Source organism: Gymnogyps californianus, chromosome 1, assembly GCF_018139145.2.
Source record: "Gymnogyps californianus isolate 813 chromosome 1, ASM1813914v2, whole genome shotgun sequence".
NCBI classification, from domain to species: domain Eukaryota; kingdom Metazoa; phylum Chordata; class Aves; order Accipitriformes; family Cathartidae; genus Gymnogyps; species Gymnogyps californianus.
The window spans coordinates 154,892,754-155,011,367 of record NC_059471.1 but is presented as its reverse complement, the minus strand read 5'-3'; the positions used below and the strand labels follow the sequence as shown (position 1 = coordinate 155,011,367).

The following is a 118,614-nucleotide window of genomic DNA, read 5'->3' as shown; positions in this document are numbered from 1 at the left end:
CCCGGCCGTCTCGCCGAGCGGCTGTGAACTGGGCGTGCGCGGGGGGAGCGGGCTCCCATTGGGCGCGGTGAGGGGAGCGCACGTGCCGCCGCCCGCCCCTCCCCCCGGGGGGCGGGGCGGGGGGAGGCACGCGCTGGCCCTGCCCTCCCCCTCCACCGGGCAGTGTCACGCGGGGAGGGGGAGGGGCAGGGTTCCGCGAGGACACGGGCGGAGAGAAGGCGGGCGGCGGCGCGCGCCGGCTCCCCCTTATGTAACCGCGGCGGCGGCGGAAGCGGCCGAGCAGCCCCGAAGGCGCCCGAAGGCCGGACTTTGTTGTCGCGCCGCGGCCGCCCGCGCAGGCGCGGCCCTCGCTTCCCCCCTCGAGGGCTCCCGGCCCTCGCCGGGGCGCCGGGGCACGGGCGGCAGCGCCGGTGGGACGGGGCCGTCCGCCGGCCCGGCCTCTCTTCCCGCGGGCGGCGGCCGTCGGTTCGCCCTGGTCCCTCCTGAGCAGGGACCTCCCGCAGACAGCGCCAGCCTTGGCGAGGGGCCGCTGTCAGGGAGCGGGAGGGCCCGGCCTGCGGGGGAGGCCAGCGCTGATGCCCGCCAGAGACCCCTCTGCGGCTGGCACCGCTGAGGAACCGGCAGGGTGTGGTCGGAGCAGGTGCCCCGGAGCGCCAGTGCTGCCGCCTCCTGCCCCCCGGGGCCTGGGGCTGCCAGCTCCGTCCCGAGCTTGGTGGCTGGCGGGAGCAGCCGGGTCCTGCTTGCTTCTGACCGCGGGACCCGCGCAGGCCTGCTGAAGGAGGCCGCCTTCTCCTTTGGTTTCAACTTAATTCTTCTCATGTGGATTCAATAAAAGTAGCTGAAGACCCAACCAAGGGTCGCAGAAAGTCCAGGAAGTAGCATTCGTTCACTGCGGTTTTTGGAGAAGGTTTTTCCCAACTCATCGGTGCACAAACTGAATGCCATATGCTGAATGCTACAGTGGACATGCAGCGCTGCTTTTTCCTGGTGGGATTTCAGGGCAGAGGCACGTCTGATTTCATGAAGTCTAGGCAGGCCGCTGTTGTCATGCTGTTGAGCTGGGGTTTGCAATCGGTTCGTTTCTTGTCAAGCCCTCTGCATATGTTTGCATCAGTGTTCCATTCCGTGCCATCACCCTTTCTTTCAGGACACAAAAGTGACACTGATGCATTCATTATATGTCATCAAGGACAAAAAAGTAGAGTTTAAAATGGAGACACTTTTTCCTGCTGGCAGGTGGAGCCTCAAGGACCTATGGAGATTATGTTGCATAAGGGAACGGGGAGTCATGTCCTCCACACCAAATGTACCAATTTAAAAGTGAAACAATAAATTTGTTGAAGTGCATGTTATGGTGATCGTAACTGTAATAGACTAACCATGCATACAGCATTATAATTTTACATCCCATGCCCTTAACCACCAGTAGCCACAAAAAGACATACACTGTACGTTTGTTTGGCAGGGGGAAGTTCAGAAGTAAATGTTTCGTTTCCAGGCTGTTATTGTGAGGCTAGCTAATGTTAACATTTATATGAGACCAACACGAGACGATGATTTGGCAGCAAATTGGACAGCAAAGAAATGTAAAACAAATAAATCCAGCACACAGGCTATGTGACTGAATGGAGAATGGAATAGAGAAATATAGGAAATGTAAAGGACGTCTTCAAGAAATACCAGATTCTCACACCAAACCCTGACCTATTTAGAAAGTGCGTGCAGTTCTGACCTGCAGGATGTTGTTAGTGGGGGTTTCGGTACTCTTGTTTTCCAGCACATCCCAGTATTTCAGCAACTCAGAATGTGGTCATGGACACATCAGTAGTCTAAAAAGCTGATGTTAAGCTTAATAGGGGTAAAAAACACCAGTAAGGTAACAAATTATGATTTCAGGGTTACTGGAAATAATACATACCAAGAGGCTTTCTCATGAAAAATATTGTTTTCCTTTATTAATCTGATTCAAAAGCACACCCAGGAAGATGCACGTTAATGGTACGGCCTGCAAGCTCTTGCAGAAACAATTACAGGTAATACAACAACTACTAAGAGACAACTGTTCAAGTTAAAGTCGTTATTCTGTGTTTGTGCAACAAAGCGTCAGTCTATGTAGCCACGCTGGAGTCTGAAAATGAACAATTCCATGCTCCTTAGTTTGCTGTTTCTTTGGTTGTCACGCGACGAGTTTTATCTTGAAGTTGCAGTTACCAGCTGCAGTGGTAACTTTATCCGAAGCGGCCATAAAAATGCACACATGTTGTACTTCAGGAGGTGTCTGCAAACGACAAAACCCTTAATCACCATGGTAAAGCACACCGTTGGGTATTCCCGTAAGAGACAGGGGTGAGGCTGCCTAACGTGCGTTACATGGGGTGAGTCCAGTGTTACTGGATTTGATGAGGAAGTTTTCAGCTGACATGGAAGAAAGTTGCCCGACAATGAGAGTGCAAAGAATGAGGAAGCGGGTTGGTCTGAGCACTCCGTGGGGACCTTCCCTTCGCCAGCCTTGATTACTGCAACAAAGACAGGTTTTTTGGAAAAGAAAGAAGTTGCGACCTTACGCATGCGAAGCAAAGCTTGCCATTTAATAAGCACTTTCTCTACCGCCACAAACAACATCCTTTTGCTGTTGTGATTTCTCTCCGAACAAGGTGTGTGAGTGAGTCAGTCTGCTGTGGGCACTCCTTAAGCAGGTGGGGAATACCGACTTCGTCTGTCGCAAAAAACAGAAGCATAAACCTGCTCCATCTCCCTCTCAGTCTGATCTGCTCCTTGTCAGGTTTTCTCTTTCCCAGCTTTCTTTCCAACTACACTAAACTATACTTGAATGTAACACAGCAGAAGTTCAGAAAAGCCAAAAACCACACACTGTAAGAATTACAAAACCACTTTTAATACGTGTTCTTCCCAGAAGCTTGGAGAGCTTTTATATGACAGTCTTATGAAATGCAGTTTAGAAACAATAATTGCAATACCAACCTTGAATGTAAACAAATAAGTGAAGCCAGTTTAGAGCCCAATCCCCCAAAAACTTCAGAAGCTACCTCATTATTCACAGCAACACATTGACACCTGAAGAGACCTGGGGCCATAGCCCTCTCCGTCCTCGGCTTCCAACCAGCAAGACATGCCGACGTGAAATATGGGGTGCAGAGCACCTTGTAATGAGCAACGTAGGGTTCATATGCTTGGCCCCCAGATGAGATCTGACTGCCAAAAGCAGGGGAGGCAGCAGGGCCGCAGGGCTGGGGAGGGCTGAAGAACCAGCTCTAGAGGAGCAAGTAGCTCTGGAGATCCAGAGGCAGGAGGACAAGGGGTGGGGACGGTGATGAAGAACCAGTGGAAGGGCAGTGAGAAGTAAGCAGGGAGGAGCAATGAGGCTTGTTTTAAGAAAGGAGCAGGGTCAGTGGAACACACCAGCCGTTCTCAGGCTTTTCTAATCATCCCTGAGCCACTGCTTCTTCTCTGCGACAGCGTGCCTCCCTGCTCTCTCACTGATGTACAGACACTGTCACGCTCTCCCTTGCTCCACGCTCTAGCTTGCACCCAGCCTACCATCCCCTCTTCAGCTGGAGCAAGCCAGTTGATCCCTCAAGCCATGACCCCAAAAAAATCTTTCCACCCTATACTCCACCAAAACATGCCCCGAGCAAGCCCCAGTGGCTGCCCCCAGCCCTGTGCCTGGACTCCGGCAAAGACCTTAGAAACACAGTCGTGAGGGCTGGGGCTAGCGGGGGTGAACGGCTCTGGCACTCAGAAGTATGGGCCGGTATGTGAAGAGCATCTGGTCTGTAGACACTAAAGTCAGGTTTAGGGATCGGGACACCAAGGACTAAAGAGCACCACCTTTTTTTTTGCCCCTCTGGGCAAGCCTGAGTGCTGGTACCCAGAGAGGCAGAAGGCTTCGGGTTATGTTTGGAGGAGTGTTGGCTGACAGTTTATGGTTAAGGCTGGAATCAGGCTTTGGGGCAGAAAGGGCTGAAAGTCTAGGATTATTCATGAATAATGTGAGGATTGCAGAGATATGACAAGGACTGGTGCCCAGTTCTTGTCATTTTGGGATAGGGCTACAAAGGCACTAGAGCTAACCAAATCAAGCAGCTTCCCATTAGGTCTGGAGGGACGATGGATGCACTCGACCTAAAGTCTGGGATGAATTATTGCCAAGAGTGGGCAGTGGAGGCTAGAGAAAATGTCAGGAAAAGGGAGTAGGTCTTAGAACTGAGGAACTAGAATGATAAGAAGATGATACAGTCCCCTAGCGCTACAATACATGCTTGCACATATGGCTTATAATTAGCTATCCATCAGGTATGGCTCACTGTTGTACGGGCCAGTATAGAGTCAGGATTGTAGTGGGGTTTGGGTCATGGTGCTAAGTAGAGGTCACATTAGCCAAGGCCATTGCTAGGGGTTGAGTGTGGGAATTTTTGTGTGGTTAAAGTTACTGTTAGAGATCAAAAAAGCAGGCTCTATGGAATTCATTTCACCCTGCATGCTCTACAGAATACATCTGTAGGCACATCATCTTCTGATCTCCCAAAAGACAACCTTTGCCGTACAACATCCTTCACCCACAAGTCTCGTATTTTCTAGCCATTCCCAGATCTTCAGCAAGGTTCATGGTGGGCTGAGGGCTGGTATCAGCAGGGAAAAATGGTTTATCGGTGGCTCTAGGATGCTGGGCTATGATTAGAGGTAAGTGTCTTAGCAAGCAACCTATTCTTATCAAGGACATGACTATCAGCACTCTGCTCAGCAGCAGAGAAGAGGGGATGGGAGAAGAGAGCACTCATCGTTGCACAATAAAAGCATCCACAGTCCATGCCTGGCTTTGTGCATCCCACAAACCACATGCCAGATGCTGTAGGTGGCATACAGGGAGGATAAAGAAGGGGGAGCAGGGCAGGGAGGTTGCCAGAAAGGAGAAGGGGAAATTTTCTGGGACTTTTGTCACCGAGTACTGGCCGAACCACATACATGTACCCATAAATATACCTACTTGTCTTTTGGGAGCAGGGGGAGAACTCACACCCATCAGTCAGAGGACGGTGGCTCTCACCTGACAGGGCATGGCTGGTCAAACAAATGACAGAGATGATACTCAGCAGACAAAGAGATGGCCCAGGAGCAATCGAGACTAGGGAGAATCAGAAAAAAAATCAGACATTAATGGACATTTCCAGAATAACATTAAAATAATCAGATAAATTCTTGGGAAAACGTGGGGGTAGAGGTAGTTTCCCCATGTTCGGTCATTTCTTCAGTGTATTTTTGTGCGTTTTGGAAAAGCACTCATTTTTAAAATTATTTATTTATTTTCACATCAAGAGGCTTAAGGCTGCCAAAAAGCAAAGCTCTGGACTAAAAAAGCATTCCAGTTCTCTGCATGAAACTGCCCAAAGTATACCCAGAATTGGCAATATGATCTTTGCATCTGTGGAGAAAATACTGAGTCATGTTGTCAGCCCACACACATCTAACAAAAATAAAAGCAGCCCAATGATTCAGGATTCACCCACTCGTCATTTAAAGAAAACACAAGTCATTCAGTCATGCCTCATGCCTCAGAGACCTTTAGAAAACACCCAGCACAGGGAACATTCGCCCACAGTCGTGCCCACGCGCCGTTTCGAACCAGCAATGTCGTTTGCAACTCGTTCACTCGTGGGTCTGGATGGTGTTTGGTTCAGCGTCCTTGGAGGAAGTCGCCGAGACTTAAAGGTTTCAGCCGAAAACGCAACGCGATCGCTGCAGCCTCAGCCCTTGTCGTGGTTTAACCCCAGCCAGCAGCTAAGCACCACGCAGCCGCTCCCCCCTCCCAGTGGGATGGGGAGGAGGGTCAGGAAAAAAAAAGTAAAACCCCTGGGTTGAGATAAGAGCAGTTTAATAACTAAAGTAAAATAAAATATAATACTAACAATAATAATAAAAATATATTAATAACAATAATTGTAATGAAAAGGAATATAACAAAAAAAAAAGGGAGAAATAAAACCCAAGAAAAGACAAGTGATGCACAATGCAATTGCTCACCACTCACTGACCAATGCCCGAGCAGCGATCCGCACCTCCCGGCCAATTTCCCCCAGTTTGTATACTGACCATGATGTCCTATGGTATGGAATATCCCTTTGGCTAGTTCAGGCCAGCTGCCCTGGCTATGCTCCCTCCCAGCTTCTTGTACACCTGCTTGCTGGCAGAGAATGGGAAACTGAAAAATCCTTAACTTAGGATAAGCGCTACTTAGCAACAACTAAAACATCAGCGTGTTATCAACATTATTCTCACACTAAATCCAAAACGCAGCACTGTACCAGCTACTAAGAAGAAAATTAACTCTATCTCAGCCGAAACCAGGACAGCCCTTCCATTAGCAATGCTGAAGTGGTGTAACATAGTGCACCCGGCTTGAATCCCTGGAGGAGGCAGGAAAGCGCCCTGTGCTTCATTGCATAAAAGATCTGGCAAACTTAAGCCATAGTTTGTATAAGATGCTACTGTACTATTCCTTCAAGGGTTAATCCTGTACTGAAGCGTTAGCTCTCCCTGCGCTGGACTCCCTAGTCACTCAGCACACATTAGACCAGGAGGTATTTGCACAAACATCAAGATTTGGGGAATTACCCAGGAAATCCTCCTCCTTTTAGCCCTTGCCACATCATTGTCCCCTAGCAAGAAAAATCAAGTTCCTGCATTTCACCCAGCTGCTGGCAATCTCTCTTCCTCCTCCAGTGCTAAAAGCTGCTTGAAGTATTAACAGCTGAACCTGGATGTGCGGCAGCCAGCCCAGCTCATGACGGAGGGGGAGACGTCACCACACAGAGGACGTGGAGTTACACAATCTCTGTGGTGCTGAAAGCGGCGCTGGAAACCTGTCAGGAGCCCAAAGGCCAGAGCTAATTTGTATTTTCTTTCACACAGCATGATTTTAATCAGAGCGAAAAGCGCCCGGTTGTGTTTTACATACAGAGTGTTATAAGTAGAGACAAGTTAACAGAGCAACTAGGGGCAGGACGCACTCCGAGGGCAGTGCAGGGAGAAACATTAGACAGGGAAAGGAATGGCAGGCAAGTCTCCTACACCCAATTTATCAGCATTTCCTTGATTCTTCAGGAAGGCCACGTGCGATGAAGCAAGAGGCTAAGAGGCAACTTCATCAAAATGCTGTGATTGCCTAATTCTCTTTATAAGAAGGAAGAAGGAAAAAGAAAAAAGAGACCTGCAAAAAGCTTGAGGACAAGCTTATTTGAAAAAGCTCTTCCCAGAGGTTCGGGATGTGTCACCAAGTAAAACATGGCATTCAGGAAACCCATCTCACTTGCAGCCAGTATTTGACAGCAGTCAAGTCTGGGTGACCTCTAACATAAGCTCCTCCGGCTTCAGCTGCAAACAGGTGTGTGCGAGTTCCCCTCTACAACCAATTTTCTGCATCGCTGAGAGCAGACAGCGCAAAGAGCTAGCACAGCCCCCGAGCACCGCTGTTCCCAACGCAGGCTCCCCTCCAGCACCCCCTTTCCACGCTGCGACAGCCAGAGAGTGGGAGTTGGGAGCCAGGTCCCCGTTTGGTCACCTCTCCCCAGCTGGGCTTGCAGCCGTGCCGCCTTCCCGGGATGCAGCGTCGGGAAGCACCCTTGAGTGCCGCCAACGTGCGCCAGAGAGGGAGCGGGGCAGCAGGTTAACAGGAGAGTAAATACACCTTGACTTTTCTTGATTTGTTTGCTTTGTAGTCCCGGTAGGTTTACTGGAAACCCAGAGGTGGGGTTTGCCACCTGGGGAGTGCTATCGCTGGAGAACATCCTTCATTTCAGCCTTCCTCTCTTTACCCACTGGGAATAAACGCTTCTTTCCCCCTCAGTTCAGCTTTATTCCTTGACAGCTGAGAAAAAGAAAGGAAAAAAAAAAAAGAAAAAATCAAACGTGGGACCTTTACTTTGCTCGGGAGCGTGATTTAGATGTGTTGTTCGATGTCTAGTTCAGGATGGGATGAGCTGTATGTTAGGGATATAAAAGGAAGACTGTCAGACAAGCTTATCTGTAGCTTCCTACATTCCGTCCAATAAACCCTACCCCCGGAGCTTTATCCCACCAGCTAGCCCCTTTCCATTCTAGCCCCCGAAAGCAGCACCCTCTCTGCTCTCATCCGTCCTCCACGTGCTCCTTTGCCCCCCTCCCCCACGCACGTTTGTCCTCCCGACTCAAAGAGCTCCCCAAGGAGCTCAGGCACCACCGATGCTCAGGGATGGGGAAAAGGGAAGATAGAGTCAGCTGAATATGCAAACAATCCTATTTGCACCCCAGCATGTACAATCCGGGTCTTTGTCAGCATGATGGAGTACGCTCCGTCCTGTTTGTTTTCCTTCCCTGGTATTACCATACAGACCCTTTCCATGTGAGCATTATCAAATGCTGTACCTGAATCAGCCTTTTCAAGACAGAGTCTGACTGCTGCCTGGCTAATATCTCTCCACCAGCTGCGTGTTTATTTTGTTCAAAAATTATAGCCAGTCATAAAATCTCGTGTAAAATCTACAGCTGCCATTAAAAAAAAAGAGCACCAAAAGGCTTTTCCGTGTTTGATTTCTGATGCCACTAAGGCACAGGGTGGAAGCGCATTCACTTGCACGAGCAGCCCTGCTTGGACGCAGCCCGTTGTGACTGGAGCATGACTGCCCTTGCACTTCGAGGCAGCGTGTTTGGGAAGCTGCCTGCCTGCCTGCCTGCCTGCCTTCTCCCCTGCGCGGCTTCACGCCGCAGGGACGCGGATGGCGTGCGGGTATCAGCCCGTCCCACCTCGCGTCACCCCGGACAGATGGCCACCCCGCGCGGGAATGACGTCGGGGCAAAGGTGCAAAGCGCTTTTGCGGCTCGGGGCGGCGGTGGCAGCCGCCGGAGCGGCACCGGCAGGGCCCCAGGCCTGGCAGACAATAGCTCTCTCCCCGCTCGCTCTCCCTCCCGGCCGCGTTCGTTGTCCCCAAGACGGAGGAGTCTCATGAATCAAGTCAAACACCCAGCGACAGGCTGGAGAAATCTATTAATATGCACCCGCCGCAGCACGTCGCCAGCCCCCTGCCTCGCGCGCCGCTCACCTGCCTGTCTCACCCCTGGCAGGCAGCGCGGGAACAAAGGAGCAGGGGAGGACGGCAGCGACTGCCCCCGAAACGGAGGGAGGCAGCGGCTGGAGACAAAGCTCATTCGCCGGCCGCCATGGGTGTGAGGAATGCTCCCGCTCGCCCTATTGTCTGGGGTCCTTTGTGCTCCTCCACCACCACCACCACCCCCCCGCCCCGGTCCCCAACCGCACAGGCAGAAATATTGGGAGTAGGACAGAAACGGCTTTGTTGAAAGAAGCCCTCACGTGCGAAAAGCCTCCTGCCCTCGCCCCGCCCTGTGTGCCCCTCTGGCACGTTGGCCTGCACTCCCTCTGCCCCAGAGGGCAGGTAGGGTCCCCACCGTGCCACCCCGAACAGCTCAGCCCGGCCCAGGGCTGGGGAGCCGGGGGCTGCGGAGCAAGGTGGACAGACAGACCCAGTGGTTTTGTTTCTCCGTGCCCACGGGGCACCCGGCAGCCCCCTCCCGAGCGCCTCCAGTTCCCCCAGAGATTTGTCCCTGCGATGCCTTTGGGAGGTGGGGAGCGGTCACCTGGTCCTGCGGAGGGGAGCGGGAGGGCTGCCCTCGCCCCTCACCGCTGATGCAGGGCTGGCAAGCCCTGCGAGGCTGCATTAGAGAGCAGATCTGGCAGCACGGACTTCGGTGTGCAATGAGCACCCACCACACGCCCCGCATCCTTCCCGGCTTCAGGAGCAGGACAGACACCTCTGCCAAACCTCCATTGCTTTGTCAAGCGGTGGCCGTGGCCCCCGCTGTGCGAGCCACATCTGCGGCTGCAGCATTACAGCCCCCCAAGTCCTGCAGGGCTGGTGGCAGGACCCAGGTTCCCTTGTCTCAGGGCAGAGCCGTAATTGCCAAGCCCTCCCGAGGGGTCGGTCCCCAGCTGCAGCACACTGCTCGGCTCTCCTCCCACCGCCACTGCACACTGGCATTGGAGGGACCAGGACGGAGAGAAGAAGGGGAAAGCCAAGTGTGCCACCGCACAAGGGACTGCAGCGCTGCCTGGCCGCATGGCAGCCGCAGGATGTGGGCCAGCTCCGGCGAGCGACCCACGGAGAGGTACCGCTCATCCAGACACGGCACACCGGCTCGTGCAGTCCCTGCCCTGGCCGCCCTCGGCTGTCTCACACCTCCCTGCCCGCACTGCTCACACAAGTGATCTTAGCCACACGCGGAAGCAACCGCAAGGTGGGTCTCGTTCGGACAATATGGCCAACGGGACATAAGCAAAGAAAGAAAGATGAGGTCCAAACCCAAGGGAAAAGCTTGCTCCTGAGGGATGGCACCTGGGACCACGAAGGAGCCCCAGCACACGCCTGCGCCACTGCCGGGACAGCAGTGCTGGGCGCTCTGGTGCAGAGAACATCAGGGTCCAGGAACAAGCACCAGGAGACTTACTGTACGGAGGCTGCTGATGGAGCCTGAAGGGTGTCTATAAGGGACAGGGATGGTAAGGAGGCAGCTGTATACATACAACTAAAGAGCCCATTTCTCAGTTTTGTGCTGGGAAAACAGTTTCTGACATTTTCTGGTACTAAGGAGTGCACATTAAAGAGGAAGGCTCTATCCAAAGTTCAGTTTCTCTTCCTATTTTTCATTATATTTGGTGTATTTTAAATAAATTCTAAGTAGTTGTTGCAAAAAAGCTCCTATGGCCATCAACAAGGAGGTCTCCAAACAAGCTTTGTTCAGAAATAAGTTTTTGCTAAAGAAAACTGTAAAATTCCTACTTAAAAAAAAAAGAGTAGAAACCATGATATCTAAACAGCATCACTTCCTTCTTTGAGTTTTGCACTTCACAGTGAAGCTTCAGCAGCTCTTGTTAAGTATACTCGTGCTTTATAAGCAGGAAACGCACCGAGTTCAGTGGACAGGAGGTTCCCAGTAACATCTAAGCTGCAGAAGCAAGGCCACCATTACCAAAGCCACCAACTAAGAGGAGACTTTGTGAGGGTAGATAAAGCAAAAAGCCAGATAAAGCAAAAGGCCTTCATCTTGGACTGTAAAAAGTCAGACAAAGGGGAAAGACCGGAGTTGAGCGGTGGGTTGGTGGCAGAGCTCCTGGCCTCTCTTCTCCGTGCTCCTTCCATGACACCTCCGTGCTTCCCCAGGCAAATGGGGACAGGGCAGCTCTGCCCCCCAGGCCCGGGCCTGCACCAAGCTGGCGTTCCTGCACAGCGGCATTTCAGCAGCTGGAGGGCCGGCTGCATCAGCCCAGAGCTGAACTAACGTGACTACAAGAGCCATTTTGGCATCTGAGCCGGAGAGGCTACCTGAGTTAATGAAGCTGATGGAAACGGGATGGGGTGTAACGAGGTGCCTCTTACTGAAAAGCAGGGAGCTTCCCCCAGGCTGCCTTCGGCTCCTACAGAGCACTCAGGTCAGTTTGTAACTTATTAACGCCAACACTCGCACGATCAAAGTTCAGCATGTGTTTAGTTGCTCTTCTGGAACAGCGGGCTTGAAAAGCACATCGTGCAGGTTTCCTAGGAATAAAAGAGACATCCAGAGAAAGCACCCCCTACCCCATCTGCCCAGAGACCTCCACTGCACCAGGGTGCATTTGGGTCGTGAGACAGTGCTCATTCACCACCCGGTGCCTGAGGAGCCAGCTCTGCTCAGCTACTGCACCCGTCTCCGTCAGGCCACAGCTCCCTCCTCCTCGTGCGAGAAAACAGCTTTGCACCCCAGTGAAGCCTCAAAGGGTCCCCAGGTTCAGGAGGAAATTCTCCGCCGAGAAGGCAGATTTATTCGCTTTCTGGTGAGATAAGTGGGTCTGTCGGCACACACGCTGCATGTTTTAAGTGTCTCCCCTGCAGCTGGAACTTAACCCTAATGTAAATTACGCCTCCAGTGCCCTAATTTAAAGAAGTGTTCAGTAGACTATGTCACTTGGAAAATTAATCGCTTTGCTGCTGGACAAGCGGGGATGGGTAACGGAGTCAGCATTGCACCTCAGCACCAGATGAGGGGCATCAGAAACAGCGGGGCTGTTTCTCCCAGCAGCGGGAGTTGTGTGCAAGGGGACTGCTGTGGTTCCTGTAGCCAGTCTCCTGTCGGGCCACTAAGCCCACACAAGTCAGGTCACCTCCAAAAGAAACTCAGAGATCCCAGGGGTGATTTTCTATCCACCGCCTGCTGTGCTGACTGCTGCTCCCGAGGAGCCGTTCCTTTGGAGGCAGAGGAAGGGAGAGCGGCCCTGGCAGACATGGAGTGCGGTCACCCCACTGGTGGGCAGAAAACCTACCCCACTGGAGGCAGCGAGGGTACATGCAGAGGAACTGCAAGAAAAGCACAGAGAAAAGGAGGTTCTTATGAACCAAAGCAGAGAGGAAGGTGAGAGCCCATCACTGAACAAACCTGGGAGAGAAGCGCTGATGGATGGAGCTGTGAATGTAGTCTTTCAAAGGTATCACTGGGCAGGACGCCACCAGAAAGAAAATCAAAGCAAAAGAGTCGCTGAGCAGGTGGCATGCTTTGAATCCTGGATGGCCTGGGATCGGCACTACTTACCCCAGCGTACGCCTGTTGCAGCGATCAAGTTACCCAACGAGAAGGGGTTACACAGCAATTATAGCTACCTGCCCACCAGCGGAGCAGCCAAACGTCCTCTGCTACCCCCAGCTTCCCTGCAGGCTCACAAGCAAAAGAGCCAAACAGGTTTCATTCACTTTATGGCTCTACCCAAACCAGCGTAGGTAACAGGTTGGACTTGATACCCAAGAGACAAGCCTACACCGACTTAAAGGACAATGCACAAGTGTGCTTGCTTGCTTAGCCAAACCTGCAGATGTCCGGAGAGCATATAGTTCTGTTGTTGAAAGTGTTTTTATTTACATACTTTATAATGAACAGTATCTGTGTATTATTCTTTGTAAGTATCTGTGCTCCCTGAAGGTCAGAGTTAAGAACATCCAAGTAAAGTTACTGGAAATGTTCCTCATTTTTGAGCATTTTGTTGGAGCGGTCAGTGATTTATCAACCACTTCTGGCACCGGTTGTGAACATGCAACTATTGCTTACTCTGACCCACAAAGGGCCATTGGTTTAGCCCTATTAGAAGCGAGATGTGCATGGCTATTCAGATGGTACCAGTGCCTATTGCCAAACCTGCAAGGACACATCGCATGCAGCCTTTTAATCAAACACTGGGTCTGGGGGGAATGAAGTTCAGAGCTGATTTCTTTCTGTGTATTATTAAAAGGCGTCACTAAAAATTCACCACACTTCCAAGTGTACTTCGTGTCTGGTGGGAGAAAGCATCCCTGCTCCCTCACGTTTGCAGAAGCAAATACAATGGGAGAAAGGAACAAAGTTCCACTTCTGCAGGCACTTACCAGAAGAAATGGTGCATTTTGGCCATCGCGATCATTTGTTTTACCTGGAAAGACGTACTAACAAGGTCCTTGCTTCTCAGTGACTGAGGAGGAGGGAAAGAGAAACCTTGACTGCTAAGAGGAACCCAGTCTCCGGGAAACAGGCAAAGATGATGCTGTTAAACATTTCAGGAAACACTAAGGGAAAGATGGGGGCAGCCAGAAGCTTTGAAAGTTTTGATTTCTTCAAGATAATGAACTGCCTGTTCTAACTAGAGGGGAAATAGCCTGTGAGCCCTCTCTCCCGGAGAGGTTTCTCCTACAGCATTCAATATAGTAAAGGGCTGTAGAGGAGGGAACACTCTTGGCTGGATTAATTTACAAGGTAAAAGTGATTTTTTTTCCCAGGGGGAGTTAAACTAGACTCATGCCCTTGCTTATCTCTGGGGCTGATAAAGAGTGTTTGAAACTCTCCTGCTTGCACAAGGAGGGCAGGAGTGTCTCCTGCCCCAGGAGCACAGGTGCTGCCAAGCCCAGGACCACCCCAGCAACTGGGGAGTTGCCCAAGCGGTGTCTTCGTGGGAGAAGATAAATACTTCAGATTCCCTTTTCAACCAGGCTACTTAAGCTTTGGATCTGTTTTTGTTTAAGCCTTCTTATTTTAATTAAGAAAGTCCTTGTTGAAATGCAGTACCCTGCCCCTTCGGTTACCATTATCATGTGTCTGCTGAGATCGCCAGCAAGCCTTCAAGATGCAGCAAGGCTGAACTCAGTAGTTCTCAAGGAGCAATAAAAACCCTTTAAATGTAGCATGGGAGAAAGATCATACTCTCAGCAAATTGGGCATCCAAAACAACCCTGAGAAACTCAAGTTTTGGGTCAACAGCAACCTCATGAAGCACAGGAAGGGGAGTGCAAAGCTCTGCCCTGAGGAGGAATAACACCAGGCATCAGCGCAGGCTGGGAACAGACTGGCCGAGTAGTTGCCCGGCTGAAAAGGACCAGGGAGTTACAGGCATGCAGAGCCATGTATGAGTTAGCAGCATGCCCTCATCGGAAACACCACGAACTGCATAGCGGGCAATGTCAGGGGCAGCGTGGCCAGCAGGCCAAGGGGAGGTGATAATGCAGCACTGCTAAGGCTGCACCTGGAACAGAGCTGGAATAGTGGACTTCATGAATGAGTCCCAGAGCAGAGTTAGGGCTTCCTGGAAAATCTGTGCATTTTGATTATTGGGGAAAGAGAAAAAAAAAGAAGGAAAAAAACCCCAAAACCCAGAAGTGACAATTTCCTCCCAGTTCCCATATCTTTATAAATGGCCCTACATCACCACATTTAGGATGTGTATCATCTGAGAAAGCAAGGTTCTCTTTTAAAGAAAAGTTTCTTGTAGGAAGAAAACTTTAAAAAGGGAACCAAGCTCTGTGCTGTTTGGGGTGCAGGGCAGCACTGCCAGCAGCCTCCCTGCCAGCGGGACATAAGGAAAGGACAGAAAGAAAAAAAATCAAACAAATTGCTGACAAACCTTCCTGCCCTCCTGTAACCCTAGAGCGTCACAGCAAGATTCATTTGAGATGGCAATGGACTAATAGGTGGTTTTGACAGGGTAAGGTGGAGAAGATCAGATAGGAGAAAATACGGCTGCACTGAACTGGCCGTGAAAGCCTTGATCTCCTTTGGAGAAATGCATTGCTTTTAGCCACCGGGTGCCAGTCACCACTGCAAGCCCAGTAGGTAAATAGGCACAGGCAGTGTTTGCAGCAGGAAGCTTAACCAGAGAGGAATTTTGTCCATCCAGAGCAGGCCCCTGCCTGGGGCAGCCGGGAGACCTCTCTAGCAGTCAAACACTGACACCACTTCAGGTCTAACCTGGTCACGTACCTACTGCTTCTCCGCTCTTACAGGTGCTGTGCTGGCTGGGGGCTGATTTTCACCACTGGAGACAGAGACAACCACCTGCATTGACCAAAAATTGGTGTTCAGCAACAATTATTAAAGGCAACTGCTGCCCAAGCAGCACCAACAAGCGTTTGGCCTGCCAGGCTGACAATATTACAGTTAAAGTAGGCAAGACTCCCTGCTTAGTCCAAGGGGAACAGCCCTCAACTCAACAATTTGGGCACTTCCACACAGCTTATAAATCTCAGTTGTTTGACTGCTGCTCGTGGATTTTTATCCTCCCCTCTCTTCTCGCCTCCCATCCCTCCGTGAGCCCGCTGTCCCTCCAGCAGAAGACAAGTTTTTTTTCTGGAGAACATCAGCACTTCTCCACATGACCTCCCAGGCACCGGAGGTGATGGACAGCAAGACAGCCAAGCCTAATCCCCACATGCTATGTGGTTTTTTTCATCCCATTCCCTTCCTTTTACAGCCTAAGTGGGAGAGACTCAGGCCAGATCTCAGCCTCCATCTGCAGCCTGGGATTATGATCTGAAGCATAATATTTCTTTATGAGCAAATTATCACCGAGACTTCAATGCGCTGTTGGCCTTTTAAAAAACAAAGTGTTTAGTATTTTTATTTCTTTCTGCTTTGCAGTTTATGGCTCCCATAAATCAGGTGACAGGCAGTGGCACAGAGGGCTGATCCGATCTGTGGGAACGAGGAAAGGGGCAGGAGAAGGGAGCACCGACTGAGTCCTTAATGGGGGGATCTCTGCTCCTTGCTGTAAGTATCCCTGCAGGGGAGGCAGGATGCTGCCCACCTGAGGCAATGCTAAACACTGTGCCAACGCTTTCTTCTCTGACACTGAGTTAAAAAAACTTATTTCTTCTATGCCACACCATCTACTTGTAAAACATGAAAAACCACTTCTCTCTCTCACAGGAGCGAGAGCAGTGATAAATCAATTAACATTTGCAAACTGTTCTATCAGTACAGAAATTAGAGCTACGGGGGGATGGACACAAGCAAAGTACTGACCCACTACACTGGTAAACCGGCCCATGCATTTGAAACAATCAAATCTGACCCAACGTATTGCTGATCTAGAAGTCTTACCTTGTAGCAAATGAAGGATGCTGCCATGGTTAAAAGACTAATTCAGAGTCAGAAACTTGGTGCTGAACTCCCAAGCCTCGCAAGTCGAAGACTAAATTCTCAAGGATATTTAATCACTCAGAGATGCCCCAAAGGCCGTGCTATGAAGCATCCCAGCAAGCGGCTTGTCGGGGAAACCTCCTCCCTACATCTCTGTGCTTCCAAATACTATTAAGAAAATCTGTCCTGTAGTCAGCGTACTCCCTGTCAGGGAAATGGGATCCATAGCCCTTCCTTTCCCCTGCCCTTTGCCACCTGTCTTGTGCACTTGGACTCTAAATATTTCAGGGCAGACGCTTTCCTACATGCACATGTGTGCATGCTTAACGCCTTGCTGAGCGGGCCACCGTCTTCACAAAGACCTGAAGGTTCAAAAGATAAGTAACATATAACATCGCAAGGACTTTGTTGGATTGGGGCTTGCAGGGTTATTCACTGATGGTTTTATTGCTAGCTGTACTGCTTTGTTCGTTCATAAGAACTGGTCTTTCTCCCTACACGTTCAATGCTGGTTTGCTAGGGGAGACATTGGTACAAGTACTTTATCCTCCGCTGCTAGCAGGACGGGAGCACAGGCGGCTTACTGCTGTTTCAAGGGAAGGTCTGTGCAGAACAGGGAGAGAGGACTTCTGCAAGGACAAGCCTTGGCGTTCCTTCCACTGGTTCACATAAGTCCAGGAGGTGACATAACTTCATGTGGCAACCCTCCCTTGAAGGCTCCCACAGTCCCAGTCCTTCCTTTGGCATTTCCAAAGCAGTTGAAACCACCACCAGGCATTTGAAGTCCTGCGGATGTTTTGCCTACTGAGGCAAAAAGTGATGCCAATCATTGCCCTGCTTTTGAGCGGCTGCCTGCAGCCCAGCCTCCACCACTGGTCCTGCACTCGACCAGGAAGGTTTTACCTGCTACAAAAGGCTGTATAAGAGGCAGGTGTTGCTGCCATCCTCAGCAGGCACCCAACTTCTCAGTGGGCGCCGGCAGCTCCGGGCTGCGGACCCAGACTGCTGTGAAAGCTGCAAGAGTGCTACTGACTGGGTTGCCAAGTGCCAACAAGCACAAAGGCGTGGGGGTATTTCATTTTATACACTTTTAACCAACATTTAAATGCACGTGAGAGTCCCAGCCCATCCCATAACCTGCACACAGGACTGTACGAAAGGTAAAGGGAGGAAGTATATTGAGCATGGATAAATTCACCTAGTAACAGAGCTGGCAAGAGTCTGGTGGTGGCCCTGGCCAGAGCCTGAGGCACGCGCCTCGGCCCCGGCCCTGCATCAGGCACCCGGCCCTGCCGTCCGATTGAGTCCCGCTCTGTGGTGGGGGAAGCAGTCCGGCTTCCACCCGACTCCAAGGAAACGGAGGGGAACGTGGTCCAAAGCGCAGCCCTTCCACGTGGCCTCAGAAAGCACCTGGGAACCTCTAATCCACACGAAGAGCACGCTGGATTTGGGGAGGACGGGGACAATGGCGATTTCGGTCCCTTCTGAGAGTTCACAGAGCGATCTGCAGAGCACGCCGGGTTTCCGGCTGGGAAAGGGAAGGAGGGGAGGCAGGCTTGGAGGGGGGATCCCGAAGAGCACGGCTCCTTCCCAGGGCTCTCGGCTAGCGCCCTCGGGAAGGACATGGTCACCGTCTCTCCTGTTTGGCAATGCTTGAAAGCAGGACATACAGATGCCCTTGGGAAGCCCAATGCAGAGGCCCCCGCCACGAGGAGCCGTGGGGACCCTAGGCCAGGTCCCTGCCCTCAACTCCCACCCTGGCGACAGCCAGAGAGAAATCCCCTGACAGGTTGCCCCATGTAAAACAATATAAACGAGCAGCTAACCACACCAAGGTAGCAGATGTCTGACTGTTGACATTAAACTGCACAAGTTGTTCCAATAAAACTGAGATTAGATGATAAGCAGCAAGCAGTAACAGTGGGAGGATGTTCGTCCATCTGTCCGTCCATCCATCCATCATCTGGGTGCCCACAGTCATTGGTACAGGACTCAGCGCGACAACTGGAGCCGGGCTGTGACATTAAGGACTCCCAGTCGGAGAGCGCAGGCGAGATGGAGCCCTGCCAGCGGCTCACCCCCATGGCTGGGGCTGTCACTGGAAGTAACAGGATTAGCAGAGAGAAGAGAAAGCTTCCAGGCTGGCAAGGAATAGACAAAGTGCATAAGAAGTTCAGGCCATGCTTTTAAGCGAGTTTTGAGCATTAGAGAATCTCTTCAACAATAATGAGAATCCAGTTTTAAAAAAACAAACAAAAAAAAAGATGGAAAGAAAGAGTAACAAGAACCTGCTCTCTCCCCTAGGAAAATGTGTGCTGCACAGAGCAACTCCCAAACACAGACACCAGTCTGGTCCTCCCAAAACCCGGCTGTAAAGCTAACAGCCTTAATAACTGTTGCGCTATTAAAGTGTCAGATAAGCCAGGCGAAAGCGCAAGTGAGACTCCTGGAGCTTCAATACGCTCTGGGATCATTTGAACACATCCGGTTTTACTCTGAAGGTATCAAGATCTAGGAGTGTTAAGGCCAGAGGTAAACGTTATCAGGAGTTGCTCTGCCCTCCTCCAGGAACTACAGCTGATCTGTTTGGACAGAAGGACAGGCAGGAGGCAATGGCACCCGTTTCAGAAAGCCACCTACTCTCTCCTGCAAAAGGCTTCGGGGAAATGTAAAATTCACTGCATGCCTCCGAGAGTCATGCAACTGCTTTCAGTGCTGAAAATGTGCATCTTGTTTCCAATGCAATGTTTTCCCCATTTTGCTCTCCAGTCATGAAGTGGTGCTGTGGCTGCTCCTCGCAGGCAGGAGAGCTGCCTGCTGCCAGACATCTTGCCCCCAGGTGGGTGCCAGCAGCCTGGAGCCCCTCACCACCCAAGTCCACTTCTCCCCATCAGTGAGTGGAGGGGCACATTAGGACAGAAAAAAAAAAGTGAACTAAAGCCAATTAAAAGTGCAGGGAAAATGCGGGGAGGCAGGATGTCATTACCAGAGCTGGAATTTGGCCTGGGTGCCATGGAGATGAAGCACAGCAGATGGTTAAGGTGTACACGGGAAGCACACGCACAGCACCTGACTATAGATTTAAGACCAATTAATACAACAAAAGAGAAAACTTGACAAGGAAGCCAGAGACCTACAAAATGAATAAGTGAACCATGAAAAGGGGAGGCTCTCCTATCCAAAAAAAAAAAAAAAAAAAAAGGCAGCAGAGTGTACAATACCTACAGAGCCATGAATAAACTGAAGTTGGAACAGATGGAGACAGAAACAAACCACCGTGTGTATTAGTTGGCTACCAAGTAAAAGAGCTGGCATGGGGAAAGAGCTTCCCCACAATTCAGGGCAAGAACAATAGGCTCCAGTTCTGCAGCACCCCCTTCCCGAGGTGCTCAATGTCCTTTGTACGGCTTAATTTAAGGCTCACAAGCTGCAGCACTCTCAGATACAAGATCCTAACAAATGACCAGGAAAGCACATTCTTTTAAATAATAAACCGTGTGTCTCTAATTAAAAGAGCCCAGGCAGTATGCAGCAGAGACAGGAGCCTTCCCCGGCAGCCCGTCACGCGGGAACAGACCCAGACTACGTGTCCCTGCCTCGGACACCATCCGAAACGGGATCAGGGGACGACAAACAAGGGCTTTCCAATGGATGGCGACTGCCCTGAAGTGGCCGCAGTCACAGCCCACTGGGTAAACACGCGGTAAACCCCAGCGCTACCTTGGAGGCACATAGGTGACCTGTATCTTTGCAGGTGAGAGCGGCTTCGCACACAAACGTTTCCATTGAATTTTATCTGATCGCCTGTGCACTGAAGCCCTGGCCAGGTCAGAGATGAGAAAACAAGCAAGGAGACGAGCCAACATGCCACGGGAATGGGAGCAGGGAGAGGTTAATGTGGTGCAATTAAGCACAACAAGAGAAACCCGTCACTATGAGGGCATTTAAAATCCCAGCGGCAAAGACGAGGAGGCAAGCGTCCCAAGGAGCACCGGGTGCTGCCTTCCCAAGAGCCACCCTCGCCCTGACCCAAGGGCAGCAGCGGGTGCTGTGGGAAGGCTGAGCCTGGGCAGCAGCAGCACCCGAACATCCACGGCAGCAGCCCCTTCCTCGGGCCAGGCTGGCAGGAGCAGGCGCTCAGCTTTCCCTCCAGGTCTGCAAACACAGGGCTGTCCCACCACTGTATCTGCGATGTAAATCCCAAAGATAAACAAGTCCAGCTCTGCAGACAACATTTATCACCCGCTTTAAAGGCGGGTGGCTCAGAGCTAAGCCCCCTGAGAGGCACCCCCCCCCCCATGGCAAGCTCAGGCTGGAAGCGACAAGCTTTTCACGACATTAAGTCCTGCCTTGAAGCCGACCAGCCAAAACTTTACTGACTTCAAAGCAAGAGGGCTTTTGCAGAGCCGTGTGCTCCCTGAAAACCCTGTCCCCAAAAGCCCTTCCTTTTGTCCGTGCTCCAGGCAGACCCTGGAGCATCGCTGGTTTGTACAGCAGCAGGCGTGCTCGAGCATCGGCTGCTCCGCTCTTTGTAGCGCTAAGGAGAACACTAGCATGTTTCCCCAGCACCACAACTGACTTCATAAAACAACACTGACTGAGAGGCAGCACCTGCAATGAGCCCTAGCGCAGGCACGAGCTATAAAAAACCTCCCCCCCATCTCTACCCCCATCTGATTCCCTCTGTGGCTTTAAGCAAATCACATAACTTTTCCTCTTTAGTTTCTGCACCTGGGAGAGAGTAATATTTACCTACCCCAGAAGGGTGTTGAGGGGATTAGTTAATGTTTGCCCAGCATTTTAAAGGATAAAATATTCTGTATTAATTCCTAGCCACTGAAAAGACTGATATGTACGACTCTCATTCGCTCCAACGGAAGATTTTTGCTCGAGTTGGGCTTTACCGCTTCAGAAAAGTAGAAGCAAGATGATGTGATATTGACATTTCAAAAAGCACCTGCAGCACATGCTGTAAAACCCCTTCTCTTTTGACTACTGCCAGCCTCCTGCTCCACCGCCTGCGCTGCGGAGGTGCACCTGCACCTGTTAAACATTAAAGCAGCCCAAACTCAACACGGGTCTCTGGGGCTTTGCCGGCGGTGCTGGGTAACCCCCTCGGAGGGGGTCTCTTTGCAGGCCCCCGCGGCAGGGAGCTGGCCTCACCTGCGAGATGTCTTCTCATTGATTAAAAGCAGCCGTTGCACCTGGATTGCCCTTCTGCTCAGATTTATCAGCGTTGCCGAGCTCTTATTTGAAAGACAGGGGCCAACACAGGTTTTCTTGCCCTGACGGCTGTGAGCTTTAGGTGAGGCCTGTGCAGCGCCGCGTCTGTCGGCACATGTGCCAGGGGAATGTGCCGGGCGGGTGAGCATCCCCTGTGCTCTGCCATGCCACTGCTCGGGTTGTGTCCCCAGTGACCTGGTACTGGGCAGAAAGAAAAAGTGATTGATAAGAACAGGGCTCTGGCAGAGCACCTGGCAGTCTCAGCACACTTTACAACCCAGGACACCAACAGCGCTAGGGAAAATACATCGCTGCACATCCCACAAATCAACCCACCCACTGCTCAGGCCCTTTACGTTCCCAGCATGGCACCAGCACCGCCGCAGCATCGTCATTCCCTCCCTATGCACTAGGCACCTTGTTTCGGAGGGTGAGAACAGCAAGGTGCCACCTCTGCATGGTGTTGCACCCTGGGGTCATTTCCCTCAGCTGTTTCCCACCGCAGCTCGCCCCAACAGTGGCATCCCACATGTGATGGGTGCCCACACTGCCATACGTGGGGGCTCCACTCTCGTGGGCAGCGAGTGGAAGTGCCAGCAACCTTCGTGGGATCCCAGGACAGAACAAGGGGCCTAGCTTTGGCCCATGGTGTCTGCGGCTCGCTGGGGTAAGCAAGCTGCACCGAGCAGGGCTCCGGGCACGGCAGCCAGTGAGCTCCCACCTCCAGCAAACCCTGTGGCTGTGGTGGATGCACCTCTGTACGCCCGTCCTCAAAAGCAGCACGGCAGGGCCGAGCCCCGCGGCAGTGAGGAGGAGGGACAGGGGGCTCACAGAGCCTGCCAGAAGGGGATTTGGTTTTAACTGCTGGTTTACTGCCTGCCAGCAGAAGTATATGGCTGTACAATAAGGGAAAGGCTGGAGGAAGGTGTTTGAAAATCAGGCTAACCCACACCCAGACTCATGAAAGAAAAACGGCACCAAAGCAGCCCCCCACCAGCCCCACAGTTTCGGGGAGGGGAAGTGGTTTTGAAGCCCGAGAACAATGGGGCGACCTTTCCCTCCTTTCTTCTGGCAAAGGTAAAAGACCTCCCTGTGGAGGTGTCCACGCCGGGGAAGCCGCTGAATGAGAAGCCCCGGGCCAATAAAGCATCCCTTTGTGCCTTCAAACGCCATGTCCGACATGCTTCCCAACCTCCATCGCTCCTGCCTGCTGGCAGCGCCAGTGAATCTCAGCCCTCAGCAGCAGGTCACCATGCAAATCCCTGACCAGAGGCAATGGCATGGCCATGCCAGCACGGAGGGCTGCTTGCCAGCGCTGGACTGTGCGCTCCCCACGCGTGGTGGGGCAGCTCGGAGGGCTCAATTTGCCGTTCCGTAGGAGTCCCTCTGCCCCCGGCTTCTCTCGTCTTGCCCGACTTCCAGGACAGCAGGCAGAGGCTGACGCACCGCAGACGGCTGCTGAGCAAAATCAGAAGCACAGACCGAAACATGACTAATTTCTAACACATTGCAGCCTACGAGTCATTTTGTTTGTGAGCCTAAATCGCTCTCTGCTGCTTTCATACCGGCTTGTTTCAAGGGTGAGTAAGCAGACAGTGGCAGACATGGCTTTTATTATTCCCAGAGCTTTGAAGTTGTACCGTTTCACTGTGGTTAGCTGACTGCATCAGCTGTTTGTAGTGGCACATTTCGAAGAACTCAGCAATGATGCAAAGGTAGCCAGACCAAGCTCAGTTGGAGCTCAGCATATTCCATTGACGGTATTTCGTGGTGACTCACTAGCTGCCCACCCTCTATTATTCATTGTTTTTATTCCGTCATTTTATTTCAATATTCTTGACAACTTCCAAGAAGGCCCTTTCACGGTCAGAGGTCAAGGGCAACAAAACCAGCTTCAAGCTGTAATTGAAGCCCCTTTCTGTTAAATTAGCAGTGCATGAGTTAAAGTGGATTTTGTGATGAATATCCTTGAAGACTAAACAATGCCACTTGAAGAGAGAGAAATATGGAAAAACTGTTCGAGCTACAACACTGTGAGCATTTCATGTATTTATACGTGTGTATATACTCACACATATGCAAAAGGATAAACACAGAAACACGCGTCTATTAGACGAGAAAGTGAAACTTCCTGCATTTTTTAATGACTCATTTAAAAGAGCTTACTACAAAGATATTTTTTATATTTAAAAAAACAGCACTTGCACACATTTTTGAGAGAGAATTTTATGTTTTATTTCTATCCCAGGTTAAACTGCTATGGCCTTTTTTCTCCTGCTGCTCCAGAATTGCACATTTCTCAGCTATATTTCTACATTTAAGCACTTCTAACTTGAATGACTGATCATCAAGAAGACTCTTTCCATAGCGTGAAGCAGCACAGTTTGAAAGCATGCAGTATTTTTAGCTGCAAAACCCATGTCAACTTCAGCACAAATACGAACCTTTCATCAATTAGAGGCATCATAGCCACTTTCCCAGGAGAAGGTGGCACCACAAACACCAAAGTCTAAGCAAAAACACTGGACTGTAATTGTGGGGTTATTTACACAGACCAGTTCAACTTCTACTTTTAATTCCAGTGCCAAAAGTTTAGGGCTCGAGATAAATCACTCTTTCCCCTTGAAAGAGGCTGACTGCATTTATGGCTCATTTCAGAGTCCAAGGGCCCAGGCCGAGATGAAAGGCCGGGGGCAGAGCGAGGCGATGCCCCACATCCAGCACCACGGAGGGCGAGGGCTCTGGCAGCAGGGAGAGGAACTGCCAGATGCGGTTCCCAGCAGCACTCGGTACTCTTGGGTAACCTCAGATGTGTCATTTAGCCTCCCGCTGACTCAGTTCCTCATTCGTACCGTGGAAATAACATCACTTCTTTATTTCGTAGGAGTTTTGGGCAGATAAATATCTTTTAATTCGGTATCGAAATCTGCTCGAGAAGCATAACTAAAATAGAGATCAGTTACGATGTAAAGAAATGACACAAGCGAGGGCTGGGAGGAAGGAACGAGATGTACGGTACAAAGGCGGGGAGCTCTCCGAACCGAGCTGATTTCTTGTATCACCTCAGGATAGTTCAGAGCAAGAGCCTTGGCTCCCCGTACAGCATGGAAAATTCCAGGGACCAGACGATTTCCCCTAAGAGTTAAGGCTTGCTTTGTAAATGCGGTTTCCCTTCTCTCCCTACCACACTCAACAGGCCTTGGCCATGAGCTGAAGCACAGGAGAGATGCAGATCCTGGGTTAGGATCCCAACTGGGCTCCCGTTCCCCGGGAACTCCTTGGGTCCCTTCGGAGGCTCCACAGTGCCTTCGCCTCCTGGTTGTGAAGGACTGGCCACGCGGCTCCCACATCCCTGCCAGGGGCTGCTCAGTCACCCAGAGAGGGAACCGAAACACAGCACCTCTCCCCACGAATCTGGTGCACCTCTGCTCCCCCTGCAGCCCCCCAAAGGCAGGGGACCCCACCTGAGCTCCCGCTGGACGGGCGTTCGAACCCCTGGGCTGTGCCAGACTTTTGAAACGACATCATGTTTTGGCGTGTCAGACATCTGCATGACCCAGATTGTTCTACCTAACTGTGAAGCGGGTGCAAGGGCAGGTCCCATCCCAGTCCTGTTACTGTGGCAAGGTCAGATATCTCTGCATCTGACACCCAGGGCGAGTGGAGCAGGGCTACCTGGGCCGGCGTGCCTCACCGCTTTGTGCTCTGCATCACCACCCCATAACGTAGACGTGGTAACTACCGCAGAGGGATGTGCATGGCTGGACGAGATTTTAAGACAAGCGACCTTGCAGCCCTGTCCCTGACACAAACGTTTGCTCCAGGCACGACGTGGCTGACCACAACTCCCCTCATCCTCGGCACATTTTGGTGGGTGAACCAGGGGAGGTAACAATACTTCTCTTTTTTCACAGAAGACAAAGCTGCGGAAGACACCGATTCCCATGGCAACAAAGGCAGAGAAGCAGTGTCCCAAGATGTGATTTGCTGTCACCATACCCACCTTGCGGCAGATAAGGACAAGTGATAGCTCTGAAAGGAACTGTTTCCATGGGACCCTTCCCAGCGAGCCCACGCGATGACAACCTAAGCGTCTGCCACAGCTTTCAGTGTCGAACAGGTCTGACTAGTAGAGAGCAACACTGTTTCCCCGTGGCAAACGCTGCCTGCGTCTCATCCTCTTGTGAGGAATGGTGCCCTCCTCGCTCCCCTCAGAGCCTGCCTAACCCCGAACAAGCCACGCTGCTGCTCGCTAATCCCCTTACCCAGGCAATTACACTGGGATAGCAGCCTGCAGAGAGCCACGCTCAACTTCTCCGCTAAACATCATCCTGGGTTTTTTTAATCCATGGAGTGCTACCTTAAGCTATATTGAAAGCTCCTCACAGAGCACACATTTATGCTTTGGTAGTGCATGCTATGTAAGTGCATTTCCTTCCAACACTTTCATTTATCATACTACTTCCCTCCCAACCCTGCCCCTTCAGTTCCCCGGGGAAAGTTAGTGAATTTATGCAGGAACAAAGTCACCTTGAGCTTTAATCCACACCCTAGCAGAAGGAATAAGTCTGTCGGCAATCACATCCACCCACTCTGCAACTGCATTACAATGCTCACTTTGTTAGCACAGAAAATACTGGCTCCTTTTCTAGTCCTGGAGACAAGCTACCACAAAGTCTGGAGCAAAGAAAACGGACTGGGGACAGAAGCGGGAGGAATCTGGCCCTGCACGTTTGAGGCTGAACAGGTAAACTGAGGTGAAACAGTGAAAGTAGGAAGAAAAGAGCAAGTCGGGCAAACCAAGTCCTTGTCCTATGATAAACCCTCCAAAGCAACTCCCTGCTCCCTTCCTGCGTAAGAAGTGAAGGCAGTTGAGAAAACTGTGGGCAACGAAGTTGCAGAAGACAGGCAGAGATCCTCATCCAACTGATAGCAAAACAGCAGCCAAAGCAAGTGGCAAAGTACAGCAGAACCAGGCACATAAAGCAATCTGGATTTCGCCATCTGGGAGCAAAGGCCAGATTCCCTCAGAACCAGGGTGGCACCCAGCTGCTGGGGCCATGGCTCCATGTTCCCCCAACACCTTCCTCCTTCCCTCAGGGAAACCAGCCCTGACGCTCCCTGAGCACACAACGCCAAGACGGTGTTTAAGAACGGGCCTGGGAGCTCCAGTAGCCCCGAACAGCATCGCAGATGCACACAGAAACAAAGCCAAGCAGCGAAGAGCCACCTCTAGCAGAGACTCCACCAGCCCTGCACATGCGCTCACCTGACGTTTCGGAAGTGTGCACTAATTCAGAAATCACTTGTGCTGGCGCAACGCTGACGCATGCCTGCTGTTGCAGGCAGGGCTCCCACCTTTGCCTCTCTCCTCGCGTAACAGCTCCTTTGCATTCAACAGCAGGAACGGCAGCCGCCTGTTGCCGTCTGTCCTACTTGTTGCCATGCCTCGATAAGCAGTCCTGGGTTGAACCTGCTTCTGACTGGAAGAAATGAAACATTAATATTCCCAGAAGGATTCAAGAGCTACAGCAGAAGGCAAGGAGGCTGAAGAAGAGGTGAATGTATAGTTGAGCCAGTCCCAATGAAACTGCCTCTTGGATACTCCCATCCTTCCGGCTGAATAGCACAGTCAGCTATTACCCAATTGCTTTGTCATCTTTGGCACTCGCTGCAGGCAAGCACCAGCTTTTGTCAGCCCAACGTTGCTTTTCTCTGCCATGCACCCCAGAGCAGATGAGTGAGTTTCTAGAAACTGGTCCCACCTGACAAACAGGAAAAAGAGTGAGGACATAGGTCTCCGGATGTAGGAGTTCTCTGAGCTAGTGTTGGAATCCAGGAGCCCAGAGAAATCAACGCATCCCGAATCCGCAATACTTTGCTTACCACATTATAAGGAAAGAAGATTTAAATAGCACATCTAAGTAATCTCATCCTTATCTGCTCTCATTCCACTGGTACACTCTGCATTATATTGTTACCTATGCGGCCCACAAGGACAAGAGGTGGTGGTGTATGGATTTCCTGTCCTTCACAATGGAGCAAGAACACCAGTGGACACAGACTTCACCAATTCACCCAGAGGTCCATCAACTGCCATCTGCTGCTTTAAAAACTATTCCAAAACAAGATAGGTTGTCCCCAAATAGTTTACCTGGGCTTCTGTAATCTCAGCAGAAATCTTCCTTCTCCTGGCAGTAATCTTAAAACTAACAAGAGAGCCACAAAGCTTGCTGTCTGCTCCTGTGCTCCAGGAGTGCATTTTGATTTGCCCGTTGCATTTGTTTTCATAGACACCTGCACACTGTTGCAGAGGTGGTCAAAGGAGACACCCCAGGAGAACCTCCTGGGATCCAGATGCACACAGACATAATCACCAGCGCAGAAGAACCAAAGGGAACATTCACAGCAATTGCCTACATTCTTCTTCTTTGCATTACTGTAAATATTCATCTGAGCAACTCTCATTTAGGAAAGGCTTTAATAGAACCAAGATGCTTTCACGGGCCTGGACATAACACACACACCCCAGATCCAACCCCACAGAATGGTCTAAGAGCTTGTATTTACAGCCTTCAGAGAACGGTAGGCTGTTTACTAAAAGGATTAGATAAGGCTTGACAAAGATGTAGGAAGGTGGCCATGCTGTGCCTTAGAAAACTTCTGCAATACAGAACCCAAACCATCCCCGTAGGCACTTTCAGTTAGAAAAGAAGGGGGGGAAAATTGCAAATCGGTTTGGCAGAGCACTTTGGCCACCGCTGGATAGAGGGCAAAATTACACAAGAGTAACTGATCAGTGGTGTGTCTGAGACATCCCTGAACAGCTAGTGCTTTTACTGGTGAGATCTGTGGAACTATCTTGAAATAGATACTATCTCCTTTTATCTCAGGGAGAAAACAACAACCCTTAAAACATCCTGCTGCTTCTCCTCCCACTTCCCTGCAGAAGGGAAAGCTGCTCTTCTGGGTTCGGTGAGGACAAGAAGCTCACATGCTCTAAGGCTGCCCAGCACTTAGAACAAAAGCCCAATTCTTCCCCCTTTGGAAAGCACCGTGATACTGCCACGCCACAGACTTCCACACCATTTGGTTCCAGACCCCTGAGAAAACCAGGAGGCAGTAGCACTGCTTGCAGGGCTTCTGTTGCAAGGACCTTCCTTGATACGGAAAAGCATTACGAGGCTGAAGCACACCTTTTCTTTCACAACCAATTTGGTCAGACAGTGTGGCACATCCTGGGCTGCACCCAAATGCCCAGGGATCAATTCCTAATGCGCTTCCTTTGCACCCTGAAGTTAGGAATTACTTAACTTCTGCTCGCCCGAACATGGGGCTCTGGAGAGCGCAGTCACAGTGGTGGTGATGGGGACTGCTACTATCAGCATTTTCAAATAGATACTCAAGCAAAGCTTTACTCCTTACAGTACTTCCAGAGTAGGCTGGAAAGTTCCTCATGAGTAGGAAAAGAAAAGTGACAGAGAAGTGGTAAAAATATGAAGTTACTTTTCTTGAGGAGTAGCATCATAGCACCACCAAACTACTTGGAGTTGAGGGACCAGAACGTGCAGGCATGGGCGTTTCTCCAGCAATCCAGTATTGTGGTCAAATCTGAATTTACAGTAAACTATAAAACACAAACACAATTACAAAGCTCCCCACTGTGTCCATTTAAACACAGCTAAGCATAGGTGTGGATTTGTGTTTAAAGAAACAAGCCACAGGAGAGAAGGCACAGCAGGGCCAGCAGCCACACAGCATGTTTAATTTCAAGGGAAGAACACCTGACTTTTACATGCAGCTCAACAAATAAATAAATAAAACCAAGTATATGTTCTGGCTTCTTTATTTAAGACCATTAATTACACCGTTATGAGCATCTCTGTTAGGCGACTCTCACAAAGCTTCTCATGAGACTGACCAGGAAGAGTGCCAAACCACAGCATGCGGGACATGGCCCCTTTTTAGGTTGGGATGAGGGTTTGGTTTCAGCATTAGTCAGGGCTCAGGTCTTCACAGCAGCCGAGTGAAAAGCAGCTGTTAGAGCCAGGCCTATAATGAGGAGGAAGAGAAGCACGCTCAGCAGAACCACTTTGAGAAGAGTGGAATAAAGCACACTGAAGAATTAGCCCAGATCAAGTAGAAGTAAGTTTATTCATGTGAGATCAGTTTGGACATGATCAGATTGAAAACCTTCCTCCATCCGAGCACCTTGAGGAAAAAACACAGAACCAAAAAACCCAGGACAACAACAACAAAACAATCCTGAAGTCACAGGCATGCCTCGCTAATTGAGGGTGGCCTCAAAGCACCGCCGCGCACTTACATGCAAGCTGCTGGGCAGCTTGTGCTTGCAGTGCTCACAACACATCTGACACTTCTCAAGAGGGGACAGAACTGTTTACAGGAAACCATTTGTTACAGGGGCCTGCCTCTCCTCCCCCCGGCCCCGGCGACGTCCCTTTCCCACCCCACCTTTCATCAGAAGCTTATCTAGTGCCCAGACGGCCAGCCAAAAAGCTCATCCAGGTTGGAATTTGAAACCACAGATTCTCAGACACCGCGGCTGGGGCAAACGGTGCCGCCATCAATTTTGGAACTAAATTTCAGGGAGTTTTGATTCTATTTGTACAGGGGCTAATGAGTAGCTTGGGATGTGAACACTAACCCCAGGGCATAATTCTGAGAACAGGATGATAGATTCTCAGTCTCCTGCTCTAATTATACAGGCAAAAATTGGAATGGGAATGAGAAGAGACAGGAACAGGATTCAGGTCCCTCATCAGCTTAATGGCATCATTTTCCCAAGCACTGAAATTTTTCGAGGGTTAGCAAAAAATGCAAGAATCACCTTCCACCAAGAAAGAAAGAAAGACTCTCAAAAAAAAGTATGAAATGGAGCAACTGAGTTTCACAGTAAGCAAAGCTGTGCACAGAGCCGTCACTGCAGAAGCATCAATCACCAAGCAACCGTTTAACACAGTAAAACTGTAAGGCACTAATAATGTTCCACTCATTACAACCAACACAGGACTAAAAATTGACATTCATAAATTTAAAAAAAAAATAAAATCACTGTACATTTTAAAAAGGCAACTTTGCCCATTTAAAAAGTTTCAAATTTTCAGCTCCAAGAATGTTGCTGCCCCCCACCCCCATTCAGGCATCGCTGACTAGTTAGATTGAGTCTTTGATCAAAGTTCTGCTGGTTAACACATACCTATTACAATGAAACATCCCAAGGCATAAGCAGAAAACAATTTGTTGAAAAGTTACTAGACAACGCCATCAACATCACCAACAAACTTTAGAGGTGTCAGTTGGTCACCCTGCTTACCGCAGTACTGCAAAATACTCAAATACCACCAAAGTGCAGTCACATGTTTTTAGTGCTGACTTGCATCTACCTTTCTCTTCAAGACACAACTCAAGCTTTAAAACCCTTTAAGAGCTTGAGGTCCCCTACGCAGCCATAGGCAGAGGAGCATGGGGGAAGGCAGCAGCGCTTGCTCATGGATGCTATTCCACAAGTATGCATCAGTCCCTGTCTGGAAGCCCATGTCCGAGAGCAGCCAGGTCCCTTATATTTTTTTAATTCTGTTCTGGTTCTCCTTTGCTGGAGATGAGCAATTGCCCAATGAGTATGAAATCAGTGACACCAGCTTCCTTCAGAGGGTCACCTGACAGTCCCATTTTGGTCAGTATCGATCAGAGTTCAAATAACAAAGCAGTAGTGAAAGTATTTGTGTCCCGTTACTGACCCCCAAAGCCATTCAAGGATCCTTTAGACACAAAGGATCTATTAAGGCTTATTCTCAGAGATCGCAGTAAAGTATTGCACACTATTTGTCTGCTTAAATAGTTAAAAACTGAAATCTCATTTCCCAGAGATTATTAGTAGTATTATTATCATTAAAAAATGCTAAAACCAAATATGGAGGTAACTTCTCCATGTGAATCTACTGGAATATGTGACAGTCAATAGCTAGGGATAGCAGAGGTCCGTCTGTGCAGAGATTTAGCAACAGCATTTTTTAAACAATTGGACAGCGCAAATTCCAAGTAATTATTTTTGCCCTTTCTAAAAGCTAAAGTGATCATAAATTTAGACTAGCCATGAAATGCACTGTACGATTTCACTGGCACAACAAAGCATCAAAATTCATTGCAAGACAGCCTCTCCACTGTCAGTTTTAAACAGTCGACCTTCGGTCAGGACATCCAGAAATAAATAAAAAAGGGTATAGCAGTGAGACCACCCAACAGAAGACCCTAGTGTGACTGCTGACATGGAAGAGTCTGGTAGGCCGGGACAATCCGTCAGTCCCATGGATTGTCTAGCTTAGGTCAGCAGCTCCGTGATGTGGGTGGTCTCAGGACGGGTATTTGGTACTTCACTATTGAGCTCGCCATAAAGGCAGGTCAATCAAGTTTTGCAGAGCCATTTTGAAGTAGTCCAAACCTGGAGGATGTAAGAAACAAGTCTCTCGAGTTTTGATTAGTGTCCCAGCTGTCAGGTCCGTACAACAGTTCTTCCAGAGGCAAGCAGAAGTCACTCAGCCGGCATTCGCAGGCGCCGCTCATGCAGAAGCAATTTGATCTCCCTCACTATTAATGGTGAAATGAACAGGATTGTTGAACTTGTCTGTGGAAAAAAGCATATCCAGGACAATTAGCACAGAGCAACCATAGCTGCAGCCATCCTGCACTCCAATGTGCATTCAAGGCCTCCCCAGAAAGATACAGGCTATGAGAAGCGATGACAAAGTGGCACAGCAGATGAAGGACTGAGCTTGCAGGAAAGCTCATACCATTTCAGCTGTCATGATCTTCTCTTCGTAAAGAAGATGAGCTCTTCACCTCCTCAACGGCCTTCCTCCTGGCCACCTATGCTGCTTACCAAAGTGGCCTTTTCCCTTGTCAGCATAGATGCAAAGACAATTCCTGGCACTTCCAGCAGGGAAGAACGGGTGAATGGTACAGCATTCGCCACTGTGGCAATGCTGAGATCAGAGCCTGAATGGTCTTCTCCCCCAGTGGTATACCAGGGCAAGGCATTTTCATTTTAGTTTCAAGATCCTCATCACTCCTTCCACTAATCTTAAAGGGCTAACAAACAAGCAGCTTAGCTTCAGCTCCCTGAAAATATTAGGAACTACGTATCATGGAGATGAAGGAGGAAAAAGTCCTGCCTTGGACGTTAGTCAGGAGGTATGAGCTTTAGGAAATGCATACAGGTATTTTAAGGCAAGTATTTTTCCGTCTCTGCCACAATCTCAGTTCCTGTTGGCCAACGTGACTTTAAAGGATCCAAAATGAACCCAGTTGATTTAGACACCCTGAGGCAAAGGCACACCATAGACCACTTCGAGAATGGCATCAGAGTTTGCAGCTGTTGCAGAAATAGATTGCATGTCTAAGTCGCAATTTTCAGGTTCTCACAAAAACTTTCTATTGCAAATTGAACTTTGACAAAGAATTTTAAAAAGGGAGATTTCTTACCATTAGAATAAAGAAATAGAAAACCCACATCCATCCCAGGTTCTCCTGGATCAAAGACACTAGATACTAAAAAGAAAGGGGAACAAAAAAAAATTATTCAAACTGGGAAGATAAGCATGATTTTCAGGCATTACTCTACGATTTTCTAGAATTTGTGGGCTGTTAACACTCCATACAGAGCTGATCACAAAACCTTCCAGCTGATCTTTTCCTGTCAGAAGAGATGACTCAGGACAGCAGCCTTTCTGTATAAAACCCACAGTCTCAGCAAAGCAGAGATACCATCCTGAAGCTTTACAGTAACTCATAGGAGCATAAAGACAGAACTGAACTACAGTTTCAAAGAGTGACAAATTGACTCTGCTGAATACAAGGTTTTTGCACAGAACACTGGGACATAAGTGGATGTAAGTACTCTCAGAAGAACTAAAAGCTCTAGAATGGCTTATAAATTACACAGGACGCATTTTCAAGAGCTGTGCAACCACTAACTACTTAACCCTTCATCGTAGGCAAGACACTTGAGACTACAGTCTGTTCTGAACTGCATGCTAGCTCAATAGGACTACACAGGCTACAAAAGAAAATGTATTCCCTATTAGCAGATTTATATTCAGATGCTGTACAAGGGCCTCCCTTCTTCACTACTGGGTATATTAGCACAAAACAGGATCTGAAATTTCTAACATGTTCATTGTGCATTTGCTGTTATTCACACACCCCCAGAATGACATCATGGTTGTGTCTCTTGAAATAAATGCAACGTTAGAATGGGAGGCAGGTGGAATTTTTCAGAACTAAAGACCCAATTTTTATGATGACGTAAGTTTGAATGGTATGTGTGGGGGAAGACAGAAACACTGCAGACAATGCAAGAAGAACATTGAGTGTAACAGTGCACTTTAAGACATCCACAAAGCACTTGTAATTTTCCATGTTTAATGGAGCTAAGCGGCATCTTTCCTACGAAACAGAGACTGAACAATTGTATTTATCAGGCAATCAATGGCAAGTACCAACCCAAATCCCTTTCCAGAAAAGAAATTTGTATGCTTTGCCTCCATCCTTGGTATTTTACCAGCACTAGAGGATGCCTGGAATAGAACTGGCTCCCATCTTTCTACTAAATCCTCCCCTCCCCAAAGCACCACTGTGTTCTTCCAGATAGTTAATGCCTGTATTTGAGAAGAAAGAATGTCCCCAGTGGGCACACTGTCAGCTTCCCTTTCTGCAACAGTCTAGTCTTCAGACCTCTGGCAGCATACTGTAAGGACTATCAAAGCAAGTGCTGCTGGATTTACAAGGTGTAAAAGACATCCATAGATAAAAAGGGGAACCACAAATAAGAGCAAATTTTAAATTACTTTATAAACACTGTAACATTCATAATAGATATTCTAATTTTACTTGGTTATACAGGTAAACTTTTCTGTAAGCAAAGGTTTTGCTATTACCTTTGAACAAAAAAAAAAAAATCCCAAACAAACTTCAAAATATTTTATTTTCACTCTTTGTGAAGCTGACCTTTACTTGCTTTTTGGAGTTCAGGATATGAAAGCCTCTAAAATTCATTTGAATCATGAAAGTGCCATAACATTAGCACTATGAATACTTAGCTTAGTTCTTAATTAAATTGCTTCCACTGGATGCTTAACACACACATGTTCCCTTGGTTGTTTCTTAAAAAAATATTTTTTTTAAAAAGCCAACCCTCTCTTTCTCTCTCTCTCCACGCAACTTTGGATTGAGGAATGAGCTAACAACTCTAACGACAGACTCTTTGCCTCCTTCCCCAGACCTGTTTTCCTTTGGTAGCCTCACCTGGCCCACTGCAGCACCAATACTGCCAGTTCCATCCACAATTCCCGTGACTGTTGCCAGAGCCTCGCTGCTGCCTTTCACCAGATCCTGGCGCCCCAGGTCAGCAGAAATTGCAGAACTGATCATGTTAGAAGGGCCTCCAATGAAAAATCCTGGAAGTGCCAAGAAAACAGCCTTGGTGCAAAACAAGCACGAGGATAGATTCTCAACAGAACGTCTTCAAAACACAGATTTTCTACCGTGCAAAGCTCAGGAAAAGGATTAAGTCTAGGGACAGTGATCACAGACTAATTGTAGGTAGAAGTGTACCCTCACAGCTGAAGAATACTGTCATGGCACACTTTGTGTACCTGAAGTACGCACACAGAAATTGCCAACAAGCACATTTTCATCCAACAGCAAAAATTAGGTAATTAGCTGTGGCACGCTCTGCAAGAAGAGTCAGGACACACCAAACGGAATACAGAAAGCTACTTTTGAACAGCATGCATATACAGACCCTCAACACGAAGCAGATTTAGACACATTTCTACTTTGGAGTAGTATACCCCCATGCTACTGCCTCAGTCTCCAGGGATTGGTGAAGGAGATGGAAGGGGAAAAAAAATGCAACAGGACAGAGAGTTCTGAAGTAGGAGTGTTTGAAAAGAAAGGCTCTATTCATGCAGGCTAATTTTAATTCCATAACACAGCATAGTATGTCTGGTAGCACACAAAGCTTGTGACCTCTCTCAGTACACGGGGCGTTTGGGGTTCTGACAGACAAACACCCTTAAATTTGAGCTGCAGCTCATGACTTTGCCATATATACACTTCCTCAGATACCAGATCTCTGCTAGGTATTTTGGCATAAATCCATCCTCATCATACTGAGCCAAGGCAGACCCCTTTAGTTCAAAGCCATTATTCTATACAGTCTGTATTCTATACCTCCCTCTGTAGGGCAGTTTTCCTACAGCTGTATTCCAAAAGCAACAGAAATTGGGCTCCAGCTTTCACTCTTTCTGCAAAACCAGCAGAGATGGCAGCACACACAAATGCATTACCACCACCACCTGAGGCTGGTGTTACTGATTTTTCTGCAATGTATATGTAAGTCTACTGGCATAACAGTGGCATTTGATAAGATACCTGTAATTGCCATGATCACAGCATTGATAGGTTTGCTGTTTGGAGAACCTGCAAGAGAAAGACTAGATGAGTGTAAATAAAACAAATGAACTTGAGAAAGCCACTTATTTAGGATCAGAAAGAAGCATGCAAACATCCAGTTTGAACTGCCTGTTCAATTAGCTACATAGTGACAACAATAACTTCTATTTGACTAGAGACTTCTACAGAGATTAGTCTTACTGCATAGGCATTTAGAGACTAAAGACCCAGAAGCTTCCCAACAGCACTTTACAGTAGAAAAGTCACTGTGCCATTAAAATTTTGTGCCCTATTTTGATATCAGATTTGCCTGGCTCTGGGTTCCAGCCCTTGTTATGCCTCTTTCTATGACACAGAGCTTGCATATACCTTCCTTGAAAGTCCATTTGAATACTAAGAGAATCCTCCCTCTGTCTATCTGGGGAAGTTAGACTCAACTCAATCTCTCCCACCATAAAGTATTCAGCACTTGAATCACCCTTCCACTCATTTTGAATTTTCAAAAATCTTTTTTAAAATACAGAGATTAGATTGGGAGGTAGTAATCCAGCAACTGCCTAAACAATGCTGCACAATAAAGTAAAAAATGCAAAACCCCATATCCTCACTCCCCCTTACAAAGCCACGCTTGGGTATCTACAGGTTCTGCTTGCCTTTCCAGGAACAGCATCATACTGTGTACCTGCAGCTGGTTTTCCACTACAGTCTCTCAGTGCTTTTCAGACACTGTTTTCCCCGATACCTCACTTCCAGGCATCACCTGAATTCCTTACTCACTGCTTCAACTTAGGGCCCACACATGGTCAAGGTACCACGTGTGAGGCAAGTTGCAGTCCTCTTCACATATTCTCAGGCCATTATTACTCTTACACGTAACACACTATGAGCATGAAAAGGTTTCCTGGTTTGGCTGATGGAAATTTAAGTATCACACTGCAGTAACTTTGTATCACCTGCCTGAGCCTTCTTTATCTGGCTGGACAGCGCTAAGCACAAGACACTTGGACCTCTGGCTGCTCTGCTATCTAGAACAAACGTCAAACTTCGTCAGCAATAATTTTATGTTTGCTTCCAATTCACTTTTGAAAGTAATGAGTTAGCACAAGAGCCTACAAAACTCCACTGAACTCCACCAAACCCAATCCTTGCTATTTAATGATTATACCTTATTGACCTTACTTTGAGACCATCTGAGTAAGCCAGCATGCTTCTGAAAGGCACACTTTACTGTTTGTGTCCAGCTCTGGCAGCAATTTCTGTCCATAGATCTCAAAGTGCTCAATAAAAGCCAGTCTGTATTGCCACCCCGTTTTGGAGGAAGACACAGAGAAGTGAAATGACATCCCAGTGAGTTAAAGCACTCCAGTACCACAGGACACCAAGTCTGAAGACACAAAACTGTTACCCTTAGAAGAGCTTCATACGTGTTTCACAGAAATGAGATCTGCCTGTCTCCTTCTACTCAGTTTTCCTGACAGACTCCTTTCAATAACCAATCACCGAGAGCTACATCTATTATAAAAGAGCCAGAAACTCTTCAATTTCACCACTTACAGAAGCATAAGTAGTGAAGTCTAAGAGCTTCTGCCTCTTTGTAGTGCACACATACTCCAGCACAGATCTGTCCCCAGATTCTCTTTCCTCTTACTATAGGGATGCACCTGAGATTTCCTGCTCCGCCAGTTGTGGTGTTGATAGGATGACAATGCCAAAAATCTCACTGACACTGGAGAAGGATCAGTACCATAACTCACCAGTACAGGGAAATCCAACCACTCAGCTGATTCTTTTCCACCTCACTAACTAGAGAACAGATTTCTTTCTGTGCAGTGCCACACTTCAGGCAAAATACACCAAAAGGCACCATCCTTATCCAGAAGCAGTTTCAAGACCAGAAAACATAATCAGAACAGGCTGTGCTCTGGTTCTCTCTAAGTGAGAGGCTCATTCTCACCAAATGAACCTCTTGTCACTGCGCAGCAAAAGCATACTCACGGCTGTATCCAAATAGAGAGCCTACAGCAAAGAGCAGGCTAATTGCTAGCACTGGGGCTCTCTTCTGTAGCACATCAGAAATCAAGCCCTGGATAGTCCCACCTGCAAAAAAAATAAATCATTGTCAGGCTCAGGATGCTAACATCTTGAACAAAACTCATTTCACCGAGTGCAGTGGCCTCTTGCTGTCTCATCAATATGCATTCTCTGTAAAATCCTGAAAGCTAAGTCTCCTGCCCTTACTGCCCCAGACACAGAGACGACAGTAAACTTAAGTGGTCCGGACAGAGCAGGGAAAACTACTCATACTGCTTTCCCAGGAATTTATTACTTCTTTTTTTCTGGCATGCCACTAGCCAATGCTCCTGCTTTCCTTTTCCTTCCCCTATAGTACCACCACAGCTCTAGGATCACCACAACTCTGGGTGTAAGCAAGCTTAACATTGTGGCTGGTTTCTTTAACAGAAAGTGCAGGAAAAGGCAGTTCTTTTTCACAGGGAAAGCATTAGCACACAGGGGCCTCACATTCCCTTCTGTCTCACCTACTTAGGGTAGGTGCAACTAATTGCAACAAATGCCGATAGCTGATAAAAATCACCTTATGTATCATTGCTACCTCTGTAGGAACTGCTCTGCTGGTAAAAACTGGAATGTTTGAGAAAGCCTAATATAGAAAAGGCCGCAGAGGCAGAAAAACTGACCCTGAACAGACCAAAACAAGGATGTCTATTCTAGGAGAGCTAACTGGACAAGGTAATAAAGCAAGAAACCGAGCACAGGAGAGTGGAAGCCTAAACACACATACAATATGTTCTTTATTCTGGAGGAACAGGGTCAGATTTTGCAGCCAAGCAGAAACAAGTGCAATTACATTTTATTTCTCTGAACATAACACAGTTGTGCCTGCTCTGCTGAGATCTGTGCTGAGTCTGTTTTTAAAAACTACAGGACAGAATGGACACTACAGAACCCAGTAAGTCCAGATCTAAACTCTCCCTCAAGGGTACCTGTCAGAAAGGAAGCAGCAAGCAGCAGGGGCACCATTTTGTACATGGCACTTTTCAAGAAGTCCTTGCGAGTAGAGAAAAACGCCCGCTGGGGGTAATGTCCAAGAATATGATAGTGCCCTTTAAATTATATGTAAGCTCTTTAGGGGGCTCACACACTCTGTTTTAGAAGAAAAAAAAAAACAAAACAGCCAAGCAGCCACATACATAACTAGCCTTTTCACATATTCAGTAAACAGCTATATTCTGTTGAACATGACTGTTCTGAGCTGCATTTGCTGTCTTTCATTTTCAAACGCGAACAGGGCAACTGCAGGAAGATGTCATGCACTTGCTCACTCACCTATGATTCCTCCCACATCATACCAGATTGAGAGCTGGTCAGCTTCTGCTTCTTTCCATCCAAAGTTGTTGCTGAGGTAGAAAGGCAGCCAGAAGAAGAACGAGTAATTCACCAGTTTCAAGCAGGCATAGGCCAAAGAGTACTGGAATAAAGAGAAGGCCAGCAAGCAGTTAGCACTTGAGAAATGCAAACAGCGTTTCTGCTTCTTCCCAAAAAGCTCTGTATCCAGCTGAAGCTTTCTGGCGGAAGTGCTTCTGCACTTCATGTAAGAAGGCAGCATTATGAAAGCTTAATGCTGAACATCAAAGGGAACCCAGGAATACAAAAATCACTGTCAAGAAGGTTATTTTCTTTTCACTGAATGCAACGGGTTAAAACACTTTCAGTGTAATCTTGAGAGGAAATGACACCAGGCTTCAAAAAATGAAGGAAATCTAATTCACCTTCTGAAGAGAAGGGAGCCAACCATGTGACACGAAACCAGCTTGAGCTCTAGTCATCTGTGCATCATGCTGAGAAAAGTTATGTGAAGTAGTTCCTCTGTGCTATCTTTTGCTGCTCAGAAGGCTCATCTGCTTACAGCACCAGAAGAGAAAGCTTCGTTCATAACCTCCAGGACACAAGATGAAAGGTTGGGCCAAAGCTAAGCACATGCCTCCAAACCCAACAGCTAAGACAACCTCCTGCTTTTGGCCGCTAGGCTCAAGTTCTCCTTAGCTAGCAGGAGATCTTCTTTAGAGCTTTCACGTGTGGCAAAGGTTTGTTCTCTGGGATCACTGGCCCAGCATGCAGAGGGACGAGGCACACTATTTCAGTAAGGCCTCCTGATGAACACTGACACAGCAGTTCGAGGAACCCATATTTGAAGAGGTAAACAAGGATGAAGGTGGAAGAAACAACCTGTTAGAATCACAGCTTTTGAGACAGTATGTATATGTGTATGTACACACTTGGTTTTGAATTCCAAAAAGCAGATCTTTTTATATATTAAACTCCATAAAATCATCTCTTCTGAATTTATATTAATAGATACATCCTTTTTAGCTGTACTATTAATGCTTTTCCACTCTTACAAGACACAAACTAATCTCTACCATACATGTAAGACATGGGGATGTTTGGTAGAGTTCTCCTGCCTGTGGGTGTGAAAAGCACACTGTACGAAGCGATATTTATTACAACATGCTTAGAAACTGTCTACCAGATTGTCTGACTGATTAAACATTGAATTTCTAGAGGCTCAGGGGAAAACTGTCTGTACTAAAACTCTTCCACCATATCACTCAGCAGGATAAGAGAGGAATTACAGAAAAAATATGTCAAATAAAGTCTTTGTAGAATCTTGACAAGGCTTTGGAGGTTCTCTCGGTATTTGGTCTCTCACTGATCTGACATAGTGTCCTGGTTTGGCTAGGCACTGATCTGACATCAGACAAAGCTCACAGACTCAGAGGTGTTTGTTCATGTTGCTGGGTTAACACACAGAACATGTCCTCAAAATCCCAAGTACAGAAACAGCAACACCCGTTGTGTAATACCGCCTTTGTACATCAGCCTATTCTTAGCACCACCAAAACCAAACCGTAGTTTATACGGCATTTAGCCATATTAGGAAAGAACTCAGGATAGGTATGCTTCCTTTTGCCATCCCTCAACTAAGGTCTTAACAAGAGAACTGTGGTTGTCCAGCACTCTAAACACTGACAATTCACCCAAGCCCTTGTAGGTTTTGTGTTGCCTTCATCACAACCAACTGCTTTACCCATTAAGGGTATCTGACAATACTGTCCATTCAGTAGTTCTGCTTCATGATCAAATCCAGACAGTTCACACCGTATTACTGAGCCAGCCACCCTGCCCCCTTTCTTGTACTGGTTCTAGTATTCAGGAGGCACATAGCCCACTGACACAGAAAGTTAACATTGTTTTTTAATGGCAGGTTAATTTTTCAGCTGGACCAAATCCAGGAATTGGGCAATACTGCTGATGCAGAACTACAAGTTCTCACACAAGGGACAGGATGAGGATATGTGGAAACGGCATCACCAGCCCTTGTTTCCAGTTGTTTGTAAACAAAACGCCTACTTTGCCACATGTTACATCATGCTGATCAAGGCTTTTCAGGCCAGCTTTCTGCTTTAAGGCAACTAAAAAAAAACAAACCCAAATATCAGTGCCACAGAGTTCTGTGTGATGCTCAGCTAGCAGTGAGAATCCCGTTCCTCAGGGCAGTGTAGCTACCTTACCAAGAAAGCATCCTACAGCCACCTTTGCTCATGGCCTCCCTTCTAAATTCAGCAGCAAAAAAGGCAGGATCTCTGCTGCCCTTAGTTGGCTCATTACATGCACTAAATGAAGGATTCCAATGGGAAGAGCAACATGCAACCACATACCCGGACAGTATTATAATCCACACGCACAAGGATAACAGTCCCAACCCCAACATTTTAACAGCATAAGTTGTCAGACATCAACAACTACAACACATGGTCAACATATTAACAATGATGTCAACAAATGCTGACAACACAAAAAGTCAGCTTTATGTTTAACAACGTTAAGTCAGATCTCACTCAAGAATCTGTGTCCTCACCAGTACTACACCCGGAAGGCAACAAGCCTGGAAAAAGCCAATGGCCTTTGGCTGGTTGTCAGTGTCAGTTGCTTGAATAGAGTAATTCCGGTCATCATCATCTGCATCATCATTGCCCATTAAAGGTCTGTTGGCATCTTCTTCCACACTGCCATCTTCATCTGCTCCAAGCTCAGGGAGGCCTAAGTTTTACAAGGGAAATGCAACAGGAAAAACGGACCACAGCCTGTTCACCCTCTCCCCACTCTAAAGCTATGCTCGCTTCTTTTAAGCAATTCTCCCTTCTAGCAATTCCCTTGCTCTCCCATACCTCCATCCTCCTTTGGCTTAGAAACTCTTCTAGATGGTGTTCTGCAGTGTCGCCAGTTTCTACCCTTTGTCTTCTAGTGCTCTTGAAAGTATTCTGTCTGATCCTGGCGTCGGCTTTGTCTGTTCTGAGTGTCTGGCCATTAGTTGGAAGACACAACAAATTAGTGCATTTCCCCCCTTATTTAGTGGTTGGGATCCTTGGATCTGGCTCCTGGGTACCACTTCCCTTCAGCGTGGAGGCTGAGTGTACCAGCAACTACTCAGACAGCTGCTGCCTGTTAACGCCTCCACTGGAACGGAAACCCTAGGAACTGCACTGCGCTTTCTGGGCTGCTGAGTGCTCTTACAAGCACTCTTTATGGTAGCTTTAGTGCTACCAACTTTATAGCCTTTGCAGGCACCTGGGAAACCACCTCCATGGCCCTGTCAAAGCCCAAAAGTTCTGTTGTTTTCCTGTTACCCTTTGGCTTGCCTACCATCTTCTCAGAGAAGGACCATATCCAACCTGAGAGCTATTTAACCAGCTGCAGGAGACCTGCAGACAAAAAGTACTTTCCCTTCGCACTGCACAATTAAGCCTTGCCATAGTTTTTTCCTACAATAGCCAGTTATCAGTTTGCCTACTGTTTCTTTAAAAAAATACTGATTTTCCAGGTGAAGAAAAACTGATAATAAGGCACATCCTAATGGCGATGTTAGAGCCAGGCTGTTTTATTTTGCTTTTTAAAATATCCAGACACTATACACATGACGCACAGTGGTATTTAGTGTGATCTTGGCGAATAAAGCATTTGCTCCATTAAATACCCTAAAGTGCAACATCGTTTTAGAAGAGCCCTGAGGATAAGTGCTGTCAGAATGAGCAGTACTTCTAGTACTACATGAAAAGCTGCAGATCTGCCTTCCGTGAAGGGACTGAAATGCTACAGCCCTCTTCTACTTACCCACTTCCTTCGGTGACGTCAGGAGCCCAAAGAAGACAATGACTCCTCCAGCAAACTGTACTGAGGCAGTCACCAAGAAAGCATACTGAAGATAAATAAAAGATTATTTTTTACAACACTTTCAGTCACATAGGCTTCCCTGACTAACGAGGGTTTCTTTACACTCCAACCTTGTCAGAGAGCAAACACAGCTACAACAACCCAGACTCCATCCATAAAACTTGGAAACAAGTGATCTCTGCATCTCCTGAACAGACTCAGTTCTATCTAGCCTGAAAGACCACATTGAAACAGCTGGTTTAGTGCACTGAGGTGACAGCAGTGAGGAAGGAGCTCACCCAACACAACCACAGATCCAGCTATAAAAGGGACTGCTCAAAGAAGGGTCAAACACCAAATTCAGACCAGGTTGCTCAGGGCTTTGTTCAATCAGGTCTTGAAATCCTCCAAAGACAGATGCTCAAGGCTCTGGCCCCTTGCTCCAATGCTTAACTAACTTCATAGTGAAATAGTTTTCCAAACATCCAGCTGGAGCCATCCCTGCTTCACTTTATACCCACTGCTTTTCAGCGCTCTCACCATGCAACCCAGGAAAGAGTCTCGCTCTGATTTCTCAGCAATCTTCTCCCAGGCTTTGGAAGGCTGCGATTTGGTACCCTAAGCCTCCTCATCTCCAGAGTGACAAGCTCAGCTCTGTTAGCCTGTCCTCATAGGTCACGCGCTGTAAGATGCGCTGGTTCACGTACATTTGCTGTAGTCAATTGCCTGCCTGCCGCTTTACAGCAACGTAGCGCGTGCCTGGCCTCTTCCCAGTTATAGAAGTTATGCCTCCATGCCTGTCAGAACCTTACCACTGTTCAGCAGCAGTGACTTCAGTTAAGTGAGAACCTGTGATGGATGACTCTGAAGAGCACTTTAAACCATCCGAATCAGAAGAGGGTAAACTATGACACTAGGGCTCTACAATAACATCAGTCTCACTTACAGAGAAGTCTCAGGCTCATTTCTCCCAACTTGGAAGGGTCAGGAAAGGAATACTCTTTCTATCCTGTCTACTGCTTGCTACCACAGAATTCAGAAAGATGAAACTGGACGCTCTGAGCCTGTTATCTCTCAGAGACAGGATAAGAAACCAGTCTCTCATAACCCAATCAGACATGCAGTCCCTAGCTAGAAGCCAGACAGCAATACCTACCTCATAGCCATATTTGAGAACACAGGAGGCAAGGAACGCCCCGAGGATATTTCCCACAGATGCACAGGCACTCCAGAGTCCAAACACAAAACCTCTCCTGAAGAAGGGGAAGAAAATTTGAGAAGGACAATGCAGGGAGAGGTGAAATCAGGAGCAAGACAAAGATATTACATTTGAGTGGACTTATGAATAAAGTTACAGCATTCTCCCAGTCCACTTCAAAGAGACTCAAAGGCCACTTAAAACAAAACACAGAATAACTTGGGGGTACCAAATAGATAAGCGAGGAATATTCTATCCCAAAACACCTGTGTTACAGCAGAGGTGAGCTGGCAACAACAGAGTTACACGCTATGGCTAGAGCTCATCTGCAATACCCCAAAGTGACAGCGTTGAACCTACAATGAGTCAGTTTCCATTCAGTCTCTTCAGTGGTAAGTAGACAGAAACAGGTTTTCCAGTGGCATGAAAATTAGAATTCAGCCACTCTGCACTATGGGACTTCTGAAGTTTGAACCTGTGCCTTTAACACACACAACTGTGTTCACACCAAGCTGTTCTGTGGCTCCAGGAAAAAAAAAAGAGATAATAGTAACAAGTAAGGCATATTTCACCCCACATAACTTTAATTCTGACCTAACAGTTGGCCTTTTTGGTTTGAGACTTGCAGCTCAATCTACTACTCAGCAGGTCAGATAAGTGAGTCACTGAAGAAAACTCAACTTACCCAGCTTTTCCAAACCAATTGCCCATGACAGCAACCACACAGGGCCAACCAGTGGACTGCAGCAAGCCATTCACAACCCAGAGACAGCAGTAGAACCACTTGTTGTAGAAATGCAACCATTCTGTGAGTGTGCCAAAGAAGAATACCTGGGGGGGCGGAACAAAACAGAGAAGAAACCCTGAGGCTACTGCTGAAAGCCAGGCAGGAGTGGGGTCCTAAAAAAGAAATAACATTTCAGGGAGAAGGTCCCCGCAGGGGCCAGGCCAGAGGCAAGCCTGGCATTGTTTAAGAAACAGCTCAGAGCTAATAGCACCCTCTGCTGAGCCACCACAGCACTGACTCCAGAGCCCAAACAACTCCAGAGACAAATGTGCTGTCATGGCACTTCAAAAGACTTTTATCTTCGTAAACAGCACAGTTATAACAGGAGAGGAGAAGAAAGAGACAAATACTTTCAGTAACAACACTAAAAATACAGTAGCCTCTTGATCTGCTATTGTACTGACATCCGAATCGACAAGGCTCTATGCAAACACAAAACCCTCAGCAGTCATTTATCTTAGCAAAATTTAACATAAATACTATAGCCAGGTCTCAAATTACTAAGAGCCCTAACTCAAACTAGCCAAAGTAAACACACTTTGTGGCACACTGTGCTTGATGCATGTTTGTGGTCATGTGTTTGCAGAATGCAATAGGCCATAGTGAGGTTTCTAGCCGCTGGATAAATCAAAAGCACTCCACACATTTTACCACTACTTTAATAACCAGAAAACCACAATGAGATAAAACTGATTCACACTTATCTGCAGTGGCTTGAACATGAAGAACCCTTTTGTTTTAAGCGGACATTCTTTTTTGACACATGCCCTCCCAGCAATTACAAAATAAGTAAATGAACGCTTAGTATTCCTAGCACATCCTTTAAAGAAGGGAGCAAAGATTGCATTTGGAAGCAAAAGCCTTGATGACAACATATGTGGGCTGTGAGAACAGTTATAATACAAAACAGTCCCAAAAAGTCCAAATACACCAATCTTGTACAAAAGCTGTTCATCAAGTCTCTAGATGGTGCCTCAAACTTAGGAATTTCCTTCTGACACAGTATCCATAAATAGATATTTCAGGAAGAGGTGAGTCATCTAGCATAGCTCTATACTTTAGATAATGCAATAAGTGCATCCAGGACAAAGTTTTACATGCAGACTTTGAGACCACTGAGGTACAGCTACAGCTCATGGGCAGATTCACACAGAAACAGAGCCTCTTCTCCTCTAAAGTAAAACTCTATCCAGAAACCCTAAGAGAGATTTCTAAATCGCACTAGTATGTTCCAACTTACCACCAAAGCAGAGGAACACATGCCAAAAGACAAAACCCAGCGTAAATTCAGGCGATCCCCAACTATGCCACTGACAAAGAGACCCTAAGAACAAAACACAGCATTAAATAAAGCCACAAGATTTGCATCTGTTATCTGCAAGAATTAAAATGATGTAGAAGGGTCAAGATGATCTAAACGTTGTTGTTATACCAACTTACAGTTGGATTCTAACCACTTCTTCCGCCACCAAAGAAACCCTGCTCACAGTTGTTCATTAAATTTCTTATTTTTAAAAAATTCAGCTGAGAACTCCTGGAGAGATAGAACTAGCCCTCCCACCCACTGGTGACAGGGGTGTGAGAAATTCTGAAGTGATAGTATTTCTCTTGCATTTGTTAACAAGCATCTTCACATGGGTGACAGGCATGGGCAGAACTAACAGAAATAGAAGGAAAAAAAAATCTGCTCCTGAACTAAGCTTTTTAACTGCATTAGTGCTGGGAAAGTTCAAGAAGATGATCCTGTTCGTCCCCTCCAAATGTGGATGTGATCAGCCCAATAAGATTCAACCAAAGCTTAGCAGCTTTGGGTTAGTTTTACTCACCATAGCATAGGAAAACAAAAAGATAGTGTCCAATGTCCCCAAGAAGAGAGTTGCTTCTTCTGCATTTGGAAATAAATGGCTGCTGTTCCAGAGCTATAGAGAAAAAATTTTAACAGGTAAACAGGGAGAGGCATAGCTCATTCTACTCTTTTTCGATGGAAACCCCAACTCCAAAGCAGAACAGCATCTGGCCCCAGCAACCTCCCATTCCTCCAACACTTTAATTACCAAATCAAGAACAATTCTGGCATTATGTACTGCAGAAAATGTCCACTGCCACTTCATTTAACTTCTAAAGGGCAAGCTAACAAACCAGAAGTGTGAAATGCTCGTTCCACCTGGATCAAGACAAATGACTGGCAAAACAAACCCTACTTCTAACAAGCATGCAACTGTTAGACAGCCTCTTACACAGAAACACTGATGAGTATCTTAATGAATAATACAATAAAGGCATATTCTGTTTTATGTGCAGTGTCTCTTCTGTACTTATCTTGCTGTCTTCACTAAATGAATAATTCCCTTAAAGTATTTGTGGTGGCAACCATAATAAGAAATGACAGACCACAAACAGAAAAGAAAGAACACAAAAGGAACAAGGAGAAGAAATAGACTGGTTGGAAACTATTTACAATGAACTCCAGTCACTAATGTTGTTATTTTTTGTGCTTACCCTGAGTTTCATTTTACTTTCAATATGATCAAAAAAAGGGAACAAGACTCAGTTGTCCCCAAACTAAGATTAGTGACATCACCTGCAAATAGTAAGCTTTGAGGATGACTTGAAGAACGAATAAAGTTAATCAGGACAAAGTTTTCTCCCCTCCCTGCCATGCCCCCATTAGAAAACAAACAAATAAACCCAATCCAAACCTGACCTATGGATGCACCTAACTCAAATATCATCAGTTTTAGTTTGATTCTACCTCTTCAGGAGAATATCCTGTACAGACAACACTAATTACACTTAGTTTAAAAGATATAACATTGGTAAGGCCTATCGATACAGCTTCTGCTTAAGCCTCATGTGTTCAAGAAAACTAATAAACGCCTTGAAAAACACTTTTTGCCACTTGAGGCCACCAATACCTACTTACGCCAGTAGCTTTCAACTTTTAACCAGAGACCCCTGGAGGTCCACAAGCTATTAAGAGTCTTAGAAAGATAAGAGAATCAAAGCTTTTGTCATGAGGCTTAAATTCATTAAACAACCTCCGCAGAACTCACAAATCTTTAAAGGCTGAAAAGTACAGATCTAAGTTGTCCTTCTAATAAAATCATACTAGGGCTTACTCACAAAACAATTGCAAAACATTTTGTTAGAATTTAAAAAAAATATTTTTAAGTATAAAAATAAAGAACAACTGTAGTTAAAAAGATATACCAAAGTTCAAAACCGATAGCACATGACTTCTCTGTTCATGTCCTTAATTTGTTCTATCAATTTCTCAAAATGCACTTTACTGTCAACTGACAACCTCAATTGATACCAAAAGGACCATTTTGACCATTTTTCTTGATCAGACACATACACTTCAACAACCAGCAAACACTAAATCATCTGTATAAAAAAAAAAAAGATCAAAACAGCTTCCAAAATATACTAGTTGTTTGAATGTCAGTTAAGGAACTAAGTATAAACACCCTGTATTTCATTTTAGCATCCCTGACATGCTCGCTCCTTTTTGGCACACTATGAAATCCTGAACACATTACAGGCCCAATTTACTGTTTTTACTTATCACAAAGAGTCAGCATTTATCATCCCTCAGTCAAACATTCAAATAACCGATGATTTCTAATGCAGACAGCACCCAAGCAACTGACTTGGAACTCCCTGCTCCAATAGATCTCATGGCCTGCGACCAAGCTGCTACTGTAAGATTTCTTCCACTTCTCAAAAGCATTAGGACAAGCCACTGCTAAAAACAAGCATGCCCCTAAAAGGACTATGGGTAGGAGCCAGGAGGTAGTTCTTGCATTCCCGTTTGTGAGATGCAAGCAGTATACAACTTCTTTTTCTGCAAGCAAACACTGCCAAAACTCCCACTGCTTTCACTGAAGCTAGGATTTTACAGACAAGGGGTACTGGATGTTCAGCATTTTTGGAAATCAGACCTTTTAGATGCAAGATAAAACGTCATTCTTCAGTATCAATTTAGGATAAGCAGCTAGCACTTTCAGATAGCTTTCTTCTCTCCTACTTTGGCTATCCTTTTAACAGGGTGGTAGCAGCAGCACCACCACAGGGAAAGCCACAGCCAGGGTTTTACAGATATCTCTGTAAGCCCGTTAACTGCTCTTGTTTATTGCCTCCAACACTTCAAAGGTAGGGTCCCTCTGCCCCTCCTCCCCTACCTCTGTGCTGCTGGCTACTACAGACTCTCCTGGGGTCCCCATTTCCATTGGAACGCTGTAACTTCTTGAGAAGTTTCTCTCTGGGGACCACTAAGAAAGATTTCACCATCAGCTGATGATCCAGAAAACTACAATTCAGACACCTGAAGTTCCCGCTCACATTCTGAGAAGTGATGGACACTTAAAGGGGCCTCTTCAGCACCACAAGCTCAGCATACTGGAAGTTACCCACCTTTCTTTGCACTTGCCTATCCCTTGTGTCCTTACCTCATATGGCCGGAGCTCAGGGGCCGTGCTGTTTAGGCAGGAGGGAGTCCATTGGCTGGAAATGCTGACTTTGACATTACTGAATGTCTTTCTGGAAGCATGGAGCAGGGAATAACTGCCAGAAAACACACAAGCACAGGTTGGCCAAATCTCTGGAGGTCAAGTGGGAAAGGGTAGGACTCAAAATACAGATACATGCTCTCTAAGCAGGCAGCATAGCAGAGGACTGGCAGTTTTGGAGACAGTAGTCAGCAGTGGAAACCTCCAAACTACTGGTAGACACACTGACTTTAGTGGGGAGTTGTGAAACAGGGTTTTGACTGGAAAGGACCTCCTCTTTTATTTTCAGCTCTTCCAGAGACTGATTAGGTAACAGTGGCACTATTGCCGTGAAGATCAAAGGATATCAGCGAGGCAAAGTTTGTAAGGAGAGGCAGTATGGTATTCCAGCTGTTGTCAGCTGGTGTAACAGACAAGCTTTCAACAAACAAATCTAGTAGACCTTCAGATCTGAAGCAGTGACCTCTCTGTTCCAGAGGCCTGTCCACCCTCTGCAAACAGCACTTTCAGGAGAGAAGAGGACCCCAGAAGCAATGACAGCATGTTCTATTAGGCATTAGAGTTCTGAGCATCGGGTTTGCTTCCTTCCTCATTTCAGCTAGTTCTTCCCCACACCCACCCACATTCACCCTTTTGCAACAGACTGCTGCCAGCTTGGCACAGTCAGCCTCACCTTTGGTGCAAGCCCTGTCTGTGGTTGGATTCCCCAGGGGCATAGCACACTTAGCTCTACTACTGCATGACTCCCAGACTGGTTGGTACTACAAGCTTTTAAGTTTGTTTTCACGGGTCACAGCCAAAGGTTAAGACTATTTCCCTACCTTCATTCTCCTTCTTCGGACATGCCCTCACCTTCCCAAAATTCAGTGAGATGAACACTTCTCTGTGCAGAGATACACTCAACCTACCTGAAGAAGGTCAGCAGGAACACAACAATATGATGGTGGGTGCAATGGGACACAAGGCCTCTGTTTGCAGGCTGCCTCCGTAAGCTTCCAGGCAAAGCCATCCTCCTGGCAGCCCTACCCCTGCTCCTGCCGCTGCCCACAAAGGCTGGATGGTGCTTAGGTCATTTTTCTTCTCACTTAAAGAGAAGAAGGTGGGAAGGTAGGAAAAAAGAAAATATATTTGAATTAAAACACATGTATAAAATACCTCTGTGTTCCCCAAACAGCTGGAATTCAGCAGAAACAACTCTATGCCATTCCTTCCCAATTTGTTTCACATCCCTACCCATCTCATCACCTGTACATTCCTTGACACCTTCTATGCCCAGAAATGTCTTTTTACTCCCATTCACCCAGTACCCCTGTGGTTATCCTCCAACCCACTTCTTTTTTTGTTCCCCTCCTAGCAGATGCCTCTTCAGTACCTATCACCAAAGGGGTTCCCCCAGGATCTACCAGCTTCCAGTGTTCCCATGCTAAAGGCCATTCTGCACCTTTTACATACATGGTGCACTACAGTGGTCATAAATAAACTAACTTTCCACTGCTACCTGGCTGGCTATAGACTGGTGGATAAATCAAGAGAGCAGCATTTGGTTACTGGTGGGGAATGGTTTTGGATCTAACTGCCTCTTTAAGATATTGTTGAAAGAATATACCCAAGAGTGGACTTGCACGGCTGGAAAAAGGAAAGTAACTGTCAGGACAGTGCTGAAATCCAACAGCTAGACTCCCTGCCTATTCATTCTGAAGCCCTACATTACAGCTCCATCTGTCACTAACTCAGTACAGCATGTGGCAAGTCATACTTTCCTGTCCCTACCTGTAGCACATGGATGATATCTGCCTAAACTTCTAGATACCAGATATTATCAGTACTGAGGAAAGGCTATGAGAGACACACGGTTTCTTAGTGCTGGCTCATGCCACACTACTCCACTCCCTCAGCTGTGCTGGTGTGGCTGAGGGACCGTTTCTGCAAACTGAGTCCGGAAAACGACCCCGCTAGGCAGTGAGGTGGTGAATCTCTCTCCACGCCTCCCTTCTGTTTTCTTGGCAGAGATCTTTTCAGCCAGATTTCCCTGCTGCAGTTCACAAAGCAGCTACACAAACACTTGTGTCCGTGCAACAGAGAGAGCAGTGCAGAGAAAGATACGCTGTATACTGATGTCACTGCTGAAGGCGGAACTTGATTCTGTTAATGCTAGCTGGCTTAAGACAGCTAGACACATCAGTTGGTGGGAACTGTGTTTTCAGAAGACATTGAAACACCACACACATTCTGAATGCCAAGGTGAGGTAAAATAATGCACCACCCCTGTTTCCCCAAAGAATCAGAGCTGAAATAAGATGGAACATAATGCCTTTGTGTTCTTTCATATCCACAGATGCTTTTTGTAATGATTTGTAAATCTGACAGAAGACTTAACAAGTTCAGCTTCATAACCTCACTTGGAGAAATTAGAAATCATTGCCCAGACTCCCTCTTATCCAAATTTCTGCTGCTGAAAAGCCTGTATTTCACAGAGGCTTCTGCTCTTCCTTTTAATAACTTTTAAAGGTTTCATTAAGACAACTTCCACTGTAAGAAGTCTTCCTTTCCTTTTCTCTCAATGATGATGCGTGCCTGACCGACAAACAGATGCCAGCTACTGCTGGATACATTAACCATCACGGAAACCGAGGCCACATTTGACCTCCAAAACAGAGTATGGCATGGAGATCCTCTGAGTAATAGGGACCCAGCTATTAGACCTTTGAGACACTGGAGTAACATTTATCCTACACCACACTTGAATGCCTCCATTCTCATCCAGGACAAATGCAGCAAGTCTATATAAGATCTGAGACCGTCTGCATGTACACAGCCCAAGTGCAGTGGAGCCACGCTCCCATTCCTCTAGCTAGGACAGCCCGCCCAGGTCTGCCAGCACCTTCTAGTAGGGACATGCTTCTAGGCTGCTTGGGTTCACGCAGAGGAAAAAAAAGCGGCCACAGTAGGAGCTGTGGGAAGGCAAGGCTAAGTCCGGAAGAGACATCTTCACAAGTAGTCTTGAAACTATGTCCATCTAAAGTCCCAGACCATTTCTCAACGTCAATGAATGAAAACTCAGCACCTACACAAGTATCACATGGTGCTACTCCCTTTCAGGCAGCAGTAAAACTGCTCAGGGCTGTCCTCCACACAAGCTGCATGAAGAAGAGAAAGGAGCCCAAGGCGCTCCAATTTCCCAGCACCACGGTCCTTACAGGCCTGTGAACCACGCAGTCTGTTGGTCAAACACAAGAGCTTGTTCTCCTTCCCTGCCTCTCCCTCCCCTCCCACCAGGCAACGGCAGATAACGGAGCTCTCCTGAGGAAAGCAAAACGCTGCCAGTTGTGCAACGCTGTGGGAAAAGTTCCTTCCTCGGGTAATCAGTTCACAGCCCGAAGCACGAGATTTACTACTTGCTTCATGTCAACATATGCAAATATAGATCTTATTTGTCCAAGATACCGAGTCTTTTTAAAGCTAAAACCTGGTTTTGACCTTAAAGTCACCTATTTTTTTTATAGTATTTACTACTGAAATTATCTGTTCCTCAGAGCTTTTCAATCTCAGCTAGCTTTCTAGAAGACGACCTTCTGGCACAGGACAACTTATTTATAGTGTAGAGATGACTACAAAAGATTTTTTTTTCCCCCTTTTTTTCTTTCTTCATCCTATCATTTTTATATTCAAAACTGGCATTCTCCCTAGGCTAGAAGAGTATGCAACGAGGAGTTTATCGTTACAAATTAGTCTTCTAATTATTCTGAGAATACCACATTAAATTTGTAGTGGAAGGGGGACAAAAGATAGGAGGCAGGATAAACCACAGAACTCAAGGCAGTGAAGCACAAGCCTTTAAGAAAGGAAGAGGACTGCTTTTAGGGTGTTAGACTGCCTTGTCTGCTTGTTTAACACTATTTACCTTCAGCTAACCGATATTTTCAATAAGCTTTTGTTAAGCTTTCTGCATTCTCCCTTATCCCTTCACTTCGGGTCAAAATAAGACAACTTAAGGTCAAGATAAACTTCCTTAATACCACCCTGCCGTCCTCCAAAGCCAGCAGGAAAGACCAGAATTAACATTCCTGGGACTTCCAAAGTGCAAAACAAACAAACGAAATTTTTTTTTTTTAAAAACCCAACACACTCTTTCATGCCGTCTTTCCAAACAGACGGAAGAAAAGAGGCACAAACCCAAACCCACACGGGGCCCTTCGCAGCCGCCACAAGCGGGACCGCCTGTCACCCGAAAGCCCCAGCTGGATGCCGTCTGGGAGGAAAAGGGACCCCTCCAAGGACCGAGTCGATCCGAGCACGGTCACGCCTGCTGCCGAGGCGGCAGGCCGCCCCCACGATAACCCAGCTCCAGCGGAAGAGACCTGGGCCGAGCAGCCCAGCCCAGCCCGGCCCGGCCCGGCGCACAGGCCGCGCTCCCGCCGCCGGGCACGGCTCACCTGAGGCCGGCTGCGGCACCGGCTCCGCACGCAGCCCCGCCCCGCTGCGCTGCGCGGCTCGGCCGGGCCGGTCAGGCCGGCTCCCCCGCTGAAGCGCCGAGGCAGACGGTGAGGACGCGGCTCTTTTCCCTCAGCAAACCCCCGCCCGCGTCCCGGCGCAGGTGGCCCAGCGGCCACGTCCTCAGCGGGGCGGGGCGGGGAGCCGAGCCGAGCAGGCAGCAGCAGGGCACACACCGGCTCCGCCGCAGCCGTTAGCCCACCACGCCCGTTAAACGGCCGGCCGCCCGCCCCGCGCCCCCTTCCCCGCCCCAGGGGAGACCACCCGCCCCCGCGTACCGGGCCCGGCGGCCAGCACGGCCCTCAGGAAGTCGGGGGGGGGCTCTTCCGGCGGGAGGGGCCCGCGGGCACGGCGGGAGTTGTAGTCCGGCCCCTCGCCGCCGCCGGGGAGGGCCCTCCGGCTCTGCTCCCGGGCGCGCCGGGCCCCTTGCCCGCCTCCCGCCTCGCAGGGGAGGGGGAGCGAGCGGCGCCGGCACGGCTCCCCCAGCTGTAGGCCGCGGGGCAGGGCAGGCGGAGGAAGAGGAGGAGCAGGACTACATTTCCCGCCTGCCCCCAGAGGGCCGGGGCGGGTACAAAGCGGGCGCTACCTGTCCTGGCGAGTGAGTGCTAACAGGTGAGCGGGCGGCTGGTCGGGACAGGGGCTCCTTCCCCGGGCTGCCGTGAGCTGGGCCGGGGCGGCGGCTCCTCCTCACCGCCGCCGCCGCAGACCCGCCCGGGAGCCGCGATGCCTTTCTCCAGCTCCGGGGCGGACGATGCCTTCGACTACCTCTTCAAGATCATCCTGATCGGGGACTCCAACGTAGGGAAGACCTGCGTGGTGCACCGCTTCAAGACGGGGCAGTACAACGAGAAGCAGCAGAACACCATCGGCGTCGACTTCACTGTGCGCTCGATGGACATCGACGGCAAGAAAGTGAAGGTCGGTGGCCGGAGCGAGCCCAAGCCGCTCAGTGAGCAGCACCTGCTCGCCATTACCGCGTCGCCGTTCCCATGCGGGTGCTAGGGGAGTGGTGGGGTGCACGGCGTCTCCTGCTCAGCCCTGCTGAAGGCAGCAGGCAAAATCTGGCTGCCTTTCTGACCAGGGGTGTTTCCGAGGGGAGCTTTCCCTCAGGAGGATGCCCCGGGGGAGGCAGTCACCCTAATTTGGGTACATACTCGCTCTCGTGGCTTCTCTGGATCTACCTGTGGAGAGGGCTTGCACTTTGCCTGCAGGGAGTTCTTTGAAAGCCGGCTCTGGTTTGGAGGGGGTGTCTCTTCCCTCCTTCAGAGATGTGGAGGTTTGAGCTGCGTCACTGAGGAAGGAAAACCCTCTAGTTTGCAAAGGCTCGGCTTTGATGTGTGCTTGATTTGAGGGAAGATGAAGACTCCCCTTGTAAGACAAACACTAGAAGAAATTTGTTTGTTAGAACTTACTTCTGTGCACAGATGAAAGTTCAGATGCCTGCCCTTTATATAGCTTTGCTCTGCCTGGCCCTGCATCAGGGCTTCTTAGCTCTTCTTCCTTTCCTATTAAAAGGCTGTAATGCTCTGTCTCTTTTATTACAGTTGTTGCAACTGGGTTTCTTGGCCTCTTTGCAAAGCTGGGTCTACCCTTGCAGCTTTCTCTTTGGTCTGTGTAGATTGTCTTTACAGATGTAAATGTCTCTTCAGATCTGGAGAGGACAAAGCTGGACTGTGGTGTAGTAGAGTGAGCTGGGACAGGTCTAGCTGCCTTCTAGACAAGGGGTTTCAAAAGCGTAGATGCTGATGGCAAACAACACCTAGGAAGCGGCATTTGCTGGTCTTTACAACTTCTATCCTTTCTCTTACAGATCCAAGTGTGGGACACAGCTGGTCAAGAACGCTTCCGGACAATAACCCAGTCTTATTACAGGAGTGCCCATGGGGCCATCCTTGCCTATGACCTTACTAGGAGGTCCACATTTGAATCCATTCCTCACTGGATTCACGAAATTGAAAAGTATGGTGCTGCAAACTTGGTCATGATGTTAATTGGTAGGAATCTAATTTTAAATATTATGTTATGTAGCTTTTTTAATATGTATATAAAATCTCCCTCACCTTCCCCCACTACTTAAAGCATCTATAAACTATGCATTACAGAAGAATGCAGTTTTAATTAAAAGAGATCAGAAAGTGTATCAATTTGGCCTAAGCTTAAAAAATGAGAAAAGTCACAGCCTGGTACTGACAGAACCAAGCCTATTGCAGACAGTGAAACCTTTTTACTTGTTCCTTTCCTGCTGGAATAATGCAACAACCTTGCTGCTAGTCTAGCAAGCAGGGACAACCTTATTGAAGTTAGAACTGCAGTAAGTCTGACCCTGTACTCCTGATGCACGGGAGTTTAGCAGCTCAATAATTCAACACGAAGGGAAATGCACAGAGCAACGCAACACAACTCCTTGTTCTCATCTTTCCTCTCTGTTCTTTTGATATGCACGCGTATTGCTCTGTAATGGGACTCCGATCAGGTAAGACAGTAGATGGGGACATGGCTTTTGCAGAGCATGAAGTAGTCTGCTTGCATTCCTCCTCCTCCACATTTGTTCCACTAGCATTCAGGAAACTTTGCCTCTTGAGGAAAGGAATGGGTAGAAATTGCTGAGAATGGCGCTGGTAGGAAGCAGTGTGGTTCTTTCCCTTTGCGTTTCAGGTTGTTATTGCTCTTCCCTCCCCCAAGGAAGAAGCTGCAAATGAGAGAACTGGTGTAGTAAAATGACAGAGCCTTTATTTACATTCCACTGCTTCTGCCTGTCCCACTGTGGCACTGTGCCTAGAGCGACGCATGCAGCCGCAGCAGCCCAAACTGGCTCTTGAGGATAGGCAGCATTGAGGCCCACAGTGCAGCAGGCATGGGACCTAAGCTTCTGCTTGTGCTCCTAGCGAATTACTTACTTCTGCTGTCGTGGTTCTTCCTGTTCTTCCTCTGAAGAAACAAACAACAAATTCTGACCTGCATGTAACTGCAGTGCTTGGAATGAGTAAGGGGCGGGGAAATCCACTAAACTTTGGTAGGGTTTTTCCAACTTTTCTCATGAATCTAAAGAACAAGACTTATCTGTATGTGTGGTAGGGGCTGGTGGTGGTTGTTGTTGGGTTTTTTTAAGAAAGAAGTTCTGAAATTGGTAAAAATAAAGCTTTTGTCAAGGATCCAGCTTGGTGCTTTCTTCCAAAGCTGGTGCTGTTTGCTTTACTTACTTTGGCAGGAAGTCTTTGTACATTTAATTACACGTAGTCGTGTTATACACATTTCTAGCATGAGGTTAAGAAGTCTAACTTTCCCATCTGGAATTGAAGGAGGAAAGAGGGGGGTCTCTTTTTAAGAAGGCAAATAATCCTCAAGCAAGGTGGTTTTGGGGGGGGTTGTGGCTTTCTTTTGTGGGGTGGGTTTTTTTTTTTCCTTTTTAGAAAAACTGAAAGGGACTTAATGGGAGGGGAGTTGGCTTATATATGCTTCACATTCAAGATCTGAATTTGATGAAGGGTTGTCTTGAAACTATGAATGTAGGCTTCAGCCAGGTACTGCATGTACCAGAACTGATGGTAATTCCACATGTGCTAAAACTACTTAAATACACAAAGGTATTTTATCTGACGTGTTTCATGACTTCTGACAGATTTTGACTAAACTGCTTCAAGTGGAAGTTTAATCTCTATGTGCAGAAACTTCTTAAGTATACATTTTAAGCATTAAGGTAGCTGGTATGAATTCCTGTCTTTTTTTGACATCATCTTAAAATGACTGACTTATATAAATAGGTTATGTTAAAATCTGATTAACAGTTGAGCAGGTTCTTCCTGGGTTTTAGTGGGGTTTTTTTGGAGGAGATCTCCTTTAGACTGACAACATTCCAGATCTTCAGAGCTGAGCATCCACTTTGAGATGTGTCAAGGTAGCTTGACAATAGCATAACACATGTGGCTTCCACTGAAGGTTGAGCAAGGAATAAACCTTTATGGAACATTGCTTTGGTTTACTGTGTGCAATAGCTATAGCTACAAGATTTCTATTTTTTTTTTTAAATATTTAACTTAAATGCTACTTAATGTTTAAAAACACTAGGGAATAGGGACCAACAGTCGCTTCCAAATAATCCTCTGGCACCACTACCTACAGCAAGTAATTAGATGAACACAGGTTTTTAGTTTTTGTTTGGATTTTAACTCCTTTGATATCGTCATATGATTAGCTGCAGTTTTGATTCACATTCTATGTTTGTGGCTCTGATGTGCTTGCATCTTGTTTTTTCTAGTAACTCTTATTCCTAACATAAATCTATTGTTTAATAAAATTGAATTAATGTATTGCATTTAAAGATGAATTTTTGAGAGACTAAATTATTGAATTATCTATTTGCCTTCTTTTAAGGGAACAAATCAGATTCACTGGATAAGCGCCAAGTCCTGTTTGAAGATGCCTGCACACTGGCAGAGAAGCATGGGCTCTTAGCTGTACTGGAGACATCAGCAAAAGAAGCTCAAAACATAGAAGAGGTGTTCACATTAATGGCTAAGGAGCTAATAGCCCGAAATACCTTACAGCTTCATGGAGAGAACCCTCCGAACAGCATCTATCTTGATTCCAGGCCAGTGATTGCCAGTCCGAGCGTGGAGAAGACCCAGTGCCTCTGTTGAAGAGAGATTTCAGGAAGAACTTGGAAGTCGTCATTCTTCTGAGGCTGTTTGATTTCATTTTATTCAATCGATGAAAGTGTGCTCTGTGGCCTCAAGCCATCTCTCTTGGTATCTCTGCCTTGCAGTTTGGCTTGTAAGTATCTTCAGAGATTGTTGTTGCTGTTGGTAGCACAGGTTGCTTTGAACATGGCAGCTGATACTTTAACATGAACTTCTGAGCTGAGAGGACTCAGGAAGCTGCCAGCCCTTGCCTTAACCAAAGAGAACTGTAAAAAATATTGCCTTTAATTATATCCTTAAATGATTTTCTGGCTGTGTCAGAAGATAAATTTGCACCAGAGCTCTGCATTGATTTGACCCTTCCAAGCTATGTTGTTTGTTCTAGTGCAAGCACTTTACTCTTTGCCAGTAGCTTTAAAAAGTCTGACGCATGCTTGGACAGCACTAACCCACTGCTGCTTAAACTTTCATTTAGGGGCAGGCCTGATGTCAGGCATGTCTCCACCCATCCCAAGGAACTTAAATAACATTTGTGAAAGAGTACATGATTTCACATCTGTACCGACTTCCTCACCAGGCAAACCTGGAGACATCCCTGGGGTTTCATAGCAGGCAGAATATGATACACTAGGGTCCCAACCTTCTTCCTGGGGTGAGAAAAGCTGTCTTTCACTTTGCTCTCTAATTGTAAGAATTGTCTGTATAAGATCTCTCTCTTGCTACATAGACTTGCTAGGAGTAGTGAAGCTTCCAAGGCACCAGTAATGGCCTAAATCAATGCTGGGGTAAAAGGATTTTTTTTTTTTTAATCCCTCTCCCTGCCTCTTGTCTTGCTTTTGATGTGCTGATTTTCATCAAAAGCCTTCTGTAGTTTGTGTGATGGGCAGCTTGAGAGTATGCCTGTAGATTTTTTTTTCAAGGTAGCGTGAAGAAGGGATTCAAGCTCCTGTAAAACTCAGCAGGGGGTAAGATAGTTTAATTATGTAACCTCACCTTAGAGCAGTAAGGGAATGGTATGGGGTGTACCAGAAAGCTACCCCTAGGCAAGTATATATGCTGCTGCGATGGAGACTGAACATCTTGGTATCAATAGAAGGTTTTGTATTGCTCCTCCCAAATGCAAGCTCTGCTATTGGGGGCTCACTTCTTCTATGTACTGGAACTGAATGAAGGGTTTGGGTTTTTGTTTGGGTTTTTTTTTCCAGTAGATGGAAACAGGGAAGGAGAGGGAGGAAAGAAATATTATGCGGAGGAGGTTTTTTGACTGCAGTCCACATGTACCAAAGTGCATCACTTAGCTTAACAGTAACTATGAACTGGAACTCAAACTCTGTAATGATAAAATACAGTCTGAGTCACATGCAAAGAAGCCCTGGGAAGGCTGGTATGCTGCTAGCTTACCAGATGGCAGCCTACCCATGTTTCACAAGTTCTTGAAAAACAGGGAAAAATACGTAGCAAATATTTCTGGAAAATCTTGAGAAGCACAAAAAAATAAAGCAGAATGAATCATTGATTTATAGTCTGGCAAGTATTTCTAATATTATTAATGCTTCCTCTGGCCAGGTTCTTAGCTATCACATGCAAAGAGCAGGGGTTAATTCAGGTATGTGTAAACTCAGGGAGAAATCTTCAATGCTAGCCTTTGCTATAGCCTGCTGTGGAGAAAGCACTATCTTCTTCAGACATCCTCTTCCTGATGTTTACTTTTTCAATCTTAATTTCATCTTGATTTGGTGGTAGCCTAGTAGTTGCATTTCAGTTTGCATATTTAAGCAACAGTAAACACCTAACCTTCCAAAGTAGCTGAACAAGTAGCAATCCAGCTTCCAAACAACTAGTTTCTACACCTCTTGTCACTAGGAAAACAGCCAAATGTAAATCTAGTAGTCTTGTGTGTTTCAAATCCAAACTACTCCTGGTAGTAGTTTGTAGTGTAGCAGTTTTTACTTTTTAGTATCCACACTTTGGATAGCCAAACTGCTAGCCAACTTTGTTCTATTTCAGACATACCAGAGATAGTATTTGCAGCAAATACTAATCTTCCAGGAGACCTTAAAAGCATTATGTTCATCTCCAGTTACACTCCTTCATTAGCCGAGAATTAGAGGAAGGATCTTACCAGCAGAGTATTAACCTTTGTATGGTTCGTTGGGTTTACTGCCTTAATTAGAGATTACTGTATGAAGTGATTTTGCTTACCCTCAGTACGGAGATGTCTGTAGGCTGATGCTCCCTTAACTGCCCAGCACTGCCAGGTTACAGGGCCCTTGCCATTCTCTTCCCGCACACATGGAGCTACTTGCAAAGTCTGTCCTTCCTTGGCAGAAAGCTGTGCAACACGGGATCAGGGAGAACAGGCTTGTCATTGTGCTTTGAGCTGCACTGTTCCCTTTCCTTTAACAGGTGTAACAGGCTCCTTGCTACTCTTTCAAGAAACTAGTCTTAAATACCTACCTGTTGTGCAACTAAGCCAGGAGTGTGACCTCTTTTGGTTGGTTCTGTTTGGCATCTTCCACAAGCCCTTTGGGCAGTTATACTGAATGGTTTCCATAGGGTCACTTCTTAAGCTGTCGTCATGTGAATGAAGAGCGAGCTGCAGCGGTTGCTAACAAGAAGGTTCTTCAGAGTGTCTATTAGTAGACAGTATTATTCATGAGGTAATACATGAAGAAAGCTATAAACTTAAAAAAATCCCTTTATTATAGCATGTTATTCTAGACTAAGATAGCAACCACTAGATTAAAAACCAAGCACAGTGTAACTTCTGCAGTTGTGCCTTTCCCCATCACAGAGCAGATGGAAGCATGTGGCTATGACAATGCAAGTAGCATTAACTGCTATGGAACCTTATATTAATGTGTTTGTTCCCCCAGCATCATATGCAAATTCAATGTGCTTCTTGACAGCATCATTAATGCACTTGTAGCTTATTGTAATGTTGTTTACAATGCTATTCCAAAAACTACTACTGTCCCACAGTTTTAAGAGCTGCATATCCAGCTTGAAGATGAGCTTATTTGTTAAACTTTTATCTACTTGGAAGAAGTATTTAAATCTTAGCTGTGACACATTACTTGCATTGATATCACAGCCATGCCAGGTGAGACCGAAGCAGCACGCAACAGGGTAACAAAAAACCTAGAAGTACTTTAAAATGGAGCAAACTGACACCTCCCAGAAGCCGGCTGGCTTAAAAGCAAACATAACTGCAACCCAGTGATATGGAAGGCACATGGCACTGCCTGTGTGGGCAAGCTTTTCTTCGTACATAGGGGTCAGGCTCTTAACAACAAAAGCTGAGGTTCTTATCTAATCATTCCAGTTAATGTTTAAGTATAGTTGGAAAGGAGACAAAGAAAGCAATTTTCAGGCCCTGAACAGAGATAGAGAGCTCTATCCTGCAGCCTCCTTTCAGGAAGGAGATGCATGCCTGGGCTTTTGGACAGGGAACTGAAGCTGAAGCTTCCCCCAGCCAGGTGAGTGCTCTAACCACAGCACTGTTTAGAGGTGCCCCTTCCCAGCCGTGGGCTGCCAAGAGGCAGACTTTTATGTATCTCAGTTCCCAGAACATCACATTTGGCTGTGGGCAGGGGGGCTTTAATACTCATTGCTCAGTGTACTGACTCCTGATGCCATTTTCGGGCACCTCTCAAGCAAGCGTGTTAAGGACTGGAATTACAACAGGCAATGCTGGGATATCAGAGTCCTTTGAGAGTAGTTTTAGACAGGCCGAGAGCCCCTTTAACCTAAGGGTACTTCAACTTTTACTATGAACTGGCAGTTTGAGAGAGGTAGGGCTTTTTAAAGTCTTTTAAAGCACTTTTTCCTAGTGCTGTTATTCTAAAAATCAACCTTAACTCAGCTGCCTGCCCAGGCTCTGTCTATGCAATTACATCAAGCTGTTGCCAAACAGGTGTTGACTCTGGCTTGACTGCAAGTGACAAATAGCATAACCCATGGGTAACAGCAGGAAGTAGGGGCAGAAGTTTAGCACATTTGCAACCCACATTTCCTTGCTACAGCTGTGTCCATGAACATCACTGCTTATTACAGTTTTCACTGGCAAGTCTGTAGTTTTGCTTACCTGAAGCAAAGCTCACCACAACTACAGTTTAATAATGCCTCTCTAATGCTAGCACCAAACCGACTTCGTAGCAACTTTGTAGTACAGTCCTGTACTGTATCTCAGTCCTAAGGGACTACATGTGGATTCCCTCTTGTTTTAAGCTGCTGCAGCATTAGTAATTCCATCTATACAAGTTTTGTTCCAAACATGAGACACCCCATACCTCATGGTATCTATTTTGTACCTGCTGTAGCAGGAAAGAGTTACTTTGTATTTCATTAAATGAACCAGGCATCCCCTCAGCAAGATTACAATACACCTCAGGCTACAATTGGGAAGAGCTGTGCTATCAAGATTTGAACTAAAGCAGCAGAGGTTGTAAGAAGTACTCTGCTTGTATGATCACATTCAGACCAATTAGCATGGGCAGCAGACACTTATTTTGCACTTACCACAAGATGCAAAATTTTATATCAAACCATACGTATATATTCTTGCACAGGGAGTAAAGTCAAGGCACGTCAAGTGAGAGCACACACCTTTTTCTAAAGATTTTTGTTTTGAAAACAAGATTTTGCTGGTGGAAGTTTATGGAATCTTTATACCTTTTTCATCTCGGCACTACTCTCATTGGCCTCTTCAGTTTCTGTACCTTAGGTATTTGCTTAAAGAAAATGTAGCACAGCCTAAGTCATCACCCTCCATATTTTTACATTAAAAGTTTGCCTTAATTCTACTGAATTTATTCCTGTTCTTACAGAGGAAAAGCATAGCAGCCTCCTAGCATACTTTACTCACTTCAAAGGCCCTACTCTTCTCAGTCATTCCAGTTTGGGGGGGGGGTGTGGGGGGTGTGGAAATCAGTGCAACATCAAGCTTTGAAACAGGCCTACCACCAGCAAGATTCCAACTGGCAGTGACACACAGCAGTACTGCTTGATGACAAATGCCTGCAGTTCTTTACAGAACAAGAACCACAGCATGCTTCAAAGCAAGAGATCAACAGAAACTACTTGTCACGATGCACTTGACTACATCAATACCTTGCAGCTAGACAGAACGGCCTCCACCAAAGCAAATCACTCATTTGCATATTCTCAGCTTCCCCCCTAACATGTAAAGTACGGTTTAGAAGCAGCAGCACCCACCACTGTGCCACACACCCCCCCCCAAAAAGTAAAGCATGCCACTTCTGACCCCTTATGAAGGAAAGCTGATGCCTGTCCTCTGGCTGGCAAGTTTATTACCTTTTTCCATCTTACCACAACACATCTTTGTTAAACTTACATTTGAATGCAGCTATCCAATAGGATGTTAACAACTTATGTTCATTATGTAGGGGAGGAAAGGCTAGTTCTACTTCAAAGCCTTTCATTTTTTCTGTTTCTCCCTGTATCAGTTTTAAATGTCATTTGCGCAAACTATGTTCAAATCCTTTTCTCCCTCTGCTACTTGCCTCTGGGAAAAAAAAAACAAAAACAAACAAACCAAAGATGGTTTTAGACTGTTCAGTTAAACTTTTCTTAGTCATATCCCTCAGCATCTGAATATGTTTCTAGTAGTTTACTTCCAACTTTCTGTATTTCTGCAGAAGAATGATTCTTTCTGAGCACACACAGGCTTAAAGAAGCATGTGGATTCTCAGGAAGCGGCCTGTAGCAATGCCTGGGCTTGCTGTCCAAACAGCATTACAACAGGAACCTATCAATAGAATATGTACTGCAATTGACTTTGTTCAGGACAAATAAAGTTAATACCATAGTGCAGAACTTACTTCCGAGAAAGCAAGACACATCTGTTCTCACTAATGGTCCCATATATTCCTTCAACAGTTTAATTGTCTCAGCTGTCTGTTCAGAATGTGTTCCTTATGTTACAGGCTCTTTGCTGGAAAGGTTATAACCAAATTAAAATTGTGTATTAGTGTGACACGATTCTGCAGGAGTTAATACATGACATAAATGCCTTTATATTTACAGAAACACACACACAAAAATAGTCCATCAAGCTGAAACACAGAAGCTTCAAACTTAAAGGAACAGACAGACTTCTTGTTTAATTTTTTTGATTTTTTTTATTTGGGAAAAGTGCTTCTTACAAAAGGCAGCTGCAAAACAATACGTTATAGACCTCAGAACAATTTCTCATTCCATTTAAAAGTGAAAGGAGAGGCAGTCTAGGGGACAAGAGCAGCAGGAGAACAGATCACGGGGCATCCACGAGTCAATAAAAAACAGCAATAATGTAATGCAAGGTTAAAATTCCTGTGCTGGGGCTTTGGTGGCAAAGTAATTTCTCAACGCAAATTACAGCCAGAAACTGCATGACTGCCTTTGTAAGCAGTAACTCACATAAACTGAACAGCTTTACCAGGCAACCTGCCCAACTCAGATGCTGAGAGGCACATGTACCTCAAACCAGCTGAGAGGCACAGCGATTTCCTAGCAAAGCTCACGGCTTAGGTGGTTACACCAAGTTCTAAAACTTACAGAGCAATAAAGCTAAAGGGGCCTCTCTGGTGTTCCTCTGACCCCACCTTGGCTAACCGGATTTCTGCTCCTGGACAACCCTAATCATACACATGAAAGAGAGCTGGTGTATTAGGGAGTGCCATCTATTAAGTTAAGCGATAGTTAAGATCACTGCCACAGACTGGGCTGAGACCACTAAACCAGTTTCATGTCCAATTGGAGGCTAGACTTCATGCACCAAGAGGGGATGAAAGATGGTTTTGTTATTTTTAACTTACACAGAGTCTCCCCATCCTTGAGGTCCAACTCTACATTTATCTGTATATACACATAGAGAGTTCTCCTTTCACAAAGACATTTTCCTTTCATGCTAAACACAGTAAAAACCCAGAACGTTCACACCTGGTTCTGGTTACACAGTAGTAATAGTAATGTGCAAGTAAACAAGAGACCAAAATCACAAATGAAGATGTGTACATGAGGGGGCTGGAACGGAGCTGATGCCAGAAAGAGAGTATTTGTATCTGGCCTGAAGTCAGAAATATTGGTACAAAGACAGAAAAAAGGCCATCAGCCAATTTACATCCCCACTGCATGGCCACTGCTCATTTTTGTATCTGGGCTCTTCAAAATGAGTGTGGAAGTCCTGTAAACACTTTAACCCTGGAACTGGGTGAACTCTGTTGGGTACACAGATGAAGCAACAAACCTAAGCTAACTGTTTGACAGTTAAATTCATTTTTACAAAAACTAACATTTTAAAGATTTATTTCTTGTTATTTGTTTAAACAGAGGAAAAACAACACTCCTGGGGTGGGAGGGGATGGGAAGAGACAGACCCTGGGTAAAAGTTATTACAACAGCACCTGGAATTGATCGGCCTGCCTAGGAGAAACACAGGCACTGCCACAACACCACAGGTAATAGCTACTGCCTGAAGCCAAGACGACAGTCCACACTCCACTGACAGGTGCTATAGATCCAAGTCATAATAATCTTCCAGCTCATCATGAAACAAGTCCCACTCATCCTCGGAATCCGTTAGCTCATCGTCACCTCCTGCTGCCAACAGCATAAGCAACATCTCACCAAGCTCAAAGGTCACCACCTCATCCTCGTCGGTCTCAAACGGATCACCGTTCTCTCGCTCCTCGATGAACTCCCAGAATCGATTCCTCCGCTGGGCCTGCAAGTGGAACACAAGTATTTCCTCAGGTGACCAAGCGGTACAAGGTAGGAGTCTTCCCAGAGGCTGACAAGGTTCAGCCCCCGGCATGCTTTCTGGCATGCAAGAAACCATGTTTCTCTTTCAGGGAGATACTGACCTCCAGTAGAATTTACCCTTACACACCCCTATTAATGCTACCCAACATTTCTACTTCAGTATGTTGGTGTACTAGGAAAGTTTTTAAAATTCACTCTTTCCATCTTGGCCTCCAGCATTCACAAACTTTAGACCACCGCCTCCTTCCAATTCACTATTACAGAGGTCTACCAGAAGTAAAAAAAGAGTCAACATTTCCCTGTCCTCTTCTCAAGCCAGCTGAATTAACGCACACCTCTCCTGCACTCTCTCTGTATAGAAAGGACAAAAAAAAGCAGCACTGACCCGATATCTACTTGATGTTCCCACTTTGGGTCTCTGTGGCTCCTCTCGGCGGCCATCAGGATATGCATGTTTGTAAAAACAGTTCCCTCCAAATGGACAGCTCCCACGGCCTTCATCAAAATACCTGCATGGCTTGTTGCTGGAAAGGAAAATATCGCAACCCTTACTCACAGCAGACCCCAACTAGACTTCAGAATTGCATTTACCTGTAGTCCAAAAGGATCTCAGGTACCATTTGGAGCTGAAGGTGTTTTGTCATTATAACACCTACACGCAGAAATGATGTATCACACAACGTGTGTGGGTTGATGCATGCATAGGGACACTGATGGCTCGCAGCGCACAAGCTCGTACTACCTTATGGCTACACCACCAGCATTTTGTGTATAGAAGGGAAAGACTGAGGTCAAAGAACATAGGAATAGCTTTGCAACTGTGTGGTTGCATGCATCTGTGGGCAGATAGGCAAGGACGCACTTCACACATGGTGGTGGAAAGGAGGTGTGAGAGGGCTTTATGTCAACACCCTTCTTCTCCAGGTGTGCCTTTATCTCTGCAGTCTCAACTTGACAAAGGCTGCAGTGCTCATACCTCATTGCCTCCTTGTATTTCTGAATGAGTTTCTGCTTCTCTTCCTTCTCCTCCACCCAGTACTCACTTGGAATGACAAAGTTAGATGTGATCCGACATTCTGGGCAGGACCTGGGGAATGAACAGACTGTGCTGCAAAATTCCACATTACAGGGCGCTCTCTCGCCTATATAACAAGTCATGGCATATATCCATCTTTAAAGAGGTACTGTACCCACACACTTGCTGTATGAGCTTTTCAATCTAGATTCTCTCTTACACATGAAGATAACCTAAACTCTCTTCTTCAAGAACTCAATGGCAATGGCAGCTGGTCAGCTTGTCTCAGAAAAGCTTGAAAAAACACTTCACACAGACTCCTTTTTCTTTAGAATTAAATAAATTTATTTTGGTTCGATTTCTGTATTTATTTGATTGGAACTTTGTTTTTTTTAGAACAGCCTTTAAATGGAGAAACGTTTTGCCAACTGATTAATGAACTAGGGCGGTAATGAATTAAGAAGCATACATTCTGAACTGGTTAATCTGTTTTCAGATTCCTGGCTGGGTGTCCAAGACATGAACAGTAACCATTGGACAACATGCTACTAAATAAATGACAGTTATTTTCTACCATTAACTGAGTTTTGCAAACTCAATCCATATTAACCAAATCAGAGTGTAAAAGTTATCCCTAACAATTATTTCACTTCCAAACTAAAGTTAGTATGCATTAAATGCAGCCTCTGTGCAGTCTGCATCTGGAAGTCTGTTGCAAGTTGTCACAAGTTACTAAGTTCTTCCACAGTAACAAAGCACAATCGAAATGGGAAAGTGCCTCACTTTATAATCTTGCTCTCAAATTGTTTAGCACTCCTCCACTTGCGGATGCACTTGAGACAGTAAGTGTGGCTGCAGTTGGAGAGGATCCCAAAGCGGCGCTCACTAGGATTAGCTTTCTCATACACCACCTCCATGCATATCCCGCACACCATGTCTTTACTACGCTGGACGGCAAATGAAAGCTCCATGTCCTTCTCGTGAGCTTCAATGCAAGACTGAAAAGGAGAGACAAAGAAAACGACTACAGAGACAACTGGTCACCTGGTGAACTCTAAGCAGGTTTTTAAGCTCAGTTTTACTCTGCTGGTTTGCATAACAAATTGAGTATGACTAAGCTGAAAAATCTTTATCCTCAAAAAAAAATTTGCTCAGATAGTGAGGAACAATCAATTCAGAGTTCAAATTCCTTTCTTCAGACATTGCTTTTAAACATGAAAAAGGCAATCTAAAAGACCATCCAGTTTTACTAGGCAAAGAACAAAGCTTTAGTATCTTTAAGCAGACTGCTCTCCCAGCACCAATAAGGAAACCCAGCTGCTTTTGAGTATGGCCCTGACAGGAAACAGTCCAGTTTACAACAGGAATTTCATTCACTGCCTGACCTGCATGCACCTTCAAATGAAAGGGAATTAGTGACAAGTGATTGCGGGGAGCTAGGAAGCAATAACTTCAAGCTGTTTAACACTAGACAGTTGTTTGCTTACCTTTATGTGCTGGGATCTCTGTGCAGCATCAATTGGATGCAAGACCTGCAGTCCACACATATCACACACATCCCCATGGATATACACGCAGTTTTCTCCATAACGACATTCTCCTACTGCAGCGTAGGGGCACAGCTCCTTCTTTATCTCCACGTCTGCTTGCTGCTTTTCATATTCTTCCTCAATCACCATTTCCTGCAAGGGTGCTTCAGCGCAGGAAGGAGCAGCTGGGAACAAAATTAAGGGCAGTAAGCAATACATTCAGATTTAGAGCACTGGGAGTGCGAATACATTGTTTTAATGCAAAGTAATCTTCGGGTAACCCTGTTCAAGTTATCCAAAGAGAATAATAAAAATAATCAAGGTTCATTACAGTCCAAGTTTCACATACCCTCAACCTGAACTAACAATTATTTTCCCACTCAAGAAAGCACGACCAATTTCTTCATCCTTCAACCCAGACAAGACTAAAGCTATCAAGGTTTCAGTGGTCAGATTCAGATCCATTTACAGGCTAAGTCCACACTAGAAAAATCTCACTAGTCCTCAGCAGCTTAAATACATTTTTATACAAACTCTGGTTCAGCAACAATTAAATAAGGTTACAAAATCTCTCACTGCTTTGAGAATCAATTTCACATCGGCTAAAGTTAACAGGCTTTTTCCCCAGAAGTTACACAGCTGAAGCAATAAAGGTTTATCTAGCATAACAAAACACTAATATGGAAACACCACACCAGCAGTTCCTTATGTGCAGATTAATTAGCATGTTGCTGTTCAGCTTGAACAACAGACTTCCACTTCCAAACTCCCATGCATCTCCATGAATGATACAAAAGCTGTGTCCACACCTCTCACCAAACAAACTCGATTCTAGATATTTGCCAAAAAGCCTATCCTAAACAGATATCCAGTCCACCAGTCAGACATGTAAACCTAGCTTTAAGAAACTAAAATTCAGGGTATTTTCACTGTATTCTAAGCTAGCCATCAGATTTGCAAAATCCTAAGTAAATTCTCTTACCTAATTCTAAATTGAACTGAAATCTGTATCACTTCTCTTCCCTATTTAGACAGCTGCTGCTTAACACTTCTCCCTGTACCTCTTGAACATACGCATGTCTGTGTCACCACAACCCAAACAGCCTTTTGAGATCTTTACATAAGTAGGACGATAAACTAAGTTACAAGACAAAAGCAGTCAGTTTGAAACTGAAGATATAATAAACACAGGAGGACAACAAAGCATTACTATATTCAGAATAAACACCAGGAAGAACAGCAACTGGACTTCATTTACATAACCAGTAGCTGTTACAAGAGTAAAAAGTCATCTCTGCTATAAGAAAGTGTAACATTTATACGAGCACTAGATTTGGAGAAGTAAGCAAAAACTATCAAAGGCATACTTGGATCAGTAAAAGTAATGGACAGACTCCTCAAAAAGGATCAGAGGCTGCACGCTCGCACAGTTTTCATGCCCGTGGAGCAAAGAGATACAATAAGCATGTATCAGCCTGCCAGCTTTTGGACATATAGAGAAAAAGAAAAAGCAGGTCCCTGAGAGCTCACAGTTTTGGGGGATAAGCAAATATTGAAGATTAGCATAGGAAAATACTAGCTCTCAAAATAAGTTCAAGTCTGCTTCCTGAACCATCTCTGACTTTAGAAGTCACTCACACTGATCTTGCATCAGTCTGTTTGCTAGAAACATAAAAGCAAGTGAGTGACAGAATAACAAGTCAATTATCAACCTGCTCATTTTTCAGTAAGATTCCCAACCAGAAAAGCTTCATTACCTCTTCTTCCCCATGAGTTCTAGTGAACTGGCATCAAGAAAAGTAACCATATACTAGGCTGTACCTACTCTTCTGAGTAGCTGAACATAACATGAAAGTTTGTACTTATTAATTGAACCCCGCCCCCGTTTGAAACCCATGGTCTCCACTTCCAAAAGAAGTAACAAAAATCACAACTACCAGTCAGTTTCTATTCCCTCGACTGTCATTTTTGCCAGTGTTTTTTCTAGTTGTTACAGATTTTTTACCTAGTTGATTCACATGACTTCTGACATCTTGTTTGACCCTTACTGAGAAAGGAGAGTTTAGTAGATCATAGTATGGATGGGCAGAAGCCTACTAGACACACAAATGCAGCTAAGTTTCAAAGGAATTGAGTGATACAGTACTTCTTTTCATGGGGCTGGCAAGATGATCTTTGCTTAAGGCAATCCTGTATCCCTGGAAAATGCATACTTTGAAAGAAGAGGCACATTTGAAGCCTCTCTTAACAGAATAATTTTCCAGAGTCACCTGCACTCCTCTCAAGAATATCTTTTGTCAAGTTTATTCATTTAAAAAAAAACAAAAAACCAACCAAACAAAAAAAGTAGAGAGTTGTTACTTAAAGCAAACCACCACCAACAACTACTTAGTCAACAAGCACAGTACAGCTACTAAATTCCAGCCCAGTCCACAATACCATCCTTGCACAAAAAAGTACAACCAGTTCTAGTGACTAGACATCTAGACAACAAGATACAGATCTATGAATATCAGTCTTTAATAATGGCTCTGGGTAATTCTACAGTATGAGAGGGTGTGAGAGGGAAAAACGTGCTAAAAGTGACATTAGTTTTCCAGTCCCAGTCTTCTGTGCTGTCCCAGAACTTCCCCTCAGCAAGAGTTGTATTTCTAGGAAATAAAAGTTAAACTAGTATTTTCACTTCTGAATATCTCAGCTTCCATAACCTAAAGCCCTGCATGCATATCTCCTGTATCTACTGCACTGTATCTGCTACAGTTTTGCTTCCTCTTTGAAAGCAAAATTAGAGAAACTCAGAAGACTCCATTGCCTCAGTAGTTCTGAATCCAACATCCCTCATAAGAGTAATATTTACTCTCTACGATTCTGTCTGCTGTTTTCAAAACCACTGCTCTCCAGTAGGTGGATCCAATCCCTATCTTTTCACTGCCCCTTTCACAGTCAACAGTGTTAAATTCATACCAGTGAAAAAAACTAGTTCATTACCTTCAATTCACACACCACCTGCTTTCACTCCCAGACACACTCTGTAGCATCAAATACGTCCACCTTGTAGCAGCAGGAAACAGCCACCCAATTCGGAGTGTTTCTTATAGTTCTGCCTTTCTATTCTCCCTCAGTTATTCCAGAACATCTAGCAGCAGTAGCAGCAGAACAAATATAGAAGTGTAGTGCATCTGTACATCAAACAAGTGAGTATCTGAAGAATCATCACTATTTTCTTTGCTAGGCCCTGAGGTTATCTTCAAGGTATCAGGTTTAGTCCCAAATCAGAGAATCATCTGCATTAGCAGAATGTCGTCTCATAGTAAAAGATGAGCCTTATAGCCCAAGCTACACATGGTTAAACTGCCAACCCTGAATCTTCAGCATTTGTAAGACGATTTAAAACACACAGGCTTCTAGCTCATCTTGAGAAATAGGTTCCATTTTAAAGTTTCCAAGTACCTGTACATTTCTCCAGGCATTTGACAGGAATAATCTGTAAGGCTTTAAAGTATGTGTGGAACACACTGCACACTTCCTGATCACTGGAACCAGCAAGGTTCTTCATTTTTGTAGCTTAATAAAGACAGTGCCTTCAGAAAAGTAGAAGCTTTTAAAATGTAGCTTTTAAGAAGTCACCATGGGAATTAGCATCATGTAGCACTGTTCAGAACAGGAACAGCTGAGTATGTTTTACATTAAAATACATCAAATTTCAAAGGATACAAACCAGAGAATTTGGAAAAAGATTCAGAAAAGAGAATGTTATTTAACTTAACCTGTGGCAGCCACAAGTTTCCATGAAAAATAAGCCTGACCCCCTAGAAAAAGGAACTGCCTCAGTAAAACTAAGTGAGTTAAAAGTATAATGAAATGCTCTTACACTTCATGGATTTAGGAAAAAGCACCAGCTCTCCTATAAGGAGTAGGTGTACTTAAAAGATCTCTGGCTGTTCAAACTAGCAATGAATTGATTCCAGTGGAGGGCCACCCAGCCATTATGGGGGCTGAAGCCCATGAAAAGAGACTGAGGAAACTGGACTTGTTCAGCTTAAGAAGCTATCTTATTGCTGTCTTCAACTACTTAATGGGGGGGGGACAGGGATGACCAAAACCAAAAAAAAAAAAACCACAGAGCCAGACTCTTCTCAGATGTGCACAGGACAAGAGACAGAAGGCAAGCTGAGGCAGGGAAAAGTCCAATTACATACTAGGAAAGAGTTTTTCCTTGTGAAAGAAGTCAAATACTGCAAATGCTGCCCAGAGGTTATGGCGTTTTGAACATCTCCGAAGACAGAGATTCAACTAAACAAAGCCCCTGGCAACCTGACGTACCTGACCCTGCTTTGAGCAGGAAATGAACTAGATGAAATCTAGAGGTCCCTTCCAATCTAAATTATTCTATTCTGATGAAAAGACTAAAAAAAAAAAGGGATCCTTTGTCTCAATGAACACAGAAGCTGTATCTTTTATGACAGTACGGTGACATATTAACAGGTAGAAGACAAGTTTTCATTCCCTTGGACTATATCCAAGTCACAGATACACCAAACAATTCCATAATCAAACTTCTCAACAACACTAGCAAAATGTTAATGTTGCTCAACCACTCTCTTCCTCTTCACCCTTCCTCAAATCAGATTAGAGCAGGCTCTAACAGCACCCTGTAACATTGAGAAGGTAATTCTCTTTTCAGATCTGAGAATCTGAGTAGTGCTGTGGAGACAAGCATAATCTGAGCACTGTATGACAACTTCAAACTCTTCTGGACACAAGGTGTCCATTTTGGATTCAAACAATTATTTGAGTACTCATGGCCATAAGCCTTCAGTTTTAGAGAGCCAAATATTAGAAGTTAGGCTAAACACCTTCAGCCTACTTTTCACTTAAAATTTAAGTCTTTGTGCTACCTTTCTGCAGGGAAAGCAGATGACAAGTATGCTACTTAAACAGTCTGGTCCCATACGATGAGCTTCTTCAATCTCATTCTCAACATGAGCTGTCACAGTATTAGAAAGTCAAGTCTCAGAAAGGTAACTAGAATAAATGATTTTCAGCCTCTGGTCTGAATTGCCATGGGATTCATGAAAGCAAGCAGTAGGTTTCAATTCATTCTACAGGAATCTGTACCTCCACTGGAAAACCTTTAAAAGACTGCAAAAAAAACCCCAAAACAAACAAACCAACCAACCCAAAAAACAAAGGCAGCAGATTATCTTTCCAAAGTAGTGATATTAATTACATCACCAGTATTTTCTTCTCCCATCACATATGCAAACTAAACTTCAAAGAAGGAGATTCTCCAAGTCATCTGGAGCCATAACAAGAGGAAGCTAGTTATGCAGACACTGTCTTTAAGTATACCTGACTTCAGAACATCAGGACAGTAGTAGTAACTGTTCCGACGTGGAACAGTCTGACTATTCCCGTCGGAAAATTCAAGCATAAGTTAAGGACAGATCACTTGAAGTGATTAATAAATATGAATAGCTGTATTCAACAAAACCAATTAAAGCATTAAAATAAAAGCACTACATATAAATTGTTGACCCATGACAGAAATTTACTGTTATCCCATGATCAGCTTACCACGTCCACAGTATGGCTGCCCAGGGACAAACTCTACAGCATTCACCCAGTCTTCAGCACCTACTCCTGCAGCTGCCAGATCTGCATTTTCATCTTCTATCTCAGCAATAATTTCTTCAACTGTTTCAGGGAGTGATGCAAAGTCTGAGGATACTGAGGGATAAATTTTTGCATCTGGATTCACATCAGTCACTTCTTCCTGTTTCAATGGCTTGGTATGTTCATATCTAAAAAGTTAAAACACATCATGTCAACTCTTCACAAAAAAATACCTCCATAAAGCAGCCCAAGGTATTGGAAACAAACTGATTAAGATGTAAACACACTATTCAGAAGGAGGACCTAGAAACAGCTTGGAAGAGAAAGCCACTGATGACCCTTTATAGAGTTGTGCTTCCACTTGTGTAACCTGTCAGCACTGCTTAGGGAAACAGAAGGTACCCCATGACTTTGGAGGAAATGGAGCAGCATGCACAATTCTTACTTAACTTACATAGAATGAACTTCAATTATGTCCAAAACTGGTCACGTACCTATTATGCACGTGTAGTATTACTGAATGAGACAAATTAGTTCATTCAGCTTTAAAAAGAGAAGACTAAGGGCAGATACTGCCGTCTTCAACTGTCTCATGGAAAGCCACAGGAAAGATGCAGCCAGAGTCTTCTCAGAGGTGCAGCGATAGGATGACAGCCAGTAGATGTAAGTCCAAAATGAGAAGTTACAATTAGATATTAGGGAAAAAATGCACTGTGGGAGTAGCCAAAGACTGGAACAGGTGCCCAGAGAGGCTGCACAATCTTCATCCTTGCAGATAATCAAAACTTGACTGGACAATGCCTTCAGCAACCTGACCTAAGCTGGCTCTGCCTTCAGCATGGCTCCAGAGATCCCCACCAACATAAGGGATTTTTCTGTATCTGAGCATCTTGCCTCATTCAGATTTTATGTTGAATTTTAGTAGTTATTTGTAATGCCTCTTTCAACTTACTGTGGAAAATGATGCTCAGAACACTTTGATTCCTATCACCTACAAACAACAGGAAAGAACCATTTCCCTCAAAAATCTGTCTTCCAGCAACTAGTAGACTATATAGGAAAGTAAATTACAGGTGTACCTTTGAAGTCTTAGATATTTGCTGACTAATTTCAAGGATAAAGGGAGGGAATTTTTGGAGATCATACAAAACTTTTAAGCAACTGTGATTCATTTACCTTGTGTCAGATTGAAAACAACAAAGTGTCACAGTTCTTGCATATTAAAGAGATGCTCCCAACCAAATGTCAGCTTTGAAATCCCCCAAGGAAGCTATGAAGCACAAATTTAAAAGTCAAGCCTTCATACCTCTACAACAGTGGTCTCCCAAGTGGTATACATGCACCCTAGGGGGGTGTGCAAGACAATCCACTGGGGTGCAGGAAGAAAATCCTAGAACTTCTTGTCTCCCCTCCCCCCCCTCCAAAATTTAAGTTTTACTAATATTTACCATACAGACTGACAACAGTGTCCTCACTTGGTCCATATGTCAGAGGGTCCCACGTATGGTATGCACGAGGTGTCCTGAAGGAGGACTGGGTGTTCCACCACACAGCGGGGTTGACAGTGGCACCCTCACTTGTTTGTTCACTTTCAGCATATTTCAACACATTGCAGTTTGTTTGTGACCAATTAAATGGATTGACAGATTGTATTATCTTGTTTTACCTAAAGTAACTCTGACAAAACAAACAAGTGGCTAAAAAAAGATTCCTACAAATAAACTGTGGACTGAAGACAATATTGATAATGTGTGTGCAAGCAAACAACAAGAAAACGTCAGAACTAGTGCTTCTCCTACTCCTACTACGAGCTCTTCATTACAAGGTAAAGACAATGCCACCCTAATCAGATTTGACAAGAACTTGGGGGGGGGAATAAATAAATCGAGATTACCAAGAAGACTATTTGAAATACAGATTTACATCCACTATTATTAATGATGAACCTTGCCCTCAGTGCATAGTGTGCCTTGAAATATTAGCTAACAACAGTATGAAGCCATCACAATTAGCAAGACATTTAAAATCTAAACATCCAGAACATGAAGACAAATCTCTACAACTTTTTCAGAGATGTTTCAAGTTATGCAACACCCAATCCAGTACTTTACAAAACTTCACAATAAATGTTTAGAAGCCTCTTTTGAGGCTTCTTATGTAATAGTGAAAGACAAAAAGCCACATACCATTGGACCACTTGTTCTTCCTGCTGTGGTAAAGAAGACTGAAATTACACATGGAAAACAATATGGTGACAAAGTAAAACACATTCCTTTGTCAGCAAATACTGTTGGGCAATGCACAGAAAACACTGCCGAAGATTTGAAGAAACAAGTATTAGAACAAATTTTGCAGTGTGGGAAGTTTGCTGTACAGTTGGATGAAAGTACAGATGTTGTCTCACCTTATGATATTTGCTAGATTCTGTTTCAATAACGAAATACACAAAAGAATTACTTTTTGTGAGCCACTAAAGAAAAGATGTAACAGAAGAGATATATTCTCAACAAACAACTTCTTTAATAAAGACAAAAAGACGTACTGGAGGAGATGTATTCTCAACAGTAAATGACTTCTTTAATAAAAACAATGTTTTATGGAAAAAACTGTGCAAGTGTAACCACTGATGGAGCCACTGCTTTGACTAGAATAAAAAAAGGATTCCAGGGTAAGACTACAGAGATAGCACCACACCAGAAATTCATTCACTGCATGCTTCATAGGCAAGATATTGTAGCAAAGATGGAGCCAGAAGCGCACAAAGTACTACAGAGTGTCATCAATACGGTCAATTTCAAAAACACAAGACCTTTAAATAGCCCAATCTTTACAACACTGTTACGACACAGAGAGCAACCATGAAAATCTTCTGTATCACACAGAGGTTTGCTGGTTACCTCGTGGTAAAGCACTTAAAAGTTGTCAAAGATGAGTTACGCATTTTGCTTTCACAAAGAGACAAGAGTTCCAAACTTGCTGACCTTTCCCATGATGACAAGTCGTTGTGAGTAATATGCTACCTAGCAGACATTTTCAAAAAAATAAAAACACTCAATCTGTCCCTTCAAGGTAAAGACAACGTTTTAAGAACAAGTAACTGCTTTTTGAAAGAAACTTGCAGTATGGAGACAACATTTTGAAAATGGCTGTTCCGAAACATTTCCACCATTATGCGATTTTGTCACCAAAACCAATGCAAGAGTGTCAACTATAAAAAAAAACTCTCGCATCTTGTACACTTAAAAAAACTTGGAAACAGAATTCTCTCACACGTTTAAAAATCTTCCAAACAAAGAGTTTCAGCGGGTTTTGGACCTATTTGTTAAAAATACAAAACCTTCCAATTAGTCTGCAAGGACAGCTGACTGACATCACTGAAGATGGAAATTTACTAGCCAAATTTTAACAAAAAATCTTTGCATAATTGGTGGATGGAATTGAAAGTTAGTATCACGCATTAGTAAGCACAGCCAACAATACACTTCCTCCTTTTGGATCCACATATCTTTGTGAAAGATCTTTTTCAGATATGACAGCCGTTAAAACTAAGTACTGAAATAAACCAAACTTAGAACGAGACCTTCAAATTGCTGTATTACAAAATTTTAAACTAACATTTTAAAAAATAGTGAAGCATATTCAATCAACATTACTGTCAGTAAAAAATATTATTACTAATAATGGTTTTAGTGAGACAAAAAATGGTTTTGGATTGTTAATAAAATATTTATAAAACATTGTTTATTTCATCTTTATTACATCCTTTTTAAAATTCTGATTTTTCTGTATGTTTTATAATGTACATTATATATATCTACTACTGTACTAATATATTATCTATAAATAAACAGATGTATATTGGGGGCGCGCAAAAATTTTTCACTGATGGGGTGCGTGATCGAAAGTTTGGAGACCACTCATCTACATGATCAAGAAAGCAACATTGGCAGATAGGAGGCTACAGAGAGGCTTATTTTGTTATCTTTCTTATACATAGCAACCATATATTAAACATGAAAATAAAGCTAACTATGAACTACCGTATGAAGTCGTGATGCAAATATTTAATCATGCATTAGAGCTGCAAGAAAATAGAATGTTAAAACTCCCGATAAATTTTAATAAAGTGAACTTAAGATGATGCAAACATCCCTAAGCCTTTGTAAAGCTTTGCTACACTAGGAAAGCATCTGTTTCCTTTCTTCACACTTCTTTTTTTTCTCTTTAATAATTTCAGGGTATAGGTTAAGTCATACTATGTTTTCATAATGTAGGGCCATTTTGTACAGGCAATATTTTAGAACCTACATGACTACACTCCAGTTACTTTTCCAAAATGGCAGTTCAAGTGTCAGAGTAGCAATTCCTGAAGACACACATACAATCCAGAAAAAAAAAATTCTTACCTATTCAGGCTTTTATGATCACTTACCAAACGTAACTCAGTTCCATCAGTTCAGCTAGTTTGAATGTAGTCTCAGATTTCAATTAATTTATGTACTGATGTTATTAATCAACAAACAAAAAACCCCACACGCTGACAACTAGTAGTTTTACGAAAACCAGTTCTCTTCTCACCTTGCCTTTGCTATTTATTTCCATAGCAAAGCAAACACTATAGTATTTAACAAGAGAAGGCAGTTTGTGAAAAGAAGCTATTTTCATAGATTTCTGAAGTTGCAATGAAAGAGGAAAACACTTTAAGATTTATTGCCTTTCTGTCTACTCAGGGACTCAGAGTGAAATTACTCCCTTATAGGATGGTCAACTGCATTTCTTTACCTGCAACGATCTCCGTAAGCACAGCATCCTCGCTGATAATACCTGCATACCATAGCAGACTGACTAGTGGAGAGGTCATGGGAGTAGCGACAGTTGTCTCCTTCCTTGCAAACTCCATGCATGAAATATCTGGAAGACAGAAGATTACTGTGAATTAAGGAGAAGCACTGAGGCTGTAAACAAAGTATGTGGATGATGAGTTATTCTATAAATCAAGCTATGCTGAATTAAGAACACCACTAACGACTCACGGGACTACATCCCAGTATAAACATACAAATAAGAATGTCTGAGAAAAGATGAAGCCTTAGCTATTCCAGTGAACTGCACTGCACGTTTAGGGACTTACACTTACAAATGCCTGAAAAACACTTGCAAAGCAAACCTTATCCCGGGCTATGACACAGAGAGAAAAGAGTCTTGGACAAAGTAGATGGGGATAAAGTTTTACTTGTAGCTCCTGTGTTCTGACACCAACAAAAACCTTAGAGAAGTCCACCACTGAATCAAAAAATCAAAATCAGCCACACCCTAAACAAGTTTCCTGAGGGCTTAAATCTATTTTGAATGTGTAAATAATTCAATCAGAAGTAATTTCCTCTCCAAGAATGCAAAACATGTTTGTGATGGATAATTACATCTGACAAAACATACACATTAGTTTTTGCCATAAGAGCCAAATAATCAGTAGAAGCACCCTGCTTCAATACTGTGCTGCCTGTCTTGAAAAAATTGAGTTTCAGAGCTTTTGAGGGTAGTTTACTGAATTTTAGCATGTCAAATAACACAAGTTTAATTGAGCATCCTCAAATTCAGCTATTCAAGAAAACTGAACATTTACTTTACAAATCTTCCATTTACTTTAAATTTTAACCTAGAAGACACAAGCTTTAAATTTAAAGCACTGTAACTATTCATACTCAATATGCTCACATCTAAACTACAGTTGAAAACACAAGTTTAAGTACATCTTTCCCAAGCAACACAGAAGTAATAGCCAAGGAAAAAAAAATCCCAACAACTGTGTAAGAACTGAATCCATCAACACATTTACCGACACTTCAGTTTAGAAAGAGAAGCATTGGCCCCAGATACCAAGTAAGTTGCGAACTCTGAACTCACTGGAAATATCAAGACCTGGTAAACGAGAAAATTTGTTAGGGTTTAGGTCTCATACAAATTCTTTGCTTGTCTATAAAACACCACTTGAGAGAAGATTGAGAAGCAGATTATACCCTTCTAAAACTATCTTGCTGCTGAAAGGGGCAGTCCTGCCCTCCTCCTGTTACACACTTTCACCACTTCTCGTTGGTACTACCTCCCCTATGCAGCCAGAAGAACCAGGTCCTCCAATCAGCTGACTGTACAGCCACACAGCAGTAGAGCCAGCACAAGAGACAGAAGGATCATCTTTCAGCAGCCCAAACTAAGATTAGGATAACTCTTCATAAAACAGCACATTCAAGTCGATATTCCTGACCTTAAAAGGTGTCAAGTTGTTGAATTGCTTCAACTTCTGCATGGGTACTTAGTCTGCCATATTTTTAAGAAGTCAGATAAATCAAAGTGAACAATTCACCAAATGACATAAGCAGACCTACATTTGTAATCCAGTACTAGGGATACATTAAAACCTGAGGTGAGTCTTAAAAGGGCTGATAACCCTCCATACACAACACCAGTGGTGTATTCAAGGTACTAAGAACAAAAAAATCTAAAGTGGCTTTATAAACCACCAGCTGACACTTGCCATCAGGCTGCAATTCACACTCAAAACAATCACCTGTCTGTACACTGTAGCTGCATAGTAACCAGATAAGAAATGTGGTCCTACATAAAAATAAGCGGTATAAGACCAAGATGAGGCTCTGCAGGATATTCTCCCCAGAGAGATGAGTACCCTAGTCAGCTTTGCCAGGTGGCTGCACAAACAGCTATGCCAGCACACACCAGGAATAGGGTGTTGCAAAAACAAAACAAAAAACCCCACGCTCCGTACACAGCACTCTCCACTGTGGAAAAAAAGGGCAAAAAAACCACCACCAAAAAACCCACCACCCACATACACACCAACACAACACCACAACCCACCCACAAACAAACCCACCTCAAAGCCAAAAAACCGAACCACCCACGAACTCGTGGAACCAGAACATAACTGGAATTTCTGGCTTGCTTTTAAGAAATGGGAGTCACACCAACAGGGTAAAAAATAATTCAGGTTGTTAAACGTTTGTTCTTGTTAACAACTGTTATCTCCACCCTTTGCTTATTTCCACACAGCATTGCTTCCCCCATGCGTTGGGGCACGCAATTTCATAGCCATCTGCTGACTCAGATCAGGAAATGGCTTCAGATGTAAGCTGACATTCCTTTTGCTGCCCCCATGGTTATTTTTAATCTAGATCAGATGACTGTTCAGCCCCACTGCACAGCCACACTGCTACTTAAGCCAAAGTGTTGGGACACCACTACAGCTGAAATAAGTGACTAAGAGAAAGGCACCAGCCTAAAGTGAGGACTTCTGTTAGAAAGTACTTGGTCAACATAACTTATCCTAAATATATAAGCATCAAAATCAGGTTCTCCCACTGCTTGTTAGACAGAGGAAAGAGAGCTCCAAGTCCCTTTCCTTCTTTCCCAGCTTATGTGAGAAAATCCTCTGCAAATACAGATTCTGTATAATTCTGAAAGTTGTCACAATTCATTACATCAAAATTGTAGGCTATAAGGGGGAAAAAACCAAACCTGAAACACTCACAAGCTCAATTTAATTCACACGTCACTTTTAAAGGCCTGTAATCCTACGCAGCAAACTCAGCATCATTTGAACAAGAAGAATGGGGTGGGAGGAGAGAAAAATGTATTTCTGTAAGGATTACATCAACTTCCCCCCTCCCCCCCCCCCGGGGGTAAGATTTTTTACTTTAAGGTCACAAAGAATTTAACATTTTACATATCAAATTGCTGTGTTTGCCTAAAATACACTTTGGTAATGTCGAAAAACAGAGTGTATTATTTTCAGTGAAAGGTAACAAAACTTCTGTTGGAGAGCATCTTTACACACATGGAGTATTCAGTTTCACTGTAACTTTACACAACAGCAATACCACCCTCTTGTTTCTGGTTATAGGAAAAAAGGATCCTTAAAACTGAGAGAGACATGAACTACCTGCCTCACTCAGTGACATGTAGAAGGATATTTGAAGTTTGCATTCTGTCAAGTACCCAGAGAATACATATAATTCCATCTGAAAAAGTAAAACTGGATCGAGACAAGTATGTAACTGGATTTTCTCCAAGTGTCTATGATGCTGTCATCCAAAAAGCACTTATTCTGGCACCAATCCTCTCCATCTTCCCTATTCATATATACTAACATAATTTGATGAGGCTGCATGGAGAACCAGACCAGAGAACTCATCAGGGGCCCAAACCCAGATCATCTCCCCAGTTCGGTTCATTGCATGACTGTACAAAACACAAGTGATACCAACACACGGAACAACCACACAGAAGTAATACTTGCCTGCACTGGCATTTTATCACTGAAAAACATTTCAAATCATGTCTAGTTATGGACACCTTGATCAAAATAGCATATCCTGATTTTCATGGGGTACTTAAAAAAGGTCATAGAAATCAGGCTTTGCACATCCAAAAGTCTCAAGTTGTAGACAAGATCCAGTGGGCATTTTTTGGAACTGTATAGAGGTAACACTTTCCCGAGACCATAAAGCCAATCATGTCTCCAGCTCCCTGGAATTCCAGCCACTGGGGAGAGGTCAGATGTTATAAGTGCCGCAGTTAATTTATTAGAATACTTAAAATTTTCAAGTTTATCCAGGCTTCAACGACCTTGATTTCCATGATGCTTTGAAGTATAATATCTACCAAAGATTTTGTTTTCCACTGATAGAATAATATTGCTTCTATTATTTGCCATAAGCTAGAGAAAAAGAATTTGCAACACCTTTATCAAAAAGACACTACAGTGTTAAACACATACAACTGCAGTCTAAAATCCTGAACACATACTAGCTTCTTTCAGATGCTTACTTCTATATATTAAGTCTTTACCCCTGTAATCCTATTAGTGAAATCAATATGCAATACTTCTTTTCCATAGCTTTTGAAGCTTGCAATGGGTTTGCTTATTCAGGTGTGGTTTGTTCTTTACTTCAGGTCCACTTAATTCTGCTTTCAGGTAACCACATTTTGTTTATTAAACTACTGGTTTTGCTGAATTAGAATGCCAAACCCAGCAACAGACCTCCTTCAAAAATTGAGACATTGCCATGACTGGCAGATGGGGAACCTAAGGATAATAGCCAACTACAGCCAATAGCTTCTTCAGGTGCCTTACAGAGACTGAGAATTCCCGGGGAAGAAGGTGGTGGGGAAGAGGCCAGGCATGCTGTTCTAGCACAGCACGTGGGCGTTCAGCCACGTGAGTGGCTGATGAAATTCTACATGAATTAGTAACCTTATGAAAAAGGAAAAGGAAAAAAAAATAGGTCTTAATAGCATTTATCTCTTTGTCTCTTCTTCTCCATAACCTCCTTCAGAAAGGAGCTAGTGGGGGATCCAGAACAGAGCAGCTAAGAAAGGGGCAATACAAGTAGGCTGTTAAGAGGTTTGCGCTCCAAACCTTATCACTAGTGCTGCGCTGAATTAAGGAGGCATACTTTACCGATTCAGATTCTTCATATTAAAAGACAGATAAATACCTGATGTAGGTTTTCAGAAAGAACAGCAAAGATACAAACATGTAAACAACCCTCAAAATACACCAATTAGTTGCTAAGGGTTTTATTTATGTTCAGTTATTAAACAGACAAGTGAAATGTAATCTATTTACATCAACTTGATGACCTCAACTATTATTGCATGACATCTGGAAAACCCAAGTATCTGGAGCTAACAGTGTCAAGTCTTTGGAAAAAAATGTTGGCTATACTACTGCTCAATAAAACCACGTATCCATCTGAAACTAGAAGGACAGAGAAACTTGGTAAGGACCACCATTCTTTTTCTTATTTCAAACACAGCAATAACAAAAGGATCAGAATATTAAATAACAAGTAGTTATGAATTACAATTTTATTCCCCTGCAGTTTATTCCAGATTAAAAGATTATAAATTGTTACACACCACAAGAGCATTGAAAACTGTTAAACCATAGAAGCAATGTAAGAAAATTATTTTTCATCATCTCTTAAGGAACATGATGAATTCCTGCGTTTCAGCCTGACACTTCTAAACTTTAGCTGCAAGAAAAGCAGAAGGGTAACATCTGCAAAACCAGATGTCTAGGAGAAATCAAAGTCCTTCATCTTAGTCATTGTGTCTCTCACACTGAGGTTATCAATCATCCATCCCAAGGACATCACACTGGCATAATAAAACTCATTAGCCAACCGATTTATCAAATCAGGTATTCGAAGGAGCAGCAAGAACTTATTCTACCAATTCTAAAACTACCAGTTCTGATAAAACAGCAGTATTCCTTCACCAGCCATGAAGTGCTAAGTCCTTATACTGAAGGGACTACTATCTCCGAGAAGTTTTTCAGGCAGCATTTACTGTCACTCACATGATGATTCAAGTAAATAAAGCCTATTAAGAAATAGAATTGTGCAGTGTTACTCAAAACAGAAACTGCTCTACCTACTACATTAAAAACCTGCATTTCGAAATTCAGCCCCTTCATCTCACAGTTAAATCCTCAAGCTCATTTATGAAGGTAAAACAAGATTTAATAGTAAGAAATATATTTTCTTGAATATGAATACATCCTATCGAAACCAAACTTAGAAAAACAAAATTCTTATCACACATTCCCAAAAGCTCAGGCCAGGATTGTTAATTTCACTTTAAAGCCTGAGGAAAGCTACTCTGCCTACAACTTGAATGGCCTAGTAAAAATAAACAAGTAAATAAGCAAGCAAGCAATGGGATAACTAGGAAGATTAGTCAAAAAGAACAAAGAATGGAGAGGTTCATTAGGTCCAAAGCTGAGATCTCATTGTTGTTTAAGCTCACATTAAAGTACATTAACCATTACAAAAGAGTGGCTGTAACTTCTCACTAGTCCTGAGTGTTTGTAAATAAATGTATTCATTAGACAGACTCACTACATGATACATTAAACAGACTCACTGCACCACACGACACTGATGAACTTGACTGCTTCTGTACTACAGCAGCCACTGTCTTCAATAAATTGATTCATTGTGTCAGTTACCTGAGAACATCTTTCTCTCTCTCTCTCTCACCAATCCATTTCACCTAATTGAGCCTTTCGATCTTCAGAAATTACGAGGCAATCTATATAGAGGCAGCACTAACCTATACCCTTGCAGCTTACTTAAAAGCTGAGCTAAGCATCATTCCCGGGCATTTCCTCATCACTGGCCTACGTTTAACTGCCATGCATCAAATATTAACCCGGCTATTCATAGGCAAACCTCTTTGATGCAAAAGCACTCAGAGAGAGCTGAGAAACACTGCTCCTCAAACGGACACGTTAACAGTGCATTAACCAAAATAAACAGTGATCAACAGTTAACAGGAATGTTTTAAATACTGCAGGGCATACTTAACAGCACAAAAGAGAGACACAGCAAGCAAGCTCCCTGTGAAAGCCAAGCAACGGTTCTTAATACTGCTGTTTCAATCTGCAGTAGGCACAAACGGAAAAATCTGCAGAAGAGATACAGAGCTCACATCAAGATCTAGAGCTTCTTCCCTTCTGCAGAAGGGATGTTCCTTTTTGCTTCCAAGTGACTTGGAATGTATTTACCCAGAAACATATTCGGGTTAAATGTAATTTACAATTTTATTTAAATAAAAAAATTAAAAAAATAATTTTAAAAAAAGAATCAGGAGATGCTCCTTGATGCTAATCTTGGATTACCACTTGCTTTCATATAAACTGACTAAAATATTTCTGTATTCACAAAACTGTTTTATATTCCTTTCAGCCTGCAAACAGACCAGCAGTGTAAGTTTAAAAATCGTCCATCTGGCAAGCTTTACAACATGCAGTATGATTTGCATAATACCATATAAAAGATTTATCAGAAACACAGTTAAAGGAAAATACAAAATAGAAAATGACGCAGCATTCAGAATCCTAATATAACACAAGTAGCAGCACTCCTCACATTTTGCAGCCTATCATGACTTATTCCCATTCTCTGGTTTAAGAAATAATTCTTGCTGTATCAATCACGAATTCGTTTCCATTTTTAACTTTTGATTCAAATGGACAAGAACTTAAGTAATTTTGTATTTCCTGCTTTATCGCGTTTTCTGGAACGCGGTTACAAGATTTCCATTCTACAGTCTCCTTCACACCGATCACTGCGGGCCTATTTTCACACAATAAATAGCGGCCTATGGCATCTCATAAGGAGCCAGCAACGCTTCCAATCCCCCCGGCATGGCAAGGGGACGGTGGCCACACGCGATCTGCGCGACGGAGCCGCAGGGAACACCCTCCCATGAGGCAGGAGCAGAAGAAAGGCCACAGCCCGCACCGCCCCCGCCCGCGGGTCCGGCTCCGGGAGACTAGGCCCAGAGCGGCCTCGACGCCAGCCGGTACTTCCGGCAATGGCCCGCCACCACACTACACCCCCCACAAGCCCCGCCGCCGCGGCCGGTTTCCGCCCGGAGCCGCCGCAGGGCGCGGCGCGGCCCGGCCAGCTGCGCAGTTTGCCGCAGGCCTCCCCCAGGGCGCCAGGCGGGGCGGGGCGGGGCGGGCCGCGGGGGGGGGAGGGGGCGCTGCGGCCGCGCGCTGCGCGTACGTGACCGTGGGGGGAGGGGAGCGACGCGGCGCTGAGGGAAACGGCCGCGGGGTGGGGGGAAGGGCGGCGGCGGGGTGGGGGGAAGGGCGGCCGCGACCGCCCTCCCCCCCCCCCGCCCCAGCAGCGGACACCGCGTACCTGCAAGTGACCTGCTTGGTCCAGCCGCCTCCTCCCGGCCCCGCGGCGGGTGGCGGCACGGCTGCGAAGTCGAAGGCCGCGGCCGTGGCTCCCGCGGCCGCTGCGGCGGATGTTCCCAGGGCCGCGGCCGCCGCGGCGCCCGCCGTTGTTCCCAGAGCCACCGCCTCCGCCATTACTGTTTATCCCACACAGAGGCAGCACCGGAACTTCCGGGAGCACATCCTTCCGGCCGGGCGGACGGGGCGCAGCCGGGCGGCGGCGGGGCGGAGCGGAGCGGGTGCCGGGCGGCAATGGCCAGCGGAGCGGCTGAGGCGCGCACCGGCTCCGCCCCCTCCCTCGCGCGGGGCGGGCACCGCCCCCGCAGCCGAACAGCAGCTCCGATTGGTGGAGGGGAACGTCCAGGCGGGAACGGGCGGGGTGGGGAGGCGCCGGGCGTTACTGCCGCGCGGCGCTGCCGTTGGCCCCGCGCGGCCTCAGTAATTTAACGGCGTGTTGGAACCTTGGGTCGCGGCCTGGGGAAGGGCACTTCGGCTGCGCCGCGGGGAACCGGGCCCCGGCGTAGCCCGGCAGCCGGGCCTCAGAGGCTGCCTCGCCCCAGTCAGCCGTGAGGAGCGGCAACGCTCGCCTGACGGGGTGGGGCCTTCAGAGACGCCCAGCTGCCGGCCTGGGCTGCGCCCGTTGGGCTGGCTTAGTCAGCGGCGGGAAACGGACCTTGACCTGGAGGGAAGAACGCATAACGGCAACGTGGCGCCGGCTGCGGGGGGCGGGGGGAGCAAAACGAGCCAGTGGCACCTCAGAAGCCCAGACCAAAAACTGGCACTAGGCCACCAGAGAGCTCAGTGCTGCTAATTTGGAGCAAGAAACATTACGTCCTTCTGCCATAATAAATCCTGGTTGTGAAACTCTCCTATTTGCCTGATCTGCATCATGTCCTTGTCTTCCTACTGCCAAGAGTCTTAAGCCAAGTAGTAAACATGGCCTGAAAAGGCAGTGACAAGCAGGGATGCAGGGGCAAGGTGAAGAGAGAAGTCTGTCAGTGCAATGTTATTGATATTTTGCATATCTATTTGAAAATACATTAAAAAATGAAACATATCTAAGTTGTCAGCCACTTCAGAAGACACTGAAATTAAGCCTTTGTTCTAAAAGTAGACAGTAGGACACCATCCCAAGATGGCAGAACTTAAGGAAGTGCACTAGAGAGATTTTAGAAGAGGTAAATCTGTTTTCAGGTTCCCTTGAAAAAATGACTTAAGTGCCCTTGAATGACCTGAGGAATGAGGTAATGTGAATGCACTTGCTGGCATCTTCTGGAGTATGCAGAGCCGTGACCTGGGCAAACAGAACTCCAAAGTAAAAGGCGGTGAAGTATACGTACAGATTGTAACAAACTTCAAACCAAGGTAAAGGTATGCGTCAGAAAAAAAAGATTGCCAAAAGCTGAACTTCACAGGATTTGGTGGACAGAGGTCGGGGCACAGAGACGTTTCATCCTTGGGAATGAACGTGGTCGGTTGTATAAGACCAACCTTCACTCGAGATAAGGAGCTGGCATCAGATAAAGACCTTGATCCAGTTTCCCTATGCAGCATCGATGAACTCCCTCCTGAGATCAGCAGCACAGCATTCAGTGTCAGACAGTTCGTAAATTCGGCTCCACAAACCCCTGTTATGAGAAAGCCAGGAAGTTCAATGGAGAACTGAGCCGTGAGAATCAGGAAGACCTTTTTAAAAAGTTCGTATTAAAAAGAAGAAACTTATTTTCCATATCTGATTCCATCACGGAACATTTTTCATACAACGTTCAACGCAAACATAAGTTCAAAAACTGCACCAGGTTTGTATGTTCAGTCTTACATTCTGTTAGAAACTTCATGTTAGGAAAAAAAGAAATTAATCAAATACTTTATCACCAAGCCATTAAGATAATCTGGAAAGTTTTTTCAGAACCGTTAGAACGATCATGAAAATCTGCTGATAAAAGTGCAAGGATGTAAGCCTTTAAGGACAGATTAAATCACTCAAGAGCAACTTCATCAGCCTTTGGATTGGTTAGATTGTTGCCTTACGTAGCAGTCCTGGCAAGACAGGCAGCTCCAGGCACCATAGTTCACAGAAAGGTAAAATAAATAAATGGTTACATAAGTGTGTTCTGTATGATTCTGCATGTCCCTAGTGCATCTCCTGGATACTGATGGCCTAGAAGCAAGCTTCACAACAGAGAAACACCAATAAGCAAATTCCAGCTCGCAGAACGGCTACAGGTTAATAGACTCTTAGAAATCAGGCATACAGGGAACGAAAAAACTGTCCCAAGGCAGATGTGCCAGTGTGACAAAATTGATGTGGAGCTTCTCATTTCCCTAATGCCTTTGGTAGTGACACCCCTGAGAGAGAAAAGGTTTCAGGGGAGATGGTAACTCAGGTAGGAATCACTCACAGATGAAAATGCAAGGGTAGCCTGAGGGCCCAGCTCCCAGCAGGCAGTAGGAATTTGCCATGGCGATTTCTTTGTTCCCAGCTGCTCCCATTTTACCCAGCAACCTGTTTAATATTAACCTCTACTTCTGAGGCCTGGGGTGGGGGGGAAGTACCAGCAGCAAGCTCTCTGGGTCACTGCAGGCAGGCAGGACTGGAAAGTCAGCTAACACTGCAGCAAGCGGAAGAGCGAGTTACATGCAGCCCCCACGGTTTCCTACAAAAACTGTCTCCAGCAGCTCTCTGGGGCTTTCTCTTCTCCCAGTCACCTATGCACTGTGGTCCTGTCACCCTAGCCCCTATACCATCATCAGCCATATATCCCATTTCAGAAACATGCCGGGAACAGCATGGCCAGCCTGCCTCTCAGGGGCTAGCAGGTATCAAACTGGCCCGTTTTCTTCCTGGTTTAGCAAGCCTCAGTGGCTTCTCTAGTAGAGCAAAAGATGGGCTTACCCCTTGAAAATTGCTCATATAAGCTCTTATTTTCATTGTAATAAATCCAAAAGACAAATCCAAAAGACAAATCCAAAACCTGGGATGTGTACAAGACTGCAGGAGTGCCCTCAGCTGCTTGAGCAGCCCTCTTCTGTCTCAGAGACCTACAGGTTCATATGGGAAAGCTGAGCTAGAACTCCAACAGGCTGGTTTTCCACTTGGTTTAAGGAGAAAAATGGCAAACAAGGCAACACACTCTTAGCCCTGACTTCATCTGATACGGCAGACTGAACTGGCTGCCCACTGCATAAGATCATATTGAGATGATCCTGATCTTGAGAGTTGGAAACTGAGTGACCGGCTTGATTACTAAATCATCATCTGGTAGCATGCCAAAAATGTGATAGCCCAGATAGGTTCCTACAGTACTGCAATCTTTCCAAATAGATCTAATTGAAAGTAAAATGATGTTGTTATAATTTGTGTATATTTTTCAAAAGTGTAATTTTACCTATACTTTTCCTTTTCAATACACCTGGCTACCCCCCAGGAAAAAGATACCATTCACAAAATCTTCAGCATCCGTTTATGGTATCTGAGGATGCAATCTACCATTCCTGCAATTAAATTCCCTGCGGACCACATAGCAGAAGTCAGAGGCGGATTGTCTTTGTAACTCAGCAAGCTTTGTTTGAAGTTTCCTTGAATGTGTTTAGTTGAAAAGATTGGAAGGATGTAGAAAACAAGACGACAGTCATGACTGCCGAGTTAAACAAAAGTTGCAGGAAACTTCTTTTGAAAGGGACAAGTGTAAAGTGTGAATACTGCTTTAACAACCTATGTTTTACAATTTCCTGATTAATGGATTGCCGTAAAATCAGTTCCCTGACGCAGATTACTTCAGCAATACACTAGCAATTACTTTAGCTAGTTTTATGTTACGTATGCAAGTTGCATAGAATCATGTCTTGTCTTTTGTCCCGTAAATCAATTCCTTTATGGGTAGCCATTTAACTCTGACCTCTGATATTTTCTGTAGACTATAAAATCGAAACATGCATAATATCTGTGCATTAGATCTCAAAGTATCCTTGCTTTTTTATGAAGGGACAAAGATTTATTAATTTCAAAGTCCTCATTCAAAGCCACCCTAAACCTGTTAGAATAGATTGTCTTTACAGTAGGAGACTACAATAGTTTTTCTCTGTGAACCCAGCTTGTGTTCTCAGTATAGCCAGGCATCTGCATCGTATGGAGTATTGCCACAACTGGCTGTAGACCTACAGCATTCTTCATTGGGGAGGCAGAGAGCTGGGTAGAGCTCTTACCCTGAGAAGAAAGCTTAACAGCCGCATTTGGCGAAGTTGTGGGGGAGGCATGAATGCAGTTCCTCTACTTTTCAGGAATAAGTACAAAGGGGCTCAGTCTGCAGAGGCATTGTTTTAGTCAGCAATGAACTCACTGATTAAAAAAAAATGTAACAGGAAAGGAATCTGAAAAATGAGAAAAGTCTTTTAAAGATTGAGGGGCAAATCTGGCACCATGTGAACAAAAATAATCACAGAAGCTTTCCTCGCCCCGTCGTGAAATGGCCCCCTGCACCCCACGCAGCGAGCAGTTGCAGAGCTCAGCTGCGCCTGTGGTTAATAATAAATGGGCTCTCTCAGCCAGGAGCGCCGGCCTGCGCACCCCCATGCTGCTGCTGGCCCCCCCTCCTCCCGCCTTCTCCCAGGGCTGCCCAGGCACAGCTCCAGTACCCACCCAGCCTCCCTACATGAGACAGACGCTCAGAGGTAAGAGACACGCCAGGTCATTGCTCCATGAGGTCGGATGTGCCGGATCGATCACGAGGGGAGGCAAGCAGGGACGGTTTGGAGGAGGGAGGAAAGCCAGTCTGTGCTACAGTTGCCTGAAACTTGCACTAGGAATCTGCAAAGTTTCGTTACAAGGCAAAAGGTTGGATGGGTCTCGCTGCAAAACTTGCCAAGCTTCAAAAATCTTTCAGCCAGCTCAGGCTGAGTGTTGGCTGAGTTTCCAGTGAACATCAGCTAATTCATATTGGGTTTCAGGTGGTGACCAACTGGTTTTTATCCACCGGCCAGCACAGCTTGGGCACGCCTGGCTGTTGCACTTCAGTGTTTGGGGGGGTTGTTAAAATTCAGAGCACAACTCGAGCAGCTCAACTGATCCTTGGTGTAACCTTGTTGGCTTAATGAATTTATTCCAAAGCTGACTTTGCCCCGGAGAGCGAGGGGTGTGTACACACACACACACACACAGAGCAATACCAGAACATTTGCATGAACCGCTCAGGCTGCTGGCTGCTGAGCTTAGCACTGCACAGGCAGAGGTTGTAAGCATGAAGTAAGAGCTTTTGCCACTTTTGTGTCATGATATGATTCCATAAACTTAGTTAAGTCTTTTCTCCTTGAAAAGGATTTGGAAAGTGGAAAATCTTACTGTTTCGGTCAGGTGTGTATTGTGTCTAGCGGAACCAGTCCCTCTTTTCTTGCGATATACAGCCCAAGATATCCTGTATAGATGAAGTCTTTAGATTTGGGCAAAAATACTCTTCCTGGGTATAAGATATTTCTGTATAGCTGTAGCGCCACACACTGTACTGAGATCACAGCCATGTTCTGCTAAGTGTAACGTGAACACAGTACTGTATTCTAATTAAATTGCCATCTAAATTAACAATAGGTACAAAGGACTGAAGAAAGAAATCCTTTCCTCCTGTTGAAGGGGTGAGGAATAGAAAGGCTTGAGGTATATGGCCAAATGCCCAGGGAAAGTATGTGAAGCAGCCAGGCATTGAGTGAAACTGCCCCAAGGCCCAAACCAGACCAGTCTCTTAACCTTTACAACTCTCTCCCCCTCTTTCTCTGTTTGGAAATGAATTTAATTAAAGTGAATAGGAGTTGCTAAGAGACCAGAGGAGTTCTGGAGTTTGTTGCCGGGGCTGAATTGCCACTCTGCTTCCAAGGCTTTGCACTAAGAAGGATGATGTAACGTGATGTCGTGAACGAGTGATTTAGATCACTTAAAGAATCACCATCAAAGGTATTAGCAAAAAGATGATTTTAATGTGAATTTGTAAAAGTGTGACTTAACAAAGTTCAATGGCAAGGTTCACTCTATTACTTACCACATGGAAGAACATACAAAGGAAAATCAAGTTAGAATCGATTTAGTATGATTTACACAGAGACCGGAGATGCAAAAGGGTAAGGGAGGCTGTCCCGATGAGTCACGAGGTTCAGAGTGGACCCCCTTGCTTTCTAAACTCCTTCTCAGAGAGGAGTCTAGGTGCAGCTGGATCCAGACTTAGTCCCAGACTTGGTCAATGGTTTATGTCTAATGGAAGGGATACAAAGGGTAAGGAAAACCTCCTGTTGAATTACTATGCCAATTTGTCGGGGAATGAGTGATTATGGATCCTACATGACTTTGAGGTAGCAGCAATTTAAGATTTATAACACTATTATGGTAAATCACAAGATTAGGTTATATGATTTTTAACAATACTTAATCATCAGCCAATTATCAGAGCGATTTAATAAAATTTGCTATATTCAACACTACAAAGTTTCCTAAATTGAATCGCACACACACAAACACACACACACAGATACAGAGGTTAACCTATGGTGAAAATTTTTCTCTCTTTGCCAATTGAAGCAAATTATTGGTACCAAATGATCTTTAAAACTTCACGAAATCTAATAGTAGTGAATTACTCACTATTCTCCTTCATCAGCATTTGTCAGCAGATGATCTTTGACCCTTCTTCGTCGGCATCTACCAGCAGACGATCTTGGAAATCCTCATGAAATCTACTCTTTGAAATCCTTGCAAAATCTGCCCTGAGAGGTGTCCCAACTCAGGGGGAGATACTGGGTCACAGCCTGCTGCAATCCCAGAGAGCTCAAAGGGTCTTGCTTGGGATCGCTATTTATAGGATCGCGAGATGATTGACTTTGGTCAGTACATTTCCGTTCTGGCCACAATTCTTGTCAGGTAATTCTGGCACCTTCCAGGGCAGGCCACGATCCAGGCAGCAGGAGTTTCAGGTATGGTTCCAGGCAACAGGAGTTTCAGGTACGGTTAGGGAGTGCCTAATCGTCCTAACTCGCTGTACCGTAACCAGGACAAGAAAGTACCAGATTGTCCCAACTCACTGCACTTGTAGCCAAAACAAGAGCACAATGTTGGCTGATCCTGACATCGCAACGTGGCCCAGGGGGTCTGCACCACCACATATGAGCCTACATAAAGCGCTCCTGGCTCTATGGAAAGCTGCTCTTTCCTCCTTGTAGTTACAGCCTGGTTTACCAGTTCTCAGCTCCTTTCTTTATTTTACTGAACTGCTTGTTTTCTCCTAGACACCAGCAAAAAACAGGTTCATCTCTTTATAGCATTCCTCTGCCTGCGTCCACTTTGTAGATTTCTCCTTGTGATCTTTCAGGTTGGAGGTGGCAGTGGCCAAGCCTGCAATTTATCATGAGCAAGTAGCTTTGGAAATTAAAAGGTTGTCTACTTTTAAACTCTCTCTAGTTCATTACTCCTCATCCTTTCTTCTGCTCCACCACGATTTCAGCCCAGCATTGACAACGGGCCAGGTGAATTCTTCCAACTCCATTTTTGCAGCTTAACATTTTGCTTCAACACCCTGGCTCATGCTTGAAATACCAGGAGTCTCCAGGCAATCTCCTGGGCAAGGATTGTTCACCTTTCAAGATCAAGGCAAGAGATGATATGTTTAGCTTCACACAGTCACATCATTGCTAAATTACTTCTTTCATTTTTACCTGACTTTTGTTATCTCAGGACCATCCGATGCACAAGATGATTAGGAAGATAACCTATAGCCTGGGAAGACGTGTGTCTGCTGTGGCATGTGGGACCACCCAGGTGAGAAGATTTCTGCATGGTGAGTAGTGTATTCTGAAACAGTTCCTGGGTGGAAAGCATTTTCCTCGTCTGAATGCAGCAGGGACCTTGCTGGCAGTGTTCTGGGAGCAAAGCAAAGAGCAACAATAGTCTTGGTGCACAATAGTCTTATAATATATTGAGTTACTATGGTATCCTGGGTGCTTCCACTCTTTTAAAACATATTCTTTGGGCATGATTTCAGGGCTCAGTTCATTCACAGTAACGTTAATTTAAAGTAATGTTACTGGAGCCAATGACAACCCAGCTGCAAAAATGGTGGCAGAGAAGCACTCAGTGATGATGATGATGAGGATTATTATTCATATTAACAGTAGAGATATTTTGCAAATATTTCACTTACATAACACTCAGCTTTAGTCTTCATGAAGTTATTTGTGAATTCACCCCAAAGAACAGCTGAAGAGGGGAATAAATTTATTGTGATGATGACAATTTGCCTTTTATAAAACAGCTCAGTAGCTACTGCAAATACTCATGCAAATAATTCAATTTTCTGTGTTTATCCTCAGGTGCTTATTTCAAGATTCAGCCCTCTGTACAGGAAGCCCTGATGGAGGGGAGACCAGTTGTAGCCTTGGAAAGCACCATCATTACACATGGCATGGCCTATCCTCAGAATCTGAGGTGGTGGATTTTGATGTTCCTCGTTCAACAAAGTTGTAAGAACGAGGCATATAACTGGTGGATTGGTATCAGTATTCTTGGTCAACCCAAAACCCTTGTAAGAGCAAATGCGAATGTCAGGTTGCTAGGCATGCAGAATATGAGCTCTGGTGTAAACCAATTATATCTGGACTTCTAAGGAGAGCAAAACCATATGACACATATGGGATACCTATTTATCTCCTTATCCAACACCTTAAATTTCAGGCTTCCTTTAAAATGGGGCAGCAGATAATGTCATCACTTGCTCTAAGACAGTGCTGCCAGCATTTTCGGCTGCATAGTTTGTGCAGACATTGAAAACACTGCAGTTTCTTTTGGTATATCTTTTGTAATGCAAAAAGGACTGGAACACAATAGTGAAATCTGTTCCTTAGCGCCACTCAGAGCAGCTACTGTGAGAGCTGCTGGTCCCTCGCTGCCTTCTGTGCCCTGCATAGAAAAAAACCCACCTCTACCCTTTATTTATTGACATTCAGTAGATTTGTGTTTCACTGAGTTACAGTGCCAGCAATCATTGCACTCTCCTCTCCATCCTTGCTTCCAGAAAGCACAGGAAGGTTTCGGTATTGATTTTCCATCTTGCTTTTTACCTGGCCATTATTTTGCCTGACATTCTGTCTTAGAATGAAGCTCTAAAAATTCAGTTTTGGGAAGGAGGTAGTTTCAGTAGTTAAAGATTGCCTAGCGCATGTATAGAACGCTCAGAAAGGGAGAAGAAGCTACTCTTAAAAATGATAGTGTACGAATAATCAAGTATAAAACCTGCGAAGCTTAGAAAGACCTAGTCTGCAGCCCTAGAGTATCCTCAGGCTGCAGCTTTTTTGCACGGTTGTTACTCTATATCTAACTGCCTGTATTGTGAAAAAAATATCCCGGTCATATGAGCAGGGCTTGAATTACTTCGGGTTTCTGTGAAGTTCTATAATCTCAGAGAAATAACAGGTAATAGATACAGAAAGATCCTATTTTGAGAGGATCCCTATTTTCAGTAGTCTGTTGTACAACCAGATTTGCCTGTAAACCAAGCGATTTTTCTCAAAAATGAAGCACAGAGCTTGGACATTGCTGTCCTGAAAATGGGAGCTCTGCACTTCTGCAAAGACTTCTACCATTAGGAAGATACAGAAGAGGAACCGGACTTAGCTGAAATCACAAGAACTATATAAAACTGCAAACTGGGAATGATGGCCATCCAATGGCAGTTTTCTTGTCTGATTGTTTGCCTCACTAATTTTGTGATTGTTGTCTTGTTTATCTTATTCTAGCATGGCCAGAGAGGTGGAAGAAATTGTAACAACAAATGGAGCAGTGCCAGCCACTGTAGGTATTTTAAGGGGTCGAATCTGTGTGGGACTCACAGACGAGGAACTCGAGTTCTTGGCAAGCAGTAAAAACGTAGTTAAAGTGTCTCGGAGAGATCTTCCTTACGTCCTCAGCCAGGTATGGTATGCAGACTTTCTATTGTGGTGTTGTCTATATAGTAATAGTATAGTGCTCTCCAGCTTCAAGCCAGGTGGCTTTTAAACCTCTTGAAAATACCATGTAAAGTGGTATCTTATTGGTAAGCTCGAACGTGGCCCTATTTAGAGTCAAAATACAAAAGAGTAAGGGAATAGCAGCCATGAAATAGGGCTCCTGCAAAGTCATTCTGGATTGGCTGGCAAGGCATGAGCACTTGACTAAGAATATCCTTATTGGCATGATAAGGCATCATCACGTTAGATGTAAACTATGTGACACCCAGGCCACCCCGAGTAATGCACACAGTGCTTAAGGGGACCCTAGCTTTCCGTGAAGCCTTCTGGTTGGAAAGCCCTGGAGAGCAAAGGCCTTTGCTATCATCAGGGCAAGAACGGCTTACGTAGCAGGGACAGTGATTCCTCTGCAGTTTTGCCTAATAGAATATTTGTATCAGAATTTCACTTGTCAGCTGGTGACAGCAGGCTGTTGTGACATTGCTGTGGGATAGACCACAACCATAGCTGCCTGCATGTGGTATTCTCTGGGCCACCCTGGGTGCTGACTGCGACTGGTTATCCCCTGACAGGGCTTGTCTGGTGGCACTACTGTGTCTGGAACAATGATTGCCGCACACAAAGCAGGAATCCCTGTGTTTGTGACAGGTGGCATAGGAGGCGTCCATCGGGGAGGAGAGAACAGTAAGAAAATCAATACATTCTACTTTTCTCTATGTTGCTACTGTTTTATTTAGTTCCATCTTTTTCCTTTTTCCCAGTCTGTCCTGTAGTAACTGTCTGTTCAGAAGAGTAAAGTTATCATTCTTCTTGACCATACTATGGTTGTTTTCTCCCTGGTGTCTCCTTTCCAGAAGCTTCAGAATATTCCTCTTGAGCACTGGCCAGTTGTTAAGAGGGTGGGAGTTTCTCTTTATCCTTTGCTTACACGGGGTTATACGGATATTGTTTGCTGGTGCAACAGGAGCTGACTGTACCTCTCCACTTTGTAATGGCTGGATAACCTGATACTGGCTGCTGAGCACAGTGTTGTTATCGACTCTCTCTCAGCTGTGGAGAAGGAGAGTCTCACCTCCTTGTGAGAGTCTCACAAAAGAGACTTAGGCCCTGGTCCGTGTTAGAGGTGCATGCTCCTCTCTGGAAAATGGCCCAGCCTTGGCAGTGTAGTTTGTGACCTTTAAGTACATTCTCTCCTTAGTCATATACATTCCTAGCATAGCGTAAGTGCGTGGCCCTGCTGGATGCCATCCCTTTCAGATGTGATGTAAATTCCAGAACAGGGAATTTCCTGAGGTCAGCAAAGCTCCTGTAGCGCTTTTTTTGCCAGTGATGCCAATATCAAAATCAAAATCTACATAAATTATATTCCATCTCTTTGAACTTTGTCCTTGCTTTATAACACTTTCTTCTTTCTTTTCTACCAATTTTTTGCATGCTATTTTTCAATGTGATCACAGAGCTGAGAGACACGGTGCAAGGCTGCACCTCTGCCCTAAGCCATGTGACTTCTTTTTGTCAATATCTCTTTCAATCTCAACACCTAAAGGCAACCTCAACATCTAAACCTGTAATATTTGTTTGTGGATCTAAATGCTTACAAAAGCAGGCAGTGGCATCCCAGGCAGATATGGCTTTTTAAGAGGGCGGATCACATCACCTTGGAGTACAACACAATCACCCACACAACGGCTGCTTGTCCCTTGACAGCTCTGGATGTGAGTGCTGACTTGACAGAGCTAGGACGAACTCCGGTTGCTGTTGTATCTGCAGGAGTCAAGTCTATCCTTGATATTGGCAGGACACTGGAATATCTGGTAGGTAGCATGGGCTGCTGAGCCTGGAAGCAGATAATGTTGTACTTTGTGTACAGAATGCCCAGTGGTGTTGGGGCAGGTATTAAGCCTAAGATTTTTAGAAATGACTGTTGAGAGGACGTGAAGCCATATTTACAGTTCTCTAGTCCTGGGGCTATACAAGCACTGGGCTGCTCCCTAACATAAATCTATCCATGTCCGAGGGGCTGTTCCAGCAGCTATTCCATCTGAGGCCAAAGGCAGAGCTAGCCATGCCCTGTTTCTCTGGCCTTAGACTTGCTTTTCTGGGAGAATGCTCCAGAATTGATGGATCAGGCAAGCTAGATCCATCAAACACTAAAATAAAATCAAAATTAAAATGGGAATCAAGGTGATTTTCAGTAGAGTCAGTTTTTAAGGTTTGGTATGTTGGAAACCACCAGGGCCAGCACTTCAGGTGACAGCCAATGTCAGTACTTCTCAATAGTAAACAGAACTCATTTATATTCCTGTCAGCTCATAACATACCTTCAGATCACAGGTTGTTACCTTAGACTCAGTATTGCACTAATGACAGCTGCATGGCTCTTGATCAGCTCCGAGTACAAGCAAAGGACATGCATGTCTCCTGTGTCTCAGTAAGCCTGATTCTGTCTAACTAGTTACCACGTCTGGCTCTTTGCTTTGAAAAATGTTGGTGATAGAATGGAATAGAATGGGATGTGTTAAAATAACCAAACCCTGTGCTAAAGAAAGGTAGTTTCTAGCTGGGTAGAAGGAAAGAGTCCCATTCTTTTGATGGGTCCCCTTTCCTTCCACTGATTACCTGCTTGTCTCGCCTCCACTGCTGCAGGAGACTCAGGGAGTCTGCGTGGCTGCCTTTGGAGAGTCAAGGGAGTTCCCAGCCTTCTTCTCACGCCAGAGTGGCTTCCAGGCACCATATCACGTCCGGGACGAAGAGGAGGCAGCTGAACTCATTGGTGTGTTTCAGAAGGGAAAGGCCCATGTAGAGCCCTGGAAAAGAGGGACACAAAAATCACCTTGGATGAGGCACTTTCTTTTTTAACTTTGGAGAAGAGTTTGTCCTGAAAAACAAGCCATCCCACTTCCCCCATTCCTGCTTCAGTGCTTCGAAAATAAAGGCGCAGGGAAGTTCAGTCTTTACAGCAAGTTTTTTAGCTAGCTGCAGCCACCTTGGCATGCTCATACACATTTTGTTCACACTGGTGAAGTGGAGGGAACATGTATGTTAATATGCTTACAACAACAGCTTCTGGGCCTTCAGAAGGGGAATCAGTTTTCTTTAAAAAAAAAATTCTTTGCCCCTTTTATTGTACAGACAGACTCAAAACAAATAGGCAGATGTAAATTGATTGGTAGCTGGGCAAGACCCTGTCCTTGGGTCAGCTAAGAACAGGAGCTCCAGCAATGTGGGTTCCTTCACCCCACACCCACTCTCCTATGTACTTTTCCTTCAGCATTTAATTTATCCAAGGAGAACCATTAACAGTCTTCCTGTCCTCTCCCAGCCAGCGCTCTGGGGCTAGGCCTGAGCAGCGGGGTGCTGATAGCAGTGCCCTGTCCCCAGGAGCGAGCTGCCTCAGGCCAGGTCATCGAAGAGGCCATCCAGCAAGCTCTCAGCGAAGCCAGGTGAGAAGCAACCTAAGCCCTATCCTTTGCTCACCCAGTAGTCTTGGGGAAGTAAATGACTTCAGGGACACTGCTGCAGGGGCTGTAGCACAGCTTAACCTTGGGCACGGGTGAGCCCACAACATGCTTTCAACTGTAGTTTTATCTAACCTGAAGCTTGTTTACAGGACTTTTTATGGTATGTGGTTATGGAGATAAATTATCTGCTAGCAGCAGTGCTTCTCCTCTGATGCTGTTTCAGCTCAGTCCTTCTCATCTGCAGGCATTTTGTTTACATTTGCAGGTCCAAAGGGATCACAGGCAAAGAACTGACCCCTTTTATGTTACAGAAGCTCAATGAATTAACTGATGGGAAATCGCTGGACTCCAGTATCCTTTTACTGAATGGGGGGGAAAAAAGTGCTCCAGTGTACTTCATATCTCTTCTGATAACACTTGGTGGAAAACGCTGTCACTTTATTGACAGTCTAGCAAGGGGCAAACACTTCAGTATCTGCAAACAGAAGAGAGCTTAGTGACTGCATCCTGCTTTTTTAGGAGCACCCTTACTGTCCTCATCCACTTTTGCATTAAAAATTGGAGGCCAGCACAGACAGCAGGTGGTCCAGAGCCCAAAGAGATCCCTCACATCTGATCCCCAAGCTTGCCTGCTCTGTGATGGAGTCTCAGGACACTGTTGTCCGTGGTGGGGCTGCACACTGGAAGGTACCTGGGCTTCCCAGAGCACTGTGCTATACATCACCCTGCCTTATCCAAATCTTCATGTGGGTGCAGAGTAAGAGAAACTTGGAAGGAAAACACCCCTGGGTGAGCAGGAATCCTCTTGCACAGGCAAGAGAAAAGCAGATCTACTGGCTGGGATGCCACTATAGGATCTGGGAGAGCTGGGTTCACATCCAGGCTCTGCTGCCAGCCGTCTAGGAGACCTGGTCAGTCAGGACAGATTGGTAAAGGCATTTTTGGATATTAGAGCTGTATGCAGCCACAAAGTGGGGCTTTCAAAGCCTCCGATACTCTGCTCCCAGTGAAATTGCTAAAAAAATTGCTTATAGAGACTTGGCAAAAATCTCAGTAGGCATCTCTTTCTGGAAAAGCTGGCCAAGATCCTCCAAGGTTTTTAGACTCTCAGCTCTAGTTTAAGCACTTCACCTTCTCTTTTCTCTGTGAAGCCTTTGCTTCTGTTCCCTATCTGTCAAATGGAGATGACAGGGTTCCTCTCCATGGACACAGGGGGAGGAAGGTGAAAAAATTTAAAAATTCAGGGTGCTCATGCAGTGTTGTAACCCAGTATATGTGCCCCCAAAGGATTATGATATAGGGGGATCAAATCTATCAAGTCTCACATCATGTATTTTCTGCTTTCTCCCTCTAGGCAGTTCCTACATAGGCTTCTGACAGGTCGATCTTGCTGGTATTTTTTCGTTTTCCTCACAGAAATGCCAAACAGACCTTGCTCTGATCCAGAACAACGCCAGAGTGGGCAGCTGCATTGCAGTGGCCCTGAGCAGGCTACAGAAAGCCAGAAGGAAGGGGAACCTGCCTCGGCGAGAGGACACAACCCTACCTCAGCCAGTGAGTCCCCTGCTGTACTCCATATAATGCCTCTCTGCTGACAGCACAGGATAAATTTATATCTATTCCCAAAAGTAAAAGGTGACTCAGCCAGAGACCAATCTTTCTGCTTCACACCAGCAGACATTCTCTCTTTAGTATTTTTTATTCTTCTCAGATAAATATCCTCTCCTCCTCCCCCTATCCACATTTGCAGGGAATAAACACTGACAGTGGCCTAATCCCATTCAGTCTTAGACCATCAAATCTATTAAAACTTTAATCACCTTTGCCTGTGCCCTTATATACAACTTAAACTGTATTGCTGTCAGTGCCAGGGAACTCGTGACTACAGGAGTAGACCTGGAAGAGGGTGGAGGGAGATATTTTGAGCTGCTGAGCCATACATGTTTTATAAATATCTCTTTTTGTTGGCCTCCTACTCATGATTGCCAAAATTACAAGAGGTACAGCATATCCAAAATGAGATCCATTATAACCCTAATACTCTATTCACTATCTTGGATTTTGTGTGTGCCACATAATTTACAGGAAATCTATTTTAGGTAGTCTTTAGAGAGCTGAAAAATTTTCTAAAACCCATTTGCAGTAGGATTTGTCAACTAAAAGAGGGCAGTGACTCCAGCATTTGATGGAATGAGAAAAAACAGCTGTATGTCCCCAGAGAATTTGGAAACTTCCTGTTTGTGAAGCTGTACTGCTTTTTCTGGCTTTGTAGGACAATAAGACAGTGATCCGTAAAGTGTCACTGGGTATGGCAATTTCTCCTGGGAGCTTGCAAGAAATGACTGCATTTTTCTGCCCACTTTTTCCCATTTTCTTTGCTTTTGACACAGCAGTGCTTGAATGTTTCTGAGGTTTGGTATGTCAGAAATTGTCCCAAGAGAGATGGTTTCAAGGGCACTGACATGACCAGACCCATGCAACTTCTTATATTACTCTATCACCACATAGAGAAACCGCCAGCACCCATATGTGTACACAATAGCATCTCACCTGCCATGCTGGAGCTGGCTATGAGCAGGCATAATTCAGAAAGCAACCTATAGAAGAGATTTCAATTCTTTCTAATCGGGATTGTACAGTCTAGCCATCCAAAATAAGCACAGGCCTTCACACTATAAATTAGATAGCTTTCAAGAGGGTGGGAAAAGTGACTAGGAAAAGCAAAGATGACTTGGAAGCTTTTTCCTCAAGTTCTTCCAACCACTTTTTACCTCTTTCTTCCCTCAAAGGTGGTGATTGGAGGTATCAACGTTGACTTTATAGCCAAGGCACAGAACCCTGTCATCCTGGTACTGTATCTATAGCAGTTTTCTTAGCACCACTGCCATTTCCAGCTACTTTTACAGGCGTGCCAAGCCAAAGGGGGGTGGGGGAGAAGGTGGTATCCGTGCATGATATCCACATGTCTGTATGCACACACATGCACAAACTTGGGAGGTGTAGTGCTGCATATTTGGTGTGTTGTCTGGGTGGGCAATGGAGTGATACATAATGACCTACTCTGTTCCTGTGCTGAAAGTCACTATCCCTACCACTCAAGACAGGGACAGAGCAATGTATCATCCTTACAATCTCCACATATGACTCTGGCCTCTACAGTCTATGTTAAGGCGCCTTGGGGTTATTCTCTGATGCCATAAGCCCAAAGAGCTCTTTTAGCAGAAGAGCTGCCCAGGGCACTCTCACAGCACATATGCAAAGAGCTAGAAGCAATGGGTAAAGACCCTCACTGTGCTATGACAACCTCTAATTAAAGGACAGACCCTATAGGGAGAAAATCCCCAGGTAAGAGCCAGCTCTGGCTGACTGGGACTGTCTTAGCTATGGAAAGCAGCATGAATAGGAGCAAGAGTCTCTGTGCAGAGTACCCATGGTGGTAAGAAACTTTTGAGAAAAGTAGTACTGACACAGTTACAGCTAAACAAGAGAGCCAACTTCCTCAGTCATAAAGGATTTGAGACACACACCCCCCCCCCAAAAAAAAGAGAGAGAGAGAAAAAGATTGCTTTAAAAAAATAGAACATTTTAAATGTTACCAGACCCTCTCCCTCTCAATTTGGTTTGACCAAGAAACAACCAAGAAGCTAAAATGGAACAGACCTGGGACTTCCCCATGCAAATGACAGCCGTTTGCATGGCCTGTACAATTTTTGTTAAGCTATATGAAGTACTACAGATTGAGGTGGTGCAGCTTGCTCAGAAGTTGTTTGGTGTCTCAAATTACTCTATGCTGATTGCCGAGGCAGGAAACTCCTGCTGTCAGATGGGGCAGTCTGTGAAGACCTCTCAGTCAGATAGTGAAAGACGTGCTGGGGAAGCTGCCCTTAAGGAAGTTGGCTATTCAACGAGACAGAGGCAGAGGCCAAGCAGTATTATAATGGTCAAGGGTGACACATGCTGTGGCATCAGCTATGAAGGCTTGCAAAACCAAAAGTTCAACTGCTTCAGCTGTGATCTAATTGATAATGTACATACCCCACACTCAGCTATCCGGACAAGGAGCTAAGCTGTGTCCAAGGGTGGGCAGCCACCCCTTGGCGTGTCAGATGCGAGTGCAGATCCTTGCACCACCCATGGCAGGGTGAGGGGACAAGGGCAGCTATAGACCCCGCTGGGAACAGCTGATGGGGGGAAAAAGGAAAAAGGAGACTTTAATGTTTCATGAAAAAGTGAGGCATTAGCTGCCTTTCTGTATAAAAGCAAGCCCTAGAGCTGATGGTCCATCGTGGCACCTACCCAAATGCCAAGCTGCAGGAGGACTTGGGAACTGACAGCCAAAATGTTCCTGCTGACAGCTGCTGTGGTTAGGCACAGAGGAAAAGGCACTCTCAACAGCATTGCTTTGTTTTGGCTTTTAAAGATAGATATTTTCAAAGGGCCCAGCACCCAGCAGGTCCCACCCTTATGCATGCTGGATTTGTTGCAGAGCACTGGGATACCACTGACACCTCATGCTGTCTCAGCAAGAAAGCAGCTGTATTCTGTCCTGGTTGTAATTCCCACATGGCTTTCAAGGCTATCCAGAAGCAAAGTGCTTTATAAGTAACTATATCTGACCTGCAGAGAAGGATGCATGGTCTGGCTCAGAGAAAGGTGCTGGAAGAAACATTATGGTTATAACTCTCTGAGGATACCCAGAAGTTGAGCAGAGTCTTATTTTACATTAGGAATTTAAACTTATTAGGACATGGAAGAGAGTCCCAGAGACTCTCTCAATTATCTGAAACATTGCCAGAAAGCATCAGCCCAGTCTTATTTTGAATCACCTCAGCAAGCCCATTTTCGTCTAAGTTCTTTCACCTCAGCCAGCCCCACCTGAACACAACATAGAAGAGATACCTGAGTACCGCTCAGACTTGGAGTTACCGGCTGAGCTGGCAAGGTGCGATGAGAGTCAGCCATTTCTTTTTCTTTAAAAGCAGGCTGCTAGTTTCTCTCTCGCTGCACCCACCTGCAGAGATCTCTCTTAAAGAGAGATTTAACATCTTCATTTCTTTTAGGCCCTGTGGGGTTGTACAACAGCAGAGGTCACCCACAGCTGGATCCCTGAGTGGGAGGCTGGTACATCTGCTGTTAGGGCAAGGCTTGGCTTAAAAAACCTGAAACTCTGCCTTTGGGATATGCAGGGGACTAAAAGGGAAGATCAGCATGCCAGACAATGAAAGGAGCTCATGAGTATTTCAACATTCCTGCAGGCATCAGTTTTGAAAAACAGATAGTGGAACTGCATAAAATAGAGTTTGTGCTCATTACTGATGGCAGTTAGTACCCTCTTTTAATATTGAAACAGGGCCCAGTGTTCAAAGCCATCTTGTTTGACTTGCTTAAACAAGCATCCTTGCTTTTTACTTTGGAGTGGTTTGGTTTTTTTTTTTTCCTTAGCTGCCTCTATTATGGATAGTGAGCTTCAGAGTTAAAATAGCCAAGCTCAGTGCTTTTGAAATCTGCAACACTCAACAGGAGACAGTTGCAGATGGAAATATCCTCATTCCTGGCAGTACCAATGGCAATTCCCAGGGAGCATGAGCAAATGTAACGGAGGGGCATTTGCGTTAATGAGGAGTGATAAGTAGTGGAAAGATGGACAGAGGCCATAGGTTGCTTATATACAGGCAGTTCTGCTCAGGTGGTCTGAGCAGTTCAGGGCTTGGAGAACTGCCAGACAGAAAAGCAAAGGCGTCAAGAATTAACACCAAGTCTTACAGACTACAGAACTGGGAGAGTCAGGGCAAACAAAAGCAGCCTGGAGGTCAGAAGAGAGTAATAAAAGAGCATATTTAGATGGGAGAGCAGCCTCTTACAGTCGTAGGGCTGGATGCAGAAGAAAGCATTGTGTGCAAAGCACAGATGTACAGCTTCACATAGGGGAAAAAGAAGGGTCCTTGGGGAGCTTCAGTATGACTTTTGAGAACACCCAAGAACAGTGACGGGTTGGAGGCAGAATATTTCTTACTGTGAGATGGCAATACATTTACTTGTTTAGGATAGATAGTGGTGTTTACAAGCAAGAAAAATGTGTATGTGCAGGGGTATTCTGGTACACCTGGGCTAACATGGGGCAGACAGAGTCTGGGCCAGGAGCTGCTGTGTACGGGCATGCACACGCTTCGGCACTTGCCACCCAAATGCTCTTGAAAGCTCCGAATTACCCAGAACTGTGAAGATCATTGTGACTGCCAGTGGCAAGCTGTCTTCAGAAATGGAAAGTATGTTTCAGGATTTTATGAAACAAGAGCTTTAAAACCATTTGATAGTCAGATGAAGCCCAAATTGATCTGAGCACTTACTGATGTAATTCTTCTGGCAGAAGAATTAGAAGGAGGAGGAGATGAGCGAGGGATTGCCCGTGTTCTGACAGTTTGGCTGTTTGTGACAGATTGACAGATGGACAGAGGAGTGGAAGGCAGAGGCAAGAGAAAGGAGAAGCTGATAACCACACAGATGGAGAAGAAAGGTATTTTTGATGAGGGAGGTGTTTGGGAAGAGAAGGGTGAGTGAAAAAGTATTCAGACACTGAAACAGATCCTTCCATGAGTAAAGTACAGAGGCAGGTAACAAGGTAACAAATCTCATTTTACCTTCAAAGAGGAAAAAAAATAAATAACCCCCCAAACTGCCTAAGGGGGGGGCTAAGTGGCCTGGAAGGCAGCTGCAGAGCCCATCAGGTCTGGGTCAGCAGCTCTGGAGTCCCAGTGCTGTTGTGAGCAGGTAAGTTCAGAGCGCTGCTCGTATCGACTGAAACACTCGTTAGCGTTGTTCTAAGAGGTTCTTAGCAAATAAGACCAAAATAGAAATTCATGGGGAGATCAAGTGGATCTCCCCTCCTAGGAAGGAGGCCTTTGTCATCAAGGTTGAAGTCTGTAGATGGCTGCAGAAGTTTGTATTGCCCTCAATCTGGTACCTAGATGCCTTCTGCTCCCTCTAATTGCTGACCTATGTTTCAGCAACATCAGCTTCACTTCACATGTTAATGGAGACATAGCATCTATGCCAAGCAGCCCTCCCAGTTTTGCCAATTAACAATTTATTCTTCCAGGGTGGTGGGCAAACAAACGCTGGAAGAGTGAGACGAACCTTTGGCGGCGTTGGAAGAAACTTGGCAGGTGCCTAGTGCTTGGGTTTGCCTGTGGGTTCATGCCAGCTGTGATTTGTCTTTTGGTATTCCTTCAACAGCAGGAGCTCTTGAATGCCGTGAAGATCTGGGACACATTAGGCAATATACCAGTGGGCAGATTGCCTGGAAAAGGCAGGGGCCATTCCAAGAAATAAGAGGGGAGGCAGTTGGGGTCAGGAAAAGAAAGGTCCACAAATACAAAGTTAACTAGTATATAGCACACTGACCACAAATCAAAGTTAAATAAGCATCAGTGATCTCCAATGACTGCTGAACAGCCTGGCCCTCAGTGTTGAATTAATGACAGGTTATAGTTGCAATAGAAGTATGTCTTGAGCAAGAATTTGAAAGGAATAGGCTTATTCAAAGATGATCATCCATGCACCATGGACAAGAGGAACTGGGGCGCAGGAATTACTGTAGAAGAGAAAGGGCTACAGTCCTTGGCAACAGGAAAGGATCACACTGTACCTGGTGCTCCACCACAAGCAGCAGCAGACTAGTGTTCGGGTATTGAAATTAACAGGGGCAGATTACAAAACAATTTTAGGATTATTCTGGCTTTTTGACCTTTCCCAGATCTTCCTAACACAAATCTACTATCACTTCAGATCACAAATGGAGAAGCTTGAGGGGAAAAAAAAAAAAAGCCACCCATGCCACCCACTGAGGTATAATTTGTGGTAACTTGAAGGGAGAGGACAAACAGTTTCCTGTGAATCCATTCAGATTCAGTGGTTTTAGTAAGATAGCACGGTGGGAACAGCAGTGTGGGAAGGCCAGCAGCAGGAAAGGCCGTGCACAGAAGCAATGTGGGAAAGCCCATGTGCCTGTGATGGTAAAGGAGATGATGCCAGGGAAGTGCAGAAGTTTTTTCCCCCTTCTTCTCTTTTCCTCCACTCCCAGATGTTCCCAAAAATCCAGAGAATTCAGAGTGCCGGTGCAGCAGGCAGACGTAGATCACCCCACTCAACCCCAGCCAGTCATTTGCAGCAGTTGTGGCTGAGTTTTGTCTTGAACGTCCTTCTAGACAGGGATTGATGGGCATTAAGTTTTCCAGGAGAGGGCTTTCCTACAGACAGTCATCCTGCACAGGCTGTCACTGTGTTCACAAGTACTCTGATGGATTTATTAATATCATCTTCTGTTTCCATTTGCTTTTTAGACTGCTTAAGCCGTCTTGGACAGACTCCTCTCTTTTTATCAGCTGTGGGGAAGGATGAACATTCAGAGTCCATCCTGCACTACTGTCACCACATGGTACGTTGCACAGTAGTGGCACCTCAGGAGCATGGAATGGTGATGTTACATAGAGGGAAAATTCTTCTCAGCCCTGGCAGACATAAAAGCGACCTTCCATCAGGCTAAGAGTAGGAATAATTCAATGCTCCTTTAGTTACAGACAATTGGAAGGCAAGGAGCCACCCCCCAAAACACAGGCTAGATGTATGTACTGTTTGGAGTCTGAACCATGGGGTCTGACTTCAGCTCCAGGGAGTGGTGCTTGAAGGAGAAAGAGAGGTAAATCAGGAGGAACCATGAAAAATTCTAGTAAGGCCTAAGCACAGCCAGAAATATGTAAACCCTGACCCTGAGGACAGACAAAGCAATGCCAAAATCAGCCTGGTTTGGGTAAAGCATAAGACAGAGAAAACCTGGAACTGGGAGCCCAGGCTGGACACCTCCCAAGTTCAGAGGAGTAGGGTCCTCCACGTAGCTGCATACACCCCTAACTGTGCACCAGAGGAATACCTGACTGAAGCAGCAGCTTGTCCACAGAGGTCAGGGAGCCAGGAGCAGCAGGAGCTCACTGGGTGCAGCAAGGCAGAGCATCACTACCCCAGCAGGGAGCAGAGAAAGCCAGTAAGGCAACGCTAACCTAGGGCATCAGGCACCTCTATGGTGAAGAGGCAGGGCTGAAGACAAGCCAGGGGTATAGATGGAGCCCGCAGGTGAGGCAGGTCAGGGCCATTAAAGCCTATTAGTGTCCTCAGGGCCCTAGTATCCAAATAGAGCACATGGGCCCTTAGTTCTGTCTACCTGAGCAGTTGCTTAGTAAATGAAGCAATAAGAATATGAACTCTTTTTTGGTTTATAAAGGGTTCATAGCGGCAGGTCTATAATCTCTTCTCTACCCAGCACAGCACAGTTTGTGCCGTCAAGTGAGCAGTCTCCCAAGGGAAGATGAACTTGCCGGCCAGCCGCCAAGCAATCCTTGCCTGTAACAAAACACATTACCACCAATGTTAGAGAGGACCCTTTCCTTAAATCCTCCAGCTTCCCTGTGCACTACTGCGGTGGATGCATTTCTCCATCCACATGTATATTGCAAGAAATGCCCTGAGTTCTGTAAGCAGATCATTCACAAGACCCACACAGGAAGGACACCTCATAGCTATGTCTGCGACACTGCTGTAAAAATGGCTCCAAGTTTGCCCTCAAAATCAGGCTGTGCAGTCAGGGAGGTGGCTAACATAACTGCTAGCTGGAGCGTGCCACCAAGACATGACAGGATGTCGACAGGCCATCAAAGTGTCACACAAGCTATGGGAACGGATGACTGGAGCAGGCAGGGCTGCAGACCATTCTTCTGTTACAACAGAGACACAACCTATGGAACTGCACAGCAGAGACCTGTCACTGTCATTTACTAAATGATTTCTTTAACCTGTGGCATTTGTTGCGTTGCAAACATTGAGAAGTAGCCATCTGCCAGCACTGTCTAGACTGAGATACCTCTGAAATGTTGCTTATCTCAAGGGAGAAGGGAGGTTGAAGGGATAACAGCAAGCTAGGCTACCGATCAGGTGGGCACAGAGAAAGAATGAGCTGAGTGTGGCAGGGAAGAGAAACATGCTCGATATATAACTGTCCTCCCTGTTTTAGGACATGAGCGCCGTCCTTCAGCTGGAGGGGAAGAGCACAGCCACTTACTGTGCTGTGGTCACTAGTGCTGGGGAGCTCAGCGTTGGCTTGGGAGACATGGACATCCATCACCAGATAACAGAGCAATATGTATGCATACCATCTGATTTGTAAGCTTTTTCTTATGAGAAGGAGCGTGGACGTGTGACAAAAAGCAACTGGCGAAGCTGTACCAGGAAGGAGTGGGTGTGCAGAGGGAACATGGGAAATCCTAAAGTTAACCCCAGACATTGGCCACTGAGATAGCAGCATGGCAAGCTACCAGAGCCCTCTGTTGCTGCTGACCCAGATGGAGCTTCTATCTGTTTCTGCTCCATACAGTAGCACCACTACTATCATCCATGACATGTAGGCCAGAATCCTCTTTATTAACTAGTCCCAGATAACCTATAATTTTTGGCACCTTAAAGCCAGCAATAAATCCAGTCCACCTGCAGAAATGGTATTTCTCCCTTTAGGGAAAAACAAAAAAAGTAGACAGAACATTGATTAAAGCAAGTCTTCCTGTTCCATCCCCTCCGCGCCATCCCTGTTGTTCCTACATGCTGAGTTGTATCAACAGGCACTGCTGCTCAGCACATCCAAACCTTCAAAACGTCAGGGCTAATGGAAGCAGTGATTAAGGACTGATTCAGTGAAAGCCCCATCACTGCACCCTCCTTCCCTACTCGTTCTTTTGTCGACAGAACAAAAGCCTGTGCTTCATGACTGACAGCAACATGGAAGTTAAGTGCAATTTACTTACCAGTGGGATCCCTGTGAGGTGGAGACTTCCTAGGGGAAAAGATGGTCATTGCTCCCACTTCCATCCCCACCCTGCCTCTCCCAAGCCTTGGCACAGAAAACCATTACCTGACAGATTAATTCTCCTGAGCTTTACAAAACAGTTGTGGCCAGTGGAAACTCTGAACCAATCTTCTGCTGCGAAGTGCATTCTGGCAGCCCTTCTTTCCACCAGGATTAGCAGACACATGGGAGGGATGCTGCACAAGTGCCTATAGCACTGGCTTGGCCTTCAGGCAGTGGTCGTGCAGCCTCAGAGAGCCAAAGGAGGGAACGGCAGCTCCCCACTCTACTGCTCCACTGTCCCCCATCCTTACACAATTCAGTAGGACCCAGGAGTAAAACACTCTGATGAACAACCTGTCTTAGGAGGCATTGTGCACAGAGGACATCTAAATGACACGCGCAGCAAGCAAAGATGTAGTCAAGCCAGGCATAGCACAGGGAATCCTACAGTGGCATTAAATAGCAGCATTCCCTTTCCCTGTAGGTCTCTGACTGACCCACGGGTACCAAAGTGGTCTAGTGAGGACCAGCAACTATCTTTCTCTGCTGGAGGGGCCCTGCCAGTTGAGTCCAGCTCTTGATGGCAAGGAGCAGGGGAAGGAGAAGAAGGAGAGGAGATGAGGCAAATGGGAAAATCCCTTTTCCTTAGGGAATCACTCTTTTAGGTTCGTGCCTGCACCTAAGGGCTGTGATACGAGTGAAAATCCTACATCTCAAGTCTGACTAGCAATCATTTTTTCTCTCTGCAATGACTCAAGCTGTCTCTACTCTGTGTCCTGGATTTTCACTAGGTGTCCCAGTTCAAGGAGAACCTGTGCCAGGCCCCGCTAGTTTGCATTGATGGCAATGTGCCTCTTTCCACTATTCAGTACGTCTGCCAACTAGCTAGAGAGCATCAGCTAGCAGGTAAGGAGAACTCACCCAGCCCTGGCCCTGTAGCTCCTAACAGTGCGTGTGCCAAGACACTCCGCACACCCTGGGTGCTCTCCACTGCTGCTTGCTGGAGATACCCAGTTATTGTCTGACATGCTGTGTTATTCAGCACTCCTTTCTGTACTCTGCTACTCTGTTTCAAATAGATGAAACATTTCTGCTTTCCCTGAGTTTTTCTCATTCTGCTGCTAAATCACATTTCCCATAGTGTAGATGCTATAGCCCTTGGGCACTGCCAGAAAGCCAGGGAAAGCTGCTCTCTTTGCCTGTAATCTCAAGGCAAGCACAAATGTGTGTGCTCCTGCCGGTTTGAGCAGCAATATAGTTTGCTTCTCAAAGTGCTAAAGCATCTTTTGAGAGGATTTCTCTCCCACTTCCCATAAAATACATACATAAAATATATGCTGGGGACCCTTCACGAGGCTTCCTAAACCTTTGGAGTTATGCCTTCATTTTTAAAAGCAAATCCTGAAGAAGGAGACAATGTTCTTAAAACCTGGCAGAGGCTCCAAAACCAGCTAAGAGGAGTAACACAACTGAAGTCTGATTATATCACTCCAGAGCCAGAAGCAACTGTCTCATTGCTGAGCACTGGAAAGAAAACCTTGGGAGACCTTGTCCCAAGCATGGGGGAAATAGTATTTAAGTTTCTAATAGATCACACGTATAACACCAGTTGTGCAGATCACGCTAAGCCTTCTACACTGCATCCTGCTCTGATGTAGAGATGAACCACTAATTGATTAATTAACTAACGAATTGCAATGTTGTTTTGAAGTGTGCTATGAGCCAACAGATGAGAACAAGGCGTCTAAGCCATTCTTCTCAGACAGCTGGAAAGCGCTCACATACATTTCCCCCAACCTGCAAGAGCTAAGAGCAATAAATCGGACCCTCGGGAACCCTCTGCCAGCAGGTATTGAATACTCAGAAGGGTCAGTGACACTTTTAGATAACCTAGATCCTGGAGAAGAGCATTTTCTACTCCAGCCCCCATTTCAAGCAAATTGGGTTACAACACAGTGGGGATTCATAAGCACTCTTGGTTTCTTCCAGCTTACAGCCATCTCTGCATGGGTTGTACGGCCCAGGCCGGACTGATGATCTGTCAGAGAGCACAGTAGGCCTGGGATGGCTCCTTGTCCAAAACCAGAGATCCCATTTGCTTCTCTTCATCAGCTAAACAGGAACAATCTCTGGTTTGTAAACATGTCTCTGAAGCATGATGCTCTGAGGGCACCTGTCCTGACAGTACCACCCTTTGCAGAAATGAAATACCCCACCACATTCAGGTGGAAATCCAACAGCATTAAGACAAGGAAGTCATGCTTCAGGACAGTTTTTTGATCTCTACAGACACATGTTTAGTCCCATGAGGGGTGGTTTCCTCAGCATAGGATAGAGGTACGGTACGGAAGTCTAATGTTGGGGAATTCCATGTTTCCCATGATTTAAAGAAAAAAAATTATATCAACCACATTTCAGAAGTGCTCATAAATAGTAGTGCTCATAAATAGTAGTAGTGATGCTCACAAATATGCTGCCAGCCCATAAAAAGGCCAGTCGAGGACCTTTAAAGTTATATCACAGTTTTTCCTCCCCACTGTCTGAAGAGCTGCCGTCCAGGTTGGAGGATGTTGTCCAGACCACAATGGCCCTGGCCCGCCCTTTGCTGGCCCACCTGTGCTGTGTGGTGGTGACCCTCGGTGCTCATGGCATCCTCCTGTGTGGCAAGAGCCTAGGAGGGAGCATCTCGCTTTGTCCAGGAGCCCAGGTAAGGGCATGGAAAACAAACTCTGAGCTTTAAGTTGCTTTTTTCTGGGACCATATAGCACCATTGCTATTTCTGGTGGCATGGCAGCAGTCCTGGGAAACATGGATGGCATCACTGCTGGCAAGTGTACGTGTTTGGGGGGGTGGAATACACAGCTCTGAAAGAAAATCAAGTTGTCTGTCCATATACTGCTGACTTCTAGCAGCAGTGTTTATAGTCAGCTAGTTTTAAATGTGCTTATTGTGAATATTCATGAGTGCAAGCTTCATTTTCAGGAAGCTTCATTTAAATCACTGATCTCTTTCAAAGTGTGAAAAAAAGATTATTGCCTTTTTTTTTTCCCTTTTCCTTTTTTGGCATCCGTGCAGGTCTGGATGACATCAGCCACATGAGGCCTTATCAGCTTGGGCAGTTCCCACTAACTTCCCTTCTCTCCCCCCACAGACTGCTGCTGCCAGCCTCTGCGCCACCCACTACCCTGCCATCCCCATCAGCAGGGAGGAGATAGTCAACGTCTCAGGAGCCGGCGACAGGTATATTGCTCACTGCTTTGTCTTCTCCAGCTAAATGTGGAAGGGCCATCATCATATTTCTTTGAAATTCTACTGCAAAAGCAAACGACATTCTGCTGCTTGAGGAACAGACGCTAAGGACACAAGAACAGGACTGGTTACTGTGATTCCTTGCCAAGCTTGCTAAAAATGTCCCCCTAAGCATCTTGGAAGCCAGTCTTGCTGTTATTAGTTTTGCTTTTCTTTAAGATCCAAGCCTTTCAGGGCAATCTAGTAGTTCTGAATTAGTCTGGGCTGAGCTGCTAAAAGCAAAGTAAACCACCTTACATCAAAGCTGTCTTACTAACTAACTACTTTACTTCCGCACTTCTCCAATGGAAGTTGGACTGCCACTCAGTAGCTAAAATTGCCCTATAAAAGCATTTAATCAGGTTCTGCATTTGCCTCTGGCAATAGCTCATGTTTCAAAAGAATCTGCTGTGTAATTCGCCTAGCTGTTCACACAACACTGTACATAGGAGTAGGAAATGACAGATATTACTCCTAGCCCCACTGATCAATTCTCAGTCTGTCAGAGTAATATTTTATTATGCTCCTTGTTAACTTGTCGAACTATATGTAGTAGTCAGGTTTTTTTTCTTCTTGCTTCGTACACTACAATAATTGATTCTATCCTTTCATTGCCTTGGGCTAGACCAAAAGGCTGTATGTGACAGGTATTTCCTTTTATTTTTCTACTCTTACCTGCCAATAACTCAACATAGCAACACTTCTTTTTTCTTTTATGAGTGGGCAGAATGAAAAGTCTTTTTTTTTGAAACTTACAGCGTCCTCAATATTTGAGTTAGGATCAATCAATAACTTCTTGCCAAGCTAGTTAACCCACTTAACACCAGGACACACTCCTTGTGTCCCAAATCACCTCTGAGATGAGTTGACTGCAACTGCAAGCTGGTCTTCTCCAAAGAAGACCAAAGTGTTGTTCGGAGCAGTAAGCGTAACAGCAGAGGAATGGGGGCTGGGAGGAACCTCGCGGGGTCAGCCTGTCCTAAGAAAAGCTCAGCTTTGCTCACTGCTTCTAGCAGATGTGCCCAACCTCTGCCAGCTCCTCCAGGCACACAGCCTCCTCTCTGCATCATCTGCTCTGTACACAACTACCCCTTGCCACAGGACAATTTTTTCTAGAGGCTAATGTAAACATCTTCTTTAGGGTTTCCTTTCCCTTTTAAAAAGCTTAATTTAAGGGAAGAGCAAAGGTGAGAGAAAGTGTGCCACTGCCAAACACCTCCGCTGAGTTACACAGGAGTACTTTAAGTTTGTTTTTCCTTCTAAAACTAGCTGAAAGCTAGAGGCCCATTACTGCTCCCATTGCTGAAGTAATATTGGTCTGGAAATCCCATTCCCCAGCATCCCCAGGTCCATGTGGGAATTTTCATTGTTCATCCAGGGATGTCCTTCCTGGTAACCCCAGCTGCTCCACTGAGTTGCAGAAATCCCTGTTCTACAGACTAAGAGTGCCAAAACAGGCTGGAAATGCCGGGACACTACATTGACATACATCCCATCTCCACAGCATATAAACTGGTGAAGTTGCCCAAGCCCAGCCTGTTGGCACTTTCAAGGGCCTATGCAGCAGGGTATAACCCAGGGCTATAACACATTCACGGCTCAGTCCCCGTGAACCCTTTCACTTTTGAAGCACTGGTCAGGGGACACTGTGCACCCAGAAACAGTGATCCAGGGCACCTCATGCCTCGCTTCGACCCTGCGGCTCTCCTACAACTCCAGAGATGCTGCCCAAGGAGCCGTGCGTGTGTGCAGGGAGCAGCGGCCGTTTGCTCCTTGCGCCTGGCTGCCGTGACAACATAACACTGCATGCCTGCACACGGCATTGCTAGGGGATGCTCCCCCAAATATTTACTCTGAACTTCTGGAGCTGTTGAGAGATTGAATGGTTTATGGAAATCATAATCTTCTGTGCCTTTGTTATGGATAAAAAGATGATGAGGTAATTATTCAGAGCACAAAGAAAAAAGTGATCTTTTTCCCTTCTCCATAGATTTGCTCATTAATCCTCCCTGCCGTCACATTTTCCTGTCCTTGCTTCGTCCTCTCAAATGTCATTATCTTCTCCCATCTCTTTCACTTCTCCTTTGTCCTCTCCTAGCTTCCGAGCATCATTACTGTCTTTAGCTATGAATAAACAGTAGTTGTTCCCAGTCGATCACAAACACCACCCTGCACGTATCCATGCCTCAACAGAGCCTTCCCCTGCAAGCCAGGCAGATGGCAAAGCCATCCCCTTCTCCTGATGGCCTCCTTGGTGCCTTGTGAGGACCTATGGGTGACCACTGTTGTTCCAAGCCCTCACATCATTTTTACTGGGAAATCTCAAATGGAAAACAACAGCGAAAGTTTACAAAAATCTGAATCTACAATCTTATTTCAGCTTTGGATTCCGTTTTCCAGCTGGGTCTGTTGCCCCTCTCACATACATATGGAAACTTTACCTTTCTTCCCATCCACCCCTTTGGGGACAGGAGGGAACATAACAAGGCACCAACAAGGATCAGAGAAGTGACAAAATAATTAGAGAGCACGCTAAAAATAGATTCTTCCTTTCTTAGACTCCTTTCTTTTCTCCTGCCTCACCTGGAAAACTGGGGAGAATAGAAAATGTGGTGGAATGGGAAAGTACCTCAACTGCTCAACAGCTGCTGAGAAGCAAATAAAATGTGAATAAATAGCACTATTTGTTACTCCAAATTTAAAAAGAAATATAAAAAAGCAAAAACTTTTCATTATAACCTCACCCCTCCTGTGTGACATATTCTGCTTCTGTAAGTGTTAGTTTGGGTCCAAATGAATGCTCTTACAAACAAACGGCCATGTTCCCAAGATCAAAGCTGTTCCCCCAGTGTTCAAAACTGCCTTTCTTTCTCTCCACAGCTTAATGGCAGGAATCCTTGCAGGGATGCTTGCTAAACATGACACAGATACCTGTGTCCGGATGGGTCTGCTTGCTGCAAGCTTGTCTCTCCGTTCCTATGAGCCCATTTCCCCAGAAATCAGCCCTTACAGTGTCAGCCAGGAGCAAGTCAAGAGCAGGAGCTGGCCAGAGGTGAAGGTATGGAAGATGGACTAGAGGACCATGGCTTTCTCATCCATCACCTCCTTGCACTCCCAGCATTGCTATTTCCAGGAACTGGGCTGTGTTTTGAGCTTTGAGCTCAAAAGCTGGCTGCTGACCAGAGGACTTAGACTTTCGGTGCATGCTACCTTTCGGGAGGTGAAGTGTCAGTGGAGTGCATTTGGCGACGACTTGTATTGCACTGTTCACATTTACGTTTGTCTGC

General features: G+C 45.5%; 4 protein-coding genes across 4 annotated transcripts; 2 read left to right on the top strand and 2 right to left on the bottom strand.

The window, feature by feature from the left end:
* Positions 1–30,843: 30,843 nt before the first annotated feature.
* Positions 30,844–54,390, bottom strand: SLC37A3 (solute carrier family 37 member 3). Its single transcript, XM_050914946.1, has 15 exons — positions 54,328–54,390; positions 50,803–50,978; positions 49,835–49,949; positions 47,210–47,302; positions 46,624–46,707; positions 45,282–45,427; positions 44,555–44,651; positions 43,360–43,444; positions 42,107–42,288; positions 39,514–39,655; positions 38,164–38,265; positions 36,148–36,195; positions 35,017–35,168; positions 33,196–33,261; positions 30,844–32,338 (listed from the first exon to the last, which is right to left on the bottom strand). The coding sequence occupies exons 2-15, from the start codon at positions 50,901–50,903 to the stop codon at positions 32,246–32,248; spliced, it is 1,506 nt and encodes a 501-aa protein (XP_050770903.1). The 5' UTR covers positions 50,904–50,978; positions 54,328–54,390; the 3' UTR covers positions 30,844–32,245.
* A 692-nt stretch (positions 54,391–55,082) lies between these two features.
* RAB19 (RAB19, member RAS oncogene family) lies at positions 55,083–61,939 on the top strand. The gene is made up of 3 exons (XM_050914386.1): positions 55,083–55,303; positions 56,196–56,379; positions 58,757–61,939. The coding sequence occupies exons 1-3, from the start codon at positions 55,109–55,111 to the stop codon at positions 59,020–59,022; spliced, it is 645 nt and encodes a 214-aa protein (XP_050770343.1). The 5' UTR covers positions 55,083–55,108; the 3' UTR covers positions 59,023–61,939.
* A 3,209-nt stretch (positions 61,940–65,148) lies between these two features.
* On the bottom strand, positions 65,149–87,799 carry MKRN1 (makorin ring finger protein 1). The gene is made up of 8 exons (XM_050891952.1): positions 87,678–87,799; positions 79,729–79,857; positions 74,908–75,134; positions 69,289–69,515; positions 68,585–68,799; positions 67,763–67,873; positions 67,172–67,310; positions 65,149–66,748 (listed from the first exon to the last, which is right to left on the bottom strand). The coding sequence occupies exons 2-8, from the start codon at positions 79,848–79,850 to the stop codon at positions 66,536–66,538; spliced, it is 1,254 nt and encodes a 417-aa protein (XP_050747909.1). The 5' UTR covers positions 79,851–79,857; positions 87,678–87,799; the 3' UTR covers positions 65,149–66,535.
* Positions 87,800–89,499: 1,700 nt separating this feature from the next.
* LOC127029625 (uncharacterized) lies at positions 89,500–118,403 on the top strand. Its single transcript, XM_050915346.1, has 19 exons — positions 89,500–89,514; positions 95,424–95,526; positions 96,059–96,173; positions 97,481–97,655; positions 98,263–98,374; positions 99,398–99,504; positions 100,337–100,463; positions 101,013–101,133; positions 101,417–101,502; positions 102,581–102,705; positions 103,941–104,000; positions 108,248–108,314; positions 109,491–109,585; positions 111,212–111,340; positions 112,831–112,945; positions 113,751–113,888; positions 114,586–114,758; positions 115,125–115,279; positions 118,208–118,403. Exons 2-19 carry the CDS (start codon positions 95,433–95,435, stop codon positions 118,401–118,403), a joined length of 2,190 nt encoding a protein of 729 aa, XP_050771303.1. The 5' UTR covers positions 89,500–89,514; positions 95,424–95,432.
* The last annotated feature ends 211 nt before the right edge of the window (positions 118,404–118,614 follow it).

What these genes read in the sequence shown, in the direction of transcription:
- SLC37A3 (XM_050914946.1), bottom strand. Translation starts at nt 50,903, where the DNA reads ATGGCTTTGCCTGGAAGCTTACGGAGGCAGCCTGCAAACAGAGGCCTT. An exon ending in TTCCTGCTGACCTTCTTCAG is followed by an intron (nt 49,950 to 50,802) that starts GTAGGTTGAGTG and finishes GTTTTCTGGCAG; the next exon opens with TTATTCCCTGCTCCATGCTT. An exon ending in TTGGTGCTGCAGTGGGCCAG is followed by an intron (nt 33,262 to 35,016) that starts GTGAGGCTACCA and finishes CTTTCTTTTTAG; the next exon opens with TATCTAGTGTCTTTGATCCA.
- RAB19 (XM_050914386.1), top strand. Translation starts at nt 55,109, where the DNA reads ATGCCTTTCTCCAGCTCCGGGGCGGACGATGCCTTCGACTACCTCTTC. An exon ending in TCGACGGCAAGAAAGTGAAG is followed by an intron (nt 55,304 to 56,195) that starts GTCGGTGGCCGG and finishes TTTCTCTTACAG; the next exon opens with ATCCAAGTGTGGGACACAGC. An exon ending in CTTGGTCATGATGTTAATTG is followed by an intron (nt 56,380 to 58,756) that starts GTAGGAATCTAA and finishes CCTTCTTTTAAG; the next exon opens with GGAACAAATCAGATTCACTG.
- MKRN1 (XM_050891952.1), bottom strand. Translation starts at nt 79,850, where the DNA reads ATGCATGGAGTTTGCAAGGAAGGAGACAACTGTCGCTACTCCCATGAC. An exon ending in GCTTACGGAGATCGTTGCAG is followed by an intron (nt 75,135 to 79,728) that starts GTAAAGAAATGC and finishes TTAACTTTTTAG; the next exon opens with ATATGAACATACCAAGCCAT. An exon ending in AAATACAAGGAGGCAATGAG is followed by an intron (nt 67,311 to 67,762) that starts GTATGAGCACTG and finishes TTTCCTTTCCAG; the next exon opens with CAACAAGCCATGCAGGTATT.
- LOC127029625 (XM_050915346.1), top strand. Translation starts at nt 95,433, where the DNA reads ATGCACAAGATGATTAGGAAGATAACCTATAGCCTGGGAAGACGTGTG. An exon ending in CCATCGGGGAGGAGAGAACA is followed by an intron (nt 98,375 to 99,397) that starts GTAAGAAAATCA and finishes GTCCCTTGACAG; the next exon opens with CTCTGGATGTGAGTGCTGAC. An exon ending in TGCACTACTGTCACCACATG is followed by an intron (nt 109,586 to 111,211) that starts GTACGTTGCACA and finishes TCCCTGTTTTAG; the next exon opens with GACATGAGCGCCGTCCTTCA.